The following is a 132,092-nucleotide window of genomic DNA, read 5'->3' as shown; positions in this document are numbered from 1 at the left end:
GTTTAGAGTATGATGAATATATGTAAATAGTACTGAGTATATTACAAATCAAAAACAACCCGGATCACAAGTGTATGTTAGGTGTGTGTTTTATGTACAGAATTGTAAACTTTATTTCTATACTGCATACCATTCCATAGTTACCATATAGTTACCATAGTTACCATGTTACAGCTGTTGTTACTCCAGTGACCTCTCACCCCTCTCCATGGCAACCAACCTTTCAACTTAAGACTGGAACTGGTATGATTTTGTATTATTGTTAAAGAGTGTGTGTCGTTACCATAACGACATGGAATGCAATGTTGTTATTTGCTAATTAGTATTACAAATTCTTCCAGGAATGAGAGTTGAGTATAACGTTATGCCACCAAATTGGTTGTATATGTCTGTGGTTTGTGCCCTTGTGTACATGGTTTGTTGAGACTGTTCTACTGTACAAGGTATAGTTACACTATTGTTTATATATTTCTCATACACTGTATTTTGATATGCATTATGAATGTAATGTTAAATTTTTTTTGTTTTTTGTTTTTTTTTTTTTTCAAAACGGGATTTGAAATTATTTATGTTATTAAGTACAGGGATAACTGCTATCAACTCAGTTATAATGAGTGTTTAAATTTCTGTTTGAATTCAGAATAATTTCAAACTTTGATAACATCTTCAGAATTTTTTTGTAAAACTTGTACATTATATTGTTTTCAGGGGGTCAACAAAAGGAGAAGAAAAATTCTCAAATTTATGGTTGTGACTTTTGTCATAAATGCACTTTGTTGGTACAATGTGAGAATTGTTTGTCCACTTTAATCTAATCAGGTTAGTTCTATTTCAAATCCAAAATTGTTTTATAGGTGCAATCAAAAAAAAAATTGTCATAACAATACTGTTAACCTGGAAATGCACAAGTGAGTGAAATTTACACGAAATATACAAAACTCAGCGTAAATTTCACCCATGTTATGACTCGATGAAATTCACATTAAGTATGCTTTGAGGTACACAGATGACAAGAATAACCCTCTTCTATACAGTTTGCTCATTAAATTGCAAAACTAAGCCCTCCTGGAAATAACCACGTTTACAGTTTCTGTTACACATGTTACGAGAACGAAATGTGATGACATCAGTTCATCCATTTCATAAGTAACATGTTTCTTTCATGTATTGTCAGGTGACAATGAAAAGTTAGTCACATGACAGATAAATTGGTGTTTGTTTAGATAATGCAAGATCCTCTTAGTATTTTTCTATTTTTATTATTATTATCGTATTTTTTTCCTTTTTTTTTCATTTTTTAACATCAGAGTGTATTAATGAACTGTCTAGCCTTTTTATTGGTATATAATGGAGATTCTTACTCATAAAAGAATGTTTTTTGAATAGATTTTCCAGTGCATTAACAGAAATGTTTTTTTTTTTCTAAAAACTTGCAGTAAGAGATTGACATAGCTAGAGTTCATATGAACCCTTTCTGTGTTAAGAAAACTTTGTGTCTTCAAATTTGTAATAGGAAACAAAGGAATATAAAGGGCTTTGATGGAAGACATTTCTGCAGTGGAACCTTGTTGACATGTAAAACATATAAAGATATGACACCTTACTCTGTAGACATGTAAGGTCATGTGACACCTTACTCTGTAGACATGTAAGGTCATGTGACACCTTACTCTGTAGACATGTAAGGTCATGTGACACCTTACTCTGAAGACATGTAAGGTCATGTGACACTTTACTCTGTAGACATGTAAGGTCATGTGACACCTTACTCTGTAGACTTGTAAGGTCATGTGACACCTTACTCTGAAGACATGTAAGGTCATGTGACACCTTACACTGACGACATGTAAGGTCATGTGACACCTTACTATGTAGACATGTAAGGTCATGTGACACCTTACACTGAAGACATGTAAGGACATGTGACACCTTACTATGTAGACATGTAAGGTCATGTGACACCTTACTCTGAAGACATGTAAGGTCATGTGACACCATACTCTGTAGACATGTAAGGTCATGTGACACCTTACTATGTAGACATGTAAGGTCATGTGACACCTTACTCTGAAGACATGTAAGGTCATGTGACACCTTACTCTGTAGACATGTAAGGTCATGTGACACCTTACTCTGTAGACATGTAAGGTCATGTGACACCTTACTCTGAAGACATGTAAGGTCATGTGACACCTTACTATGTAGACATGTAAGGTCATGTGACACCTTACTCTGTAGACATAGTGGATGTAGTGTATGTTTAGATCAAAGGACAATATTTATATGGAAGATGATTATCAGAAACCTAACTTTTTGAGACATACTGTAATTATTTGATAAGAAATCACTCGTATGATGTGTAAGGTGGCATTATTTTTACATTACTAAGAGATATCGGAGATACTTGTTGTCAAGGATTCAGGAGCCATGACCTGAATTAACAAGGTTTCACTTTATACAGAGGTAGAATGATATACCTGTTTGTGATGATGTCATGGGCACAACCATTTTTTGTTTTGTTTGATGTGGATTAAATTTTGTGATGACTGTTGAGGACATGTGACCTTCCAAATATGCAATTTGATGTAGCCACTCACTCCTGTACATGATGCACGTATTACCATGGAGTGTCATGCACCAACGGTTATGTATAAATTTGTCATAACAGTTGTAGGTATGGTAGATAATAGCTATATTTACGTTTTTTATTTATATACTTATTAAGAATTCACATATTTATTGCATTCATGGAACAGTGAAACCTGTCTATTGAGAGTATTCTAGATTATATACATCTGTCTATAACATGCACCTGTCTAAAAAGGACACCTGTCTATAATTTGAACATTTGCCAATAATGGACTTCTGTACATAATGGAAATATGCTAAAAACACATATCTGTCCATGAAGGAAACTTGTCTATAATGAAATTATATTAATGGAGACACCTGTCTATAGTCAACATCTATCTATTAGGGATATCTGTCTATAATGAACATATATTAATGGAGACACCTGTCTATAGTAAACATCTGTCTATTAGGGATATCTGTCTATAATGGACATCTATCTATTAGGGATACCTGTCTATTAGGGATACCTATCTATAATGGACATTTATGTATTAGGGATATCTGTCTATAATGGACACCTGTCTATTAGGGATACCTGTCTATAATGGACACCTGTCTATTAGGGATACCTGTCTATAATGGACATTATCTATTATGGATACCTGTCTATAATGGACACCTGTATATTAGGGATACCTGTTTATAATGGACATCTGTCTATTAGGGATACCTGTCTTTAATGGAAATCCTGCGATAAGCCCAATGGGCCAGCAGAACCATGGACTTGGAGTGAAGAGATGGACTTATTTCAAGACAACAATATTCTGTTGTTTTGGTTGACTTGAATAAGCTGTGAGTGTACTTATTACCAGGCATGGTCTTAATGTCATGTGGATGTTTGATTAATCTTATAAATGAAAATTCCGATTAGATTTTAAAAGGCGAGTTCCATGGCAGTTGTCCATTATGGCATATGTTTATGATATCCAACAGAGGAAGTTCAATGCAAGGAAATGTTGTATCATGTTTCTAGCAGGTTTCACATGTTATAGAACGTTCTGTAGAAACCTTCTGTTGCTTTGTAGCTTTCTGTTATCATCATAAAGAAATCGGATAAAAAAAGAATATTTTTGAAAATATCCATATGAAAAGAAAATAGTATTGATTTTCATAAATTATTTAACTTATTCTGGTTAAAAACAAATTTTAATTAAAAAAGAGATTGAAGTCCAGCCAGAAGATCTCTGACATTTCGAATACCGTCTCAGTGAGAGGAGGTGCCCTCAATTTTACAGTTTTATAGATATGTAGTTTTCTACGTATTAAAGCCCGTCAGGGTGTGTCCCAATATATGTACCCGTCCCATTGTAGTTCCAAAGTGTCCCTCCCTACATCACTCACCATCAACTTATTTGTATGACAAACTTATTATTATTTTTTCAATCCTTTTTTTTTTTAAATGCTTGTTCATTCCATCTACCTGTCCATTAGATGATGATGCACCTTTCTTACTTAGAGTTATCTTCTCTTTGTGATCGTCGCAGTCCTGACCTTTGTTTATGTTCACACTTCGTCATGACTTAGTTTATTATAATATTATTTCCTCCACTGCTAGTCAGATCATATTACACAAAATCCTGTGCTTAATCATGCCCTTGGTCGACCTTTTTTTTTGCAGTATTCACAGAGTTGTTTCAATTTTTTAATATAATGACATTTATTAATTAAAAATACAAAAATCTAACAAAATTGTTTAAAAAAAACCCTCAACCTGATTATTGTATCCTGAAATTATTATATCAGAGGACAGAGTCATACTAAAAAATATCTACACAGAGTTACACCAAGAAATATCTACTCAAAGTTACACCAAGAAATAGCTACTCAAAGTTACACAATAAATATCTACACAGAGTTACACCAATAAATACCTACACAGAGTTACACAATAAATATCTACACAGAGTTACACCAATATATATCTACACAGAGTTACACCAATAAATATCTACACAGAGTTACACCAATATATATCTACACAGAGTTACACCAATATATATCTACACAGAGTTACACAATAAATATCTACACAGAGTTACACAATAAATATCTACACAGAGTTACACAATAAATATCTACACAGAGTTACACCAATAAATATCTACACAGAGTTACACAATAAATATCTACACAGAGTTACACAATAAATATCTACACAGAGTTACACAATAAATATCTACACAGAGTTACACAGAGTAACACCAATAAATATCTACACAGAGTTACACAATAAATATCTACACAGAGTTACACCAATAAATATCTACACAGAGTTACACAATAAATATCTACACAGAGTTACACAGAGTAACACCAATAAATATCTAACAGAGTTACACCAATATATATCTACACAGAGTTACACAATAAATATCTACACAGAGTTACACAATAAATATCTACACAGAGTTACACCAATAAATACCTACACAGAGTTACACAATAAATATCTACACAGAGTTACACCAATATATATCTACACAGAGTTACACCAATAAATATCTACACAGAGTTACACCAATATATATCTACACAGAGTTACACCAATATATATCTACACAGAGTTACACAATAAATATCTACACAGAGTTACACAATAAATATCTACACAGAGTTACACAATAAATATCTACACAGAGTTACACCAATAAATATCTACACAGAGTTACACAATAAATATCTACACAGAGTTACACAGAGTAACACCAATAAATATCTACACAGATTTACACAATAAATATCTACACAGAGTTACACCAATAAATATCTACACAGAGTTACACAATAAATATCTACACAGAGTTACACAATAAATATCTACACAGAGTTACACAATAAATATCTACACAGAGTTACACCAATAAATATCTACACAGAGTTACACAATAAATATCTACACATATTTACACAATAAATATCTACACAGAGTTACACAATAAATATCTACACAGAGTTACACAGAGTAACACCAATAAATATCTACACAGAGTTACACAATAAATATCTACACAGAGTTACACCAATAAATATCTACACAGAGTTACACAATAAATATCTACACAGAGTTACACAGAGTAACACCAATAAATATCTACACAGAGTTACACCAATATATATCTACACAGAGTTACACAATAAATATCTACACAGAGTTACACAATAAATATCTACACAGAGTTACACCAATAAATACCTACACAGAGTTACACAATAAATATCTACACAGAGTTACACCAATATATATCTACACAGAGTTACACCAATAAATATCTACACAGAGTTACACCAATATATATCTACACAGAGTTACACCAATATATATCTACACAGAGTTACACAATAAATATCTACACAGAGTTACACAATAAATATCTACACAGAGTTACACCAATAAATATCTACACAGAGTTACACAATAAATATCTACACAGAGTTACACAGAGTAACACCAATAAATATCTACACAGATTTACACAATAAATATCTACACAGAGTTACACCAATAAATATCTACACAGAGTTACACAATAAATATCTACACAGAGTTACACAATAAATATCTACACAGAGTTACACAATAAATATCTACACAGAGTTACACAATAAATATCTACACAGAGTTACACAGAGTTACACAATAAATATCTACACAGAGGTACACAATAAATATCTACAGAGTTACACAGAGTAACACCAATAAATATCTACACAGAGTTACACCAATATATATCTACACAGAGTTACACAATAAATATCTACACAGAGTTACACAATAAATATCTACACAGAGTTACACAATAAATATCTACACAGAGTTACACAATAAATATCTACACAGAGTTACTTCAATAAATATCTACACAAAGTTACACAATAAATATCTACACAGAGTTACACAGAGTTACACCAATAAATATCTACACAGAGTTACTTCAATAAATATCTACACAAAGTTACACAATAAATATCTACACAGAGTTACTTCAATAAATATCTACACAAAGTTACACAATAAATATCTACACAGAGTTACACAATAAATATCTACACAGAGTTACACAATAAATATCTACACAGAGTTACACCAATGAATATCTACACAGAGTTACACCAATAAATATCTACACAGAGTTACACAATAAATATCTACACAGAGTTACACCAATAAATATCTACAGAGTTACACAATAAATATCTACACGGAGTTACACAATAAATATCTACACAGAGTTACACAATAAATATCTACACAGAGTTACACCAATGAATATCTACACAGAGTTACACCAATGAATATCTACACAGAGTTACACAATAAATATCTACACAGAGTAACACCAATAAATATCTACACAGAGTTACACCAATAAATATCTACACAGAGTTACACAATAAATATCTACACAGAGTTACACCAATAAATATCTACACAGAGTTACACAATAAATATCTACACAGAGTTACACAATAAATAGCTACACAGAGTTACAGAGAGTTACACAATAAATATCTACACAGAGTTACACAATAAATATCTACACAGAGTTACACCAATAAATATCTACACAGAGTTACACAGAGTTACACCAATAAATATCTACACAGAGTTACACAGAGTTACACCAATAAATATCTACACAGAGTTACACAGAGTTACACCAGTGTAATATTGATATAGAGTAATTCTTATTCTTGTTTCTGTTTGTGATACCTACATTCTATTTGCAGCAGATTTTTATTTTTTTTGAAGTCTTGACGTAGATGATACAATCTCTAACACTAGAGATAGAAATTTAAAAGGAAGTAGTTTGATTGTTGAGGGTGCCGAGATATAAACTCTATAGTGTTAATTCCCCTACCTGTCTGTAAACAGAGACGTTAGCCTTGAGTTGCGTTTCTGTGTTTGTTACTGCCTTGTTACTATATATAGGTACATGGTTTCCTTTTTGACTTCTGTGCACATTTATGCATGCTGTTTTTCATCATCGTGATCTATATAAACATGTGATTTACCGTTGAGAGCGTGGGCTTGTTTTTTTTTTTTTTGTTTACTTGCCTTTTTATAATGTTTTTACAGTGAGTTTCTTGCGTATTAAGCTATATTGTGATAAAAGTATACTACTAGCACCCATCATGTAACACAGTTTGTGTGACGATTGTCTCCCTGTATTTACAAACCTGTTAGAAGTTGTATCAAGGTGTTACATCTGACTGAATCAGACAGGAGCCAACAGCTTACCTAGGTGTTGCCAGGGATTGAACTTTAACCTCAAATCATCTCTAAAACATTGTCTAAAAATACATGGTCATTGTTTACATGTTGCACCACACATTTGGATTTTCAGAATATTAGATCTGTGATTTTACAGGTGACCACGTTTAGTGTGATCACTAAAGCTCAAGGGAAGTAACTTCTAACACAAAGTGTCACTTTTTAAAACAAAATTTTATTTGCCCTTATTTAAAATTAAAAAGTTATAGAAAAATAACCCTGTGTTTGTCTTTGCATTTTCAATTTAAGAACGCAAGATTTTGACTTTTTTATATTGCCTTTTGATGGGATATTTTTTAAATTCCAACAAAAAAGGGCTGTGGATGTTTTTTTTTTTTTAAACTCTTTGCATAATAAGTTGCATGTGGTGCATGCTGATACAGGAAGTGTTTATATATACTCCATCCCAACACCTGATCGTTCCCTGTACACACCAACTGTTCACTAGTTGTGTGCTGACAACCATATTATAATAGATATATATAAATACATATATAAGTATATTTATGTATATTACAGTGTAATCATAACCGTCAATAACGTTTCCCTCTGGATTTTTTTTTTAAAATGTGGATAGGTTAAAAGACGAGTGACAGATCTGTTTGGGGGGGGGTTTCCTCATCAGAATAGCCATAGATTTGACAGAAAACTAACTCTCCAGAGATATATGGCAGAAACTGACTCTCCAGAGATATATGACTGACAGATCAGTGACTCTATAGACATATGACTGGCAGTCAACTCGCAATAGACATATGACTAACAACTAACTCTATAGATAAATGACTGACAACTCGCTCTATAAAGTAGACATAAAGGACAATTTTATGTACAGCTTTATCAGGAAATGAACATTTTAGATTGGGCCAAAAACTTCCCTCACAGAAAACATGATGAATCAACACCGAGGATCCTTTTTACTTGTTTTTAAATTAGATTCTCGCAGGTCCTTACTGATACTCCAGGGTGACTATCCTCTATACATAACGACTTCCTTGATGTACATATGAATTACCTCCCCCTGAATGTGTGACTGACTCGGCACGACTGACCTTTGACTCCCCTTGGATATTTTTCCAGATCAGTGACTCTTGTCAAGGATTTATGGGAATGAAGATTTTCCATGGGTGTTTGACTATCAGGTGACTTACTACTGATGCATGTCTTACAAGTGGCAACGGAAATACTCAACTTAGCTTTGACTCGCAATGAAATATTGACCTGAGCAGTGAGTCATCATCAAAGTATGACTTAGCAGTAACTCACTTGGAAGTGTGACTTGGAACAGTGACTCATGAAAATTTGACTGTCCAGTTACTCACCATGGAAGTAACCTAACAGGCAATCACTTTGTAAGTATGACTTGACAGTGGCTATCCATGGATAATAGTTTTGACTGAGCAGTGACTCAAGTTTGACTCAGCATTGACTCATCATAGAAGTTTTACATGGCAGCGACTTCCAGTGACATTGTGACTGTGCAATGTTTCCCTCATCTATGAGAAGTTGACTCAGCAGTGACTCTCCATGTTAAGTTGACAGAGCAATGACTTCCCATGGCATTTTATCTGAGTAGTAACTCCATGGAAAGGTGACTCGGCAATGATTTGCCATGAATAGTTGATTCAGTACAGAATCTCAATGGTTAGCTGGCTGAATTGTAAATTCTCTTTGGAGAGGTGACTCAGAAATGACTTTCTGTGGTTAGTTGACTGAGCAGTAACTCTTTGTGGTTAGTTGACTCTGCGATGACTATCTGTGGTTGATTGACTGAGCAGTAACTGCTCTTTGGAGAGGTAACTCAGCAGTGACTCTGTGGTTTGTTGACTGAGCGGTGACTCTGTGGTTAGTTGACTGAGCAGTGACTCTTTGTGGTTAGTTGACTGAGTAGTGACTCTGTGGTTAGTTGACTGGCAGTGACTCTTTGGGGTTAATTGACTTAGCAGTAACTTCACTTTTGAAAGGTGACTCAGCAGTCACTATCTATGATTAGTTGACAGAACAGTAACTTCCCTTTTGGAAAGGGACTCAGTAGCGACTCTCTATGGTTAGTTTACCGAGCATAACTCCCCAATGGTATTCTGACTGTGATTCTCCAGATGAAAGTGACTCCACAGTAAGGGTGACTTGGGAGTGATTCTCCACAGTAAGGTGACTCAGGAGTGACTCGCCACAGTAAGGTGACACAGAAGTGACTCTCCACAGTAAGGTGACTCAGGAGTGACTCACCACAGCAAGGTGACTCAGGAATGACTCGCCACAGTACGGTGACTCAGGAGTGACTCTCCACAGTAAGGTGACTCAGGAGTGACTCTCCACAGTAAGGTGACTCAGGAGTGACTCTCCATGGGAAGGTGACATTGAAATGACTCTCCATAGGTAAATATAAAAGTTTCTAGATCTTATTTGTCCACTTGTGACATTCTTTCTCCAATTTTCTCAATGTTTTGTTATCTATTTTCCACCTAGATGGATGCTACATAATCCCCCAAAGGCGCAGGCAGATCCTGAAGTTTAAACAGTTGTTGTTATCAACAAGTTTCAATTGACTGTTTTCATACTTGTGATTATTATGTAGATGATTTTGATCAGAATTAATAAAATACTATTTCACAGCTTTATGTGTTCTACTTCATCTGTTATGAATTTGAACAAGACAGGTTATGGAAGAGGTTTTCTATACATTATACCAGATCAGATAACCAATATATGTTGGCTTATAGTGGTCAAATATCACATCACAGAAAACTGTCCAGCTGTAGTGGTCAAATATCACATCACAGAAACCCGTCCAGCTGTAGTGGCTTATAGTGGTCAAATATCACATTACAGAAAACTGTCCAGCTGTAGTGGCTTATAGTGGTCAAATATCACATCACAGAAAACTGTCCAGCTGTAGTGGTTTATAGTGGTCAAATATCACATCACAGAAAACTGTCCAGCTGTAGTGGCTTATAGTGGTCAAATATCACATCACAGAAAACTGTCCAGCTGTAGTGGCTTATAGTGGTCAAATATCACATCACAGAAAACTGTCCAGCTGTAGTGGCTTATAGTGGTCAAATATCACATCACAGAAACCCGTCCAGCTACAGTGGCTTATAGTGGTCAAATATCACATCACAGAAACCCATCCAGCTGTAGTGGCTTATAGTGGTCAAATATCACATCACAGAAACCCGTCCAGCTACAGTGGCTTATAGTGGTCAAATATCACATCACAGAAAACTGTCCAGCTACAGTGGCTTATAGTGGTCAAATATCACATCACAGAAACCCCTATTGGGTCTGATCTTTTCTTTCTTTAACCGATTCTCTGATCTCTTGCATGCTTTGTATGTAATATAGGAATCAGCCATATAGAAAACATGTAAATAAAAAGAGACTTTTTTTACAATATTTGACAGCAGCAATACTGTACTTTTGTCCTGGTTTTCCATAAGTTTGTACAACTCTTAATTAATTCAAAATAAATCACTTTGAATTTTTGAGCTGATGAATTTGCGAAGGTAAAAAATCCATCACTTCACATTTCCCTCTCAAACATTGAACAAATTAAACCAAATTTCTATTTTTGTCCTGATTTGGGGTTTAATTAATCAAAATAAAAGCCTAACATATATCTACCGGGGCTCTTGTATTTACACATTCTTAAAAAGAGAAAAAAGCAAATGATGTTAGCACACAACACTGGGTATGGACACTAACAGAATAGTTTGGTTGGAGTTTTAAGTCTTAAGACTTAACATAAACTGGGGTCTTGTACTTTCTTATAAGAGTCGGATCCAAATCATTAACACAACCTAACACTGCTTAGGGTGCACATTGACGGATTAAAAAAAACATGGCAGAGTGTGGACGCTGACAGAACACAACATGGCAGAGTGTGGACATTGGCAGAACACGACATGGCAGAATGTGGACATTGGCAGAACACAACATGGCAGAGTTTGGACACCAACAGAACACAACATGGCAGAGTGTGGACACCAACAGAACACAACATGGCAGAGTGTGGACATTGACAGAACACAACATGGCAGAGAGTGGACACCGACAGAACACAACAGGGCAGAGTGTGGACGCCGACAGAACACAACAGGGCAGAGTGTGGACATTGACAGAACACAACATGGCAGAGTGTGGACATTGACAGAACACAACATGGCAGAGTGTGGACATTGACAGAACACAACATGGCAGAGTGTGGACACTAACAGAACACAACATGGCAGAGAGTGGACGCCGACAGAACACAACAGGGCAGAGTGTGGACATTGACAGAACACAACATGGCAGAGTGTGGACATTGACAGAACACAACATGGCAGAGTGTGAACATTGACAGAACACAACATGGCAGAGTGTGGACACTAACAGAACACAACATGGCAGAGAGTGGATGCCGACAGAACACAACATGGCAGAGTGTGGACATTGACAGAACACAACATGGCAGAGAGTTGACATTGACAGAACACAACATGGCAGAGAGTGAACAGAAACACAACAGACAGACACAACACAACATGGCAGAGTGTGGACATTGACAGAACACAACATGGCAGAGAGTGGACACCGACAGAACACAACAGGGCAGAGTGTGGACGCCGACAGAACACAACATGGCAGAGTGTGGACATTGACAGAACACAACATGGCAGAGTGTGGACGCCAACAGAACACAACATGGCAGAGTGTGGATGCCGACAGAACACAACAGGGCAGAGTGTGGACGCCGACAGAACACAACATGGCAGAGTGTGGACATTGACAGAACACAACATGGCAGAGTGTGGACGCCGACAGAACACAACTTGGCAGAGTGTGGACGACGACAGAACACAACATGGCAGTGTTGACACCTGAAGAAAAAACATGGCAAAGTGTGGACACCAACAGAAAAAACAGAAAAAAAAATTACCTTTAGCCATATTTCTGTTCCTTCATAACAGGGAGACAAAATGATAGATATGTTTAATGTTGAGAGAAAATGAGTTAACAGATATGTTAATTATTGACAGATAATGTGTAAACATGTTTATTCCTCAACATATCAACACTACTGAATTTTAGTGAGTTTGGAATGAATATCTCATTTTATAAAGAATTACTTCAGTGTGATATAAGATAACTCATTACTCACTCAGAATATAACAGTTTGTAACAGTAAATAAATAAATAAACAGACACAACAAAATAAACAAGTTCACACAGATTTATTGTCATTTTGGCCATTTTCACGTTCAACTAATTACCGGTAGATATACATAATCATATAAAATATAACATTTATTAAATTACACAATATGTTATACAAAACAATGAACATACGAATAATAACTTTATATAAAAAATATTACATAAAAAATACAAATTGACTAGCCTACAACTGAACTAATATCGCAGAGCATTTAAAACAAAAGCAGCATAACATTTAACTAAAACTACATGGCATATATACATGTACATACACTGACTCAGAAATGCTCGCTATACAACTGGTCCATTGACAATGACTAAAGTATGAGTAATTGATCCCAAATGACCATGACTGGCATTATCGGCAAGTCATTGACAATGACCATAGTAAAGGTAAATAATAAATGGCAATTTGTAGGTAACAAAGTGTTCTTTTGATAAAAAACCCTGAGATGTCTTATCTAATATTTAGATATAGTGAAATAGCTTTATAGCTCATATACAACAGATTGTACTAAATATAGTGAAATAGCTTTATAGCTCAAATACAACAGATTGTACTAAATATAGTGAAATAGCTTTCTAGCACAAACAGTGTACTAAATATAGTGAAATAGCTTTCTAGCACAAACAGTGTACTATATATAGTGAAATAGCTTTATAGCTCAAATACAACAGAATGTACTAAATATAGTGAAATAGCTTTCTAGCACAAACAGATTGTACTAAATATAGTGAAATAGCTTTCTAGTACAAACAGATTGTACTAAATATAGTGAAATAGCTTTCTAGCACAAATACAACAGAATGTGCTTAATATAGTGAAATAGCTTAATAGCACAAATACAACAGAATGTACTAAATATAGTGAAATAGCTTTCTAGCACAAACAGTGTACTAAATATAGTGAAATAGCTTTCTAGCACAAACAGTGTACTAAATATAGTGAAATAGCTTTATAGCTCAAATACAACAGAATGTACTAAATATAGTGAAATAGCTTTCTAGCACAAACAGTGTACTAAATATAGTGAAATAGCTTTCTAGCACAAATACAACAGAATGTGCTTAATATAGTGAAATAGCTTAATAGCACAAATACAACAGAATGTACTAAATATAGTGAAATAGCTTTCTAGTACAAACAGATTGTACTAAATATAGTGAAATAGCTTTCTAGTACAAACAGATTGTACTAAATATAGTGAAATAGCTTAATAGCACAAATACAACAGAATGTACTAAATATAGTGAAATAGCTTTCTAGTACAAACAGATTGTACTAAATATAGTGAAATAGCTTTCTAGCACAAATACAACAGAATGTACTAAATATAGTGAAATAGCTTTCTAGCACAAACAGTGTACTAAATATAGTGAAATAGCTTTCTAGCACAAATACAACTGTATTAACTACAGTGAAATATAAACATTGTTTATTAAAACGTAACAGGAAAATGTAATGTAGACACTTTGCCATTGCTGGGGTTTGAACTAGCAACCCTTTGGTCTCTAGCCAGACACTCTCAACCAAAGGGAAATTCCCACTAGCTGAGGCTTGAGAGGCAACTCTTACACTACTTCCTCCTTCACAATAATCCAGGTTTGGTATCTCTAAGGAAGCATCTCAATCTCCTATAACTTCAACCCTTGAAGTGGTCAACATCACCAAATCTGTTATAGGAAGGATTAATGGAAAGCACACTGCCATTACTGGAGTTCGAACTAACAACCCTTGGGTCTCTAATCAGACAATCTACCACTCTACTAAAAGTAAATACCCACTAGTTGAGGCTTGAGAGGTGATCTGTACTCTTAACTTCTCCAAATACAGTGAAGAAAAGTTTCAGTGCAGATGCAATATTGTACCAACACAGTGAAAAGATCCCTAACTGGCCAACACACTGAAACATGGTTAGTATTAAATACCTTATCACAGGCTTATATATAATAACTTAGTATGTATCAATTTATTTCAATAGACTGCTAATAAATACCATCAATCTGTTAATATTTTACCCAACTTTACTAACCTAGATAATCTGACAACCTTCAAATAGTTAAATGAATTTAACATAATATAATGATAAAATGCAATATTTTTTTTTCTATTCCTGACATTGTCTCAATTTCCTCATAAGTGACATCAAAATAGAACAGTTATAAATCCTACATGTGATGCAGTCCATTGAAAGTAGAATTGTAGGTGTTTTTTGTCAAACAAACTGCGAATAAATCACAACTGTGGGTAAATCAAACAAGGAAACAAATTTGTGAAGGAATGTATGTATAATGTTCATGTTTTTAAACCATTATCTTACACCAGAGACAAGTACTGCACAGTTAGTACAAAAATCACACCTTTACTAAACACAATCAATTTAAAAAAAAAACAACACTTTTATAAAATACAAAGAATTAGTTCAACTATCAGCGTCAAGATATCTTTCCTAAGGTCAGTGTGGACTTAGAAATTGGGTGGGAATAACCCCTACATGTATAAAATTAGACTTTCTAAATATAGCACATCAGGGAATGTGGAGCTCAGTCACCGATTGGATAATAGATTTTATGTGAAGTTTGTGCTAAATCTGCAAGTCTGTACATTGTTCACTTATCAATTTCTGCTGGAATCCGAATTCTATTGCTTTGTTTGGCTTTGTAACGATTTTTAAACATATATATTTCACTGATTGGTAATAAAAAGCAAACTTGTTGTAGTTCAGTCATGGTCAAGCTAATGTTTGTAAACCAGTCTAATTGGATCTGTATAGAATTTCCACATTTTATATATAGCATGTTGAGATGTACGATTCCTATCAGAAAATCTTTTTTTTCATTTTTTTTCGTAAAAACCTTGAGATGAAATCTTGACTTGTGCTGAATATTCCAGGAATAAATCTAATCTAAAAGCGTTAAAGATTTAAAATTGAAACTACTACTTAAACAAGTTCACAAAATCTGTATTTCACCGACAGTTGACAATTCGTAAACATCAAGATGCGTACAAAGGATGATATAATTCCTCTCCTGTCTTGTTTGCTTTATATGGCACAAATTTTAATGCATTAGCTGCAGATAAAATAGGAAACATTGTCTCATAAATATACACTGTAGATATTATGTTATCAATATATCAGAAATGTCTTAAAACATGACTTGTTCTCTTCCATAGTCATCAAACTGACGGCAGAAATCCAACAGAAAGAGAAAAATGTGAAGCAGAAGGCCTCTTGTGAAGTTATATGTGTGTGTGTATATATATATATATATATACTGTATGTACACTATACTTCTGAAGTTTTAAGGCAAAGCCAATTAATTATAGGTTTTTCAACCACAATTTAACCTAACAACACATAAGATGATAATCTGCTTCAGAAACCTAGATTTATCTCCCTTCCATATCGTAAACTCTGTCTTAGTCTTCAAAATACAGTGTTTAAAAAAAAAATTCTCAGTTTTAAGTTTTTAGGTTAATCTGCAGGGAATATAGTGTTGTTTGAAAAGGTAAACTCCATCCTTTACAAAAATGTGATTAAAAAAAAATGGACAAGAATGGATTTAAATATCTAGTCGAAGACAGAAAGGAAAATATCAAGAACAAACATTTTTTTCAATAATCTAAATTTTTGCAAGATGGCAAACAACTTAACATACACTGGTATAAAAGATTTATAATTATTGCAATCCAAGTGCTGTGAGTAACACAGTGGATACATATCATTTATAATTGCTGTACAAGTTTTTCTAACAATGGTTACCCTGAACTATGGAATGATTACATATATAGATATACCTTCAGTCATTAGAAAACACGGGGCTACATACTGTGAATGCAAACACTGACCGAGAAAAGATGAGCTAAGAGATATGGACTCTGTTAGACTCAGATATTCAAATCAACATGGAAACCACTCAGAGTTCTCTTTGTACAAATAAACATATGGGATTGGAATTTGCAACTGACTGTCCCTGCATATCAATGTAAAAATAAATCCCACGCGAAATTTAAGTGATTTACACAATAGTACAAAATTTTAAAACCAGTCATCATAAAATTTGTAACTGTTAAACTTCTACAAAACTTATTAAAATTGGTAATAATTGCTAAAATATAACAGAAAATTTATTAAAAACTGGGTAAAAATTGCAAAAACCGTCACTCAAAAACAAAAACGACAATAAAAAAATCTCTTCCATTATCAAATGCTAACAAAGCAACAAATTAAGTAGTGTGTATGTTATTATCCTACATACCACAGAATACAACACTCGTACACAACAATCCAGTGTACACATAATACACTACACCCTCGCCATTTTAAAGTGGACTACATACAGTTACATGTACTATCGACAGGGTGAGAAGCAAAAACAAGATGACATTCGTTTCTGTAAGGTTCACAGACACTATGGAAATTACAAGTCTGTATATATAAATGTTTCACATATCTATATCATTAAAAACGTGAGCCTGGTATCTCGGAAAAAATCAGAAATGAAAATAAAACCTCATTGAATGCCAAATTCATATCGAAAATCATGCAGCTTAACTATGTGTCGGAAAGTTACCTTTGTAAAGCATTTCTTAAAGTTGGGTTAGCTATCTGTACACCAATCCATGTGTTGCCAATAAGGTTGTTAGTTTTCTGTAGCATCACAGAGTTAGCACACTTAGTCTGCCATGTTACCAAGACAATCCTATATATATCACAAAGTTAGTACACCTAGTCTGTCATGTTACCATGACAATCCTATATGTATCACAATGTTAGCACACTTAGTCTGTCATGTTACCATGACAATCCTATATATATATCAAGTGAATTATGTGTCAGATAGTTTGTGTTCTTCTCCAGAGAAAAACAAACAATCCACAGAACCAAAGGATGCTCGCCGAATAAACGCCAGTTCCAAAAGGACTAATTTTGACAAAATTTAAATATGAAAAATAACAAAGGGCAATTACTCCTTAATTATGCAAAAGAGAGTTATGGTTTTTGTACACTGCACTTCTCCTTATCGAGATCTATCTACCTATGTACCTATGTTTCATGTTAATAACTCTTATAGTTTTTGTGATATGCTCCAGACAAAATCATGATGGACAGAAAGACAGACAGATGGACAAATCGTTGACCATATGCTCTCCCTTTGGGGAGTACATCAAAAACAATGACATCCCACATATTTACAAATACCATGGATATATTTAGTGGCAATGTTGATATATCTAATATTCATAGTTACAGACTTGATATTCCATAGTGTCTGTTAACATGTTTGAATTGATTGTGCGAGGCTTGGGCTACTGTGCGATCTAAGGCTCTATCCATTCCACTGTACAGTACTGATGTTGTATTATTATTAGTAACAAACTTTCCATCTCCGTGCTCTACCTACTGCTAGGCATGTCAAACAGAAGTTCTGTAGTTACCAAAAAGCCTCATGTGTTGCCTTCATAAACAAACATGTTTTCCATCAAAATAACTTCCATATATTACCATTTTTCTTTAATTTTGGCTAGATTAAAAAATTTACCAATGTGTAACCTAACCAATTAACTAACAGAGATATATATTAAGATTAATATTGTAAATACAAATATGGATAATGTGTACATACAACTGTGTGTTTACTAAAGATAAGCAGGAGGTACTCGGTCAGCCTCGTCAAGGTTGTGACACACAGACCGATAAAATAGGAAATCCTTACAAGGATTCAGACAAATCTTGATTTTCTTTGGGTGACAGCATAAGTAAAAAAATATCTGGAACACGATCTGACACACACAGCCAGACGTTACCACGGAAATAGCCAGGAAGTAGAACCAGTCACTCTTGTTAGGAGTAAAGTATGTCCAGGACAAGAGCATTGCAAAGTTCTCAAAATAAAACACGAAATAGTAAATCATGACTCTAAATCTTGTATGGCCATCGCGGGTATTCACAAAACAAAATATCAAAACATATCCTATCACAATGTTAAATATAATCTCATCACGACGATTCTGATAAAATTCAGTTTTCTGGAAAAACAGCCACATGGACATACATAGCCAGTGTACTCCTGCTGCAATTAGAACTAGGTACCCAAGTTGTGAGGCAAAGAGTGCTATAATGACGACACGAGGTCCAACCTCACAGGCTCGCCACAGAAAGTATCCAATGGCTCCACCAATGTTTTTATACAGGTCACTGAAGCTACTACCGGTGTTCGACTCATGAGAATGCATGGCACGAAGAGCTCGGTGATAGGACACCAGAGACCAGGACAGACCAATCCACGACCCAATCATAGCCACCGGGCGGATGTACACTGTAACAGATCAACACAGATATTAGTACCCTTGGCCTCACTTACAATGTACTGTGTTACAGAAATCATTTCTTCTTTAAAGTAGATTTGAATTTACCATAAAATATAAAATGCAGTGTACCTTTACAGGTTTTTGTCATCACAGAAAACCCCTAATCTACTTTATCTTTCATTGGATAACAATTAGAATTACAAGTAAAAAAGATGATGGCTCCGTTGTAGTATAACCTGGTCTCTGTACTGTAAGTTAGATCTTTTGCCCTCTTTTCTTATTCCTTTTATTTGCTGATAATCTGATATTGTATTGACAATTGATATAATAACACCAATAAACAGTCAATGAGTTTAATCTAAGATCTATCGTCCTTATCTAGAGAAATGTCTAACTAACTGTACAAGTCTAAATCCAACATGACTACTTTTCAGCCATCTTGTTTTTCAATCCATTCAGTACTCCCCAAGGAACAGAGGAACAATCTTCAATTGTCAAATTCTAAAACGTCAGCCTGTCTGCAAATTTTATTTTTCTAATCAGTGTAAAAAATTTTAGATGCACAAGTCGGGACCAATGGTGAGGTCTTCTCAAGTGATAGCAATAACAAAATAGAACTGCAAAAATCCAAGATGGCCACCATTCTTCTGTATTTATTCACTGACCATTCTCAAAATTGAACAAAAATAACAGGGGACCAAAGGGAACATACAATGTCTGGACTACGATATCAGGACAGAATGACGGACTGATGACATACGGCTAAACATACACCAAGGCTAATTTGAATAGTCTTTTATCTGATGGTGGATTAAAAACCAGAAAAACGATGTCCAATAATGACTTCATAATATGGTCTGTATTACCGGTAAATGCTTACACTTGAATACCCGCTACTCCTTCATAAAGGAATCTCTTCCAACCATGTGACTATTTCTGACCAATGAATGAATAGAATTATGTCCAATTGTCATTAAACATTATTTGGTAGAGGATTAGTAAATTTATCATTCCAATTATTTGGAAAATCAATAAATAAAAGTCAATCTTGAATAATCGCAATATTAAAATAAAATCTATAGAAAATTAATACAAATATATATATTGTGCATGGTCTTACTCGTGAAAAATAAAGGACTTTCATGTTTTTCCTCTGTCAGTATAATATACAGCTGGATGATGAGTTGAGGTGCAGACTCCAGAAAACTTTCCAGCATCCGTATCAAACTGGCATCATTGTCCTCATACAACATCTGTTTGTAATGATGGTCTTTTGTTTTCTTATTGTCGCCATCATCAACTTCACTGGTCCATGATTTACATCCATGGTAGATGTACTCCACATGTCTAAAACATCAAGAAGTTCTTCTTCAGAATATTTTACTTCATTGGTCTTACATGTAGAAGTAATTGAGCAACATAACTAGACTTAATATACAAACCATAACAGGCCCTTGGGTCTATAATGCTCACCAGGATTTTTCAGCTTTTAGTAAAAAAAATTCTTTTTTTTTTAATTATTGTTACACGTTTCCCATCAAGAGGAGGAATCTCAATGTTTCAAACTAAATTTTGACAAAATATCTTCAAAAAAATTTTTTGAAGTCTTTACTTTTTTTCCATAATGGGTCCTGCCCCTCTGCAGACCCTAGAGTTACAAACATGCTCTATTGGGCCCCATCCCTTAGACCTCACAAGCCTGAGAACAATCTTTTACACAAAATTAATTCCAGCTCTCCTCTAGGATGCTCCTGACTAAATTTGTTCAGAATACTTTCATCCCAACAGATGACCAGGAGTTTTGAAGGGATTCCATTATTTCCCATCATATTGGACCCTTTAGCCCTTTGGGGGTCAGTCCCATCATCTGTACATTTTTTATTTCTCATTACCATGAAATACTATCTGTCAAATATGAGTGATAACTGATGTTTAGTTCCAGAGAGGAAGATTTTTAAACCAATCATAACGAAATAACCATATCTGGGCTTGGCCAGTTCCAGAGGTCCCCTTCCAGATAAATCAAGTTAAATGATGATCAAAGATTAAGAAGATGTCGTTGGATGATAAAAGTTGATTTACAAACGTCAGACATCAGACAATGGAATGACGAACAGACAACAGACACACAATATCTGGCATAAGTTCACCTTGGCCCTTCAGACCAGGTGAGCTAATATTAGACAATCAAAAGAATAAATGATTTAAATTCAAACAATAATAAAGTACCTTTACAGAACTGGAAACTGTTTAAGATTCAAGACAAGTAAATTGGGTCATCTATCTGTCTCACTCCTCACTCACTACTCAGTGACAATCCTTACAATGGACAGAAGACTGAGAATTAACTTGGATTTGTTGTTTTTGAGTTTATCATCTAGTCAACTGTCAGACTGGATCATTTTCAGGTGGATTTACATTAGCTGTTGGCAACCTCACTGAACATGATAACAGAGACACATCACATTTCATCCAGAACAATGGGCTTAAAGTGTTAAGCCCAAGGACAGTATAGATTGGTCTGTTTCTCAGCTTTATGATCCAAACACCTTGGATTTTCATCCAAGGTCACCCAACCCTAGTATTAACTAAATTACGACAAATTTACATGACAACAGCGCAATATTTTAATAAAAGTACAAAGTCTGTAACAAATCTCTGTATCAATTCTAATACCATTGTTATTTATATCAAGACGACGCCCATGAGGGACATTGTCAAAAGGAGTAGCTCATTTAAAAAATAAACATGTACTTAAACACAATATTGATGACAAGCTTTCAAAAATAGATCTGAATTTTTTTAACATTGTTTTAACAGGTAATTCCAATCATATTTAAACAATACCCTGCTTACAAATGGTCCCTATTACAGATGTTCTCTGGCTCTTTTTAAACCATCTGATTCTCTAGATCTTACTGGGATGATTTACTGGATATGGACAGTCCCTATATCCCCCTAGGAAACCCCATCAACATGGTTGTTTTTATAGTCAGTAGATAAAACGTATAACAGAACAGGGTAATGAGATATAGTTCAGATGTCTAGAACATGCAATATCGCTATGTAAGTAGCTATGGTGGAGTCTTCACACGGAGCTGAGTATTGTCCTAGAGTGGAGTATTGTCCTAGCTCAATAACAATCACAAAGTCAACTTTACAGGTGTATGGAGTTCTTCGGTTACGGCATTCATCTCCTCCATCCAACCATGATACAGGTACATGACAGCCTTCTTCGATTGTAATACCACACAATCGTAATACCACACACCCATTGATGTAACATCTCTACCTACTTAAAGGGTTCTGGTACACAGCACAAAGTACATTTAATAAACTACATACAGAGTTACTGTAATCACAGTTAGTTTGTCTAATTTGCCATAGTTTAATTTCCTGCAGTATGATATATATTGATTTTGAAAAGTGTTTTATAATTTACACACTGTTTAGCGTTGGTATGTTACAAGTCCCCACTACCCTAATGATAGAAATAACAGCAAGGTTTATCTAATATGACGTTTGTAAAGTGGACAGTTTAGGTCACTGTGACCTATTTTTTAATAATAGATTTATTCATTTCCTCTGCTTGTGGATTTACATCACATTTGACGACAGGCCTAGGACATACACACAGACAGGAATCCTTAAGACACAAAGTTGAACTTAGCTAAATATTCAGACGTACAGAGAGACAGACAAACAAAGAGACAGGGATCTAGACAGCTTAACTCAAAGCTGAACCAACTGAAAGTGTACAGAGAGACAAACAGACAGACATACCGGTATACAGATAGGGATCAAAGGCGCTTTATACAAATTTTAATCTACAGGTTCAGATGGATGTACAGACAGACAGACAGAGAAACAAACAGACAGACATATACAGATAGGGATCAAAGGAGCTTTATACAAATTTTAATCTACAGGTTCAGATGGATGTACAGACAGACAGAGCGACAAACAGACAGACATATACAGACAGGGATCAAAGGAGCTTTATACAAATTTTAATCTACAGGTTCAGATGGATGTACAGACAGACAGAGAAACAAACAGACAGACATATACAGACAGGGATCAAAGGAGCTTTATACAAATTTTAATCTACAGGTTCAGATGGATGTACAGACAGACAGAGAGACAAATGGACAGACATAAACAGATAGGGATCAAAGGAGCTGGCCAAGCAATTCAAATACCTATAGTAGCAGCACCATGGAGGAAAAAAAGATTAGTATTCCAAGAAAATCAGAAAGTTCCCTTAAGTTCCACTAGAAGTGCAATATTTGAAGCACTGAAGATAATCTGCAGCATTAGTTACTGTAATAATTAGCAACATTGTTAAGCCATACACGTATAAGTACATACTGTATATGCTTTTCCTAAAAGCAGAGAGTGATAACAGTGTATAAGGTCTTACTTCTTAAGTATCACATATGAAATTAAACCACTAAATTTTAATGTTATTTCAACATACATGTTCGTTTTACGTGAGTTAAACATTAAAAATTTAACATTGAAATAACATTTTTTTGTAAGAATAAAATGAGGACAAAAAGTTTTTTTCATGTTAATTTCAAACTTATCCGGTCAACAATCTCACAAAATTCATTCTATATGAAACACAAACCCCCTCCACGAAATAAAATTGAAAATACAATGTAGTAGAAATCTAATGCTTCATTCCAACCTACATCTATTGAGGATATAAACTGATGTATCCTAGAGAAGTTGGCTCCCTAATACAGAAATTTATCAATGGATTAATTATAATACAAGCATCTTTGATGATAAAATGTGTTTGTTCTGGTGTGTTTGGAATATCCAAGTGATTCTAAATTCAGCACGACTACACACAGTGATGAGTTAGATCTGTAAACAGGAGTATGTGTTATACCACTGTAGCAGCAGGAATGACTTATATATATATATACTTCTGTATATATATATATATATATCTGTGTGTGTATACCAATCTGCAACATAACAACGTGTTATGCAAAATCTCTCTCCAATGTGCCAACCTGAATTAAAGGAAAGTCCTCTGTAAGCTTCAGTAATCCACAGGGCTGTGGGCCAATCAATATCTCATACAAACAAGAAAGAGAAGTCTAGAGCACCATCAGCTTTCTAGTCAGGAAAACAACAAGTTATGTCACCAAAAATCTGTTGTGATGTACAGAAGGACAGCAAGTCATGTCACCAAAAATCTGTTGTGATGTACAAAAGGACAGCAAATTATGGCACCAAAAATCTGTTGTGATGTACAAAAGGACAGCAAATTATGGCACCAAAAATCTGTTGTGATGTACAAAAGGACAGCAAGTTATGGCACCAAAAATCTGTTGTGATGTACAGAAGGACAGCAAGTTATGGCACCAAAAATCTGTTGTGATGTACAGAAAGTTATGTCACCAAAAATCTGTTGTGATGTACAGGAAAACAGCAAGTTATGTCACCAAAAATCTGTTGTGATGTACAGGAAAACAGCAAGTTATGTCACCAAAAATCTGTTGTGATGTACAGGAAAACAGCAAGTTATGTCACCAAAAATCTGTTGTGATGTACAGAAGAACAGCAAGTTATGTCACCAAAAATCTGTTGTGATGTACAAAAGGACAGCAAATTATGGCACCAAAAATCTGTTGTGATGTACAGGAAAACAGCCATTTATGTCACCAAAAATCTGTTGTGATGTACAAAAGGACAGCAAATTATGGCACCAAAAATCTGTTGTGATGTACAGGAAAACAGCCAGTTATGTCACCAAAAATCTGTTGTGATGTACAGAGGAACAAGTTATGCCACCCAAAATCTGTTGTTATTTACATGTAAACTGCAAGTCACGCTACCAAAAATCTATGTTTCCTTAATTTGTATTCACTACCTCATATCATTGACTTCTAATATCTTACATCTAAGTCTTTAGTCATAATTACGTGTGGCCATTGTGTTCAAGACATGAACATGTATTCATCTAGGGTAGAAAATCTTCACCTAAAAATTTTCTCAATTACATAACAATATGTTTTTATATAGAATTTTAATTAAAAACTTGAGTTTAAAGGATGTGTAGAGCTCAACCAATATAGACAGGTATTTAAATATTGAATTTTTACATTGAAATAAACAATGGATACCTGTCTAACATTCTCTGGTGACTGACAAATGCACAACTACCAGTCCAGACCAGGCATTCCATACAGGGAGGGAGTGATTGATCTTTTTATAATCTTAAAGGAATAATTTGTAAAAATGAGGTATTCATTTATTCATAGCTATACTGAGCTAGTGATTACACAAGAGGGTAAATAGTGGAACAAATCGTAGAGGTACACACTGATAATACATCTATTAAATCTCCTATATATTAGAGGTAATACCTTTTTTGATATAATTGATCAAATTTATACGTCCTTCAACACAGAGAGCTGTAACGATGAGATTCCAGTGCTAGGGGTGAAACAGAACCAGGAAATGTTGATAAGACATAAAAGTCTCCCACGTATAGTATAGAGTAAACTTTGATCAGACACAAATCTTAGTGTCATGAGAAATAATAGTACATGCATTGTGTAAATATGAACGTAATCACTTGAGAGGAACTGAACAAGTCTCGAGGTAATGAGACAGACATGGGTAAACACTATATACATGTAACACCCTACCATAGTGGCAGGGGGAACAAAACCAGCCCATAGTAGGTATGGTATTTACTTACTAGTTTCAACATTTCACAGAATTTCTGGATATAAAGTAGGTTGTTTTGTTGGTTACTAAGGAGCTGATTTGGTTATTAGGCCTTGAGCATCTGTGTCTAGTGTGGAGGTCCTGAGTTCAAATCTTTGCAGTCTTCCTCTTGGATCTCCTTTTAAATATTGACCACACTGGCTTCACAAACTTATAAGAAATATTTCAAAAAGATGAAATCATTCCCCTCGGTCTCCCTTTAGCTTCTGCTCTGTCTGCAGACATATCTTGGTACAATGTATACCCTTGTTCAAATCAAAATGTATGTGCTGCATTTTGAAAGTTGAAAAGGGAATTTTAACATATAAATGAGCAGGACTTTGTACATGTATTAATCATAATGACAGATTACCCCTAAGATCTACGTATTATGTTGTACAGCACTCTGCTCTGTGTATCGTACAAAAAATACAAAACGCTTTCATGGTGAATGAAGTTCTAAATCGCTATGTCATAGCAATGACAATTAACTGATGTATTCAACCCACTCTCAATCTAGCGCCACATTTGCCAACCTAAATCTTACTGTTCACTGTTCATACTTCACAATGTAACTTGTGTTACTTGACACCAGCTTGAATAACAGATTTTAAAGGAACAAATAACAAGGCATTAATAAAAATGTTTGTAACATTCTATATAGAAGAGTATACTAGTTACCATAATATACAAAGTCAGCGCAGTCATGGTATACACTGGTCAAAAGTATAGATATAAAATGTATGACGCACACCTTGGGTTATCTGTGGTATGTTTAGTCACAACATTGACCAATTGATGCCCTATATAATTCTCTGCATAAATAATTTGCCCCAAATATCTACACTGATAGTCATCTTATAAAGTTAGTGAAACGTGGCAATGGCCTTGAGACACGTATCATGCATAATTATTCAATTTTATGTATCTCTGGAATATACGTACAAATAGTGGTGTAAACAGTGTCAGTTTCATACATCTCGGGGATATCTACCATATAGAACATGGTGTCAGCTTCATACATCTTAGAGATATCTACCATATAGAACATGGTGTCAGTTTCATACATCTCAGGGTTATCTACCATATAGAACATGGTGTCAGTTTCATACTTCTCAGGGATATCTACCATATAGAACATGGTGTCAGTTTCATACATCATAGAGATATCTACCATATAGAACATGGTGTCAGTTTCATACATCTTAGAGATATCTACCATATAGAACATGGTGTCAGCTTCATACGTCTTAGAGATATCTACCATATAGAACATGGTGTCAGTTTCATACTTCTCAGGGATATCTACCATATAGAACATGGTGTCAGTTTCATAGATCTCAGGGTTATCTACCATATAGAACATGGTGTCAGTTTCATACATCATAGAGATATCTACCATATAGAACATGGTGTCAGTTTCATAGATCTCAGGGTTATCTACCATATAGAACATGGTGTCAGCACCATACATCTTAGAGATATCTACCATATAGAACATGGTGTCAGTTTCATAGATCTCAGGGTTATCTACCATATAGGACATGGTGTCAGTTTCATACATCATAGAGATATCTACCATATAGAACATGGTGTCAGTTTCATACATCTCAGAGATATCTACCATATAGAACATGGTGTCAGTTTCATACATCTCTGGGATATCTACCATATAGAACATGGTGTCAGTTTCATACATCTCAGAGATATCTACCATATAGAACATGGTGTCAGTTTCATACATCTCAGAGATATCTACCATATAGAACATGGTGTCAGTTTCATACATCTTAGAGATATCTACCATATAGAACATGGTGTCAGTTTCATACATCTCTGGGTTATCTACCATATAGAACATGGTGTCAGTTTCACACACCTCTAGGATATAATATCTACTCTACAGAAGATGGTGTTTGACATTTTTAATAAAAACGAAGTGATGTTGTACATATCCACGATCTTAGTATTATGCTGAATGCAATCGCTGTTGTTAAGTTATTATTACTTTTATTTGTAAAAATGAAAAAACGAGACCTAACAATAATTAAATGAAAAATATTCAGATAAATTTCTATAGAGTTTGGGATTTGTCCACAAGCACTCCACCCTTCATTCAAATCCAATGTTTAGATAGACGACTCAGTTTCTTTACCAGGGCATAAATATAATCAGTAGTATGTGTTTTGTGTAAAACATGCATTTTGTACATTAGAGTTATACGTGTAATAAATCAAAGGCATGTTCACTATGTTTAAAGCCCATGAAAAGAGAAACAAGAGATACACAACTTAAATCACTTTCAGAGAGAGAGAAAAATATGCTCCACATTATATCATGCATGTGACTGAACATTTATCATTAATATCATTATATTATGGCGATATACCGATATCAAAGCACAGGTACCAGGCTCATCTGTTGATAAACATTTATCAATCCGAGCGTACATTTATTGACAGACAAGACTGGTATCCGTGATCAAATCCTGTCCGATTCTTACCGCACTGCTGGTCCCATCATGAGAGGGAACGTGAAGAATACACGACAGAACCATGTACACAATGACGTCCTAACGATCTCCGGTTGTTCCTTTTCACGGGTGTAGTCGAGGTAGTACCATTGTACACTTAAACCATTAGATATGACCGCGGGCACCAAAGTAAAACTAGCCGTGAGCCAAAATGCGAGGTAACGTCCGTGTCTGAAGTACTCTTCAGTAAGTACAATGTCCGACACAAAGTCATACAGGAAAAATAGAGTAGAACACACCGTGATAAAAAGGTCTATTTTGGTAAAAGGGTAACGATATGAACCGTCTGTATGGTCGATCAGATCGTATTCTAGAAAACTGTTTCTCCGGAAAACCGTGGCGGAGGGCTGGGTCGGGCGGTCTGCATGGGTCGTGTCCTCCAGGACCTGTAACTGGATGGAGTCTTCTGAATACCCATTGACCGTCCGTTCCTGATCTGGGGTTAGTTTGCATTTTGTCCGCCGTGTCTGGATCCTCTTACCTCGGCCGTTACAGCGTGAACTTGACACGCCACCCGAGAACGAAGCCATTTCGATGTTTACTTCACACCCTGTCAGGGTCACCTGTGCGTTTTGTTGTTGATAGTCGATCCACAGTTGACGCTTGGATTATGTTTTTGAGGGGCCAAAAACGGGGTATTGCAACGTGCTCTATTCATCCATGTCCGCACAGGATCACTTCGAACAAAATACCGACAAAGACAAACGGTAAGTACACATGTACTCTCCATCGTCACGCCGATATATAGAAATATGAAAATGGTTGGTAGACATGCAACTTGAAAGTACTAATATCAAAACTTAAAACCAGCAGTTTACTTTCGTTTTACAACAAGAACCAGATACACAAGGAAATACTGGCTATATAATAAGAACTTAAACGTTACTCCCGGGAGGAGAGGGAGGTGGGTGTGTCGAAAAATGTCTGCACGATCGAATTATCAGGCTCTGTCTGACCAAACAAACGAACACTACTCACGAAGAAAACGTTCATACCAGTGGCCACAATGCATTGCATTACTTAAACATCTACACTTTCAACATTACATTGGTAAGACCTCTCGACCTGCTTACGTTATGAATAGAGCAGGTATCCAGACTGGCTTCACAGGTAAGGTGGCTAAAAATAGATCACCCTACCTGGACAACAGTACAAGTTAACCTTACCCATATAAATATAGTCATTCACTCACAAAATTCTACTACAATTAAAGTGTAACTTTGTGACAGTATTATAGCCAGATGTAAGTTTCTTATGTCAGGCACATTTTACTTCTTGTTCATGTTTGGCTGAAGTTGGCATTGAACTAATCTTGATGTGCTAAGTAAAAACATACAAGTGTAACAGAACAAGGGAAAATTCACATTCGATACTGTTGAGTGTCCCAACCAGGAATCAAACTCAGGTCCTCTGGCTCTACCAACTGAGCAAAAGAAACTTGTTTCAGAGCCTAATTTTCTAAAATGACTTCCTTTTTCCAGCTGCAGGGGTGGAACAAAAATTCAAAACAAGGGCGTGTAATATAAGTTAGCGGTTGTGAAGGATTTTGACAACAAAATATCAATGGGTGATAAAGCTATTCTGTCGGCATAAATTCAGGGTTTAGGTGAACAGCTAAAATGTTAAGGTGTTTCCTCCTTTTTTCATGAAAAGAAGTAAAATATTTACTGTCTTCAGGATACTCATTTTGTTGAGAACCAAGAACATGTTATCAGAAACAAACTGGGTTATGATTGTTTTTTCAGTTTCTTCAAGTCAAACTCAAGAGGGGTGGCTATCTTATTTAATAATAATTTTGAATTCAGAGTCAAGAAAGAAAAAAAAAACTTAAAATATATAGAATTATTACAAAATGTTATTTTAGATACAAAAAAGCAATATCCCTTACCTGTTTATGATCATGGACACATCAAAAGTTAATTTGGTGAGATCAAGAACACAATGGAATGAGGAAGGAGAAAAAACTAACAAGTTATCTTTTTGGTTTGGAAAATATAAAAATTCTCTGTCTGTCTCTCTCTTATGATACATTTTCCTTCATCTTTCTTTGTGTAAAAAAATTAGTGGATCAGTAGGTGAGAGATGAAAATGTGTATAGGTGAGTGGGGGTGTGGGGGGAGGGGTGGGGGGATGAAGGGTGAAGAGTGAGGAGGATATGTGTGTGAGTGTGGAAGATGTACATGTAAGAAATGACAAATTCTTCTTTGCTGACTAGCAGATAAGGATGGTGACTGATTGTTGATGATGATGATGATGATGATGATGATGATGATGATGACGATGATGATGATGATGATGATGATGATGATGATGATGATGATGATGATGATGACGATGATGATGATAATGGCAAAGATGGATAAGAGGTGGAATAACATCTTGTACAAGTGTGTGTGTAATGATGTGTGTTTGAAGGTGATGGTGGGTGCATGTGCATGCATGCATGCGTGAATACAAATATATTTGTCACTGCCATGTTTAAAAATGATGTAAAAAACCTTAAAAAAAATAAAAGAATTAAAAAAAAAGAAGCATGCTCCGTCAGCTAAGTGACAGAGAATACATTTAACACTATATACAAGCCACACCGATCCACTCCTATAACACCAGGTTTTATATTTGTTCTCAATCTCAAATCTCCTTGAATACATGTACATAATGTACATACATACATACATACATACATATACATTTGCATGAAAAAGTACATGTTCCATTTAGCATCCATGCAAAGAACAGCTGGACAATCTATCCACCATCGTATGACTTTGTAAAGCCCTTCACTATGTGAACCTAGTAATATTTTAAACTTAATTGCTCTGTAAGTTCATGACAATGAGTAACATCAATTATTATGCAAATTGTAGCCTCAATCAGTACAGGATAGAAAAAAAATCCTCGAAGCTCTTGTAATGTCCTGGAAAAATTGGGAAGAATTTGTTGTGGCTAGAAGTATTGACTGCCAACTCTCAAGTCAGATACAAATTAATAGTAATATCGGTACCAATGACCCCTGACCTTAATGATGGTCAGTAACTTGTAGTCGGCACCATTTACACCTGACCTTATCAATGGTCAGTAACCAATAACCCTTGACCTTGACCCCACCAGTCTAAAGGGGACTTCCTACCATTTTACACACTAGTACCCAGGGTAAGGTGACTTGTTTCTTCTACTTCCTTCTCCACAAAGACTTTTGTCCCCTGAAGACTTATCTCAATAACTTTGACAGAGAAGAAATCCTTTGCTTTTGCAGTGCTATATATGTTAGTATGGTATAGGGAAAAATACAAAATTTTATAGTGTAAAAGAGCAAAGAAAATATGTATTCCTGTCAAGTACCTCACCCAGGAACCAAACCTGTATCTTCAGCACGATGATTTATTGGCTCTATTAAATGCGCAAAAGAAGCGTACTGAATGACAGTTATTTTTAACACTATGACTCTGACCCATTCTTGTTATACTGGACACCACAGTGAGAATGTCAACTGATGACAATGTATGGAACTACATTGTAATGTTAATCAAACTTGCCTTTGCAGATAAAGCAACGCAGAATGTCGGTTGAAGTGGTCCTTAAGAACAGTGCCCGCACAACTGGGGAGGGGCCACACTGGGACGAAGAGACTGGCACTCTCCTGTATGTAGATATTTGGGAAGGTGACATACACAGATGGAGATCTTCAACAGGTGTTGATGAGAAAATCCATCTAGGTAAGATCGAATGATGTGGGTTACACAGTTAATAGAGAGTTCTTTTGTCGGATTCTTTTTCATTTTAAGAAGATATTTATCTTTTCATTATTTGAAATAAATTATCAGATGATGTCTGTGTGTTTGTCACTAGATAATCAGTTGTTGTCTTTGTTACTAGATACCTGTGTGACACCTGTTGTGTTTGTACCTGTGTGATATTTGTACAGTGCTGAATAGAATGGCTGTAAACATGTATTAGAGTAAGAAAGACAAACTGATTATATAGACTGATCAATATGTTATTACCCGAGATTTTCTACAAGATTTAACTTACGGAATATATCTTGCTACCTGAAATAAGCCCGTCTTTTCAAAAATTTGTCTGTCATTATATTCTTTTGTTTAATGTGATTTGTTAGAGGGACCAGTGAGCTTCATAGTGCCGAGCAAGACAGGGGGTTACATCATCGGTAAGAACAGGAGTATCTGTCATCTCGAATGGGACACAGAAAAAGTCACACCATTACATACTGTAGAAGAGGAGACAACAGATAGGTTCAATGACGGAAAATGTGACAAGAATGGACGACTCTGGGCAGGTAAATATTATGTTTGGCAGAGGGAGAGTAACTCAAAGGTACAAAGATGGAAAGTGTGACAGGAACGAATAGCTCTGGACAGGTAAACATTACATATGTTGTAGGGGGGATAACTCACAGGTACAACGATGGAAAGTGTGACAGGATCGGGAGGCTTGACCGGTAAACATTACATATGTTGTAGGGGGGATAACTCACAGGTACAACAATGGAAATTGTGACAGGATCGGGAGGCTTGACAGGTAAACATTACATGTGGTGTAGGGGGGATGACTCACAGGTACAACGATGGAAAGTGTGACAGGAACGGACAACTCTGGACAGGTAAACATTACATTTGTTGTAGGGGTAGGGGGGTGGGATAACTCACAGGTACAATGATAGAAAGTGTGACAGGATCGGGAGTCTTGACAGGTAAACATTACATATGTTGTAGGGGGAATAACTCACAGGTACAACGATGGAAAGTGTGACAGGAACGGACAAATCTGGACAGGTAAACATTATATATGTTGTAGAGGGGGGGATAACTCACAGGTTCACAGGTACAACGATGGAAAGTGTGACAGGATCGGGAGGCTTGACAGGTAAACATTACATATGTTGTAGGGGGGATAACTCACAAACTTTAATGTGTGGTAAAATAAGGAACAGAAGGTGGGATACTTTTACATGATAGTTACTATACAATGTATTTCAAATGTTTGTTATTTCAGGAACAATGGGCAAGGAGTTTAAAGACAGCATTGAGTTAGAGCGTGGGTGTTTGTACAGTTTTGACAGTTCAGGACTGAGGAGTCACATGGACAAGGTCAGCATATCCAATGGCATCGCCTGGACATTGGACAACAAAACCATGTATTTTATTGACTCTCCCTTGAAGAAAATCTACGCATTCGATTATGATGCAGAGACAGGAAATATCAGTAAGATTGTTTTTTTCAAAATTGCCTTTGAGTTGCCCTCATGTTCCTGTGTCCTGTGTTTTTAACTTTAAATAACTTTATCATTAGTGTAGCATAGCTTCGTCATGTTTAATGAGTCAGTGTGCGTTCGTTGAAAAAGATATGGAGTTACTTGTCTGACTATGTGGGTTTTCACTGGTAATTAAGTTTTCTCCCACAGTAAGATCCCATGCCCGCTTCCATCAAGGCCAACAAGAGTGATTCATATAAGCTGAAAGCTTTATTCGTAGTTGTTGTAAAATAAATAAGGTTTATATTTAAAGAAATTCTAAAGCATCCTATTCTTTATAGTGTTTCACCAAGCCAAATGTGTATAAAAATCAAATGGTTGATCACCATTGTAATGTTGCTGCACAGTTTAAAGTAAGGATACATTTTGTAGTCTCCACATTAAACTGGACTTGTGTTTTAAATTGCGTAAACTCATTGATTTCAAAGGACAGAAATATCACTTGTATTAGGTTATTTTGCTTATAATGTCATTGATGTCTCCTTACACTCTTCTGTATAAAATGGGGGGGTTGGCATCCATGTCCAATGCACTTGAAAAAAAATATTGTTGTGGAGAGATATTATCATGTGAAGGTGTTTATATAGTTTCTTACAGAGCAGCAAATTTCCTCATAATCAAGCCCTTTAAATATTTGTTCTCTATTTATGTTGTGTACTCCGATAAAATTTAACATACATTACAACATGGACAAGTCAAAATCGATGGGACCAAATGAAATATTCGACTTATCTGATGGTTCAACTTAGCCGTGGTTCTATGAACGGTGATATTGTGCATCGACGATTGACTGTATTTTCATCGGTTGTTTACCAGTACGTGTCTTACAACATGGCGTGACAGTAATGAATAACTAACACATAAATGAAAACTTGTTATACTTTTATACAAGAAACGATATATTTCATTTAAATAAACAGTTATAAGTATGAATATAAAACAAAAATTGTAATGTGAAACACTTGTCATTGAATTGCAGCACACACATGTAAGTTAGTTCATTATTTCAGTCCTTGAAAATCAGGTGCATTCACTTCTAAAGGGTTTTCTACAATTAATTGTACTTTTTAATGTCACTAATATAAATCTCTGTCAAATTTTAATTTACACTAATTTCAAGATTATTCACTTCAGGTTGAATTTAATTTGACAGAGTTATGCCCCTTGCACTTCAAAATTTTCAGACAATCTATAGCTCATTATCTCAGTCAGACATTTTGAATTGAAATTTGGTATATACATGTATTATAGAAAAACGCTGGTCAAATTAGTTGGGTTAGATAATATTTATACGCGTAGATCTATACTCCTTGGCCTTAGAAAATTTCAAACACTGTACATTTTCAATTTTGTCCCCGAGGGCATTCTTGTTGTACTGACATATCTAGTTTCTGAATATTTTCAGCATATTTGAAAAATATTTGTATTTTCAAGAATAAAATGTTTGGGTTTAATTTCAATTAAAAATCACTATCATACACAGTATAAAAGGAGTTGCTTCCCTTGTATAACATAATCTCTGTTTAGGCTAATGGCAAATTTTTCTCATTTTTCTCATTTGTTTTTACATATGTATGTCAAGAAAATTGTACAAAATGATTGCTATCCTTTTCATTTTCATTTCACACTCTGTATATCTCTGTACATACACTTCACTGGCCATTAAAATGCCTGGCAAGGGTGACTGTTCTCTTTAGAATATTATACACAAATTTTCCTTTAGATTTTCTAACTGGCCATTTTATAGGAATCTGAAGAGTGTTTCATATTACATATACATGGTTTTAAATGTTGTATAAATAAAACATATATATAACTCCTCGGAAATCATCATTCTCTTATCTCTTCAGACTATTTCTGATTTGTTCAACATCTTCCCTTCTACAGTGGAGCCATTGGTGAATAAGTGGGTCAGATCACAATAAAACACAGCTAACCTGTCTTATGATTGTGTCTGAGGTCCATTATTCATTCCTTTTACCAATGTCATGCCAATATTCCAAAGAGAATTTGTGTTGGTTGATTGTCATTTCCGAAACATTGCATTGACTTTTGCAGCCTTATATAAGATACAGTACCTTGACTTTGGCTGTCTTATATCTGAGACAGTATAATGACTTTGACTGCCTTATATCTGAGACAGTATAATGACTTTGGCTGCCTTATATCTGAGACAGTATATTGACTTTGACTGCCTTATATCTGAGACAGTATAATGACTTTGGCTGTCTTATATCTGAGACAGTATATTGACTTTGGCTGCCTTATATCTGAGACAGTATATTGACTTTGGCTGCCTTATATCTGAGACAGTATATTGACTTTGACTGCCTTATATCTGAGACAGTACAATGACTTTGACTGCCTTATATCTGAGACAGTACATTGACTTTGGCTGTCTTATATCTGAGACAGTACATTGACTTTGGCTGTCTTATATCTGATACAATTCATTGATTTTGTTACACCTGTCTACAGGTAATAGGAGAGATGCTGTCGATGTAGCTAATGGCTATCCTGACGGGATGACAATTGACATGGAAGATAAGTTATGGGTGGCCTGTTTTTCAGCTGGGAGAGTTGTTAGATATGACCCAAACACTGGTAAGTACATATTGTAAGATAATTGATTTTCATAGGGGATGGATTTTTGTTGAAACCAAGGGTTCTCTTAATTCATGATTTCATATGATAATATATTACAGATGTATTCCTGATGTTTGACCAGAATTAAGACATAGTACAATATAAAATTAATTCCAACAGAATATGTTGTATGAAGTTTTGAGGAAATTACACATGGTTTTAGTTATAGTTAATGGCATGCTTCTTTTAAAACCATGAACAATTTCAATATTTCGAGGAACTTCTGAGTATAACTCAGAATAATCCTGAGACAGGTAAGAGGTTAGATATGATCCACAGGTAAGAGGTTAGATATGATCCTGAGACAGGTAAGGGGTTAGATGTGATCCCGAGACAGGTAAGGGGTTAGTTGTGATCCCGAGACAGGTAAGGGGTTAGATGTGATCCCAAGACAGGTAAGGGGTTAGATAAGATCCTGAGACAGGTAGGGGGCTAGATGTGATCCTGAGACAGGTAAGGGGTTAGATGTGATTCTGAGACAGGTGAGGAGTTGGATGTGATCGCGAGACAGGTAAGGGGTTAGATGTGATTCTGAGACAGGTGAGGAGTTGGATGTGATCCCGAGACAGGTAAGGGGTTAGATGTGATCCCGAGACAGGTAAGGGGTTAGATAAGATCCTGAGACAGGTAGGGGATTAGATGTGATCGCGAGACAGGTAAGGTGTTAGATGTGATTCTGAGACAGGTGAGGAGTTAGATGTGATCCCGAGACAGGTAAGGGGTTAGATGTGATCCTGAGACAGGTAAGGGGTTAGATGTGATCCTGAGACAGGTAAGGGGTTAGGTGTGATCATAAGACAGGTAAGGAGCTAGATGTGATCCCGAGACAGGTAAGGGGTTAGATGTGATCCTGAGACAGGTAAGGGGTTAGATGTGATCCTGAGACGGGTAAGGGGTTATGTATGATCTTGATTAAGGTAGGTACATGTGATATTCTACAATTGACTTAATTTATGTTTTACTGTTGTATTCTAGTTTACTCCAAAATACCAAAAGGTTTTCTGGGAACTGTGTTTGTATTCAAATGCAGAGAGGTACAATTACTTGAAATAATATCACACAATATTTTCCTCTCCTACAGGTGAGGAGCTACAAGTGATAGAGATTCCAAGCAAGCGAACAACATCTTGTTGTTTTGGGGGAGATAACTTTGAAGATCTCTATGTTACTTCATGTGCCAAGCACGTAAGTGTGGAGAACCTAACATTGAATGAGGTGCTAAAAGAGGAGCCTTTGGCAGGATCTGTGTTCAGAGTTACAGGACTTGGGGTCAGAGGTCAAGCAGCTAACAAATATAACAGATGAGAGTGGCAGTCACCCATTATATATCTGATAAGATAAATAAAAGGGACTTCACTTTATGTTGTGTTACCTCTAGATAAAATTCTCTGGAAGCAAAAGTTATGTATTAGTCAGATACTCCAACACTATAGTCATACATATATTCATGCATTTCATGGGAGATCTGCTCGGATTAAAAATAACATGACATTATAGAGGCTATGTCCAGCTGTTGTGTGGACCTCTAGTTGGTGCCTTTGTCCTTCAAATGGTTAAGGCGTTACCATGATCTGAAGTATACTTAAGTCTTCACCAACTGTTTGGTATTTAAAGTATATTTGCTTAATAGCATGTTATAAAGGTTGTACAGAAAGCACATTAGATAGTAAGTATATATACCAACCAAGAAATAAAACTATCATACAGCACTTATTTACTTTTCATTAAACTCCTTCAGGTCTGATTTCCATCAAATCTATGACCTTATCTATCTTATCTTAATCCTCCCACATCAAATTAAATCATACTATATAGTATCCACTAAACATATTCAAATTATTGTTCACCCGTAGTCTGTTGTCCTTTTTTTGGCCACCATCATCATCAGGTTGGCTGTTCAAATCACCGTGTGTGGCCGTGGTACATCTATCCAACTTCGTTGTTCTGTGTTTAAATACTCCTCGTTATGAAGATTTCCCTTCATCTGCATTTGTGCATTGTCCCAGTTTGGGACAGATCCGAATAAAAAAAAATCATCATGACGGACAGGCAGTCATCAAGAATTTTTACAATAATACTTTATTATCGCTGTTTCTAGAGAGGTATCTTATGAATCTTTTTTCAAATTTCATATTGAATTCTCCTTGGTCTCTAGGTGTTCATTATCTCCCTTGAAGATTGAATAGGAAGAAAAATTCACCGACAGGCGGCCATCATGGATTTTAAAGTTGAAAGTCTTTTGTCGCCATCTCTCGAAATGTACCTGGTGGATTTTTCTCAGATTTCATTTATAGGTTTTCCTTGGGCCATAGTTGTGCCCGTTTGATTTTGAAAATTATTGCAAAAACAAAATAGCCAAAAGGTGGCCATCTTGTATTTGACAAGGAAAATTCACAATGGCTATTTCTTGAGAATTATGGAATGGATCTTTCTCAAATTCCGTATGAAGATTCTTCTTGGTCCCGAGGTATGCATCATCTCGTGTTGGAATTGATTAAGAAAACAAAACTGTAGTTAGGTGGCCATCTTGGATTTTGACCATGAAATTTTTGTTATCGCTATTTCTCGAGAAATAATGCATGAATATTTCTCTAATTTCATTTGTAGGTTCTTCCGGGCCCCGTTTGATTTTGGGACTGGTCTGAAAATAAAAATGGCTGACAGCCGACGATTTTGGATTCCGTAGCTAAATATTATTATCGCTATTTCTTTAGAGGAAGTTTCAAATAACATAAATACGGGCAAAATCAGGCAAAGGAAATTGAATTAAGTCCAGACAACTTGCGTACCGTGTGCGTAACAGACAGAAATTGATGTGAATTTAAATTTCATATAATATGACACCCAGTTACCCGTTTTATTACCTTAATAGGGATGAAATAACACACGCTGTCTTCTTACAATAAACAGCGAAATGTGCTCTTCACTGATGACTTAAAGGAGTTTAACCGTTCACTCGATAACCGAAGGCGGAAAAGTACATATCTGTAAACACGGCTAGTTTAATCATGGTCTGCAGCGCGTCAAATGACCTCTTAGACTTGTGCAGTACCACAATAAAAGATTTCAGTTTAATTGTGAAAAAATCACTTGTATTAAACACAATGGTATGTTGTGTTGGTGATGTTATACATTCTTTTATCTGTAAATCAGAACTCACATCTATTTATGCCTTACTTAATGATTTCACTTTGAACATATGAAACGATACCACTTGGAAACTGACTGCTTCAACCGCTTCGGTCTTTAACTTGAAATATAAAACTTTGTCCATAACGCAGAGAAATGACCACGATGTTCTTAGAAAAAAATCACGAAAACTACAGCGAATATTTATTTTGTCTATTAAAAACTGTCAAACCACTATGTATAACACCAGAGACGTATATAACAGTGTTATATACGTCTCTGATAACACGCAGTTTGAGTTTAAGTTGCTGAAGCAAAATATTCTATAGCATTGAGCAAAACATCAAAACGTTGATTAGGAAAAGAATTGTGCCTTCGTTGAATCTAAGGCAAGATGGACCCTGAAATTGAATACATGAGCGCTTCAAAACGAAGGTGAAATAGAGCCAAGTAAAAAGTCGAACTGCATTTTGTTGGGTTTTCGTCCTTGAGGATTTGAGAGCAATACTGAAGGTCAGAATTGTTGGAAGCCTAAAAGGTGGCTGAGAAAATCCAGATTGGTGGGGAAAGATGTAAATCAATAAATAAACTTCATAATTTTAAATATTGAGTTATTTTAAAAGAACGTTCATTATTTGTGTATATTCTGAACAGTGTCACTCTTCAAATATACGCATTACAACATGGCGTGCAGGTTACAAACGCCTGACTTGTACCCCACCACCTTTGTCTACAACCTGCAACCCAGACACACAACATAGTAACACACTTCAATACATATTTAGAATAAGGTATAGTAGAGCCAAACAAGGAATATTACGGAATCATATGGTTGTTTTGCTTTTACCAGGAGAGGAAACTTCATGAAAACACGCATCAGTTGCAGCAAGAACATTCTGGGCTGGCTTCGTGTCTTCAATTTTATACGACTTACATCGGATTTACACGGCGATAAGATGATAATGAGGAAACATGATTTTAGTCAGTTGGAAAGTTCATTACAATCGTCTCTACTTCTCAAGTTTCCAATAAAAAAGTTTCTTTAAACACGTGCAGCCCACTTTGATTCCTGTTATGTGTAATCCCTCATGTTACACGCTATTTATATGAAGGTTACTGTACACATGGCATGTAATGAAATTGTGAGACACGTACTTGTAGTTCTATATGTAGGCTTGAGCGACGAGTCCCGGTATTATAATCTTTTAGGGTGTTGATTCGGAGAAAAATAACTAATGTCTGGATGAAAGTTCCAGCGTGTCTCTAATTTTACTATTTAGGGTAAAAGTTTCTACGTGTTCGTAACACTGTAATATTGTATACAGTAAATTTGTGGTTAAATTCTGTCATGAATTCCCGCCTAAGGTTTGTGGCTAAAATTCCTTCATGAATTCCCACCTAAGGTTTGTAATTAAAATCCATTCATGAATTCCCACCTAAGGTTTGTGGTTAAAATTTCTTTATAAATTCCCACCTGGAGGTTTATATTAGAGCTCCGTCGTCTTTCAAAGTCTTTACGACCCCTTCTTGTTCCCCATCCTGTGGATCCATGGAGGTGAAGGGGGAGACTTGACCTAAATACCACTGTTAGGTTTTTCGGTCGTCACACAGACTAATCCTTCAACATATTCTTGTACGTTGTCAGATTAACAGATACACAAGATAAAATGCTCAAGCATGATGCATATTTTTATTTCCTCACCTTGTATGCAACATAAAATTTAGATAAAGAATAATAATTATTATTATCAATTAATCATAGTTTTAAGTTTCCTTGGAAAACGTGAGCAGGATGACCTTTGACTCCTAATCCAGTAACTCGAAATACAGAACCAGAGGCGGGAAATGCCTCGCGCTCATCGTCAGTAGACCCTGCTGTTGCGGAAGTTACAAAGAGCTCGTCAAAATTCTTCCCGCCAAAACAACACGATGTAGTTCTTTTACAGGGCAATTGGATTTTTCGGAGAATTTTACCTAAAACATGTACGCACATAAACATTAATACACATAATACTAATAATTAAACTTGTAAACCATACTAAAGGACATTCCCTGTCTTTTTGTGATAAAGTCCAAAACGTTTAAGTATTTATTCAACCTATGGTGAGTCATGTTGACCAATCAAACCATGTTAAAATATTGCTAGATATATTAGTATGAACTATTTTGAAATATATGATATGTAAATCTACTACGATACCGTAAATCTGCGGAAATGATGAGAAATATAAAAAAAAAGGGGGGGGCCATCAGAGACGGGTTATGCTCCCCGAACGCCTCAAAATTTAAGGATACAAAATAGCAAAGGATAATAACTCCTAAATTATACAAACGAGAGTGCGCTGCACTTCTTATTGCTGTGATCTATCTACCTATGAAGTTTTTGTGTTATGTTCTGGACAAAATTATGACGGACGGACAAAGCGACGACTACAAGGTTCGGGAAGTATAAAAACAAAACAAACAAAAAATGTTTGTTATATATAATTAAATTTGCTGTTAATTACATACTTAATTGTTTGTTGCGAGAATTCAGTTGAAGAGGTTAGAGTTCACTACATTAACTATATTAAAAGCTGCAGTATATGGCAAATATTTTAAGTGTTTCAAAAATGAACTGAATAAACACTGGTAACACATTGATTTATCAAAAACACCAGCATGTCACCATAATCATAATCCAAAATCAAATTTAATAAAACTAGGGCAAAATAAGAACAACACTAGTTTTCACGGAGACTTTTGAAAAAGCACAAGGAGAATAAGACCAGGTGTTCCGGAAGTGTAAGTTTTTTCTGCTTCATCTACGACGCATCGCCATGTAAACCTTGGTCAATCCAAGCAAGCATATTCATGAGCTTTAGTGTCGTTACAATTAACTTTCGTATATATAACAAATTTCTTTGTTTTGGGCAAGTAATGATTCCTTGACTAAAGTATGGACGTCTCACCTGTCTGCGGGTTGAAGCAGATCACCTGTCCCGTGCCGTAGAAAGCCACCCAAAGGTTATCATCTGTGTCGATAGTCATACCATCTGGTAAACCAAGATCGTCGGGGTCAGAGGGGTCAAAGGTCCCGAACTCTACCACTGCTCTTCTATTACCTATGGTAGACATTGAACACAACAGAACTCGAATTTGAATGGAATGATAAACACCTATTAGAGCGTTGTAACACAGACAAAAATGACTTATGATCGTCTGTCTCGAAGTAGGTATACAAACCTGCTTCAAAAGGTATCGTTCACTTATGTGTGTGACACAGGTCTTTCATAACCTAATACCATAGCTAGGATTCGAACCCGGCACCTCTGGCTTACCAGTCTGACGCTCAACCGATCCAGTTAAACAGTAGTTCTCTCTAGTCGTGCGGTATATTGCGGCTAGTATTTACAAGGGTTACATGTGTCTGTTGTACAATCTTGGATAAGCTATGGAATGAAGGAGCCTTTGGGCCAAATGTGGATTCGAGACCAACGGACAGCATGTCTAAAATTTTGTCCTATCACTATGACAACGACAGGGACACAAATATGACATCGAAAAATAAGACTGACCAAGTGTATTGGCGTCCACTATTTTTTTTCAACAGCTTCGGATTTTTCTGTTCTTAAACATAGGGTAAAGGGTTTTAAAATGGCCACTTTGTTGACTATTGTTATGAGACTCCATTTGGCTGATTACGCTGTCTATCACCACCTCATTATAATATTATAAATTCCACAAGCTTACGTCAAAATATGCATTTCAAAAGACATTTCACGGAGAAAGTTTATATTATGATCAATATTTTGCGTCTGTTTTCATCCATTACATATACAACTCACGTCTACCTAAAATATTATATAGTTTATAACATACGTATGTTTCCGGAAGTGACGTCATAGTCGAAGGCCATGATCTGACCTGGGGAGCTCTCAATGTAGTACATGGTCCTTTGGTCAGACGACCACGCTAAGCCGTTGGAAACGGTCATCTTGTCCACACGTTCTTGAAGGCTGCCCTCAGTATCAAGACAGTACAACTCTCCCTTCTCCATTTCGAACACTAGTGGGTCATAGGTCAGTATATCTCCCATACTCCCTGTAAAAATGGGATTGTGAAAACAACCGAAAGGCTCGCTGTATAATCAAGACATTTGGATAAAAAGGTATCACGTGACCGTATTATAAAAAATTGAAACGAGAAAGGATGTAATCGTGAAATCGTGTAAACGAAACAGAATAGTAATACTTTGTTAATTGTTACACATTAGAAATCCACCAAATGATTCTATATTATTTTACACTGACTTTAATTCAGTCTTCTAAGTGAAAAGTTTCATGAGTATTCCAACATATTAATTCCCGTACATACCTAACCAGAAGCGGCCAGCTGGGTCACACTTTCCGTCATTAAATTTATTCTCTATGCCGTTAAGAGGTATCTCGTGCAGTGTGGTCAGTTTCCGAGACGTCCAGTCCAGGTGTGCAACATCCCGCCCCAAACCTACTAGGTATCCCCCGTCCTTACAGGGCACAGCGCATCCCACCCTTTTATCTGAAACAGTATTTCTATGTTAATGAAATTTACTTTGTAACAAAGGTTTTCGTCAGAAACAACCTATGTTAACTTCTATGATGGTGAATAAAGTCGTTCTGAATCAATTGATATAATAACCTGGCCCCACTTGTATAAAACATCTCAACTTGAGATTTCCTCAAGTCGAGATTTTCCTAAGCTGATCTCTCCATGAAAATATCTTGTATGAAAATTCCTCAAGGAATTTCAGGACATCCTAGCCGATGACTTCCTCCTGTTCCTTGAGAAAATTTTATACAAGCCGTTTTTGAGGAGATATCAGCAGAGGAAAATCTCGACTTGAGGAAATCTCAACCAAGTGATTCCCTCAAAAATATACATCCATTAGAACAGTGTATACTCTTTCGATTCGCAGAGCGACATTATTTTGTTTCGTTGGTTTCAGAACATCAGTATTACTGACAACATTGTGATGAAACAGTTCTAAGCCTCCGTCGGTTATAAGATTGTACTTACACAAGTGAATAACACCCTACCATAATTTAGAATTAGATACAGTATAGCCAATGAATTAGAATGAAAGAAATATACTGAGGACGAAATCATTCATAAACAAGAACGACACGTGTGGTGAAATAATATGTACCTAAGGACAAATTAAGGCCAATGTAGAGCTAAATGTATATATCTATATAAAGAATCCTTCTAACGGTAAATCTTTGCAGTTGAAATCCCAAATCTGAAATGTGTATTGGAATTGTCATACATAGATATAAGTATATTCCAGGTTTGGTTTCTACAGTTCAGATACTTTATGAGAAAAATAACAATTCCAAACTCTCACATGTCATGATTAATAAACTAAGTCCAACTAATTGTCAACTAAATGTTAAAATCTTAATTTAAAGCATCCAGAGAGATGCCTTTGCTTGTACATAACCACGAAGCAGCTTTTATGATGATGACACTTGTAATTCTATTGATTAAATTTGGAAATCAGCACAAATAGTGGCGTTGCCACCACCCCTAGAAAACATTGCGGCTCTGTCGATCATGAAATAACAATGAATAGCATAATAGTTCTGTTTGAAGGTAAGATCACCCAACAGGCTATTGGTATAGCTGTAGGGAAAACCTATCTACTCTTGTGTTTCGTACGAGGCTGAATAACGAGGTAACAAATACCTTGTAAAGTCCTCCAATTTCACTTTCTGATATATTGATGACATCCTGTCTTACAGAAAAAAAACCAGAAATGGAATTCAAGGATACGGCAGACTCTTCTACATCTTCCGCTTACCTCTTTTATTTCGTACAATGAAACAAACGTTTACAGCTTTCGACCAAGCTGTATGAAAAGATGATGATTTCAGTTTTCCATGTTGCAAAATTTCCATCTCAGGATAGCAACCTACCTGCATCCCCAGCCTATGGTGTTTACATGTCGCACTTGATGCGATATTGTCGTGCAAGGTAGCACATAGTCCGTTAGAGCTTCATGGTCGTCATGATGATCATTTGTTCGAAAAATATTATATTTCTTTGTACGATCGATGCTCGTTTGTTTATCTGCTGGTTCCGTTGTTGTAAATCTAATTCTCATTTGAAAATGTGACATTACTGACTTGGGGTGACCAAGATTTACACGGTAGGTGTCGTCGTTGAAGAAGAAGACGCATAATTCTCCGTAACACCTGGTCTTGTTTTTCCTTTCTACGTGCCTATTTTGCCATAATTCCATTGAATTCGTGTTTATATTTCGTGAATATGTCGGAGTTGATGTGTTGCTAGATGTGATATACTTACCAAGGTGTACTTTGTCCACGTTTCCAGTAAGGGAATCCCATCTGTAAACGTTCTGTTCTGTTATGTCCACGAACAGGAGGCTTTGGGTACCATCTTCCCAATGCGGTCCCTCTCCAGTCCCCGTAACATTAGGAATAAGTACTTCTACAGACATCGCGCGTCAGTGTTTATATCTGAAACAATAGGGACATATGTAATCAATATACAAGAACGGCTTCAATAAAACATCATTACTATATGAACCACCGAATATCTATATACAGTACTTGTGATAATCTTTTACTTTACCCGTCTCTAAAGTGTATGTGCTGAAATGTTGACCGAAGATGTGCTAAATTCAGATACATTTGTAACAAGAGATGATCATGTCAGTCATTTACATTCACATGAATTTTAAGAATCTAGGATTATCTTGATAAGCCGTCATCAAGTGAACTGCATGTCACGGGTCACTAACATTGAAAACTAAGCGTGAACATTATAGTTCATGTAATCATCTTTCACCATATCCGTCTTTCAAGTATATGTGTCGAAAAGTTTACTTAAAATGTGCTTTATTCAAATGCATTTGTAAGAAGAGATGACTATGCGGGTCGTTTACATTATTTTGAATTTTAACTCAAGGATCGCTGAGATTAGTCGTTACCAAGCAAACAGCATACCACGAGCATCGTAAACTAAGCGGGTGGTTTCAGTATTTCGATTTCAAATGAAACATTCCAGCTTCTTTTCCGGTCGGTAGGATTAATATTTAGCAAATAATTCGATATTTGCACCTAAAATATCGAGTTTCTTGTCAGGTATCGAAAGCTTACAACCAAGGTGGGTTGAGATGTAAGGTGATGAATACTAGACAATTTAATTCTCGTGTGATCATGTTCTCTTCCAGAATTTTCTTTTAGTATGTATTGATGTAGATTTACGCGGTGTTGGTGAAACAGGAATACCTTACCAGATTTAACACCCTTCTCAAAACACCCTTCTCGAAAAACCCTTCTCGAAACACCCTTCTAAAAACGCCGTCATCAAAAAACCCTCCTCAAAACACCTTCCTGAAAACACCCTCCTTAAACCACCCTTCTCAAAATACCTTCTCAAGGATTTCCACGTAGTTTGTCTTGTTCTAGTTTATATTTTTATAGTTCTTGTTTTATTTATTTATTTTGATCCACAAATTTCATCAATTGCACGATACAATTTGTAATTATAACATCTCTTGACGAGGCTTTCACTTTCACTAGTTAGAAAAACCCTTTAGCGAGAAATTGTCTGATAGATATAAAAAGTCGGACAACGTTGGAAAATAAATACAAAAATAGATAAGTGAAATGAAAATGTGAAATCATTTTCAGGATTTCTGTTAGAAAGATGGAAGCTTTTAGTACGAGATTTTCTCCTGCTATGGAAATACTGAAGAGAGTAGTTATCATTCAGCGATAACGAAATAATACAGCTCAGTATCATTGTTATTATATGCGATATCAATGCCAGTTAATCGTTAGGTTATTAAAATGTAATGTCAATGGAATTCTAACTAATATTTTAAATACTTTTAAACTCTACATAATTTTGTACGAAATGTTGCGTACTCACCAGACACGGCTTCGTCCTTCTTGTCTGTGTTAATTCGTATCAATGAATGTACACCACGTGTATGGTGGCATGTTCAGGCCACGCAGGGTATCCCGATGAATAACTCTATCTACCATATATACTTCCCTGGACGCCGATTCAATATCAATATGAATTTTAAAAAATTATCATGGTAGATTAAGGTATGATACGTTAACTGAAACACTCATCTAGACGGGGTTTATCTCTATAATTTACGGTACGAGTATCTGACAAACCACAGATAAGATAGCTGATAAATGGAGGTATATTTAATAAAGGGACTAGAACAGCTGGTGTCAAGACCGGCATTCTACAACAGTTTCGTCCTTCTGGGACATTTTAACGAGGCCCTAAGGTGTTAAAAGCTAAGAGATGGCTGAAAAAATGAAGTAGAAACAAATTACATGGGAATGTGGACTTAACCAACGATTTAATACATTGTTTTATAATTTCAATATTGAATGATTTTCAAAACGGTCGATTTTACTTAATGTTTGGTAGGAAACCAAGATTGCCTATCGATTAAGCTTTTTGTATGAAGAGGCAGCAAAAGTGTTCATGCCCTTGCAGATGTAGATGAACAGACGAACATCAAGAAAATACCAACATGTCAAAATAATCATAATCCAAACTCAAATTCCATGAATAAGACCAGATGTTCCGGAAGTGTAAGAGTCTTCTCCTTCATCGACGACACCCGCCATGCAAACCTTGGTTAATCCATGAAAGTAATGACACGTTTTCAAATAAGAGCAAGGTATACCTCAACAGAACCAACAGGCAAAATAACGAGCATCAAACACGTCCAGCTTCATATCGCACAAAAATAGAAAGTTCTCAATGAGATCACTGTGGCGACCATAAGAGTTAGTATATGATGTTACCACCGTACAGAAGGAACATTATAGTACGAGGTGCCATCAAAGAGCGTGGAGATCAAGGTTTAGTCAAAACGTTGGTACACGAGGGAAAGTTGGAGAAGTAGGAGGAAGATGTTTATATTGTCACAAAACAAGAGAACTAAAATGGGTTTTTTTTTTTTACAATAAAATAGTTTTATAATTGCTTGAAGAAACATCCAAAGTGCTAAATAGGCATCCTCAGTAGCAAAACGCACTTGTACATGTTCCATTGTTTTGGCAATATTGTTTCAAACAATCCAAAGTAATTAAATACATTTTGTATGTTGGTGTGTATTTGATTAGTTTCAAAATATGTTATAAAAAAGAAATATTTATACTGTGATGCGGCCGTGATTCCGGACCGCCGGACCGGTTTCCGTTTTATGTGATATACATTGTTGATGTTTTCCGGTTGTTCGTTGAGTTTTACCGCCATTAAAGGTTTACAAAATTCTGACGAGTTAGCTTGTCATTGAGCAGACATCCTACAAATATTCAAGCTCAACAATACTAAAAAGTACCTCATCATCAGTCCCACTCCAGATATCAATAATAACCGGGCTGTATGAAAAATTAGTATCATTAGTATAAAGTAAAACATGGTATTATACTGGTAAGTACCTTATCACCATTCCCACTCCATATGTCAATAACAACCGGGCTGCTCAAGAAAATTCCATATCACCACCACTGTACGTGTGCTTAACCCCCCCCCCATCACTTCAGTGACCTGAAAAAAATATATTAGTTCATAAGTGTCTACACTAAATAAATAAATAATAATAATAAATGAAAATAAATAATAATAATAATATACACTACACAAGTCTGATCTTTCTTCTTTTATTGAGGAAACAGACTATTTATTCGCTAGTGTTTTTCTTTAGAGGTACGTTAAATGTTATAAGACAGATAACCTGTATTACAGTTTAAGATGACACCTTCAGTGCGTCAAATTCTTCATGAACTATGTATAATCGTTACAAAAGCTCATCTTGGAATCACGCAATGATTTCTGGACAGTTACATATAATTGAATGAAAAATAAATAAATTCCGTGTAACATTTAACTACGTTGCGATGATCAAGCCTTTAATAAAAAGTGAAAAGGTCATACGTAAATCTGAATTTCTCGATGTTCCAATCACCAGATCATTTAAAAACTTATCATATCTAGTCCATTTTAATTCCTTAAATAATCGGAGTAATTCTTGATCAAGCGTAAATTGGAAATATCGAGAAAATCCAATTTGCATATTTAAATAACTCCTTTAAATATGTTGTCAAGTTTGGACATAGTTACGTTTAAAAGCAACCTTTCAAAGCAAACACTCCCCCACCATCCTCCCTTTAGTGTTTTTCTTATATTGGTGTCATGACGTCGTCTATGTGGCGATTGAGTCATTTATATACATGGTGCTGTTTCACTTAAAATTCAACGCAACGAATAAAACCAACCTGTCAAGAGGTATTTATGTTTAAAATTACTAGATACGAAGCAATATTTTCGCTAAAAAGTTGCAATATGGTGTGATTTTGAAGCTATTGGGGTTCTAGTGTAGCGGATCTGTTTCACATACGTTCAATATACGTTACCTATCCTGTATACATAATGATACCATGTAACATTTTTTGACAAAAAATGTTAAACGGATGTGAAGAGCGAGATTTAATACTTCAATTTATGAAATGCAATGCCCGACATTACTTCACTATATGATTACATTGGTAATTTTAGATTAGTGTATTTTGCAATGAATGGAATTGAAACACCGCGATTAAAATTTGTCCTGTTGTATATAAAAAAAATCAAAAGCATGTTTAAAACAAGTCTTCAAAAAGACTACTGGCTACTCTTGGTTGTCGCATGAATAATGTTCCCCAAAAAGGTGCTCTTCCTATATATACTCCTAAACGCTTCACTGAATCTATGTTCGTTACGGTATACTGAGGTTTTATACACTGTTGGGGGTCCTTGTTAAATGCTTGTTACTGTGTCTTCTTTTCATGGCATTTATGAATGAATTTCCGTTATTGTCTGTACAAAACGTTAAACCATAAGAGATGTATGATTCAAACAGGTTCCGTCTTTAAATTCCTTTATTTAACTTTTAATCAATTGCTGAAAAATTGCATCCAGCCGTTATTATGTATGATCAAGGGCCCCTTCGTATGACTGTCATGTCCAAGTTATGTGTGTGTGTGTGTGTTGTGTGTGTGTGTGTATGAGAGAGAGAGAGACAGAGAGAGAAAACTGGAATCACTTTTGATCATTGTACAGGACCTTGCAAATTATATATATTACTTGTCCGTATTGTCTATTTCTTTTGTTTACTTCATTGATCATATGTTCTGTTGTTTGTACATATATACACTATGAAACAAATAAAAGAAGTTTGTGTACACAAATATACAACACATTACTAAATCACTTGGTTTAACTATTTATAAATAGTAGACTCAAAGACTTCACAACATAAAAAATAATATTGTTATATCAAATGTTGTTAGATATTGTCATACAAACTAGAAAGCAAATAACAAGAAATCAATACACATCACTGTGTTCTGGTCAAGTCACTGGGAATTCAGCGCACGAGCCAGGTACACAGATACATATGAATATATACATGTGCTTTTATACACACTTGGGGAAACTAAATACCTGTTTCAAAATCTCTTAGCAGATTCAATATAACGCTGTGAACACAGGCACAAATAGAAGAATTGTTATTCTAACCAACTAAGATAAATACCCAATCACACTATAACGTAGGTTTAATTGAGTATCAAGATGTAAATGAAATAAATAGGGCTAAATAAATGGGGCAGTAGAGAAAGAAGTGATCCACATCTTCTACACGACTGTCACGACATATACATGATATATGGATTGTTATTTCACAGTTCACTGCCCTAGTGCTGTATTTAAGATAAACTTTCTATTGTTTCAGCCGGAATGGGATTTTTCTAACTTGTGAAAGCCCTGGAACCCCTGTATCATTTGTAGTGTGAGTGTATATATTGATGTATGTTATTATATGAATATTCATCAAGCTCGTTAAGTAGATATTATACTTCTGATAAGGTGTTGATGAGTGTGATTAACTAGTCCCATTAAATCTAGTATTCTATCGTACATATTATAGTAGCTATAATATCAGATCATTCCAAGTCTACCAGATCATTTGTTTCTGTTTTGTTCTAGCGCCAACTTTATCGAATAATACTTAGCAATACTTTCACAAATATCGCGGTAACCCTAGGAAAACTCGAGGACGAACGGTTTCCTGAAGGGGTAGTATGTAACCTTGGTAAATACTAGTCGCAATATACTGCTCGGCAAGAGAGAACTTCTCTTTAGCTCTATCGGTTTGAATACTAGCGGAGGCAAGGAAATGGATATCGTTCAATTTGGACATAAAATAAAATAAAACTAAACCCCATTCTCTAAATGTGGGAGTTGATATGTCTATATACAAATTAATCATTGACCATTTATGAAATTGAAATAAAAGTTGAGATTTTATGAAGGTAAATATAAACTCATATTGTTTCAGAGATAATTTAAAGACATTTTCTACTTTTGAAAAGACAATAATAGGCAACATACCCAAGTTAAAGTGATTTTATGCTATAATAATGTTATGGATGGAGCATTTTGGTAAATGAGTGAGGCAAAGAAATATACATTTAACAATTGAAAACATTTAAGAAAATAAATCAATATTGGAATAAATAACAAAGTTGAATGGAGTTACCTCCCCTACACCGACTGTGTTAGATATGAAAATAACAATTAAAGGTAAATTTCATACAAATTTATGTTGGATGTATTTTGAGCTCAGACGTATGTAATCCGCACCAAATCGCATATCCAAGAAAATTCAAACTGCTTAACACCTCCACGACATTAAAATTGATGGAAGTTGTACTGATAGACAGATGAAATTCTCGACATGATATGATATGAACACCTCAGTTTAGCTAATGCGTCCATAAACATTCAAATATACCAAAACAGACTTATTTGATAATGTAGCAGATAGATACGTAAACGTTCCCCACAAACCAATGAAGGTGTAGCTGATAGATACGTAAACATTCCCCACAAACCAATGAAGGATGTCTTTATGTAGCTGATAGATACGTAAACATCCCCCACAAACCAATGAAGGTGTAGCTGATAGATACGTAAACATCCCCCACAAACCAATGAAGGATGTCTTTATGTAGCTGATAGATACGTAAACATTCCCCACAAACCAATGAAGGATGTATTTATGTAGCTGATAGATACGTAAACATTCCCCACAAACCAATGAAGGATGTCTTTATGTAGCTGATAGATACGTAAACATTCCCCACAAATCAATGAAGGATGTCTTTATGTAGCTGATAGATACGTAAACATTCCCCACAAACCAATGAAGGATGTCTTTATGTAGCTGATAGATACGTAAACATTCCCCACAAACCAATGAAGGTGTAGCTGATAGATACGTAAACATTCCCCACAAATGAAGGATGTCTTTATGTAGCTGATAGATACGTAAACATCCCCCACAAACCAATGAAGGATGTCTTTATGTAGCTGATAGATACGTAAACATCCCCCGCAAACCAATGAAGGATGTCTTTATGTAGCTGATAGATACGTAAACATTCCCCACAAACCAATGAAGGTGTAGCTGATAGATACGTAAACATTCCCCACAAATCAATGAAGGATGTATTTATGTAGCTGATAGATACGTAAACATTCCCCACAAACCAATGAAGGATGTCTTTATGTAGCTGATAGATACGTAAACATTCCCCACAAACCAATGAAGGTGTAGCTGATAGATACGTAAACATTCCCAACAAACCAATGAAGGTGTAGCTGATAGATACGTAAACATTCCCCACAAACCAATGAAGGATGTCTTTATGTAGCTGATAGATACGTAAACATTCCCCACAAACCAATGAAGGTGTAGCTGATAGATACGTAAACATCCCCCACAAATCAATGAAGGATGTATTTATGTAGCTGATAGATACGTAGACATTCCCCACAAATCAATGAAGGATGTATTTATATAGCTGATAGATACGTAGACATTCCCAACAAACCAATGAAGGTGTAGCTGATAGATACGTAGACATTCCCCACAAACCAATGAAGGATGGCTTTATGTAGCTGATAGGAACGTAAACATTCACTACAAACCAATGAAGGTGTAGCTGATAGATACGTAAACATCCCCCACAAACCAATGAAGGATGTCTTTATGTAGCTGATAGATACGTAAACATCCCCCACAAACCAATGAAGGATGTCTTTATGTAGCTGATAGATACGTAAACATTCCCCACAAACCAATGAAGGTGTAGCTGATAGATACGTAAACATTCCCCACAAACCAATGAAGGATGTCTTTATGTAGCTGATAGATACGTAAACATTCCCCACAAAACAATGAAGGATGTATTTATGTAGCTGATAGATACGTACACATTCCCCACAAACCAATGAAGTTTTACTTGGAATGGTACACAAGCCCATAATCCCGTATAACTGTAAGATATACTGTATTCAGTTCTTGTTTGGCGTGTCGATGACATTCCCTAGAAACTATGGAAGGATAGCTGGTGTCTACGCTAACAAGTGCCGAGGATTACATTAACACACAGTATATATTCATATCTCGTTAATGTCCAGGACTCTAAATACATACATCTCCATATGTACGAACACATACATGCCTATTTATACGGACACATACATGCCTATTTATACGGACACATACATGCCCATATGTACGAACACATACATGCCCATATGTACGGACACATACATGCACGTATGTACGAACACATTCAAGCACTTATGTACGCATCCCCCGAGTTTCAGTAATGCAGAGACAAACAACTTATACCAAGTGTGTTTGTTTTATGATAACATTATCAGTACGTTCTCGATTACAAACAGGAGACTGGTTTGGCCGGAACGTGTGCCTCTATCCCACCGATGTAAGTGGTTTTTTTTTACCTGACATCATATAATTCACATGTCTCGTCATCAGATTCGTTATCAATCACATCCTTCAATATAAACATTTTTTCGTCACCTAAACAATCCATTTGCTTGAGTCAGTAACGACTTACCATTTATTGTAGAAATAAGCCAGTGAAGTGTCCCCAGGAACCCACGACAGTTAGGACACAATGACTGTGGAGGTAGCTATCGCAAACGTCAATTGTATCCTTGGGGAAGGACCACACTGGGACCATCAGGAACTGAGACTCCTCTTCGTGGATATACTGGCCAACAAAGTGTACAAGTGGGATCCCGTTACAGAAAATTTGGATAGTGTTACTTTAGGTAAAAATTGAATACCTGGTCAGTGTTGCTCTTAGTGAAACAGTGATACTCTAAGTAAAACAAGTCCACAGTGATAATCTAGGTTAAACATCCACAGTGATAATCTAGGTAAAGTAAGCCACCACAGTATTTCTCAGATAGTGACACTTCGAAAAAACAAACAAACTGAAAAGTGTTACTTAAGGTAGAACACAAAACAAGTTAATACAAAACTGGATGCTCTGGGGCGGTACATATAATCTGGGGCGGTACATATAATCTTGGGCGGTACATATAATCTAGGGCGGTACATATAATCTAGGGCGGTACATATAATCTGGTGGGGCAGTACATATAATCTAGGGTAGTACATATAGTCACATATAATCTAGGGTAATCTAGGATGGTACATATAATCTAGGGTGGTACATATAATCTAGGGTGGTACATATAATCTAGGTCGGTACATATAATCTAGGGCGGTACATATAATCTAGGGCGGTACATATAATCTAGGGTGGTACATATAATCTAGGGCGGTACATATAATCTAGGGCGGAATATATAATCTAGGTCGGTACATATAATCTAGGTCGGTACATATAATCTAGGGCGGTACATATAATCTAGGGCGGTATATAATCTAGGGCGGTACATATAATCTAGGGCGGTACATATAATCTAGGGCGGTATGTAATCTAGGGCGGTGCATATAATCTAGGGCGGTACATATAATCTAGGGCGGTATGTAATCTAGGTCGGTACATATAATCTAGGGCGGTACATATAATCTAGGGTGGTACATATAATCTAGGGCGGTATGTAATATAATCTTGTGCGGTACATATAATCTAGGGCGGTACATATAATCTAGGGCGGTATGTAATCTAGGGCGGTGCATATAATCTAGGGCGGTACATATAATCTAGGGCGGTATGTAATCTAGGTCGGTACATATAATCTAGGGCGGTACATATAATCTAGGGCGGTACATATAATCTAGGGCGGTACATATAATCTAGGGTGGTACATATAATCTAGGGCGGTGCATATAATCTAATCATATAATCTAGGGCGGTATATAATCTAGGGCGGTGCATATAATCTAGGGCGGTACATATAATCTAGGGCGGTATGTAATCTAGGGCGGTGCATATAATCTAGGGCGGTACATATAATCTAGGGCGGTACATATAATCTAGGGCGGTACATATAATCTAGGGCGGTACATATAATCTAGGGCGGTACATATAATCTAGGGCGGTACATATAATCTAGGGCGGAATATAATATAGGGTGGTACATATAAACTAGGTCGGTACATATAATCTAGGGCGGTACATATAATCTGGGGCGGTACATATAATCTAGGGCGGTACATATCATCTGGGGCGGTACATATAATCTGGGGCGGTACATATAATCTAGGGCGGTACATATCATCTGGGGCGGTACATATAATCTAGGGTGGTACATATAATCTAGGTCGGTACATATAAATATAGGGTGGTACATATAATCTAGGGTGGAATATAATATAGGGTGGTACATATAATCTAGGGCGGTACATATCATCTGGGGCGGTACATATAATCTGGGGCGGTGCATATAATCTAGGTCGGTAAATCTAGGTACATATAATCTAGGGCTAGGGCGGTACATATAATCTAGGGCGGTACATATAATCTAGGGCGGTACATATAATCTGGGGCGGTACATATAATCTGGGGCGGTACATATAATCTAGGGCGGTACATATAATCTGGGGCGGTACATATAATCTAGGGCGGTACATATAATCTAGGGCGGTACATATAATCTAGGGCGGTACATATAATCTGGGGCGGTACATATAATCTTGTGCGGTACATATAATCTTGTGCGGTACATATAATCTGGGGCGGTGCATATAATCTAGGGCGGTACATATCATCTAGGGCGGTGCATATAATTTAGGGTGGTACATATAATCTAGGGCGGTATGTAATATAATCTTGTGCGGTACATATAATCTAGGGCGGTACATATAATCTAGGGCGGTACATATAATCTAGGGCGGTATGTAATCTAGGTCGGTACATATAATCTAGGGCGGTACATATAATCTAGGGTGGTACATATAATCTAGGGCGGTACATATAATCTAGGGCGGTACATATAATCTAGGGCGGTACATATAATCTGGGGCGGTACATATAATCTAGGGCGGTACATATCATCTGGGGCGGTACATATAATCTGGGGCGGTGCATATAATCTAGGTCGGTACATATAATCTAGGTCGGTGCATATAATCTAGGGCGGTACATATAATCTAGGGCGGTACATATAATCTAGGGCGGTATGTAATCTAGGGCGGTGCATATAATCTAGGGCGGTACATATAATCTAGGGCGGTACATATAATCTAGGGCGGTACATATAATCTAGGGCGGTACATATCATCTGGGGCGGTACATATAATCTGGGGCGGTGCATATAATCTAGGTCGGTACATATAATCTAGGGCGGTACATATAATCTAGGGCGGTACATATAATCTTGTGCGGTACATATAATCTGGGGCGGTGCATATAATCTAGGGCGGTACATATAATCTAGGGCGGTACATATAATCTGGGGCGGTACATATAATCTAGGGCGGTACATATAATCTAGGGCGGTACATATAATCTAGGGCGGTACATATAATCTTGTGCGGTACATATAATCTAGGGCGGTACATATAATCAAGGGCGGTACATATAATCTGGGGCGGTACATATAATCTAGGGTGGTACATATAAAATAAGTCAAACACCGGGCAATGTCACAAACAAAGCTAACCCGATATTTTTATAAACCCAAACTCCCCTTCTCATATACATGAATTTAACGATATTAGTATAAACCAAAATTTACGGCGATTGGAATGGTGTCTTTGTTCGTCTTGTTGTAGAGGACACAGTTGGGGCCGTTGTTCCGTGTAAGAAAGGAGGCTACCTGGTAGGTCTTGGACGTACAGTAGCTCATTTGGACTGGTCATCTCAAAAAGTGACAAAGTTGCAAGAAATACCACTAAATGGCACCAAAAACAGGTTTAATGACGCTAAGTGTGATCCTGCAGGTAGATTCTGGACAGGTAAGAACAATCAGTATACCATTATGTTAAAATTTAAATTCAATATCATGCGTTCTCTAAGTGTCTTTGATTTTTGCAGTCAGGTATCATACAGTGTCAGGATTTTATTCTTTGAGAATCCCTTACTAAACAATTGATTTGAGGGGGAAAAGAAAGGCTCTTTAAGGTAGATCTAACCTGAACCATCAACAGACTTTTGACCAAGTTATATCTTACAGGGAGTATGGGCCACCAAATATCACAAAATCCTAACATTTTTGAACCCGAGAAGGGCGAGTTATACTGCTTCGATGCTGATGGCACCATCCACAAGCGCGTGGAGAAAGTGGGGATCTCTAACGGCCTAGTGTGGACTCAGGACCGACGTACCATGTACTATATAGATACCGTGCCAGCACAAGTTTACGGCTTCGACTACGACATCAACACTGGAGCTATCAGTACGTATGTAATATCCAGAAATGACATAAACGGGAAGTCAGCTTGCTATACGGTCGTCATGGTGATCTTATTGAGAAATGGTCTATTTCATTGTGTGATATAAAGTTGGAAACCTCTGATCCTAATTAGTTAACCTGTTGGTTCCGTTGTTGTTAACCTTGTTCTCATTTGAGAAGGGTGACATTACTTGCTAGGGTTGAATGGCGGGGTTCGTAAATAAAGCAGAAAAAGCGTACTCTTCCGGAACACCTACATGTGCATTTTCAGGAGTCTCTGTGTAATTTTGTTTGTTCATAATTTGCCCTAGTTTTATTGACATTGTCAATAAATGTGTCTGTGGTACTTGTAAACATGTGCGATGTCGTTCTTCTTTTTGTCCAACGTAGAACTATCTGACTCATAACGCACCTGATATATATATAGGATTGTCTTGGTAACATGACAGACTAGGTGTGCTAGTTTTGTGGTGCTACAGAAAACTGAGAATCTGTATTCAAAACACACGGATTGGTGTGTGGTCTAAAGTTAAACTACAAGTAGTAGATGTGATTTCTACACAATTTCCGATGCAGTTATACCAATAACTTTCAAATACATGGTTGACATATCTGATTTGCAATATAAATTTGACCTTCAGTGTGATTTTACTTTCGTTTCCTATTTCTATTCAGAGGTAACAGTCACAAGTTTTATAATATAGAAATGTGAAATGTTTATATCTACAGACTTGATATTTCCATGGTGTCTGTGAACTTTTCAGAAACGATAGTGCAAGGTTTAATCAGATGACAGCTTGGCAAGTAATCATAGGGAGAATCTTACATTGTGTTGTCGTTATGTTTTTGTCCTCGCCGCTTTGGTGGCAGCCAGATAAACGTTGAAATGAAACATCACACAACAGGTTTTCTAATTTAGCAAAGCGATCAATCAGTATAGGCCTAGTGTTGACGAGTCAGATTGTTTAGGAATATATTTACGTCACACTCGAGTCCATATCTCTGCAGCTTTTAACAGGCACAATGCTTTTGTTTTATATGAGCCCTGTTGCTGCAGACTCCTATAGTGTCACTTCGAGGCTGATTTTAACTAATTTAATGTCTAATGGTGAAGACATTACTTTGTATATGCAGTAAGGGCTTGTCTACATCATACAATTTAAACATGTACTTATGATGACTTAATATCTTTGTAAACACATTTAATATTAAGCTATTTTCGCATTTGTTTCTACTACAGCAAATAGGAGAGTTGTCATTGACTACAAGAGTTTTGACGACGCTGATTCTATGGGAGTCCCGGATGGAATGACAAGTGACATCGATGGCAATCTTTGGATCGCCAACTGGGGTTTCGGGAAAATCATTTGTTTTGATCCTAATTCAGGTGATAAGTCACTATCACTATCGACTTTAAAAGTTTCTTCAGCACTAAAACAGAATTACGAAGACTTTTCAATTCTTACTTTGAAATATATTAAATTTTCTTTATATTACGTTTCTTTCCTAGACGTTTCGCTTATCATAGTAAAGTTTAGAAGAATATCTTTTTTACCGTTTCATATAACGCATGTCATCTGTGGGTTGGTGATTCCCAGACTCGTCACTTTTGTGAAAGTATTCCCTTACGCGAGACCGATATTCGATTTTCTTTGTCCCTTTCCAATACACATCTGTTTTTATTGGTTTGTAATATTGAACTTTGCCTTGTTCCCGTCCTTTATCACTGTACTTCCTTCCTGAAACTTTGTGATATTATATGGTATTGTATTTTACTTACAGTGTAAGTGATGAGTGTCACTAGATCTTTACCGGTGATCTTATTTAATTGTAATTTGTTCCAGGAAAGAAACTGAGGACGGTTCAAATTCCCGCCATGAGAACAACTTCCTGTTGTTTCGGCGGGAAAAATTTGGATGAACTGTACGTCACATGTGCAAGTCAAGGAGCAACAGATGAGGAACTGGCAGCTTATCCATCGACAGGGTCCATATTCAAGGTCACGGGTTTAGGAGTGAAAGGGCTACAAGCCAACGTATATGAGGGATAGCACTCTCGTGGAATGATATTGGAAAATATTTTGTAACATCTTTGTAATACCACCTATCTCCACTTAGACTCTATTCTATGTACATAAACGTTACACTTTTTCTGATAAAAATGATTCCAGTGCTGTCGGTGGTTGTCGTTATGTTGTGTTTCAAAGGAACTACAACAGGTTAAATCTTATGCTAAATGCTAAATGTTCGTTGAGCATTTTAGCACCTATTGTGATAACACGAATCTTTGTCTCATTTTATAGAAGAAACGAAATAAATAAATATCAAATGGTAGAGATATGAATTTGAAAAATGTTTCCCCTTTTCTCCCACCTGTTGTTTAGTTTGATAATACAACATGACAAGTGCTTCATAAACAGAATGATAAATATTGTGTCGCAGCAAAAGCTTTGACTTTGTATCAAGCGATAAATTTCTCCTAATACACGAGGCAAGAAACCAAATGATGATTTTGCAAACGAAACAATAGTTAATAAAATTAATTTGGAATAGCTAAACAACACATAACGTGGGGAACACGGCATGCTTCGTGAAGGAGAACGTCGCTAAATATATATAGTATAAAAAATAACAGTGAACAACATCGGTAGCGTGTCAAAAGGCGGATTATGATACTACGTTATTACAGAGGCGTTAATAATGTGGAAGCAGGATGATTTCAATTTACCTATAGTGAATTTTCCATTTCCCGATAATAACATTATTGCATCCCCAACCTATGGTCTTAATTTGTCGCAGTTGATTCAATATTCAAGGACCTGTTTCTAATATAACAATTTTCGTACAAGATATTGACAACTGACAAACTCGCAACACTAGAAGCAGGCTGATAAAAATCGGACCAAAGTGTGTGTTTGCTCCATAATCATCAGTATTGGTAAAGTAAAACAAGGTTTTCTTGTATGAACATTTTTAATCGACTTGAAAGGATGAATGGCCAGTCCTGGTAGTTCAGAGACTGTTTTCTAATCCATATTTCAAATTTAAAAAATCTGTGATGACAACCATGTAGATATAAACTGTTTTATCAGTATCTGCATTACAATAATATTATCAGTATTGTCAAAAAGCACCAACATAATCATAATCCGAGCTCAGATTCCATAAAACTAGGGCAAAATATGAACAAAACAAAGATTTACATGGAGACTACTGAAAAAGTACAACAAAAAGAAGACCACGTGTTCCGAAAGAATAAGTGTCTTTTGTGTCATCGACAATACCCGTCATGTAAACCTTGGTAAAAATAATGTCATGTTCTCAAATGAGAACAAGGTATACAACAGCAGAACCAACAGGCAAATTGACGAGCATCAAACCTGACTAGTAAAAAAGAAATATATATATTCAATCGATCCCTATGGCGATCATAAAACTCCGCCATAATTTTCACCAACCTGCATCAATTGAAACCCCATGTTATGAATTTGTCCGCCAGTTTACGACATCTCCAATCAATATGGCAATATTCAGGCATGGAAACATTATAGAATATTACCAGGAACACACTATGAATTGCTATTTGCATCGAGTTTGACTTTTTTTCTTGAACATCCTAAAAGCATTTCTTCCTTGAGAACATTTAATTTTTCTACCCACATTACCAAACTTTAGTTATTCCATATTGAAAAAACTTGTTCATTTTCAGGTTAAGAGAATACTCTTTTCGGAGAGGATTAATGCGGTAGATGGATAATGGTTGTGAATTGTGGTGGAGTGTACTTACTGTTGAGTATGTCTATATCCAAGGTGAAATACACTGATGAGGATATATGTTGGACTTGTTGAGATCCTGTTGACAGTTTGGTATGATTTTGTTGATTAAATTTAAGGGATTAGGAGCTTCCGATTTATAAGAACTAAATATATGCATTTTTCTCTCTGTTTTTTACCTGCTTGTGAATATTAACTACTTCTTTATGTAAATCATGGTTTGCTATCTGATCGAAAACTCAGATAGTAGATTGTAACAGGCGGATGTCTACTCAATATGTGAATTATTTACATCTATCTCTCAGCTGACTAAATAACTATCTCGTCGCATAACGAACCACAGCACTGGCAACAGCACACTGGATAAAAAAGGTATCGACTTCACGGAAACCTAAACCGGAATATTCCGACAACACTACAACTTCTCACACGAGAATAGGCATTCAGGTATGACGAAAACATATATCAAGAAAATAGAGTTTTGCAAATAACGAAAAGTGTCTTCAGCTCCTGCGAAGAGAAAGTATGTAGGAAAATTACGAAAAAAAGTCTACAACACAGAAGAGAGAATTTGTTAGCAAATAAGTTTTGATGTCATCAGCTCCTATGAAGAGAGAAGGTGTTAACAAATAACTTTTGATGTCATCAGCTCCTATGAAGAGTGATACAAGCAAATAACTTTTACTGTCTTAATCTCCTATGAAGAGAGAAGGTTTTCGGGAAATTACTGATAATGTCTCAAGCTCCTTTTAAGGGAATATGATTTTTGCAAATCAAGTACACTGTTTACAGCTTTAGTCTTACCCATGTAAAGAGAATGACGTCATTGTATTTATGTCAACCAGTTTCTAGCTGACCTATGACGTCATTGTATTTATTTCAACCAGTTTCTAGCTGACCTATGACGTCATTTTATTTATGTTAACCAGATGACCTATGAACCAGTTTCATTTTATTTGTGTCAACCAGTTTCTAAAGTCATTTTATTTATGTCAGAAAGTTTCTAGACCCTCTGACGTCATCATATTATGTCAACCAGTTTCTAGCTGGCCTATGACGTCATTGTATTTATGTCAGAGAGTTTCTAGCTGACCTATGACAGATACGGTTTCTAGTAACCAACTTTTTAAATGTGTTGCCACCTGTCTCTAGTACATTCATATCACAGTAATCTACAGTTTAGTTACCAATATAACTGTACAAATAGAGCACACAGGAAGACACTGTACATTTTAAACACATGACGTGGAGTGTGTACTAAAGCCAGTTGTTATCTATGACCGCTGTCCTTTCGGAGATAATAAGGGACGAGGGTGGTTGAGGTAGACCGATAATTCCTTCCCGTTGCACTCCGACAAGGGTAAGTTATTGTCCTATGTTGTATTCAGATTCTGTTGATAACAGGATAATATGTTGTTTGATCTGAATATTTGCTAAAGCAAGCTGCGAGTAACTAATGTTTTAAAAATGCAAACAAGGCTTACAGTTTATTGCGATGAGTGCAACTATGGTCGAATTTGCTGGTATATGTAACGACTGCACAGTGTAAATCTCCAGTGCTAGATCGTCTTGGGTAGGGCGTAAGAATTGTGCCTGCTGTCCCCAATACATAATCGTTAGAGGCGACTACATTTGAGATCGAAGCTTTCTCTTCTTTCTATATAACTCTCTTACGTCTCCCTAAAAACTGCTTCAATCTCACACTTTAGTTGAACATTCGTCCTTGCAAGGAAGGTTCCAAATTTTGTCGCCTGACGTAAATTTTTAACAGTCTCTAAAAATTGGTAGCAGAACGACTGGTCTGCCTGTTTTCAGCATAGTGTGACCGGGTAGGGTAGGCTAAGATGGACATATTGAAGTATCCCGTAAACACATTCAACACATGCTCTCGCTTCACAAACATAGGGAGATTTGTAATGAAAATGTCTATTGTTTTTGGTGTATTTTTTTTTTACAAAATATTATTTATTTATCTAAATCTTCCTGGAATTCTTTGATGCGCTAAATCATAGCATACCTTGTGTGCTGTGTTATTTGTACTGTAGGAAGTTCTGAACTTTGTAAATGATAATGTAAACGATTTTTATGTCCGTTATTACGGTCTTTCAGCAGACGAGAAAAGAAGAGAAAGAGTAGACAGGAAAAATAGGGAGCTAGTGGGACCATATCCAACATGGTTCCTTTGATAGAGAGACCTGCTCCCTATACTGTTCGGAACTACGAAAGACTAACACCTATGTCAGATTGACTCTCTAATATTTCACGCTTGTATTGATAATACATGTGCAATCTATAGTTGACAGACAAAACTCGAGATGTCAGTGGAAGTTGTCATCAAGGACGGCGCCCAGACGACAGGAGAGGGTCCCCACTGGGAAGACAGCACGCGCACCCTCCTCTACGTCGACATATTAAATGGCGGCGTCATACGCTGGAACGCTGTCACTGGACAAAAGGAGGACAAACATTTTGGTACGTTAAAATTCAGATGCAGTTTAGAAGAGTTTTTTTTTATTTTTTAACTAATTATTGAATTGAAGCTTTTGTTTAAGAATTAATGTGGTTTCGAGAAAAATGTCCATGTTTCGATAGTATTTTCTATTCTTATATTTTATTGATTTCCCGAAGTTTTTTTACAGTTTTTCTTCAACGCTACTATTGGGTAAATACAGTGTATACCAGCTGTATACCAGTCATTCATGCGTCAGAGCTGTTTCTGGTCCGATGAAGAACTTGTTGAAGGCATTTTTTTCAAAACATGAACCTAGTTGAATCTTCTATGCCCGATCCCCCCTCCCCCCCCCTCCCCCACCCCGTTGTAGCAGCATCTTTCAAGCTACAGATGGATCATGGTTTCTGTGTTACAGATGAGCCTGTCAGTTTGGTAGTACCGTGCCGAAAGGGTGGTTACATAATAGGACTGGGCCGCAAACTGGCCCATTTTGACTGGGACAGTGGAAAGGTGACCACTTTACACGAGGTGCCGCCGAAGGGCTCAAATGATAGGTTCAATGACGGCAAATGTGATCCACGCGGCAGACTCTGGGCAGGTAACAAGGAACGCATTCTATGAAAAACTGGTTATCAGAACACGTTTACTGAAAGGAACTTTCAATAAAAACGAATTTCCGAAAATTCTGCATAATTTTGTAACACTATGTTTTGAAATGTAAGATAACTGAAGGTTTTACTCTTTTCTTAGAAAATTACTAAAGTAGTGAGATATATTTTTCGAATAAGCTCTGTCACTTCCTCGTATTTCACACGGTAGGAACGATGGGGCATGAGACTGTGCCTGCCAATCCCGAGAGGGAGAAGGGTGTGCTGTTCTGCCTTGGTTTGGATGGACAACTAGTGAGTTGTGTTGATAAGATCGACATCTCTAACGGTCTGGCGTGGACAGAAGATAACCGTACCATGTATTATATTGACTCGCTGCCCAGGAAGGTGTATGGATTTGACTATGATATCGAGACGGGCAACATCAGTAGGTACAACTTCAAAGAGTTGAAATACCACTCATATTGTCTATCATATATAAAATGTGTATAACTGACCCTGAGTAGTCATACAAACGTATACAGGTGTGTCCAAATGTTTAACCCATTGACCCTGAGTAGTCATACAAACCTATACAGATGTGTCACAATGTTTAAACCATTGACCCCGAATATTCATACATAAATATCCCAAGGTTCGATTTTATAACAGTTGTTGTCAGGAAACATACAAATGATCCCGAAAATTCATATAAATGTGTCCAAAAATATGTTCTAAAAAAATCTCCCAAATGTTCATTGCTGATGGTAGCTGTTGTAGAATGTACCAATAACGTTGACTAGGATTTCACCGTTTGTTAAGGCCCGTGGATTGCGATTAACGACTACATGTCTCCGACCGTTTGTTGTTATCCGCGAAATTCAAATGACTTCCCCTATTTATAAGTGGACTCTTCCGCTTAATCGTACGCGTGGACAATGACGATGGCAAAAAAAAGGTGGATAAGTATGTTCATTTGTGTCAAACCAAGTTTTTTCCAACTTCATTTTTCAAGTGATTGACTCCATAGTTTACATGTATTTTTATATAAACCACATTCTTAGTCTTTACAAATAAATAAGGATACTAGCATATTAGACAGAGCACATCTGAGCAGTTTCCTTGATGATTGGAACTTAACTGATCACCAAAGTGTAGTGTATCATATCCTTTGTTACTAGGTAACCAGAGGACCGTAGTGGACTTTGGTGAGGGAACACTGGGCAGACTGGGGTATCCGGACGGAATGGCCATAGACACAGAGGGCAAAATCTGGGTGGCCTGTTATAGTGTTGGAAAAGTGGTTCGCTTCGACCCCCAGACTGGTAGGCAATTGATCATAACTTCAATTTGTTAATAGGCAAAAAAGACCTCTTCATTAAATTCTCTTCTTTATCTTTACCTGTAGCCTAGCCACGTAATAGATGGTTGGTTTTTCAAATCACTTCCCGTCCCTGATCCATCTATCTCGTAAAGCATTGTTACCAGTATTTCTGAAAAGCTACGGAAGTTGTCCATTATGAGTTCTAGTATAGTTTCCTACTTGTTTTTTTAAAGATGGCAGCCATGCCATATTGAATTTTGGCACTTTTTGTTTGTGTCTATTTCTAAACCTAACCATACTCTTAAGGATCTTCTTAAGACTCAATCAACGTAATCAGGGTCTTTAGATATGTATGTTGCATTTTTATCCATAAAAGTTTTTTAAAAGACAGAAGTGCAAGATTTTGATTAAGATGAAAACACCATTATAACATCTACAAATTCTGTACAATGCATTTGTGCTTGAAAATATATAGAGTCAGAAATAGGTCTATTCACAAAGTAGCTGAAGGAAATGGACAGTCATTGGACTTTATTCTCATCTCTAATCTATTTTTACACAGGGAAAGAATTAAGAACAATCGAATTCCCTGCACTTCGGACAACGTCATGTTGTTTTGGTGGGAAAAATCTGGATGAATTGTACGTGACATGTGGACGCGAGGGCGCCTCAGAGGAGGAACTGGAGAAATACCCTTTGTCTGGTTCAGTTTTCAAGGTCACAGGGTTAGGGGTCAAAGGTTATCCTGCAACCATATACGAAGGTTAAATATGTCATGAATAACCGCACAGATTTTCACTTACATTGTATTTATCGTAACGAATCATTATAATGAAATCTGGATGACTAAGACCGCTTTTGTGTACCCAGTTGAAACGGCTCAGGTGGTCTGGAATTATTCCACAATAAATGTATACACTTGTAGCAGATGTTAGACCTGATATACAAAAAACTCAAAATGCAGTTTCAGATTTTCCAGTCAATCATTAAACAATTAACTGAAATTAAGATAATATCCATTCATACTTCATAGCACAATGCTTCCAGAAATATCAGAGTCGACCGACTCTACCTTACTCTGAAATTCTGAAAACTAATGACATTCAGCTATTTAGTTTCGGACAAGTACGGCTGGACCCCTCAATCTGCATTTGGGAAGTATTCTACAGTCAAGCCTCGTTCTGATCTGAACCGGGTGCTTTTCTTGCAGGTTAAACCGTTTCAACTGCTTACGCAAATGTGGTCTTAAACAACCTATCCAACCATGTTATTGAGCAAGAGAGACTATCAAAATGATTTAATATGACAGGTAATCCTGTTTAATTGTCCGAGAGTTTGTACAAATAGACAAATCAACACTTACTAATTGAGTCACAATGTTTAATTAAAACAATGGATATTATAAAGTATCCTGTGTTATATTTACATTGCTGAAATGTGTACAAGTTGCTTTGAAAAAAACAAAAACATTTGTGATTCAGTGTTAACTCCATGATTGAAATCAACAAAAAAAAAAAAAATTTAAACAGAAAAAATTATAAAATACACCCCCAATTTTTAACCAGTAATTCTCTGTGGTATCATGGTTTGCTTTAGAATGAGAAAAACCTGTGCTGGTAATTTACAAGGATGGGGGTTGTTTATGGCAAATTAATGCTTGTTAAGGCATTATTAATGATGAAATAAAGTTTTTGAACAAAAAAACTGATTCATTGAAGTCACTTCAACCAATAGATCTTCACAAGTTGATAAATTGAATAGGATGGTTTAAATTTTTGTGACAATAAGACTGCTTTGTAACGAAGATGTGGAGGGTAACGGTTGTGATGTCAGTGAAGAAGTATTTACAGAGATTTACAATACAGTTTAACATCACATAACAAGTGAATCTCTGAATCTAATAATGGTTGTAAACGGTATCATACATTGAAGTATCAAAAAATCAGATATCAAGCAGCTATTGTACAAACAAAATGTCTTCCAAGATAGGTAATGTATTTTCACAGTTACTGTGTATAAGGTTGAGAACTTTCTACACAAATAATGCAGAACAGGTGCTCACTGTATCATGATTAACAAGCAAATCTGTATTTCATATACACAAATCCTAGTTCATTCAAATGTCAACCCAACATTTTGTAAAGTTGGAAGATGAAATCCTTATCAAAATGTCAATTTTTGCATCAAAGACTGCTTATGTCTTCTTCATGCTTGGCTTGAGGTCATCAAATCCAGGTCGCAGAAAGATGTGAGGTTTCTTCTGAGGGTCAAATCCCTCATGGCCCTGATGGTAAACACACAACACATAAATCAACAAATCAATAAACAATATTAGTCAACAATAATAAACAAACAGATTGTTTTCAATATCATTGTATAAATGATATCAATGAAGGATTTGACATACTTGAAGATAAATATATACATTTTGGCAACTAAAAGGTAAGTTACCAGTATTTTGCAATAAATTAGTGCAAATATAGTTATGTCCTTGGATTAAAGAAACTTGGGAGTATGCAGAGCAGTACCTTGGACCAGTCATAACTTGTTGCGTAGGCAAACACGTTCCCCTGTGCATTGAAGTTACAGGCTGTTAATGGTTGATCAAACTGCTCTGACGTCTTGAGTTTTGTGCGAGCATCTTTGTCCCAGAAACTGAATCGACAATCTGAGCCAACGGTTGCTAGGGTTCCATGGGTAGGATGAAAAGAAATGTCATTTACCTGAAAAGACAAGTTTTATTCAATAGAAAAGCCAACAACATCAGAACGGTACTCCTGTAAAATATCCAAACATTCAAGAAAGAGGCTTCTGCAGAAAACTTGAAAGTAAGATGTTAAACTAGAAATCTGTATGAAAGCTCTTTATTTGAGTTCATAGTACAAACAGCCCTGTCAATATATATTTCAGCTAATTCCTTTGAACATGAAGTACAATTATTGTTAAGATCAATTTTTTTCAATACGTTTGAATTCAAAATGAAGTATGGTTTCGCTGAATTCATAAAACAATGAATTTTCATAGCAATTTTATTTTCCAGTAGCTATTTTTCTAAATTATTCCATCCTTGAAAACTACTCCAAACAAAATCCCTCATGGGAAAACAAACTTTGCTGTAAATGACCTGCATACTGTGTAAAGGTCCTGTATACTGTGTAAAAGTCCTGTATACTGTGTAAGTCCTGTATACTGTGTATATGACCTGCATACTGTGTAAAAGTCCTGCATACTGTGTAAAGGTCCTGTATACTGTGTAAAAGTCCTGTATACTGTGTAAAGGACCTGCATACTGTGTATATGTCCTGTATACTGTGTAAAGGACCTGCATACTGTGTATATGTCCTGTATACTGTGTAAAGGACCTGCATACTGTGTATATGTCCTGTATACTGTGTAAATGTCCTGTATACTGTGTAAATGACCTGTATACTGTGTAAATGTCCTGTATACTGTGTAAATGTCCTGCATACTGTGTAAATGACCTGTATACTGTGTAAATGACCTGCATACTGTGTAAAGGACCTGTATACTGTGTAAATGACCTGTATACTGTGTAAATGACCTGCATACTGTGTAAAGATCCTGTATACTGTGTAAAGGTCATGTATACTGTGTAAATCACCTGCATACTGTGTAAATGTCATGCTGTTGGTGGTGCTGTATATGATGAAAGCTTACCGTGTAAATGTCCTGCATGCCGTTGGTGGTACCATTGGAACGGTGACATTTAAACGTGAAGTTATCCTTCGGACTGGTCGGGTTGATGTAATGAATTGCTACTCTTCCTTCAATACTCCCCAAGGCAAAGCCTGTTGGAGCATTTGTTTTCTTATCCGCAAAAATACTTAAGCAACGATGCTGGAAAAATAATTTTGATATCATACATAACAGATATGCCCCATGATTAAGTTGAACTTTTCTCCAGACCTGACAGCACCTGTAAATTCTGATGATAATAGATTTTACATATCAGTAGAATAGAGCTATATGGAAAGCCTATCTCGGACTTATTAAGGACAAGGAGGGACAGATTTACCACTTGTTGGCTGTGTTTACTGCCCCATCAACAGCTAAGGTCATTTTCAGGTGATCTCCCTTTGTATTTGCCGGTGGTTATTTCAATGAACAACATACTGGAGACCCATTACATGCCATGCAAAGCAATTGAGGAACAGTGTCTGGCCCCAGAACACACCCACAATAGAGTCTGTGCACTCAGCTTCCTGATAAACACAAATCACAAAAAGTAGAGATCAAACCTTCAACACACCCCGTGTCTTCAACTGAGGTTGAGTACTCCAAAGTTCTACTAAGAAATTACAGCTCCTTAACATAAACCATGAGATAACAGAAACACTTCAGTTTTCACTATCTGGGGAGGAATTACCTGGAATTTGAGGGGTGACTCAATGCGACTGAATTCCTGTGGTCTGTTCTCTAGCTGGTAAACAATAAGCCTTCTCTCAGCAGTTCCCACTACAGCCATTGGGTATTTCTGTTAAACAATTACAAGTTTAAACATTTTATGTATAAATCTTTATCTGTTCCAGTCAATTCTTCCTTCCTACTATTGATGAAATGGTAAACACTTCACAGTAAAGGACCATTTTTATCATCATGATAAGCCTGTAACTGTTCAGTAATATTTTACTGTAATCAACTGATCAAAAAAACCAAACACAGTAAAGTATGTAAAAGCCAACAGTGTAAATCTAATGTTTTCTTTCTCTATTCAATGAAGTTCTAGAAAGTGATTACAAAAACTTACAACATCAGCACAGTAGCACCTCTCTGGCAGCTGTATGGAATCGATGGGAGTAGGCTGTCGAGTGTCCCAAAACTGTAGGAGCAATAATAATAGTTTTATAGAATGAATAGGAGCTGGTTGTCCTGTGTCCCAAAACTGTAGGAGCAACAATGATACAGCTATATAGAGTCAATAGGAGTAGGTTGTCATGTGTCCCAAAACAGTAGGAGCAACAATGATACGGCTGTATCGAGTCAATAGGAGTAAACTGTCATGTGTCTTTCACCTTAAGTGTCTTGCCCCAGCTTCCTGTCATTACACAGCTGCAATTAGGTGTTTAACCTTAAGTGTCATGTCCCAGCTTCCAGTCATTACACAGCTGCAATTAGGTGTTTAACCTTAAGTGTCTTGTCCCAGCTTCCTGTCATTACACAGCTGCAATTAGGTGTTTAACCTTAAGTGTCTTGTCCTAGCTTCCTGTCATTACACAGATGCAATTAGGTGTTTAACCTGAAGTGTCTTGTCCCAGCTTCCTGTCATTACACAGCTGCAATTAGGTGTTTAACCTTAAGTGTCTTGTCCCAGCTTCCTGTCATTACACAGCTGTAATTAGGTGTTTAACCTTAAGTGTCTTGTCCCAGCTTCCTGTCATTACACAGCTGCAATTAGGTGTTTAACCTTAAGTGTCTTGTCCTAGCTTCCTGTCATTACACAGATGCAATTAGGTGTTTAACCTGAAGTGTCTTGTCCCAGCTTCCTGTCATTACACAGCTGCAATTAGGTGTTTAACCTTAAGTGTCTTGTACCAGCTTCCTGTCATTACACAGCTGCAATTAGGTGTTTAACCTTAAGTGTCTTGTCCCAGCTTCCTGTCATTACACAGCTGCAATTAGGTGTTTAACCTTAATTGTCTTGTCCCAGCTTCCTGTCATTACACAGCTGTAATTTGGTGTTTTACCTTTAGTGTCTTGTCCTAGCTTCCTGTCATTACACAGATGCAATTAGGTGTTTAACCTGAAGTGTCTTGTCCCAGCTTCCTGTCATAACACAGCTGCAATTAGGTGTTTAACCTTAAGTGTCTTGTCCCAGCTTCCTGTCATTACACAGCTGTAATTAGGTGTTTAACCTTAAGTGTCTTGTCCCAGCTTCCTTTCATTACACAGCTGTAGTTGGGTGTTTTACTTTAAGTGTCTTGTCTCAGTTTCCTGTCACTACACAGCTGCAATTAAGTGTTTAACCTTAAGTGTCTTGTCTCAGCTTCCTGTCATTACACAGCTGTAGTTGGGTGTTTTACCTTAAGTGTCTTGTCTCAGTTTCCTGTCATTACACAGCTGTAGTTGGGTGTTTTACCTTAAGTGTCTTGTCTCAGTTTCCTGTCATTACACAGCTGTAGTTGGGTGTTTTACCTTAAGTGTCTTGTCCCAGCTTCCTGTCATTACACAGCTGTAGTTGGGTGCCTTGATGTGATGAATAGTCTTGATTGGGGCATCATGCTGCAACAAAACATCACCTTAGTTTAAATAAGATGTCTTTTTCTGTTTTGATCTTTCCAATCTGTGAGTGTTGCTTTGGTTCATGTATAGAACACAAATTGATTAATCTGTAATCATCCACTTTATGAATACCAAACTTTTCCCTTCAGTTAGAATTATTCAACAACAACAATCTCTCTTCCATCTTCAAGTCAAAATACTTGTAATTGACCAACCTTTATGGGAAGTTTGTGTTCGATATTGTTCTTTATTGTGACATTGTAAAATCTAATGACAATAAGGAACTCCAAGTTATCAGGGTCACTTTCAAGACTGTTTGTTCACAACATGGGATCTATGATTAATACTATCTTAACAGCCCATCAACACATAAAAGGTCACCATATTGGATCTAGGGGAACTTCACATGAAACTTAAAAAAAAATGTTTCCAACTTTTTAAATGAATTAGAAATAAAGATATGCTTAAAGAAAAATGACAACAACTGTCAAAAGAAGATTAGAAGGTGTCTGGTAACAGTTAAAACACTATCAGAGGCAAAAGCTATGGAATATGTTCCATTTAATAAATCGTAGAGAAAAAAGTATTTTGTATAGACAATCATCTTACTCGTGCAATCTACATTGCCCTGATTACTATAAAGGTTAGAGAAAAAATTTTTCCTGGAGATAACCATCTTACTTGTGCAATCTGTATGGCCTGGTTACTATTTAAATCCCACATTTTAGCTGTCTTGTCACACGAGGCTGTGAAAACTTTGGTCCCATCCTGTAAACCATTTAAATTGAATCAATATCAAACAAACCAGAAGTGAAAACTAATATCAATCTAACTTTATAATTGTAAATTTGACAAAGAATATGAACAAGTTATGCCGACAAATAATTTCAGTGATGTTCAGTGATGCATCCAAAACATTCTATAATGTGAGCTAGACATTTTGAGGATTAAACTATTACAAGTCCCTCTTCTAGTTTTCTTGTTCAACTTTAAGAATACAATTATGATATTACAGTGAAGCTGAACATTTGGAAAGTGCTGTCGATAAAACCGACCTAATACAGAGACATATCTATGGATTTCACTTCTTATCTAAAAACAGATATGACTTAGCCCCGTGCATTGTGCATGAAAATAAGCTAAATGTTTCACCGAGATATGTTATCTGATTAAAAACTACAGCCTGGAAATTATATCATTGGAAGAATCAGAACTTAGCATAGCAATGGATAGTATTATATGATAGAGTCACAATTTTCATGTTTGGTAAGAGGTTGTTTCCTCAGCATAATATGTATATAAAATTTATCATTACAAGAGCGTTTGATTAATGAAAACGGCAGACTTCAGTCTTCTAATCTGAAATTTTGTGCTGATCTGAAAATCTCAGTATTTTGTGTTTGAAAGGTGTGCTTACATCACTCCAGTCACAGTCAAGGATTGGTCCCTGGTGTGTTTGCTGAGCTTTAGGGACTGTCTGACCTGTCTGTTGTACCTCCCAACACCGAATCTATAAAAACAACAAAATGATCTCACAACATGAGGAACATTAAAAAAAAAGAGATAACAACTCTGACCTTCAGACACCACTTCAAATGAAAAACCAGGTCACAGAAATTTCAACTGAAGACTCCAAACATTCATTCTAACTGTAAACAAAAATCACAGAAACATCAGAATGAAGCTACAGAAGTAACTTTGGGGCATGAAAAAACACACAAAAAACATGTCGACAAATCTAATGACAGACCAACACTACAGATATATTGACTACGACCTCTGAACACCAAATCTAATGACAGACCAACACTACAGATATATTGACTACGACCTCTGAACACCAAATCTAATGACAGACCAACACTACAGATATACTGACTACGACCTCTGAACACCAAATCTAATGACAGACCAACACTACAGATATACTGACTACGACCTCTGAACACCAAATCTAATGACAGACCAACACTACAGATATACTGACTACGACCTCTGAACACCAAATCTAATGACAGACCAACACTACAGATATACTGACTACGACCTCTGAACACCAAATCTAATGACAGACCAACACTACAGATATACTGACTACGACCTCTGAACACCAAATCTAATGACAGACCAACACTACAGATATACTGACTACGACCTCTGAACACCAAATCTAATGACAGACCAACACTACAGATATACTGACTATGACCTCTGAACACCAAATCTAATGACAGACCAACACTACAGATATACTGACTACGACCTCTGAACACCAAATCTAATGACAGACCAACACAACAGATATACTGACTACGACCTCTGAACACCAAATCTAATGACAGACCAACACAACAGATATATTGACTACGACCTCTGAACACCAAATCTAATGACAAATCAAAACTACAGATATGAAAAGTCAGAAACTACAGAACCTGAATAATCTGTTCAGCACTATACCCAATAACTACCATATAATGACACTCGTGTACTGAACATTAGTATTACTATCAAGTGAACTAAACAAATCACACCAAGCAATGTTTACTGCATTATCATTAATCCAAAGTTTGGTCTTTTCATAATGAATTAAGATACAACCAGGAAGATGAAGTGCTAGACCTCCACATGTATACCGCTAATCCCAGTAAACCTCCGAGATGAAATGCTAGACCTCCACATGTATACCGCTAATCCCAGTAAACCTCCGAGATGAAATGCTAGACCTCCACATGTATACTGCTAATCCCAGTAAACCTCCGAGATGAAATGCTAGACCTCCAAATGTATACTGCTAATCCCAGTAAACCTCCGAGATGAAGTGCTAGACCTCCACATGTATACCGCTAATCCCAGTAAACCTCCGAGATGAAGTGCTAGACCTCCACATGTATACCGCTAATCCCAGTAAACCTCCGAGATGAAGTGCTAGACCTCCACATGTATACCGCTAATCCCAGTAAACCTCCGAGATGAAGTGCTAGACCTCCACATGTATACCGCTAATCCCAGTAAACCTCCGAGATGAAGTGCTAGACCTCCACATGTATACCGCTAATCCCAGTAAACCTCCGAGATGAAATGCTAGACCTCCACATGTATACTGCTAATCCCAGTAAACCTCCGAGATGAAATGCTAGACCTCCAAATGTATACTGCTAATCCCAGTAAACCTCCGAGATGAAGTGCTAGACCTCCACATGTATACCGCTAATCCCAGTAAACCTCCGAGATGAAGTGCTAGACCTCCACATGTATACCGCTAATCCCAGTAAACCTCCGAGATGAAGTGCTAGACCTCCACATGTATACCGCTAATCCCAGTAAACCTCCGAGATGAAGTGCTAGACCTCCACATGTATACCGCTAATCCCAGTAAACCTCCGAGATGAAGTGCTAGACCTCAACATGTATACTGCTAATCCCAGTAAACCTCCGAGATGAAGTGCTAGACCTCCACATGTATACCGCTAATCCCAGTAAACCTCCGAGATGAAGTGCTAGACCTCCAAATGTATACTGCTAATCCCAGTAAACCTCCGAGATGAAATGCTAGACATCCACATGTATACCGCTAATCCCAGTAAACCTCCGAGATGAAGTGCTAGACCTCCACATGTATACCGCTAATCCCAGTAAACCTCTGAGATGAAGTGCTAGACCTCCACATGTATACTGCTAATCCCAGTAAACCTCCGAGATGAAGTGCTAGACCTCCAAATGTATACTGCTAATCCCAGTAAACCTCCGAGATGAAGTGCTAGACCTCCAAATGTATAGTGCTAATCCCAGTAAACCTCTGCGATGAAGTGCTAGACCTCCAAATATATACTGCTAATCCCAGTAAACCTCCGAGATGAAATGCTAGACCTCCAAATGTATAGTGCTAATCCCAGTAACATCAAGTCAGAAAAAATCTGTTATTTCTTCATTTATACAAAAGGGAGCGTACATTTCAATAGTACATGTATTCCTTACCTCATAACTAACAAACTACAGTAATAATGCACAGTTACAAAACAAGAAACCTTAACTGACATCTAATATGATAATCTAGAATCCTTTCTTTCACGATTTACAAAAAAACAAAAAACAAAAAAAAAAGATCATGCCATTTAGTTCTGAAAAACTGAACAATAAAAATTACTGCAAGTTGTGAGAGGAATTTTGAATTGTAACTTATTCTGAAACAACAAACTATTAATCTTCACTTCCTTACGTTGTTATCCCAGCTTCCCGCTACCAGGAAAGTCTGGGTCATGGTTCCAGGGCTGAACTTAAGACAGCTAACACTGTCATCAGGAGGAGACGCCACCTGTAAAATCAATGGCAGAGTTTTTCTTCTTCATAATGGAGAAAAAGAGACAAATATACTGTGTTTGGCTTTAAACAAGGCAGCCAGGATCTGGTTTTAAATATGACATGAAAAGTTACACTACACATAAAGATGGGTATGAATGCTTCAGTGTTTTTTTATGGTATGCATAATTGTAATCAGATTTCCTCCCAAAATGAGACATAACTTAAGATCTTAAAAGTGTGATGAACATAAGTGTATAGATCTTTGCTTTTTTAATTCATGGACAAGATAAAACCATATAAAAATAAATTTACCACTGTAGGAAGGTCAAAAGCATAAAATGTCACGTTAAGTCTGTGATCCCTATAAGTTCTGTGATCCCTATAAGGTCTGTGATCCCTACAAGGTCTGTGATCCCTATAAGTTCTGTGATCCCTACAAGGTCTGTGATCCCTACAAGTTCTGTGATCCCTATAAGGTCTGTGATCCCTACAAGGTCTGTGATCCCTATAAGTTCTGTGATCCCTATAAGGTCTGTGATCCCTACAAGGTCTGTGATCCCTACAAGGTCAGATCCCTATAAGGTCTGTGATCCCTACAATGTCTGTGATCCCTACAAGGTCAGATCCCTATAAGTTCTGTGATCCCTATAAGGTCTGTGATCCCTACAAGCTCAGATCCCTATAAGGTCTGTGATCCCTACAAGGTCTGTGATCCCTATAAGTTCTGTGATCCCTATAAGGTCTGTGATCCCCACCAGGTCTGTGATCCCTATAAGTTCTGTGATCCCTATAAGGTCTGTGATCCCTACAATGTCTGTGATCCCTATAAGTTCTGTGATCCCTATAAGGTCTGTGATCCCTACAAGGTCTGTGATCCCTAAAAGTTCTGTGATCCCTATAAGGTCTGTGATCCCCACCAGGTCTGTGATCCCTATAAGGTCTAGTACAACCTGCTGAATTGCATAATATATATATCTTAAAAGACCTTTACTAGCTGTAGTGACCTTAAAACATAATAAAATTTGTGACTTTATTCTGTTTCCATAAATCTAAAAATTAAAAAAATATGGACTCAATTAAGCTATTTGAGCTAGGTCGATACAGCTAACACACGTCTATCAACAGATTGGTTGTACTGGACCTGCATATGCCGTTGTTTTATTGTAATTTTTTTCTGCCTTTAATCCTGATACCTTCATATATACTTACCTCAATATCTTTCATCGCATTAGCATTCGGGGAGGCTGTATTGCCAAACGAATTATTTGATCCAAATATGCTCATTTTTCAGGTTTACACACTCAGAGCCAATATCTGCAAACAAAACCTTCTGAATATACAAATGACATAAGAGATGGGATATCAATAATAAAACCACTGAATCCAGATACTGGTTTACATGTTTCGGCTGGATAGGCTAGCCTTCACCAGAACTCTTCTGAATATACGTTATCGTCCACATTTAAGGATGTTGTACATTAAACTATCAATTTAGATACATCTAATATATGCTACAGAATGTGACAAAGAATGTCGTAATGGAATATGAGTCACAGAGACACTGATTCGGCTAAAACCAGTCTTATCCAGTGATCATACTGGTTTTGGCACACGTTCGCATCACTGTTGCACCATTGCGACAAAAGATCGATTTTATTCTATTCTCACGATAAAGTGACGCCATAGTCATGTTACTCTATTTGATATACAATGATTTAACATTTAAAAGACAAGAATGGTCAAAAATAAATTATCATATTTATAAACCAATTAAATCTTTAAAGCACGAGAATGGGCCCCCGAGACTGAAATAGAAAAGGGAAATTCCATTCTCAGTAATTTAACTGTCGAGAACAACAGCAAAGCTGTCACAGGTAAAAAGTAATGCAATGTTGTTCAGCATATCTAAATGAATGACCCACATGTACTGGTCACTTAACAGATGATCGATAACTTCAAAAACGTCTTACTTTTTTTATCCTTCCCTCGACAAGTTGTAAACGCGAAAGACTTACCCTTGCACGAACTATGAAGAGAAATGATTGCGACTTCATTCATCAGGATATTTAAATCTGGATCACGGAAACGCTTCTTAAATGCATAGTCACTGAGACGTTTTTTGGTTGAAATTAAGGAGAACTGACAACCCAATTCTGTTGAATATATTTTCTCCTAAAAAAAACACACTAATTAGTCACACACATAATGTGTGTTTTAGATAGATGAGATCATCAGTACTTGTTGAATGATAAATATCGTATGCCAGGGTTATGCTATTTACTCACGACTGCACTGATTGACTACCAGAATTTAAAGTGGATTTTGTTTACTTTCTGTACCTGTAATTACACTCTAGTGTAAAATACTGCGTTGCAGACTCAGAACATATGTAAAAATTCATCACATTTAATTTAAAACATGTAAACAAATGACTTTCATCAATTAGATAGTTAATATAAATTTTGGACTGTAAGCGAACAATGCGTACGGTGTTTAGAAATAAAAAGAGAAAGTCTTGTGCCTCCCTAATCGTCATGTAAAAATGTCGATACATACAAACTATTATGTTGGTTAAATTCATCTGGTGACTTTGCAAAGCGAAAAGCAAATATCTGTAAATTTTGAAATATTGACCGTACCTTCCAAGCGTGATATAGCCACATGTATACGACTTTAAACAATTATACCTCAATGTTATTTCGAATTGCATTTAACATGTATACGACACGTGGTTGGGTTAGTCTCTACCAACAGTGCATAGCTATATCTGCTTTTACTATTAATATGTACCTTAAAATGTATTACAACTTGCATTGTAGTAGTAGACTAGAATCTACAGACCTGATAGTGCTACTAAAACCAAGTATACATACAACAGTGATCATCATTTTTTTTTATATATATAGCTAAATACTTTATATCGTGGGTTTCCAGGTGATTGAACTATCCCTACTTACAACTGTTACCTGAACACACCCGAACTACATTTCATCACGTGACAGTCTACATATCTGTACTTTTATTTTTTTAATTGGCGCGACTAAATTGTTACTGGAACTGTTTCGTGTCAGAAAACCAAGGTATGAACCTTGTGTGTACATTTTGTAAATGATGATCTCCAGCTATTAACCTGTGTACGTCGCCCCGCCTTACCATCTCCCGAATAGCCAACGAATCACTGTTATTAATCGTTAGGCGTTTAAAACTTTCGAATACGAATTTTCTACACTAATCAATTTAAATACACATGTGACCCTCGTATGTACCGCTCGCTTAGGAAGAACTTCTCTTTAGCTCAATCAAACTTAGTAATCTAGAGGTTCCGGGCTGAAGTCCTTGCGGAGGCATCAAAAGAAAAAATGACCTCTGTTACATATGAAAAAAATACTGCCCCCCCCCCCCCTCCTACTCACTCTGTCTATAGTACTGGAACGTGGACACCATAATTATGGCAACCACGGCGTTTTGGACACCATAGCAACTAAGATGATGGATGTTATAGTAACCGACTTTTCCACGCGCGGAAATCAATCGTTTCTGATAAAATGTTTCTAAATAACTATTACCCCATAATGTCAGGTGCTAATTTAGAATATTCAAAAACATGATAATTACGAAAGGTCGATAATTGATTCACAAGTTTTGTGTTGTTGGCCAAAGTTGTTGATGAAATAACGTCATGAGCTTTCATAAGTCTGTAAAACTGATCAAGCAGTATTAATTCTAGTTACAAAGCAGTAGAATGTTTTCCTTGTCCTCGATATATTTTTAACTAAGCCGACTCTCCAAAACTTCTCTACGTTGTATGTTCGTTATTTACTTCCTGTAAAAATCTTCCGCTGTTTCGAATCTTTTGTAGAACTCCGATTTTCAAAACAGGATATTGTATGATAAAAGGTCAGAGATAAAATGATAACCCCAGTTGTTTTTATTTTTGTCCAAACGATTTGTCATCACTTACATTAAAAACCATTGGGGACATGCGGATCTCGGATTTTAATGATATATTGATGTGCGCTACCAAGTCTTAAATCCCAGATAACTTTAACATATCGATGTGCGCTACCAAGTCTTAAATCCCAGATAACTTTAATATATCGATGTGCGCTACACCAAGTCTTAAATTTCGGATAACTTTAATATATCGATGTGCGCTACACCAAGTCTAAAATCTCTGATAACTTTGATATATCGATGTGCGCTACACCAAGTCTTTAATCTCAGATAACTTTAATATATCGATGTGCGCTACCAAGTCTTAAATCCCAGATAGCTTTAACATATCGATGAGCGCTACTAAGTCTTAAATCCCAGATAACTTTAATATATCGATGTGCGCTACACCAAGTTTTAAATCTCGGATAACTTTGATATATCGATGTGCGCTACCAAGTCTTAAATCCCTGATAAATATGATATATCGATGTGCACTACCAAGTTTTAAATCTCGGATAACTTTAATATATCGATGTGCGCTACACCAAGTCTTTAATCTCAGATAACTTTAATATATCGATGTGCGCTATACCAAGTCTTCAATCTCAGATAACGTTGATATATCGATGTGCGCTACCAAGTCTTAAATCCCTGATAATTATGATATATCGATGTGCGCTACCAAGTTTTAAATCTCGGATAACTTTAATATATCGATGTGCGCTACACCAAGTCTTTAATCTCAGATAACTTTAATATATCGATGTGCGCTATACCAAGTCTTCAATCTCAGATAACGTTGATATATCGATGTGCGCTACCAAGTCTTAAATCTCGGATAACTTTGATACATTTTGTACATCGATGTGCGCTACACCAAGCTTTACATCTCGCATAACTTTGATATATCGAGTGCGCTACCAAGCCTTAAATCTCAGATAAGTTTAATATATCGAGTGCGCTACCAATTCTTAGATCTTGGATAACTATAATATTTCGATGTTTACACCAAGTCTTAAAACTCAAGACCCCAAGGTCTCTCATGGTCTTTTCATTTCCGTTTTCAGACTAGCTGAAGAATACATTACCATACTTTAAGGTATACTCAATATTACTACGAAATGAAAGTAACTTTGACGAAAATAATACTCTGTGGATGCTATCAGTTCGTATGATTAAAAATTTATCCCCCGTACTGTCCTCACCAGGGGGGCGTTGCTGTCGAACAAATCCGCTACTACATGACAGCGTATCTGGTATATGAACGATCGATTGCATAATTTCCAATCAGCAGGTAGATAGATCGATACCTAAAGCTATTGACCAGGACGAGGTACTGTAAGTATTGATTTAATTCACTACCGACAACAATGGATCAGGATCAGATGGCTTTCAGGTACACTTTTGTGGACAGTCATTGTGGCGCCATCAAAGCCGTGTCGGCAAAATAGCCTTGACTAATTACAATATGACAGCTCATACAAGTCGCGTTGTTATGGCAACTTAATAACGCATACATACACAAGTGACACAGGAAATAATTTCTATACGGTTAATTAATTGTGTATTGTGTGAATGGAGTTCTTCTCGGTAGCTTAATATAAATTGATTCAACAGATTGAATTTGTTTTGCATACGGACTGTCCTAAGCGGACAACACAAATACACATCAAAGAGATCTATTGTGAAATACAAATCAGGGAGACCAAATATAGACATTTTTCCTCCATCCACATATCTTCAAATTAATACCTGCTGTGCTTCGGTGGGACATTTATACATTATATATCATTAACATTTTATTTTGCAAGTGAATAATACAGAAATATGTCATTGATCAAATTGTTATTTTTCACTATTGAAAACTAACATTTTTTGTTATTTTTCACAAATAAGACTTTTGCAGACTTACGCCAATGAAAAGAGAGAACACAAATCATCTGATAAAACTGACTAATCATCCAGCTCGGTACAAAAATCACAAAACCAGACATCTGAAGGCGTTGTTTACTTGTGATACGACCTTCAATTCCATGGTAAACGGTCATTTCCTTGAAAGTCAGCAAACAATGCAACGCAAATTACCTTATCAGACATCAAATCCAACCCCAACCGACCGTCCTGAATGTGGAGCAAACACTTTAGACATTTCAAGAGGATTCGTGCCATCAACAGCTGGCAACTGTAGGTTGCCGCCATATTTTCAGCCGCGTAGTAACTTGTCACAGGTAAATTCTCTTTGAACGCTTTGTAGCAAATTTTGTCTGTTAGTAACATGAATAAGTAATATTCTTGATGCGAATATGAAAATAAATTTGCATCGAATTTTATTTTTTGTTTTTACGTATTTTTAATGAATTTTCAAAGCGACTTAACTTTGGAGTCTTTATATTTTCTTCCTTCCTCTTGCGTATGCCATTCTTGATACCGTTTCGGTTTTAGTCTTTATTTGAACATTCGCGTCTGTGTTGATGTCTTTGGGTTCTGTACCCTGACCGAGACATAGATTACCGAGTCTTTAAAAATGGTAGCTACCTCTTCCTGCTTAATGATCAGCACTGTGGACGTGTAACTTACGGAAGCCCTGGAGTGCCACTACTGAAAAATATTTTATATGGCGGCTGCCACTTAAATATCTGGTGGCCGCCACTTAATTATATGGCGACTGCCACTTAAATATCTGGTGGCCGCCACTTAATTATATGGCGACTGCCACTTAAATATCTGGTGGCCGCCACTTAATTATATGGCGACTGCCACTTAAATATCTGGCTGCCGCCACTTAATTATATGGCGACTGCCACTTAAATATCTGGCGGCCGCCACTTAATTATATGGCGACTGCCACTTAAATATCTGGCGGCCGCCACTTAATTATATGGCGACTGCCACTTAAATATCTGGTGGCCGCCACTTAATTATATGGCGACTGCCACTTAAATATCTGGCGGCCGCCACTTAATTACATGGCGACTGCCACTTAAATATCTGGCGGCCGCCACTTAATTATATGGCGACTGCCACTTAAATATCTGGCGGCCGCCACTTAATTACATGGCGACTGCCACTTAAATATCTGGCGGCCGCCACTTAATTACATGGCGACTGCCACTTAAATATCTGGCGGCCGACACTTAATTATATGGCGACTGCCACTTAAATATCTGGTGGCCGCCACTTAATTATATGGCGACTGCCACTTAAATATCTGGTGGCCGCCACTTAATTATATGGCGACTGCCACTTAAATATCTGGTGGCCGCCACTTAATTATATGGCGACTGCCACTTAAATATCTGGTGGCCGCCACTTAATTATATCTTAATGTAAGCGCTCCGGTCCAAAATGCCTGACGGTAATTAATTTGCGGCTCTCATATAATTAACTGGCGGCAGCCAAATAAAATATTTTTCAGTAGTGGCACTCCAGGGCTTCTGTATGTAACAAATGGTTTGCCTGTTGTCAGTATAATGTGACCGGATTTGCTGTCCTGCAGTGGGTTTCGGCAGTATATACCAGTGAGGTAGCACTCTGAAGTCGGCTGCAGTTCCAAGGCTACCACATGGAGACACGCATTCAACACTAACCTATACCATGCATACATATACCGGAGGCCGCATTTCAATCTCCCTGGCTGTAAAGAGGACGTTAAACGATTTAAACAAACATTGTCAATCAGGTTCCTTGTGTAACCTTGAAACTAGATATACAACAAGGAATAATTTCTACACCGTAGAAAATCGAGTGAATGCAATAATCAACATTAGGTAATCAAGCTTGAGAATTATTTCATGTGTTTCTATAAAATTAACGTACTCATTATAATATCGAATTTTACCATTGAACTTACACAGTCAGAAATATCAAGAATTTTTGGCCGACATCACCGTATCACAGGCACTCGAGGCCAGGATATTATTTTTTAAACATTGATTTTTGTTTTAGCACTCATGACTGACGTTATTTAAACGAAATATCAGCAGAATTCAAGTTTATGTGCCGGTTGACAAATCCGAGGTCCACGGTCATTAAAAATACACAAGGCAAGCAACTCCAGATTTTAAAAAATCGACCCCTCGCTTGGAAACTGGCTCAAAAAAAGTAGTTATGATAAGTTCCTTGTAAAACAATATGTATCCGTAGGTAGTGTGTATATTTACCTTTTATTTGGTGCATAACATTACAGGCAACGAGAAATTCACAATACGTACACGAGATTAACATCTCAATAACCGGAGATTTTATCGTCCATGTAATTATCTTTGACGGAAGTAACATGCCATTTCAAGGGCGGTCACTCCGACTTTTTGGGAGAGGAGTTCCGGATAGCACTATACCAGTGAACAGGTAAGAAAGGTTCCGATGTCATTACGCGCGTAACTTCAAAATAGATATTTTTATTTCTACAAATACATTTGCGGGGATGGAAAAATAATGGCTGGGCAAAGAAAGTCCACATTTGCCAACTCGGATACAATATCATGGTAAGGGATTATACAGAATGCATCAACTTTCAATCAAGCTGGCGGTAATGAGAATTTTTTTTTCAAAAAAAAAAAAAAAATAAGAAAAAAATCATGCAGATAATGAAAAAAGGGCGCAATTTATGAAAAATATCGTGGGGGAAATATATTAACTTAGAAATTGGAAATTAAATGATTTTTTCCATAGTGATTTTTGTCAACTTATTGAGAATATTTGAAAAGAGGCGCAATTTATGAAAAATATCGTTCCTTAGATAAAGCCCTACACCGTTTGCAGCAAAAAAATTACATTGACCTTTATTCAAGGTCACTTTGGTCCAATGTGTTGATTTTTTAAACGACTTATTCCGATTAACCAAAAGTCCAGGGATCATGATGTTTGTTAAAATGTTTCTTGGGTGAAGGGCAACAAAGTTTGAGAAAAGATATTACTTTGACATTATATTCAAGGTCATGGATAAACCCTTAAATAACATCTTCTAAGTTAATATATTTCCCCCACGATATTTTTCATAAATTGCGCCCTTTTTTCATTATCTGCATGATTTTTTTCTTATTTTTATTTTTTTTGAAAAAAAAATTCTCATTACCGCCAGCTTGATTGAAAGTTGATGCATTCTGTATAATCCCTTACCATGATATTGTATCCGAGTTGGCAAATGTGGACTTTCTTTGCCCAGCCATTATTTTTCCATCCCCGCAAATGTATTTGTAGAAATAAAAATATCTATTTTGAAGTTACGCGCGTAATGACATCGGAACCTTTCTTACCTGTTCACTGGTATAGTGCTATCCGGAACTCCTCTCCCAAAAAGTCGGAGTGACCGCCCTTGAAATGGCATGTTACTTCCGTCAAAGATAATTACATGGACGATAAAATCTCCGGTTATTGAGATGTTAATCTCGTGTACGTATTGTGAATTTCTCGTTGCCTGTAATGTTATGCACCAAATAAAAGGTAAATATACACACTACCTACGGATACATATTGTTTTACAAGGAACTTATCATAACTACTTTTTTTGAGCCAGTTTCCAAGCGAGGGGTCGATTTTTTAAAATCTGGAGTTGCTTGCCTTGTGTATTTTTAATGACCGTGGACCTCGGATTTGTCAACCGGCACATAAACTTGAATTCTGCTGATATTTCGTTTAAATAACGTCAATCATGAGTGCTAAAACAAAAATCAATGTTTAAAAAATAATATCCTGGCCTCGAGTGCCTGTGCACCGTATCAGTTAAGAGCAGGAGACAGTCGCTAAACAGATGTTTAAACGCAACGAGTAAATCATGACATCAAGGGACGCGTTATCGTTTGAAATTTCTGGGAACTTAAGTAAATACTTTAAAACATGCCCAATTAGTACATGTAAACGATAAATTGCTGTCAATGTTATCTATATTTTTGGAAAGTCTAAAGTTAACTTAAACTTTAAAAGACATGTCAGCATATTCGGTTGTACTGTTTACCTTTTCCTGAGAGGTACAAAAAAGTGTGTCTGTTGTGTTGTCTAGTTATTATCGTACTGACGTTAGATACAAACACATGCTGGTATATGGTTGTGTACTAAATATAACTTGCACGAGAGGTACAAACACTTGTTGGTATACTATCTATAACTTCCATATAAACACAGGATTTAATGCGGGGTTCTAAAACTGAAAAGAAGTCAAGACAAATATGATCAATGTTTGGTACGAGATGATTACAATTCGTGTATATCACGCTTAGCAAAAATTACTGCCAACCTGGATCACGTACGCTTACTGGCACGTTTTTTTTCATTTTTGTCATCGCTGTCACGTGAAAACCAGACCAATGATTTAAGCACAACATCGTGTAATCACTGATAACATTTATCCTGTGGTCTTTCTGACGAACACCTGAATGTATTTGTACGACATCCTTCTAACCGAGTTTCATGTTTTAGATATCGTATAATACATTGGCGCTGGGAAATGATTAGGAGGAATGACGTATGTAGATAATAGTGAGGGTATACGGACCTCAGCTCTATCCTGACATAACCCCTTGAGTGCAAATTGATAAGTATGTAATATACACGTGTGTTACATAGTCTTAACAGAAAGATTACAAAAACCAATGTTTGTATTTATCTATAAACACGTATGGCGATAACGCCAGCGGAAGAATGTATGACCTCCTCATTACTTTATACTGGTTGTAAATACATGACTTTATACTGGTTGTAAATACATGTTGTTTGTGTACATCTCTTGATTTCATTTAGGTAAGAAATCTAGATATACTTTTACCTGTTACATTTGTAAAATGTTAATGAAAACATCAACTTAGTTATTTGCTCTCTTTGTTGCTGTTCACGTTGTCAAAGTTCAATGACACCCTAGTGGCGTCACCTACATCTCGATGCATTTTCTTTGGGTTGGTAATGTATATCTATATCATAACCAGTTAGGAAGTTACGTGACGTTTCTATGACTACACTGTCACCTTCATCAGATAAAAGACCAATGTGAAGCGTATTTGCAATGAGGTATACAATGTACGAGATAGTAAATAAAATCACAGGACTTTTCGGCAGTAGTATAATCACATGGACGAGATGGCGATGAGATCATATTGAAAGAAGACCGAATCGGTGGTAACAATATACTTTCTGGTGTTCACAGAGTAGGACTCCAAATCTCCTTCAAGCTTCTCCATCAGATCTTGTGTTCTGTAGGCGTTGGATTATCATAGAGTATGGTCACCTTATAACAGCAAGTCTGGGGACAGGACAGAACCATGAACATAGTGTATGGTCACCTTATAACAGCAAGTCTGGGGACAGTACAGAACCATTAACATACTGGTGGTGTATGGTCACCTTATAACAGTAAGTCTGGGGACAGGACAGAACCATGAACATAGTGTATGGTCACCTTATAACAGTAAGTCTGGGGACAGTACAGAACCATTAACATACTGGTGGTGTATGGTCACCTTATAACAGTAAGTCTGGGGACAGTACACAACCATTAACATACTGGTGGTGTATGATCACCTTATAACAGTAAGTCTGGGGACAGGACAGAACCATGAACATAGTGTATGGTCACCTTATAACAGTAAGTCTGGGGACAGTACAGAACCATTAACATACTGGTGGTGTATGGTCACCTTATAACAGCAAGTCTGGGGACAGTACAGAACCATTAACATACTGGTGGTGTATGGTCACCTTATAACAGCAAGTCTGGGGACAGTACAGAACCATTAACATACTGGTGGTGTATGGTCACCTTATAACAGCAAGTCTGGGGACAGTACAGAACCATTAACATACTGGTGGTGTATGGTCACCTTATAACAGCAAGTCTGGGGACAGTACAGAACCATTAACATACTGGTGGTGTATGGTCACCTTATAACAGCAAGTCTGGGGACAGTACAGAACCATTAACATACTGGTGGTGTATGGTCACCTTATAACAGCAAGTCTGGGGACAGTACACAACCATTAACATACTGGTGGTGTATGGTCACCTTATAACAGCAAGTCTGGGGACAGTACACCATTAACATACTGGTGGTGTATGGTCACCTTATAACAGCAAGTCTGGGGACAGTACAGAACCATTAACATACTGGTGGTGTATGGTCACCTTATAACAGCAAGTCTGGGGACAGTACAGAACCATTAACATACTGGTGGTGTATGGTCACCTTATAACAGCAAGTCTGGGGACAGTACAGAACCATTAACATACTGGTGGTGTATGGTCACCTTATAACAGCAAGTCTGGGGACAGTACAGAACCATTAACATACTGGTGGTGTATGGTCACCTTATAACAGCAAGTCTGGGGACAGTACAGAACCATTAACATACTGGTGGTGTATGGTCACCTTATAACAGCAAGTCTGGGGACAGTACACAACCATTAACATACTGGTGGTGTATGGTCACCTTATAACAGCAAGTCTGGGGACAGTACAGAACCATTAACATACTGGTGGTGTATGGTCACCTTATAACAGCAAGTCTGGGGACAGTACAGAACCATTAACATACTGGTGGTGTATGATCACCTTATAACAGCAAGTCTGGGGACAGTACACAACCATTAACATACTGGTGGTGTATGGTCACCTTATAACAGCAAGTCTGGGGACAGTACAGAACCATTAACATACTGGTGGTGTATGGTCACCTTATAACAGTAAGTCTGGGGACAGTACAGAACCATGAACATACTTGTGGTGTATGGTCACCTTATAACAGTAAGTCTGGGGACAGTACAAAACCATTAACATACTGGTGGTGTATGGTCACCTTATAACAGTAAGTCTTGGGACAGCACAGAACCATTAGCATACTGGTGGTGTATGATCACCTTATAACAGTAAGTCTGGGGACAGTACAGAACCATTAACATACTGGTGGTGTATGGTCACCTTATAACAGTAAGTCTTGGGACAGTACAGAACCATTAACATAATGTATGATCACCTGATGTAATATCATGACAATGCTTGATGTATCATGTCAATGTTTGATGTAATATACCAACGTTTGAAGTAATATCATGCCAATGTTTGATGTAATATACCAATGTTTGATGTTATATCATACCAATGTTTGAAGTTATATCATACCAATGTTTGATGTAAGATCATAGCAATGTTTGATGTAATATACCAATGTTTGATGTAATATAACAATGTTTGATATATCAATGTTTGATGTAATATACCAATGTTTGATGTTATATATCAATGTTTGATGTAATATACCAATGTTTGATGTTATATACCAATGTTTGATGTAATATACCAATGTTTGATATATCAATGTTTGATGTAATATACCAATGTTTGATGTAATATACCAATGTTTGATATATCAATGTTTGATGTAATATACCAATGTTTGATGTTATATATCAATGTTTGATGTAATATACCAATGTTTGATATATGCCAATGTTTGATGTAATATACCATATGTAATATACCAATGTTTGATATATCAATGTTTGATGTAATATACCAATGTTTGATATATCAATGTTTGATGTAATATACCAACATTTGATGTAATATACCAATGTTTGATGTAATATCATACCAATGCTTGATGTAATATACCAATGTTTGATATATCAATGTTTGATGTAATATACCAATGTTTGATGTTATATCATACCAATGTTTGAAGTTATATCATACCAATGTTTGATGTAAGATCATAGCAATGTTTGATGTATATACCAATGTTTGATGTTATATATATATCAATGTTTGATGTAATATACCAATGTTTGATGTAATATACCAACGTTTGATGTTATATACCAATGTTTGATGTTATATATCAATGTTTGATGTAATATACCAATGTTTGATGTAATATACCAATGTTTGATATATCAATGTTTGATGTAATATACCAATGTTTGATGTTATATATCAATGTTTGATGTAATATACCAATGTTTGATGTGTTTGATATATACAATGTTTGATGTAATATACCAATGTTTGATATATCAATGTTTGATGTAATATACCAATGTTTGATATATCAATGTTTGATAATATACCAATGTTTGATATATCAATGTTTGATGTATATACCAATGTTTGATGTTATATATCAATGTTTGATGTAATATACCAATGTTTGATTTAATATACAAATGTTTGATATATCAATGTTTGATGTAATATACCAATGTTTGATGTAATATACCAATGTTTGATATATCAATGTTTGATGTAATATACCAATGTTTGATGTTATATATCAATGTTTGATGTAATATACCAATGTTTGATGTTATATACCAATGTTTGATGTAATATACCAACGTTTGATGTAATATACCAATGTTTGATATATCAATGTTTGATGTAATATACCAATGTTTGATGTTATATACCAATGTTTGATGTAATATCATACCAATGCTTGATGTAATATACCAATGTTTGATAATATACCAATGTTTGATGTAATATACCAATGTTTGATGTTATATATCAATGTTTGATGTAATATACCAATGTTTGATGTAATATACCAATGTTTGATGTAATATACCAATGTTTGATATATACAATGTTTGATGTAATATACCAATGTTTGATGTAATATATATATAATGTTTGATGTAATATACCAATGTTTGATGTTATATACCAACGTTTGATGTAATATACCAATGTTTGATATATCAATGTTTGATGTAATATACCAATGTTTGATGTTATATACCAATGTTTGATGTAATATACCAACGTTTGATGTAATATACCAACGTTTGATGTAATATCGTTCCAATGTTTGATGTAATATACCAACATTTGATGTAATATACCAACGTTTGATGTAATATCATACCAATGCTTGATGTAATATACCAATGTTTGATGTAATATAACAATGTTTGATGTAATATAACAATGTTTGATGTAATATCATACCAATGTTTGATGTAATATACCGATGTTTGATGTAATATACCAATGTTCGATGTAATATACCAACGTTTGATGTAATATACCAACGTTTGATGTAATATCGTTCCAACGTTTGATGTAATATACCAATGTTTGATGTAATATACCAATGTTTGATGTAATATCATACCAATGTTTGATGTAATATACCAATGTTTGATGTAATATCATACCAATGCTTGATGTAATATACCAATGTTTGATATATCAATGTTTGATGTAATATACCAATGTTTGATGTTATATGCCAACGTTTGATGTTATATACCAATGTTTGATGTAATATACCAATGTTCGATGTAATATACCAACGTTTGATGTAATATCGTTCCAACGTTTGATGTAATATACCAATGTTTGATGTAATATACCAATGTTTGATGTAATATACCAATACTTGATATTTCATCGTGCGAATGTTTGATTTTTTGTCGCAATCATTACGAGCGTAGTCTCATTCACTAATTAAAATAAAACACGTACACGTTGCTTGCTGTCTCTTACGATAATTTATTGGACCAATCCTAGAAGAGCACTTGTGTCGGTATGTGATGGCAGAGGGCTCCCAGTCATTGTGTACCAGGACATTACTACAGTATACACATAACCCAAGTAGGTCGCCTCACACCAGCTGCTCCTAACAAACACCCTGTAGAACAACTGACGTTCTTTTCATAATTTAAACATAAATCATATAACGTCCTATATAGATTCTACAACATGTCTATTGTTTGAGCTTTTTATGGAGCTCAGTCTCTGCTGTAAGAACTTTTTGTAAGAACTTTAATCAGTTTCGGATATCAAAAGTCTGGCCATGTCTTTCTTTTTGCACTAATTTAGATAGTTTTTTTAAACATGCTTTAACAAATACCTGTGCCTGTATGATAGTACATAAAACAATCGTTTTCTATACTCAAGCAAGGACTGGCACCTGGTACAGTATCACCACAATTATGATGTTTTTGGAAGGATTATATTGTAAGTATACCTTGCATGTTTGGTGTCGGCGAATTTACTGACAGGTTCACTGAGAAAAAAAATATTCGACGGTGATGGTGGCGTCTCAAACTTCATTTATGCCTGAAAGTTTTCCGAGAGTTGTGCAAAACCTCATTCCTATATTACAGAAAACTAACCTAATTGGTTTGGTGTCTCAGTGTGAAAGAGTGACTGAAAGTGTTGGAGAAAACGACTCGACCAGAACAGAAACTTGTGAGCATATCCGTTTCTTCATTTCTAGGAGGAGTACAGGTCACTAAAAGTAGGATGAGTCCTCAACATTATGTGGACGTCAATGGGTGAGTTATACGGGACCTCCGTCTACTTACCCCATACCTTCTGCACATGCGTAAAGCCAACAGCTACAGGAAGGTGGGGCGACGCCAAGCGGACAATAACAAGACTATAGAGGCAAGGGTCCACTAAGTGAGGGTTAACATTGGACAGAAAATTGTGACATAATATGTCCAACGATAGATAGATATATCTAGGAATACAATTTGACAACCCATTCATACGCTATAGTTCTAGCATATCACAAATTTAGACAGCTTAAAAATAACTCCATATCTTCATTATAGTGTCATAGACAAAAATGTTTACAACTGTCACAACACACGAATGATTTACAGGAAAATATTCCCCATATGATACTGGTCACATTCATAACACATACATCCACATTTAGTGTACATAATCGATCAAATGCTCAAAACAATTAGTAGTTTTAAATCGCCATTTTCTCGACCAGATATTTCAAATATCGTGTCTTTTTAAAATGGATATTCCATTTCCATCCGACTTAAACGTTTTCATCAAAATTCGATTTTCCAATTTTAGATAACTATTAATAGTTTTGAACGTTCATCAACACAAATATTGTTACACAAATGAGAATGCAACATTCGCGGACAACCTGTACAACGTAACGACCATCAACCTCGTAATCACGACCATTAATCTCGTAACGAAATCTCGCACGAGATTACGTATAAAGAAACATGGTATAAACGTCATCTCAATACATACCCACCACCAGTATAATTAAATCTACATAACAACAGGCGAACTGGCCCACCTTACATGTATAGGACTTCTTATCGATTACAAAATTACAGGTATGCGATTGACTCATTTATCGATTACAAAATTACAGGTTTGTGATTAATTATCTGGGAGTTATTATAGATACAATAAAATTTGAGAAAATAGTGTTTTATTTCCATTACTAAATTTACTTTATAATAAAATGTATTTTCTATTGTATGTATAGACTATGCGAAAAAAGTAATGAGTTTCCGAGCAGTATCATTATATCAGTAACCAGTATCAGTTAAATTACACGTATAATCATAGCAGTATATTGAAAGCAGTATACCAGACTGATGTCTTACAGGGTCTAAATCTATAAAGGAGATTTTACGGTGTCGATACCACAGTGTCTCCGCATGAGGGCTTTATGGTGCCGATACCACGGTGTCTCCGCATGAGGGTTTTATGGTGCCGATACCACGGTGTCTCCGCATGAGGGCTTTATGGTGCCGATACCACGGTGTCTCCGCATGAGGGCTTTATGGTGTCGATACCACGGTGTCTCCGCATATGGTGTCGATACCACGGTGTCTCCGCATGAGGGCTTTATGGTGTCGATACCACAGTGTCTCCGCATGAGGGCTTTATGGTGTCGATACCACGGTGTCTCCGCATGAGGGCTTTATGGTGTCGATAACACAGTGTCTCCGCATGAGGGCTTTTACGGTGCGGGTACTAGTGTCTTCGCAGGAGGGCATTTATGGTGCCGATACCACGGTGCATCCGCACGAGGGCTTTTATGGTGCCGATACCACAGTGTATCCGCATGAGAGGTTTTATGGCGCGAATACTACGCTATCCCCGCACGAGGGCTTTTACGGAGCAGATACTATAGCGTCTCCGAAGAAGGGCCTTTATGGCGCGAATACTACGCTGTCCCCGCATGAGGGCTTTTACGGTGCAGATACTATAGTGTCTCCGAAGAAGGGCTTTATGGCGCGAATACTACGCTGTAACCGCATGAGGGTTTTTACGGTGCAGATACTATAGTGTCTCCGAAGAAGGGCTTTTAAGGCGCGAATTCTACGCTGTCCCCGCGGGAGAGATTTTCTGGTGCGGATACTATAGTGTCTCAGCAGGAGAGGGATTTCGTGCTGCCGATACTTCTACAGGAGAGGGATTTCGTGTTGCCGATACTTCTACAAGAGAGGGATTTCGTGTTGCCGATACTAAGATGAACGGTGTGTCCGCAGGAGAGGGATTTCGTGTTGCCGATACTACGATGAACGGTGTGTCCGCAGGAGACCGACACGCGTAAGCACGAATAGAAATGGAACAGACTGAAAATTAGCGGCTAAATCACGTCGCGTACTAATGATATGGCGAGCGTTGTGATTACAGAATTACCTAACTTGACTGTGATCGATAATGGCACCAGGACGTTGTTTCCTTAGCTGGTTTGTTCGCGTTTGAATTATGTAATTATGAATATATGTGTATGATCAACAGCTTATTAATTATTCAGTTATCAGCTACAATACCAAAGTCTTTTCACAGAATTATGACACAGATATACGTAAATCAATTATTTTACATGCAGAATTAATATCGCGCTGATCTTGATTAAGAATGTCCATAAGCATTTACAGTATTACGACCCCGCCGATCAGTAAAGAAAGTTCAGCTCGCTTACGTGAAGGAGATATATCTGTATGATGTTCTTATCATAATCAATTATTTGATACAAAACATCTAAGCAGATTCTACAACTTTTAGAAAAGTAAAGTTAGTTACGTTTAAAACAATTATAATACTTATTTTTCACAAAATCAGTACAAATTAAATTATGAAACTGTCAATTGTTTCTTAAAGAAGAAAAAATATTACATCTGTTTCAAATTCATTATAGTTTCAATTTCATACATTCTAAAAACCACACGATTAAATGAAGGAATCGTAGACCAAAAAACACCAAGAAGGCCCCATGTTCTAACACGGCCACCTCAACACTGATATGAGAATGATAAAACACTGACAAGCGAGCTTTCCATGCCATCTCGTTACTTTAGAAGATTTAAGTGTTTCCTGAATAGACACGAATTACTGACGTCCGGGAAAAGATAACTTTGTCGCCAATGTTTGCCCATTAAAAGTTACTACAGCCTAGAAACGTCAGTCGTATCCATTCATTATTTTCTGTATGACAAGAAATATATTTAAACAAAATTTGACCAGCAGCTCACGACAAAAATATACGATACGAAAATACACATTGGATTTGAGAGAAAAAACATTTCAAATAGCAAGAGTCGTTTTTGAGCCAAACATTCAAGGGAAAAGATAAATATTGGAAGTTACATGTATTTGAATTCGACGTCTTCATATTAATAGTCACGTCTTTGGCAATAAGTATTCTTCCAAGATAATATCCTTATACAATACAGGTTTGAACCAAGCACACTGCTGAAATGTGTCCCATGACACCAATACAGGTCCTACAATATTGCACATCCGCCCTTCTCCTTGAAGGGGTTGTCGCTGGGCCGCTGGAAGCCCTTCAGTAAAGCGTCCTCCTCGGAGTGTTGCTCGCAGTACTTCTCTATGTCGTAAATACATTCGGATACTCGTACACGCTGGATTGCAGCCTCCAGGCGCAGTTGTTCTACCAACTTCCGTTGCTGTTGAAGACCCTCTTGAAATTTATTCATTTTCAAACTGAAAGGGAAAAAAAGGTAAGTAAAACTCACAAAGCAGCTATTTGTTGCTGCTGTAAACTATAAAATGTAGACAAATGTACAGTTGAAAGTTTTAGTTATAACACCAACAATTGTATAACTGATTCGAGTACATCTAGATTAAATTAGATTATCTTACCACACGCGGACATTGTACAAGGTTTACTTGCCGAAATGTACACAATTGAATTCCATTTCAAAGACGTCTGCTCCTCACGGCCCGCCATGTTGTTAATAAAAAGTTTGAAAGACTCTGAAGCATTCAATTGTAGTTCACTACTTTAATTACGCCAGAAACTTTTCGGCTTCTTTTTCCTTCAGTGGCAAGCCACTGTCGGATTATTTATAGGTTACCTGCTTACTGCACTGTAGAGCAAATAGTCGATAAATTGACGGTGCCTTAGATGTCTTGTTTTTAACAAGGAACCGCAGCACCCTTTCGATTATGGCTTAAGGGTTCGAATTTATGTTTAAGATCTACATTTAGTTGAATACCAAATCATTTACCAAAATCGTTTCCTTGTGCAGACGTTTAATTTTGTTTGTTTCACCACAACAACTGTATCTATTATTTGTCAAAGGAATTCCAGTATGGAGACACCGCGGCACTTTAGATAAATAATATATAGTTACGTATCATCGGTTCGCTTGCTATTATAATCAATAATCATTTAAAAAAGCATTTACATGGTAATACGAATTTTTATTTAAATGATCGTAGCAATTAAACAACTGACCAGAGAACGTCTTAACTTTGACCATACAACGACACCGTACAAACTTTATTTATCGAAGCATACGTTATTAAATGAACAGTTCACGTGCCGTCTTTCCATCGCCAAATCAGTGACGTTTTAACGTTTGAAAGTGCCGTTATTTAAGAGCTTCTAAACGACCATGTTCCAAAGAAACTCTCCAATCTAATATGTCGATTATTTACTTCTAGTTTCTTACTCTATCATTTCATTACATATATTCACAAAAATAATTTTTTGATCTTTTTATCTTCAAATAAATATCTTTGTAATTCAAAACCCCAATTTTGGGGAAATCACGTTAAAATGCACTCTCCTTCCTTACTTATAAATGGGTTAAATAACCCTTACGAATGATTTCCAAGGGACGTACATCTATGACACGGTTAGGTAATAGCAAAATGTAGGCATAACTAAGAGAGAAATGGCGAGCTGTGAAATGTCCTGTACGAGGTGACCGGCTATGACCTGATGAATACATATATCTGGAAACGAAAATCGATTCCTAGCAGTTTTTTTTTTAAATGTTTATTTTTTCATAAAATGTTTCATTTCGAGCGTTGTATCATCCGTTTAACTTATTGATTGATTGAGTGATTGATTTAACGAGTGACAGGTTTTTCGTCTCTGCGACTCCTCCCGTTGTCGGGTGTAGTCACTACTTAACTTACCGGTTAATTTGTAATAATAACACGTAACACATGGGCTTTTATGGTCGCCTGACTATCAAGACAGACTCAATGGGTTTGAATTACTCACCTGTTCAATAGCTCAAGCATGCTACTACACAAATATCATGACACACAGGACCTATTGCTTGTTCCAAGAATGTTTTAGTTAATGGATCAAGGTCAATCATTTAGCCCTTCATCAAATTATGTTATGGATCTAATATCAATACTGGGAACATTTGGTTATTAAGAACACATTCGATTTCCGTGACCTTGAAAAAAATAAGTCAAGGTCAATTATTTGAACATAATTGGTATCTATACATTCCAGAAAGCTACGGACCAAATATCAGCACGCTGGACATTTTGGGTATTGATAAGTTGTTTAAAGAATTTAACCTATTTGATCATTGTGATCTTGAAAGAGGTCATTGTCATTTATTGGAAAAAAACATGGCAGTCTTTCATTTCAGAATGCAACATCCGAATAACAGCACCCTGTGGTATTTGCTTCTTGAGAAGTCGTCTGAAGATTTTAACACATTTAGCCCTTGTGACCTTGACAGTCAGTAAAGGTCATTCATTTTAATTAACTTGACAGCACTTCATCCGTACATGCTATAGGAAAAAAAAAAAAAAAAAAAGACCACTGGGACTTTCGGGTCAAATGACCTGATAATCATAAGAAACAGGATAAAAACAACAAGTCAGCCTCTTCGTTTGGAGAAAAGCAGACAAGCACTACAAACGATTGCTTTCTACAAGTCTAAACACTGCGTATAAACAGATTTAAGGTATTGTGTAACTACACTGCTCACAAATTTTCTATTTACGATGAATTATTTAACACTTTAAAAGTCTTTTTTTTTTGCTAAGACATACAACATTCTATTTGATACCGAGAGGTGATTCATTCCTACAAGGCTACAGCTATAATGCCTTCCTGTTATCATTGCAATACCTGACTGGCCAGTCAGTCCTGCTGAATAATTACGGATCATTTAATCAATTTCTTGACATCTGCACGCGATCTATTAAGTAAATGATATTCATATCGCTCACAAATCGAATGCTGCATTCGTATTTAAACAGACAAGATCATCCATTATGTATCGTGACGGTACAAAAACTAAGGGAGAGGGGAGAGGGGAGATGGCACGGGATGATATGTAAATCACGGACTATAGTATACGTATATTTACACAGGGCAAAACAAACGATCCTGATCGCACGAATGAAGTTGGCAATCTCTAGTAACAACACATAAAACTAAACCAACGAAACGTTGGTAACGTGCATGCTGCCTTTGTCTGCTACACATTAGTTTTTCATGTAGACGGCTTTTATTAGTCTTTGAAAGGTTTTAACAAAGAGCTTCGGTGAAAATGTCACAATAACAAAATGTTTACAAGTTAACACATTCTTATTTTGTTTATAAAAGAAATAATAACAGCAACAACTGCGTTACATCCAAAAAACAAGAGGCCAATAGGGTCTGTATATCTCACCTGGTTTTGATGGATGAAATTGCTCCAGATTTAGAAAATGTAAAGTATTTATAATATTTAAATCTATTTCCCCTTTTGGGCCTCTCCACCAGGGGCCCTTAACCCATCGTTTCTAAATGTAAAGAAAATATTCTCTTCCACAAAAGCACGTTTCAGACCATATTAAGACAGAATCCAGGCAAGGCAATCCTTCTGAAGAACAACACTTTTAACGAATTTGCTCTTCTTCCCCATTAGCCATTTGTCCGATTTCCCCTATTGGATTCCGTCCCTCCTGAACAGGAGGCCTGGACTCGCCACTTTTACCAAATTCATTCCCTTTCATCAAAGGATGTTCCAGACAAAATCTGACAGAATCCAGGCAATTTTCCAGAAGCACGACTGACCAGCTAAGATGAAAACGACATTTGTTTTTGTCTGATAATCTGATCATACAACTCACAAATTTTCGCGACATCCATCATTCGCAAGTTTCTAACTGATAACAGGAAAACATACTTGATTAGTTCAATCTTGCTGAGAGTCGTTGAAGTACATGAACATCCTCAGTCCTAATACAAGTAACGATCAATCTATATAAATAACCTCAGTCCTAATACAAGTAACGATAACTCCGTATAAATAACCTTAGTCCTAATAACAAGTAACGGTAACTCTGTATAAATAACCTTAGTCCTAATACAAGTAACGGGAACTCTGTATAAATAACCTTAGTCCTAATACAAGTAACGGTAACTCTGTATAAATAACCTTAGTCCTAATACAAGTAACGGTAACTCTGTATAAATAACCTTAGTCCTAATACAAGTAACGGTAACGCTGTATAAATAACCTTAGTCCTAATACAAGTAACGGTAACTCTGTATAAATAACCTTAGTCCTAATACAAGTAACGGTAACTCTGTATAAATAACCTTAGTCCTAATACAAGTAACGATAACTCTGTATAAATAACCTTAGTCCTAATAACAAGTAACGGTAACTCTGTATAAATAACCTTAGTCCTAATACAAGTAACGATAACTCTGTATAAATAACCTCAGTCCTAATACAAGTAACGGTAACTCTGTATAAATAACCTTAGTCCTAATACAAGTAACGGTAACTCTGTATAAATAACCTTAGTCCTAATACAGGTAACGATAACTCTGTATAAATAACCTTAGTCCTAATACAGGTAACGGTAACTCTGTATAAATAACCTTAGTCCTAATACAAGTAACGGTAACTCTGTATAAATAACCTTAGTCCTAATACAAGTAACGGTAACTCTGTATAAATAACCTTAGTCCTAATACAAGTAACGGTAACTCTGTATAAATAACCTTAGTCCTAATACAGGTAACGGTAACTCTGTATAAATAACCTTAGTCCTAATACAAGTAACAGTTACTTTGTATAAATAACCTTAGTCCTAATACAAGTAACGGTAACTCTGTATAAATAACCTTAGTCCTAATACAATTAACAGTAACTCTGTATAAATAACCTTAGTCCTAATACTTTGCGCTACGAGTTGTATTTAAACTGCCGATATCTTGCACGAAAAGCCACAATTAATGCAAAATTATTCCCTCTTTTACCCAAGGATGCTTCAGACCAAATTTGGATAGAATATCTTCATTCAAAAATAAATAACAAACACTAGAATATCACCTGTAGAGACTGACGTACACACTAGAATATCACTTGTAGAGACTGACGTACACACTAGAACATCACCTGTAGAGACTGACGTACACACTAGAATATCACTTGTAGAGACTGACGTACACACTAGAACATCACTTGAAGAGACAGACGTACACACTAGAACATCACTTGTATAGACTAACGTACACACTAGAATATCACCTGTAGAGACGGACGTACACACTAGAATATCACTTGTATAGACAGACGTACACACTAGAATATCACTTTTAGAGACAGACGTACACACTAGAATATCACTTGTAGAGACTGACGTACACACTAGAATATCACCTGTAGAGACTGACGTACACACTAGAACATCACTTGTAGAGACAGACGTACACACTAGAACATCACCTGTAGAGACAGACGTACACACTAGAATATCACCTGTAGAGACAGACGTACACACTAGAATATCACCTGTAGAGACAGACGTACACACTAGAATATCACCTGTAGAGACAGACGTACACACTAGAATATCACCTGTAGAGACTGACGTACACACTAGAATATCACTTGTATAGACAGACGTACACACTAGAATATCACCTGTAGAGACTTACGTACACACTAGAATGTCACCTGTAGAGACAGACGTACACACTAGAATATCACTTGTAGAGACGGACGTACACACTAGAATATCACCTGTAGAGACAGAGGTACACACTAGAATATCACTTGTAGAGACGGACGTACACACTAGAATATCACCTGTAGAGACAGACGTACAGGCTTGAAAAATATATCATTACGTCTTAATGATTAGCCGAAAAAGAAATAACATCCGTGATAAGATGGTATGGTTTTATTAAGATGTAAACATGTTTTCTTTGTTACTGACAGTTTTATAGTATGATAATGATGTGTATAGATTGGATGAATATACTGACTTACAATAACAATTAATCATGTATCTTACAATTTGACAATAACTACATGCAAACTGACATTGACAATAAACGTATATACGTTACAACATGCAAACTTCGTCAAGTTACAAGCAGGAATATCCAATATGATACAGACATATTGCACGCAGATGTATCTTGTATGAAACAAAACTAAACCGTAAAAGTTTATTATAAATGAAAAATCTTTCTTTTCTCTACTTCAGTTGATTTTTAGGATATTCCTCCTTGCGCAAATAATATATGATGCATGCTTTATCCTATACTCTTTAGATTAACATTATGCTGTTGTTTCAAGATTCAATTCCTGCTCCGCCCCATAGTCTACCTCCGTCAAATCAGTCCGTCCCAATATCAATTTGTTGATCATAAAGAATTTATGGAAAGAACGTGAGATATTGCTGATTTTTCCGTACTATTTAATTTCAAAATAAATATAAAATTAAATGAATGAGCTTTATACGCCGTCGTTTTGTCCGTAATTTTCTGTTATACAAAGCAATGTACATGAATCATAAAATCACAATGTAACCGATCTGACAAAGTAGTGGTAGTGATATAACATATTTCAGTATCTACATACACTACGGTGTGAGAACGGATATAATAACATTGTTGCTTGGGGTTTTTTTCAACTTGAAACCGATTTTATTTGCTTTTTGAATCATGAAGAAAGAGGAAAGTATTTTCTGTGACTGGATATTGACGGATAAACAACCCGATCCCATGACTTAAATTAATCGACCCTCCCAAGACTAGCCGACACAAAAACAGAAAAAAATAGGTACATGCGTCCTAAAGTAAACATCAGACTGTGTGATTATGCATCTAAACTACTACTAACACATAACGTGGAATGTAGCTAATCCGGACAATTTAGTGCAGATTCCTCTGACTCCGGAATATCGAATTACCACTTTTAATGGAACAATTAAATATATAAATGAATATATAAAAAATACCGGTTGGATTAGCGAGATTCCATTTTAAACCCAAAGATATTCCTAAAAATGACATTTAAGTCTCAATATCGTTCATGCCAAGTGAATAAAACTGTATTAACCACATATACTGAATCAATCCCCGATTTCACTACTTAAAACAAAATCTTAACCTTGTGCACGAATACTACAGCCAGAGTATCCCTACTTAAAACCGCAGTCTCTAGGAGATATAGATTCAAGCACCTGTGGTGAAAACAGTTATCAAAAACCCGTCAAACAAGTAAACTCGTGCAATTTGCATGACAATTAGCACTTAACAACAATTTAAGTGACCTTTTGGAATGTGACATTTTGCTCATATTATTGTGCACATTTTACATGAGTCGTCCTTGAAAAGATTATCCTTCACAGGATAAACAAGCGGATCATTTGCGATGTTTTGTTCACAAAAAGTAATCATTTCTTGAATGGAGACACTCATTGGCGTGCGCTGACATTGCAGGTGGCGCTTCATCTGATTCACGTGACTTGTTACTTTCTCTATTTGGTCACTTCGGCTAAGAACTGGCATGATGACAGTGATGACGTAGTACACAGACGGTGATAATGTGATGCACAGATGGTGTGACGTGTCACATAAATGGTGATGGCACGAAAAGGTTTCACTAAGACACCTACATCCAATAAGCAATGAACTTTGCTACAATAGACGAGCAAAAAGAAACAAAAACATAAACAAAAAGCAAGCAACAAAGTACAAAAAATACCAAACAACGGTAACATAAACACGACACAAATTGATTGTTTCTCAAATGTTAATTGGTTATGGAGTAGTTTGTGCCAATTTTGAAACGAGAAGAAGTCAGTTATTCTATTTTTTTTCACGAATGCCTGTTCACTGATGTTCGTATTTAATTCGTCTTCCTTGTAATTAATTAATCTTGTCCGTGTATTTTTAACTAAGACGTGTTAAAGAGTTAATTTCAAAAATGGAAAGAAAATGAAGTTAAATGTAAAAAAAGTGCCAGTCAGAAATTGATACATGTTGCCATGCTGTATCAAATCGACACAAAATACGCAATTTTAGAATGCAAATAACACGATGCTGCAGGATACATTAGCACTGTCAAACGTTAGCAAATAACCTAGTCCCCAAGCTTTATATATTATCCCGATGAATTGGAGAGTAGAAACATGCGAAGGTTTACACGTCGGCCTCGGGGTTTTGATTTTGAAAAATTAGGCAATAGTTTGTAAGCAAATTACACCTTCCAAGGCTTACATCATCTCAATCTTGACAATTTGTCACATGCACACAAACGTAATAATCTCTGGAACGTCCCGGATCTTTCTTCAAAACAGATTTCGAGATTAACCTCGTGATTTTACCTGTGTGATATTCACAATTAATATGAAGTTCTCTCAAACAGCACTGAGAAATTGAATTAAAGCAAAATAACTACTGCAACAAAAGCACGGGTCATAACCTTTTAATTTTACATTGGGATGCAAGGGTTTCTGGTACCATACGCAACGTTTGCCATAACTATAGAGGGTAAACATACAGGATAAAGGCACTGTAGAATCAGGTGCCTCGTAAATTCACATCTGAAATCATCCTGTGGTTCAGTAAGTACGGCGAGTGTGGGTAAATCCCGAGTTTTAATGGTGGTCAAAAAAGCATCTCCTGCGATACGTTAAATCTCTTGTTACCTGCTCTTCTATCTTGATTTAAACAAGAAGTACAAGGACTACCAACATTGTAACACCCAATACTTTTCCCGTTGACATCTATCCTAATGTCATATACTCTACAGACTCGAAGAAGGTGAAACTTAGCACACAATTCTAGACAAAGAGCATGAATTGGCTGTGACAAACATATATATAAAGGCATGCCTAGTTCTAGAAAATATGATTTAAAAGACGGCAACAATGACAATAGCTAAAGAGGATATGAAGAACGAATAATATATATAATTCTACTTACCTGTGGTTTAAATGATGTTGCTGATCTTACCCCGACAAAATGAATCTGAAAATGGAACGTTTTAGGTTTTTTTCAAAACAGGCATGGTGATCAAGACTTAGGCCTACTTGGTGGAAGTCATGTGCCAAACTTCGGATATATATATATTTCTGTACACAACAAATTCGTTCTCACATATACTTAGTCGATGTCAATCACACTTCCTTGAATCTTTCTTCGAACAAATTAGGTGTGTATGCCATTCGTTACATCTTAGCCGATTTCGAGGCGACAACAAATGTGCTCACATTGAAATGTATATCGGAATTAGCCGATTGGCACAATGCCACGGTGGTCGCTAATATCTTCCGTTTTTTCTACCTCTAAATTATTCGACCAAATTTAAAATTCATCACCGTCTGACTGAACTTCTACTCGATATAATAATTACACTTGGAGATAGAATACAACACGTAAAACAGCAGACGACACAGCACAAGGAAGTCGACACCCAATCCGATTTATAGTCTGTTTCATATATGTACCTATATGCATGAAGACTTCCCATAAAACTTTATCGGGGATTTTATGAATGCGAGAAAATCTTTAATGAAACAAGATCAAATAAAGGAGAGTAGTATTTCAAATCAATAAAAGATGAGCTTGAGAGCGAGCCCTTCTTAGTATCGTTCAGCCGATTGGGTCTTGCTCTAATCTCTCTCCCCGGCTACTTGATATCTTGAACACACAGAAAATGTTGATCCTGGTGGCGCTTTTAAGTCCCTGTCAGTTTATTACCAATGACAATGAGACAAATACTGGTAGAGCTGCTGGACTAGTTTTAGATCAGCCTGCTTGACTAAGGAGTGGTCGAACAGATGGGACACCGATTAGTGAGTCGATTTTCTGACGAGACGTTTACCAATAAACCTTGTGAATGTACTCAAGGCTATCGGTTGCTTAATTGGTTGTACATATGCAGATATTGAAGCATGTTAAGAGCTCTGATTGTCTTAAAATGCAGTAAACTGCAGTAGTTTGAGAAGTGTAACAAATAGAATTTCTGTAGGAGGAGGGATAAAAAATACATACACAATGTATATACTACAAATGTAAAAGAGGCTACTATTACTAGGAAGCTAATTATCTGTAGATCACACTATCACAACCTCCTCTATATGTCACACTTGTGTAAAATTTATCATGACGGTCACACTTGATAACCAAAACTAATTGCAGGTCACACCTGTCAACCATAGCTAACGATTGGTCACACTTGTCCAACTAAACTAATTACAGGTCCTGCTTGTCCACAATAACTAATTAAAAGTGACATCTGTCACCCTCATCTATTAACAGCTCGCAACATGTCAATCACAACTAATTGTAGGTCAAACCTGTTAACTACAACTAATCACATGTCACATTTGTCATGACAACTAATTATATAGGTCACAATTGCCAACCACAAATAAACACTGGTCATATTTCACCCCTAATATACCATAATTTATTCTAAAATACTGACTTGAATGTCTTAACCTCTTTTTTGTCAGACTTAAAATCGCAATTCATCATTGCATTTGCCAAAGGTACTCTATTTAAAACAAAAGGCCAAAGGGGCTGGTATCTCTCACCTGGTCCAAACCATTTCTGAAATAATTTTAATCGGGTCCAAGCCTTGTGGTCAAACACAAGTCAGTTTCACTAAACATAAAAATTGCATAAGACCAATCAGGGACCATGGGCCTTGTACAGAAGGACAACTTTTTAGAACTTACTTTTCCAAAATTGGGTCCCATCCCTTCCACCCCAGGAAGACAGTACCCCTGACAGGCTATTTATACAGAACTGTCATTTAAACGCTTTAATATGTGTATTCAGCCAACCTGAAAAAGCGCTTTAATGATTCAGAATGACACAAGCATGGCGAAGAAGTCTACGATAGGATGACTGTTTCTGGTGTCACAACAGATAAAAACGATCGGCTTTTGACTTTTGTTGATAATGACGGTTTTAGAAATCACAGCCTTACTAATTATCCCAAAGCACGCGTGTTGTTTCGTTACGTAGTCAGTAGGCCTATCTACTACCTGCAGACTACGCAATGTAAACTTGACGGGCTACCACGCGTGTCTGTAACAACATCGTTTTGACAGATCAAGGCAAGTTCATAAAATTGTTGTTGCTGAAATAATAACTTTATGTTATGTTAATGGCTTCATTTGTTAAAATAAAACTTCAAACAGCGGCAAGGATAAGCCAGCTAGTGTATTTCAAACAAGTATCAATAGAGAAAAATGTAACTCTAGTGATTTCTGTACAAGAACAATGCAATATAGAAATGACATCAAGGACACCTAGTGTATTTCCAACAAGTGTCAATACAGAAAAGTGTAACTTATTTAATGAGTAAAATTGTTTTGTTATTGATATTGGTTATGTACTGTAAAGTATCATTCATTGGTTTAAAATTAAAATTTTTGTGTGTTTAGTTTTCCATAATGTAAGATTAATTAGATTTAGTTGATTCAATTTCTCAAATTGGCTTCAATCAAACGTTACGTGCCAATATGCCAAGGTTACTCTCTGAAGAAATTGGCTACTAAAAATCACATTAGGCTATTTTTTTGGCTACTGATAATTTTGGTTCCGGGTGAGCCCTGCCTGTTTATACAGAACCGACTCCTTTTCATCCAGGAACACTTCAAACCAAATTTGGACAAAATGCAATCATTTTCTACTGGAGTAAAATTTTAAAGAATTTGTTCAATTTCCTCTATTTGGCCCTGCCCCTCCCACCCAAGAGGGCCAAGGCCCACCATACATACCAACTTCTTTCCGCTAAACCAAATTTGGGCAATATCCAACCATGCCTTCAGGAGGATCAGAACTTAAGAAAATTTCCTAACTCGGACCTGCCCCAGAGTTCAAGACTTTATGTTTATACAAGATTGATTCTGTTACTCAAGTATGCTTCAGACCAAATATGGGCAATATCCATTTGTTCCTACAGCAGAAGTAGAATTTTTGAAGAACTTGTACAATTTTCCCTTTGGATGCTTGGTTCACTTTCCCCACAAGGATTCTTCAACAAATGATTCTGTCACACTTCTTAACCACAAATTATCATACAGTATTTATCACACCTCACCACAGATTATTCTATATGTTGCACCACCTCACCGGCCATTATCATGTCATGCCTCTTAATCACAAATTATTATTTACATATATGTCACGCCCATTAACTACAAATTATACTTTATGTACCCTTAACATTTGTCATGCACAACTTATCCTATTGGCCACAGTTGTTAATCAATTCCTATTCTTTAAGTCACACTTTAAATTTGTTCACCAATATTTATTCTACTATACAAGCTAGTTTATGTTACCTAAACCACAGGTGATTTAATTCTGCAAGTCAAAGTTTTCTCTCATAATGGAACCAATTAGTCATGTTTAATTTGTTAGCCATGAAATTGTATGGCACATGCTAACTGCCACTCTAAAGGTCAACAATTAATGCTGCTATGATGTCACAAGGCAGTAGTTGTTTCCTCCCTCCCTCCCCCATCAGTTGTCGCGCTGTCACCAGTTATAGAACTGTGTTAATACAATATCCCTTCAGGTGCTTGTAGTTCTACGCCTTACTGTGAGTGTATTAACTGTTGCCAGCTGAAGGGTTAAAGTCTAAATGTCAGTGTGATTTATTTAAGAAATAAACAATAACAAAAATCAATTTCACTTCTTCCATAATTTAATACAAAAAGTATCCAAAACCCGGATGTAATAATGTGACAAGAATACTTTTATTTAGCTTTATACATTATTTACAATAATACAAAAATGTCCGTAGCCTTGTTTTTAATACAATAATACAGACATCTGTTTTACAGTGTTTATCACATGTACATTACCCATGCCATTTCATTGCACAATAAGCTGTATACAACAACACTGTCACTAAAAACTCAGCACTTGTACAAACATATATACTGTATCAGTGGTACAAACATATATACTGTATCAGTGTCTGTAGTAAATCTGGTGATCACTGGTACAAACATATATACTGTATCAGTGGTACAAACATATATACTGTATCAGTGTCTGTAGTAAATCTGGTGATCACTGGTACAAACATATATACTGTATCAGTGTCTGTAGTAAATCTGGTGATCACTGGTACAAACATATATACTGTATCAGTGTCTGTAGTAAGTCTGGTGATCACTGGTACAAACATATATACTGTATCAGTGTCTGTAGTAAATCTGGTGATCACTGGTACAAACATACCGTAAAAACCCACGTAATGTCCGCATCTGTGTAATGTCCGCACCCCTTTTTTGACACAAAAATCTGGGGAAAAAACCCACCTTCCATGTAATGTCCGCGGGTAAAAAATGCAAATTGAAGCTACCGATTTAATTTCACGTACGCTAATGTCGTAATGGCCGAGAGCATGTCGCATTGTGTATAACATACAGGTACCATTCAAGAATTCACTTAATTGTTTATAACAACAGTTATTCTCCATAATGGTATATTACCAGTATGACAAGTCCTCATGTCGATAAGTGGTGTTTTGATAAGGGTTAGCCCAGCAGTGTTATAAACAGCTTGGGTCGTCTCCTCACCTCGAGTGTGAGTGAGTGACAGCGTGTGATTAGCCAATTAACGATAACTATACAGTAACATGACCCGCCAATGACCCACGGCGCCACTGACCCTACTGACACACCATCAGACGACGAGAACGCCATTTATTACAACGACCAGACAGAGGAAGACAACTTCATCGCCGAGGAGTTCTTCCACAGTGACGACGACGACGACTTCTGGAGTTTCGAGAAACGCGATTAAAACGGCCTGCTATGTATTAAGACTTTCTGATAAACGATCCATAATCAATAAAACGTCTGATTATTTATTTTATTCTTGTACATGTTATTTATTGTTATTTTGTAAATAAAATGTAGAATGAAAATGTTGTGTTATTTTGTATATGCTCATGGGTATGCTTTTTCAATGGGGGAAGGGGAATAACTCTAACTTTATTCATGTGACAAAGTCAAACAAAATGGCTTCCTATTACAAGGACGACACAATATGAACCTGTAACGAGAAAATGGAAGGAATTAACCATGGAAACTATAATAAATAATCATAAATAATCATGTTTGGTTGAGGAAACATCATAGGAAAAACCATAGAACGATAATATCAGGTATGCTTGGCCTTTAAGAACACAATTCAAGGAGATATGTTATGAATTGTCGGAAGGAAAAAAGTCTCATTTCCTCTATATCTCTGTAATGTCCGCACCCCCTTTTTTGGATTGATTTTCGGTGAAAAAAAGTGCGGACATTACATGGGTTTTTACGGTATATACTGTATCAGTGGTACAAACATATATACTGTATCAGTGTCTGTAGTTAATCTGGTGATCACTGGTACAAACATGTATACTGTATCAGTGTCTGTAGTAAATCTGGTGATCACTGGTACAAACATATATACTGTATCAGTGTCTGTAGTAAATCTGGTGATCACTGGTACAAACATATATACTGTATCAGTGTCTGTAGTAAATCTGGTGATCACTGGTACAAACATATATAATGTATCAGTGTCTGTAGTAAATCTGGTGATCACTGGTACAAACATATATACTGTATCAGTGTCTGTAGTAAGTCTGGTGATCACTGGTACAAACATATATACTGTATCAGTGTCTGTAGTAAATCTGGTGATCACTGGTACAAACATGTATACTGTATCAGTGGTACAAACATATACCGGGTATACTGTATCAGTGTCTGTAGTAAATCTGGTGATCACTGGTACAAACATATATACTGTATCAGTGTCTGTAGTAAATCTGGTGATCACTGGTACAAACATATATACTGTATCAGTGGTACAAACATATATACTGTATCAGTGTCTGTAGTAAATCTATATTTTTTTAAAATTTTTATATTGTATGTATTAATTTTTTTCCCCTTCTCAGCCCCCCCTTTCCCACCCCCAACCTCCCACTGCAAAAAAGAAAGGGAGGGGGTTTTGAACCACAGGGATGTTTTCCCATTAAGACCCACATCATTTTGACCGTATAATAGATTTCTAACAGGTATGTGTGAAAACTAACACTGATTATCATGAGCTACAAACATTACAGCAGTTTGTGTACAGCACATGTACAAATACAGAACATAGATTGCTCATGTTTAAAGAACTAGCAATTATTCTGGGGTTTTTTTTCTCAGTCATATTCAAAAATATCTTTGATCATTTAAGTACAATCACAAGGAAATATAAATTCAAAAGAATAAAAAAATATACAAGTCCTGTGTATAATGATCTTCAAAGTAAATATAGGTTATCAATGAATCCTTGTGCAATTAACAGCATGGGTTTCTATTGAATTGCAGGCATAATAAATTAATATTTAATGCAAAATGTATGTTTCTAGTTTACAAAATTATCGCACATAAATTACAAGTTATAGTTAAGTGGTAATGTTGTATAAAAGTCAATTCTTGTAGACATGTATGTATTTCCAATTTCAAAAATGTCGGTTAAGAGTGAGAAAATCTGACTAAACACTAAGTAACATATATACATGCACCATACCATATAGCAAGCATTACAATATTGGCAATCCAAGTATGCACAGGAAGAGAGAACAACCAATTCTGCAATACAGGTTCAGATAACTGACATGTATACTGTCAAAGATAACTATAACGAAAACCAATTCAAGCAAATGGATACAGAAAATGACAGATCTGTCCTGGCTTACTTACAAGAACTTTTTTTATTGTCTATATTACAATGAAATGTCAGAGTTTTGTATAATAGGATGTAATCTGGTTTTGTATACATCACAACAATGACAGAACGCTGTTTCTACATCAAATCAAGCAGGCAAATGTCAGACGACAACATCTGGTAGATAGATATGTTCCATTCCCAGTCAATTTCGACCAAGTGGTAAATGCCACATGCAACCATGCAACTAGTATGGTTGGACCAGATTCAAAGATAGATTTAACAAAATCCTTATGTTTTCCCAAAGGATCTATGCATACTATTATCTGAATGTATATTATGTGAGCTATAATTTTGAAAAAAAAAATTGTCTTGTTTTCATTATTACTAGATACACAAAGTATTCATATAGATTTATGCTGAAACATATTTCCCCCTGCTCTAGTAGCAATATGTAGTGAACTGCAGTAACAGATGTATCTCAATGTGGAAAGGAAGCACTTTCTTTATACAGAAAATAACAATCACTGTACAAGTGTCTTAATTAAAAAAGGAAGCCTTGGCCCATCAGCCCCTGAACCAGGCACAAAACAGCAGCACCAATAAACATAACTTGTTACCAGTACTACATATTGTCATTGTGAGCGAATAATTATACTTTATATTTAGTGAAATTTGGAAAATAGTAAAAGTGGTTTGGCATAGTGCTTATTTTGACTTAAAAGATTTTTAGGTCCTATCTTTCAGTTAAATTCCACATATAATCTGAAACATGAAGCTACCTGGCATAGATTACATGTCAATACTGGTCTGGAATTGAATCTTTTATCACCCTGCCTTAACAAAATAGCTACACCTCAGCAGTTATCATTAGTTACTTATCAAATTCTTAATTGATTTAACAGGTGTATGTATGCCATTTCATATGATGTTTGGGGCTGATGTGATCAAATATTATGATTTTCACTGTTGTTACATATTGATATTCAAATTAAAATGACAAAGATCCATGCAAATTCAGTATCACATATATTATGATGAACGTTACAATATACTACATGGTTTCTTCTCCTTGAAGGGATTTTCCTTTACAGGGAACACTAGGGGATCCCCTGTGATATTTTGCTGACAGAAAGAGATGAGGTCATTCAGTGTCCGGCTGGCACGTACTCGGTCTACTTTCAGGTGGTGTTTCAGCTGTTCCACCTGACTTGTGAGCTTGAGGATTTGGTCATTCTTAACCTTGTTTTGGACAACCATGGTGACAAGATGCTACGTGAAGATTCTCTGTGTGTACACTACGACACCCCAGTCAATTAACACCATGCACTCCGCTAAAGAAGGTAAACAAAACAGGGGAAAAAAAGAAAATAAAAAAGCTATACACAGGATAGATATACCAAGGAACAGACATGCAGGAATGAACTTATACTACAACATAAACACAACAGAGAAAGGAAGAATGCATATATACCACTAATACTATAGCAAAACAATACAAAATAACAACAGAATAAAGGAGCATACAGTTATGGAATCACACACCCAAAATACATGCATACATCGCCTGCATCTAGTCCTCAGGACGTATGTCACTCATTGACACAATACAGCATTTCATATTTTGATGATCTAGGTGATCTAATTAATATGCACACAATTCACTGAAAAATAAATAGCCTATATACCAGAAAACAAACTACAACCTGAACAGTTTTCTTATATAATGCAGGTGATTTAGGAAGTTCCTCAGTAATGGATGGTTTCATTCAAAACACATCTCATGATTAGCGCCCTGTATCAAATATCTCTAACTGATGGTGAAAACGTTATGACTACTAGAACATTACAAAGTTGACAGGTGTGATGGGCCTATGACACCTATCTGAAGAGAGTAAAGAACACCAAAATATTGACTGAACATATGTCCATTGCTACCTATTTAGAACAGAAAAAAGAAAACGAATATTGAATATTTAAGATTACCGTCCCGAGTTAAGTTATTTCAGACTCACGAGAATATCAAATATTTACAACCCTACACTGCCATAGATGAGAATGAAAAGTCAGTGATGGTTCTTCACTATCGGAATCTATTACCTCTATAGACACATATACATTTGAAACATACTTTTTAGAAGTGAATATAATTTGTTTATAATAAGAGCATGCAATGAAAGTCATATCCTGCTTGTTACTCACACCATTTATTCACTATGTGCACAAATAAATGAAGGCTCATATCGTCCAGCTACTTAGAATTGTCCCTATCTAGTACTGTATGCATCGTATAAAGTTGTGCAATCCCACAACTGTACCGGTAGTGAAATGACCATGCGTCATGCAAACACATTGAAGTACAAAACCAAAACAATATCACTCAAAATGCTTGAATATTAAATTACACTTGGGTATTGGTTATTTATCTTTTTGAAGTGAAAGGCAACTGTATTGCTCCTTAATCTGTTGTTAAAGTTCTATCAATTTATTAAATGAAAGTGAAAGATCATGGCTTCACCCTATTGTCTGTCATATGTGAAAGATTATTATGTCAACCCATTAACTGTTGCAAGTAAAAGGCTATGATGCTGCCCTATAATCCACCCTGAGTGAAGGGCTATGATGTTGCCCCATAATCCATCCTGAGTGAAGAGCTATGATGTTGCCCTATAATCCACCTTGAGTGAAGAGCTATGATGTTGCCCCATAATCCATCCTGAGAGATGGGCTATGATGTTGCCCTATAATCCACCTTGAGTGAAGAGCTATGATGTTGCCCTATAATCCACCCTGAGTGAAGGGCTATGATGTTGCCCCATAATCCATCCTGAGAGATGGGCTATGATGGTGCCCTATAATCCATCCTGAGAGATGGGCTATGATGGTGCCCTATAATCCACCCAGAGTGAAGGGCTATGATGTTGCCCTATAATCCACCCTGAGTGAAGGGCTATGACATTGCCCTATAATCCACTCTGAGTGAAGGGCTATGACATTGACCTATAATCCACCCTGAGTGAAGGGCTATGACGTTGCCCTATAATCCACCCTGAGTGAAGGGCTATGACATTGACCTATAATCCACCCTGAGTGAAGGGCTATGACGTAATCCACCCTGACCTATAATCCACCCTGAGTGATGGGCTATGACCATTGAGAGATGGGCCCTATAATCCACCCTGAGTGAAGGGCTATGACTGTGCCCTATAATCCACCCTGAGTGAAGGGCTATGACGTTGCCCTATAATCCACTCTGAGTGAAGGGCTATGACATTGCCCTATAATCCACCCTGAGTGAAGGGCTATGATGTTGCCCTATAATCCACCCAGAGTGAAGGGCTATGATGTTGCCCTATAATCCACCCTGAGTGAAGGGCTATGACATTGCCCTATAATCCACCCTGAGTGAAGGGCTATGACATTGCCCTATAATCCACCCTGAGTGAAGGGCTATGACGTTGCCCTATAATCCACCCTGAGTGAAGGGCTATGATGTTGCCCTATAATCCACCCTGAGTGAAGGGCTATGATGTTGCCCTATAATCCACCCTGAGTGAAGGGCTATGACATTGACCTATAATCCACCCTGAGTGAAGGGCTATGATGTTGCCCTATAATCCACCCTGAGTGAAGGGCTATGACACTGCCCTATAATCCACCCTGAGTGAAGGGCTATGACACTGCCCTATAATCCACCCTGAGTGAAGGGCTATGACATTGCCCTATAATCCACCCTGAGTGAAGGGCTATGACGTTGCCCTATAATCCACCCTGAGTGAAGGGCTATGACACTGCCCTATAATCCACCCTGAGTGAAGGGCTATGACACTGCCCTATAATCCACCCTGAGTGAAGGGCTATGACATTGCCCTATAATCCACCCTGAGTGAAGGGCTATGATGTTGCCCTATAATCCACCCTGAGTGAAGGGCTATGACATTGACCTATAATCCACCCTGAGTGAAGGGCTATGACACTGCCCTATAATCCACCCTGAGTGAAGGGCTATGGATATGACCAACAAACCACGCAGAGACAATCGCTGTGAGTTGCCCTATAATCCACCCTGAGTGAAGAGCTATGACTATACTCCACCCTGAGTGAAGGGCTATGACTCTGCCCTATAATCCACCCTGAGTGAAGGGCTATGACGTTGCCCTATAATCCACCCTGAGTGAAGGGCTATGACATTGACCTATAATCCACCCTGAGTGAAGGCTATGACGTTGACCTATAATCCACCCTGAGTGAAGGGCTATGACATTGACCTATAATCCACCCTGAGTGAAGGGCTATGACGTTGCCCTATAATCCACCCTGAGTGAAGGGCTATGACGTTGCCCTATAATCCACCCTGAGTGAAGGGCTATGATGGTGCCCTATAATCCACCCTGAGTGAAGGGCTATGACGTTGCCCTATAATCCACCCTGAGTGAAGGGCTATGACGTTGCCCTATAATCCACCCTGAGTGAAGGGCTATGATGTTGCCCTATAATCCACCCTGAGTGAAGAGCTATGACGTTGCCCTATAATCCACCCTGAGTGAAGGGCTATGACACTGCCCTATAATCCACCCTGAGTGAAGGGCTATGACATTGACCTATAATCCACCCTGAGTGAAGGGCTATGACACTGCCCTATAATCCACCCTGAGTGAAGAGCTATAATCCACCCTGAGTGAAGGGCTATGACACTGCCCTATAATCCACCCTGAGTGAAGGGCTATGACATTGACCTATAATCCACCCTGAGTGAAGGGCTATGACATTGACCTATAATCCACCCTGAGTGAAGGGCTATGACACTGCCCTATAATCCACCCTGAGTGAAGGGCTATGATGTTGCCCTATAATCCACCCTGAGTGAAGGGCTATGACGTTGCCCTATAATCAACTCTGAGTGAAGAGCTATGACACTGCCCTATAATCCACCCTGAGTGAAGGGCTATGACGTTGCCCTATAATCCACCCTGAGTGAAGGGCTATGACGTTGCCCTATAATCCACCCTGAGTGAAGGGCTATGACGTTGCCCTATAATCCACCCTGAGTGAAGGGCTATGACACTGCCCTATAATCCACCCTGAGTGAAGGGCTATGACATTGCCCTATAATCCACCCTGAGTGAAGAGCTATGACACTGCCCTATAATCCACCCTGAGTGAAGGGCTATGACGTTGCCCTATAATCCACCCTGAGTGAAGGGCTATGACGTTGCCCTATAATCCACCCTGAGTGAAGGGCTATGACGTTGCCCTATAATCCACCCTGAGTGAAGGGCTATGACACTGCCCTATAATCCACCCTGAGTGAAGGGCTATGACGTTGCCCTATAATCCACCCTGAGTGAAGGGCTATGACATTGACCTATAATCCACCCTGAGTGAAGGGCTATGACGTTGCCCTATAAACCACCCTGAGTGAAGGGCTATGACGTTGCCCTATAATCCACCCAAAGTGAAGGGCTATGATGGTGCCCTATAATCCACCCTGAGTGAAGGGCTATGACGTTGCCCTATAATCCACCCTGAGTGAAGGGCTATGACATGTACCTTTTACCATCCTACGTTAAACTGAAAGATTACAACACTGCCTCATTATCTTTGTGATGAGAAATCATGGCGTTTACCTATTACCTACTGAAGGTAGTGAAGGCCATGTTAACACTGTCCTTTGTTTGATATTGGAGCAAGAGATCACAATAATGCTCCAATAATACATCTCAGTTACAAGTTTCCTTGCATGTTTGTCACTTACCTGGAATCAAGAGTCTGGTCCTCCTTTTACTGTGTGCTGACTGCACTAACTTCAGCAAGGCTTAATTCTGTCAAAGGAACAAAATGGAATATAAATCATTGAAAAATAGAAAGAAAACCTTTCTTCAAAAACCTTATAGTTGTCACAGTTGATATACATTTACCAGGGTAGTGTATCTTGGAACAATTATTATTTACACAATTATTGGTTTCTTCAGATTGTTACTTGGAACTTATTTTCTGTACATAAATAGACAACTGTACACAGCATAACTTCTGACAGTGCAACAGGATTGGTTTTTTTTATTGACTATCTCTCCTGATCAAATTTTGTCAATATTCTTGTTGAAGGATTTAAAATTCAGAGTTGTCACACTGGCTAACCTTTAAGTGTATATATACAAGATCATCCTGTCTACAAACGAGCTGTAATGGTGTAGTTTACAGTGCTTATGAGTGGATGTTAAGTGTTTATCATTTCCATGAAAACATCTCTTGAAAGTGAACAAACTTTTAAAACCAAGTTACATTACACATTTAATTCATTCATAATCTACAATTTACTTTCGTGAGTTCTTTTCAACTTTGTTGCCAAAAAACAATGGGTTATGCGATGTAAAATTGATGTATTTCAAGTCCGATAAAATTTCTACAAGTACAGGACTCAGGATTCATATGTAGATTGGTCACTTTTTAATTACTAATATCATTTCAATCAATGATATATACAATGATGCAAATTAAGATAATTTGTAGGTATATAATTTTAAATTCTGATAAGTATTGTTATATAGCTAAGTGATAAAAAGTAGATTTTAAAAAGTTGACAATTACCATGACTGAAATGAAAGTCTAAAACTTAAATATGTTTGTGTCCTGTCTCCATGAACCACTAGCTTTAACACCTATACTCTGATATATACACATGCTTGTAACAACGGCCTGGCCACTTATACTAACATTAAAAAGTTATCACAGCTAATTTACAGGCAATATATATACAATTTGGCTTTGGAATCTACAACTTGACACAAATGAACTGACAAGTTCAAAATCCATCTCCTTAACCTGCTACTGTATACTGAAAGTTAATTGAATTAACACTGCTTCATCAGTAGAGAAACTACTAACATTACAAATTATTGTTTTCTCTGTAACAGTGCTTCATCAGTGTAGAATGACTAATAGTAAAATTTGTTTTCCCAGTAACACTGCTATTCTGAAAAGTGGTTTGACATCACAATCACACCAAAGGCAGACATACAACAAATAGCAGTCATAAATTCATTGCATCATAAAAGCTTATATACCAGTCATTTTTGTACTTGAATATTTGAGTCCTGGGCGCATGCTTTTCCTGTGTGACAAACAAAAATTCTGAAAACCCAAGGAAAGTACTACTCAAAATTTCTGACAATGAGTTCTGGACTACCCTGAAGAGAACCCTACAAAAGTGACAGATATGCTTGTAATTAAGATAGTGAATTTCATTAAAACCCTGAAAGCTGTATTCTTCCAACCAATCTTCAATATTACTGTTGCCTGTTGTCACTAACTAATCCCTACAAATTCATACAACTTTTCTCATGACGAATTGGGTATCTAGAGGAGGGGGGCTAGCAACCAAGTATCCAACACTGAGGACAGGATCAAGTTGGCTCATGATAACCTTGCTGTGCTATTTCTTGAGACTGAATATTACATGAGATTTCCTTTTTCTTCACAACATTTCATATAATATAATTGATCCTTCTGACTACTGGTATTGGTAAACAATGTGGCTGACTCACACAATACCAAGTTGCCATATTTGGAATTCATTTCAACCAGCTGAACATTTAGATGGAAGTAAAAATTGCAAAAAGCTATCAAGATCTGCTAAGTTGAGATTCCGCATGGGGAAATTTTAACCAATCAACATAAGAGCATATTTTGTTCTTGATTTCTGGTTTAAGGTTAGGGAGTTTTTGTCACTTTACATATAAATAGGAAATTAATACAAGGTCTCTAACATGGAAGGTAAGGAAGTGTTCTGATTTGGCATGAATTAAACAAAGTCAAAATAATGATCATGAAGATAAAATATGATTATTTGAATGTTAATGAAATTTAAACATCCTTATACTGATGAACTGACTGAAAAAAAAGAAACAGGCAGTTCCAAGTTATATACGTTTACCAAAGCCGCAACATACGCAACTTTCATTAAAACAATGAAGAGAAAAACAATCCAATTATATTAATATAGTGAAAATTAACTTGCTTAAGATATACTCAAGACAATATTGTGTGTTATGCATTAGTAAGAAAGCTGTTGAAATTCACTCTTTGAAAAGATTCTCCATTTATGATTGTTGTTGAAACTGTCTGAAAATCCTTCCGACATTTCTGTGCGAGGCGAGTCCTCACTACTCACTATAAGCACACATCCTATTTTAGAATACAAAACTGACCAACAAATTATTATGCACTTGCATTCTACCTGTGATATGACATTACTGAAAGCATAGCTCTTGCGACAATGCTCTTACCTGTAAATGCACCTGCTACACTGGTATACTTGAAAATGCAGATTGGTCACACGGGTTTTGCAAGCATTTGAAGCCTTTCAAACTTTGTGTAACATCAGTTTACATTTTCAGTAAGACCCACATTTTATCAATTTTTATTTGTTTCGATATCCCCACAAAGAACAGATACCACTCTGCTTGTGTATATCTTTGTGTTATTATCGAGTGAAAGTTTTCTCTGAATCTTGTAAATATGACAAATGATAAGTATATAAGGGCTTTTTATATCATATTCACCGTTAGACAGTGTCTATTTCATACTACAAACTTTTTGCACAAAACTTTGAAAAAGTTAATGAAAAGCGAAAGTTACGTTTTCTGCTTTTGAAATGTTAAACTGATGACAAAAGAGACATAATTTCACAGTGGTGTGTCATACAGATACCGAGATCTCAGGAATCACACTGCAATCTCGCATGGTCATCGTTCATTTAATGCAAGGAAGGAAATTTATACATGTACACGTTGCTGTAAATTCCAGGTAGAAAAAAAGTGTTGTTTAGTCTACCTATTTTCTGCTAGTTTAGCCCGTGTCTACCGTGATGACATATGCGGTCTCTGATCAGGTATAGTAACAACGTTTGTATTATTTAAGAAATTTCCCCTAACCAGTGAACAGTCTGCTATAACAAGGACTAAATGTGACCCACACACAGTTGACTATTGATCATGAGTTTAGCGCTGAAATCTAATGTCGGTGTGTGGTGGAGAAAATGTCAACATTTCATCAAAGATAATGATTTGGCCGCACCCTTCCAATAATTCTTAAACCGCGAACATCTGAAAATCACACACTCGACTTTATTCAAAATTAAAATCAACCTGAATAGGCCAAGCAGTGATTTCATTACGATGTTATAACTACGTATGGCACAGATTTTCTCGGCAATTTACTCAATCTTTGGTTTCCGAGAATATGGGCACCTGTAGAAATGACATCACTGTTCTTTTCCTTTAAATTCAAAGTATAATGTATGTGCCTTGTGAAAATAATATATCACCTATTCGGAAAACAATCATCATATCATTTCTTACCTACAAAATGCCAGGATATCCTAAGGTGTGGTTGACAGTAGTGACGAGAGAGGACTACGCCGATTGTGTTCCTCGGTTGGAAATAACAATATGGCGAAAGCCTCGTTCTGAATGCGTAATACTTAGCACATACCAACTATAGTCTATTTCCCAAAAGTTATTAAGATTTATAATTTAATACTTATTTGGTTTTGTTTGAAAAAAAGAAAGGGGACGAATGAAATGTTTTATACAATAATATATAGGCTACATGCTTTATAAAATTACCATAAGAACAATATTTGCCAAATTATTAACGTAAACTTGTACGGGAGTTATTTCCCTTTATTCATATTCTTGTGACAGCATAAAACAAGATTTGAAAAAAAAAATACATAAATAAATAAAAGTATCGGTACATTTTCGTTGATTTTACATGGACGTATTAATAGAATGACCTTACTTTTAGTCAATGACAATAAGTATTTGAGGTTTTTCTTAATTTTGGAACACATCGATTTTGGGGCGAAAGTACAACAAACAGTTGAAAAAAGAAATAAACAGAGACAAACATAAATGTTTCTGAAATCAAGTACAACAATCCCTCTGTTTATCATAAAAAATCTGAACAAAGGATAAAGACTTAAAAATTTGTTTAAATATCAGAACATTATTAAATATAGGACTTTTAAACAGCATTTCTCAGTTTCCTCTTTTTTTTTCATTTGTTTTGATGTAGATTTCAGCTCGGTAATTTAAACGGACATTTTTCACTAATGTTATTTTTATTTGCCTTATGTTATTCTACTACATTGAATGAAAGAGGAAATATGTAGAAGATCGATAGATTCTTATCTAAGATAACAACAAACACACATTATTCTTCGGAAACAATTATTCTAAAAAGTAATATTAGGTATAAAAGATATTCTGCATGCTGTTATACGAAGTCAAAACAAACTTTATCAATTATCTATTTTAATTTCAGATTAACAGTTATTGACGTTAGGTAAAACACTTTGATTCAATATCTCAGAATGTTTTCTATTACTCAATGCTATAGACACCTTCTCAAACCTTCTAACCAGAGAGGTCCAGGTATTCTATATTCGTCCGCCAATCTTCATGCTATTTCTAAAGTTAATGTCTAATTAGTAAAATTAATATTATACATTTATCTATTTATTTATTCATTTATTTTATTTTTTTTTATAAGAAATTTAAACATTTAAACAAAATCTCTCCCTATTTAAGTAGTATATTTGTGTATGCGACTCGGAACTGTTTGCGATATAAGATTTTGTTTACTGCCTGGTAAATGTTGATTATGTTACACTAGTAATTAAAACCGTCATTGATTACCTTGTACTGCTTTTAATAGCAACTCCTCAGGGCCAATGTTTTCTTAATACGACGTAAAATTTAATTTAAGCAGCTGTGTTTAAAATTGTAGTGTTAGATTCTTGCACAACAGACGTCACAAATGAGTAGCCACCTTTCAGTATTGATTTAGAAGTAGATACAGTAGAGTCAAATAAACTGCATCATACAGCTGTTTCGTTGTTCTAAAACTCGTCATTGATTCCTAGTTTGTACGATGTCTGAAGATAAATTCATTTGTATTTTGAAATATCCACGATTATTTTTACTTAAGAAATAATTACCAATATCAAAATATACAAAGGCAGAGTGTGCAGAAAGAAACAAACTAATCCTATTTGTTGCATTATCAAAAAATATTTTCATGCCTCCGGAACGAAAGATCGGGGCCATATTGTTTTTGTGCTGTTTGTTAGTTTGTCTGTAGTCAACTTTAACCTTGCCCATAACTATAGCAACTTGATCGTGACCTTTGACCTACATTTGAGAAAAAAACATTGACCATAACTATTGAACTAAAGTTATCAAACCATTACCATAACGAGGACACAAGCGTTTCACAAACTGTGCATGCAATCAGCACATGCCTTGTACAATACAGTTTTAATGTCCCACTTCAGAATTTTCAGGGCATAGTATCTCGAAAAATATCTTCTTTGATTTGTAATAGTACAATATAGCTTACGCAATCCAAACGTTTCCATTATTATGTAATATGATATTGGTTACGCCTTCCAAATGTATCTGATAATTTGTAATATAATGTATCTACATCTGCAAGATACTGTATAGACTGAAGGTTAACCGTCTGATGGAAGATACTGTATAGACTGAAGGTTAACAGTGTGGTGATAGATACTGTACAGATTGAAGGTTAACAGTGTGATGGTAGATACTGTACAGACTGAAGGTTAACAGTGTGATGGTAGATACTGTACAGACTGAAGGTTAACATCCTGATGGTAGATACTATACATACTGAATGTTAACAGTGTGATGGTAGATACTGTACAGACTGAAGGTTAACATCCTGATGGTAGATACTGTACAGACTGAAGGTTAACATCCTGATGGTAGATACTGTATAGACTGAAGGTTAACCGTCTGATGGAAAATACTGTACAGACTGAAGGTTAACAGTGTGATGGTAGATACTGTACAGACTGAAGGTTAACAGTGTGATGGTAGATACTGTACAGACTGAAGGTTAACATCCTGATGGTAGATACTGTACAGACTGAAGGTTAACGGTGTGATGGTAGATACTGTACAGACTGAAGGTTAACTTCCTGATGGTAGATACTGTACAGACTGAAGGTGAACATCCTGATGGTAGATACTGTACAGACTGAAGGTTAGCATCCTGATGGTAGATACTGTATAGACTGAAGGTTAAGAGTGTGATGGTAGATACTGTACAGACTGAAGGTTAACATCCTGATGGTAGATACTGTACAGACTGAAGGTTAACAGTCTGATGGTAGATACTGTAAAGACTGAAGGTTAACAGTGTGATGGTAGATACTGTACAGACTGAAGGTTAACAGTGTGATGGTAGATACTGTACAGACTGAAGGTTAACATCCTGATGGTAGATACTGTACAGACTGAAGGTTAACATCCTGATGGTAGATACTGTACAGACTGAAGGTTAACAGTGTGATGGTAGATACTGTAAAGACTGAAGGTTAACAGTGTGATGGTAGATACTGTACAGACTGAAGGTTAACTTCCTGATGGTAGATACTGTACAGACTGAAGGTGAACATCCTGATGGTAGATACTGTACAGACTGAAGGTTAACATCCTGATGGTAGATACTGTATAGACTGAAGGTTAAGAGTGTGGTGGTAGATACTGTAAAGACTGAAGGTTAACAGTGTGATGGTAGATACTGTACAGACTGAAGGTTAACATCCTGATGGTAGATACTGTACAGACTGAATGTTAACAGTGTGATGGTAGATACTGCACAGACTGAAGGTGAACATCCTGATGGTAGATACTGTACAGACTGAAGGTTAACATCCTGATGGTAGATACTGTACAGACTGAAGGTTAACAGTGTGATGGTAGATACTGTACAGACTGAAGGTTAACAGTGTGATGGTAGATACTGTACAGACTGAAGGTTAACAGTGTGATGGTAGATACTGTACAGACTGAAGGTTAACAGTGTGATGGTAGATACTGTACAGACTGAAGGTTAACAGTGTGATGGTAGATACTGTACAGACTGAAGGTTAACAGTGTGATGGTAGATACTGTACAGACTGAAGGTTAACAGTGTGATGGTAGATACTGTACAGACTGAAGGTTAACAGTGTGATGGTAGATACTGTACAGACTGAAGGTTAACAGTGTGATGGTAGATACTGTACAGACTGAAGGTTAACATCCTGATGGTAGATACTGTACAGACTGAAGGTTAACATCCTGATGGTAGATACTGTATAGACTGAAGGTTAAGAGTGTGATGGTAGATACTGTACAGACTGAAGGTTAACATCCTGATGGTAGATACTGTACAGACTGAAGGTTAACAGTCTGATGGTAGATACTGTACAGACTGAAGGTTAACAGTGTGATGGTAGATACTGTAAAGACTGAAGGTTAACAGTGTGATGGTAGATACTGTACAGACTGAAGGTTAACAGTGTGATGGTAGATACTGTACAGACTGAAGGTGAACATCCTGATGGTAGATACTGTACAGACTGAAGGTTAACAGTGTGATGGTAGATACTGTACAGACTGAAGGTTAACAGTGTGATGGTAGATACTGTACAGACTGAAGGTTAACGGTGTGATGGTAGATACTGTACAGACTGAAGGTTAACGATGTGATGGTAGATACTGTACAGACTGAAGGTGAACATCCTGATGGTAGATACTGTACAGACTGAAGGTTAACATCCTGATGGTAGATACTGTATAGACTGAAGGTTAAGAGTGTGGTGGTAGATACTGTAAAGACTGAAGGTTAACAGTGTGATGGTAGATACTGTACAGACTGAAGGTTAACATCCTGATGGTAGATACTGTACAGACTGAATGTTAACAGTGTGATGGTAGATACTGTACAGACTGAAGGTTAACATCCTGATGGTAGATACTGTACAGACTGAAGGTTAACATCCTGATGGTAGATACTGTACAGACTGAAGGTTAACAGTGTGATGGTAGATACTGTACAGACTGAAGGTTAACAGTGTGATGGTAGATACTGTACAGACTGAAGGTTAACAGTGTGATGGTAGATACTGTACAGACTGAAGGTTAACAGTGTGATGGTAGATACTGTACAGACTGAAGGTTAACAGTGTGATGGTAGATACTGTACAGACTGAAGGTTAACAGTGTGATGGTAGATACTGTACAGACTGAAGATTAACGGTGTGATGGTAGATACTGTACAGACTGAAGGTTAACAGTGTGATGGTAAATACTGTACAGACTGAAGGTTAACAGTGTGATGGTAGATACTGTACAGACTGAAGGTTAACATCCTGATGGTAGATACTGTACAGACTGAATGTTAACAGTGTGATGGTAGATACTGTACAGACTGAAGGTTAACATCCTGATGGTAGATACTGTACAGACTGAAGGTTAACATCCTGATGGTAGATACTGTACAGACTGAAGGTTAACAGTGTGATGGTATATACTGTATAGATTGAAGGTTAACAGTGTGATGGTAGATACTGTACAGACTGAAGGTTAACAGTGTGATGGTAGATACTGTACAGACTGAAGGTTAACATCCTGATGGTAGATACTGTACAGACTGAATGTTAACAGTGTGATGGTAGATACTGTACAGACTGAAGGTTAACATCCTGATGGTAGATACTGTACAGACTGAAAGTTAACATCCTGATGGTAGATACTGTAAAGACTGAAGGTTAACAGTGTGATGGTAGATACTGTACAGACTGAAGGTTAACATCCTGATGGTAGATACTGTAAAGACTGAAGGTTAACAGTGTGATGGTAGATACTGTACAGACTGAAGGTTAACAGTGTGATGGTAGATACTGTAAAGACTGAAGGTTAACAGTGTGATGGTAGATACTGTACAGACTGAAGGTTAACGGTGTGATGGTAGATACTGTACAGACTGAAGGTTAACAGTGTGATGGTAGATACTGTACAGACTGAAGGTTAACAGTCTGATGGTAGATACTGTACAGACTGAAGGTTAACAGTGTGATGGTAGATACTGTACAGACTGAAGGTTAACAGTGTGATGGTAGATACTGTACAGACTGAAGGTTAACAGTGTGATGGTAGATACTGTACAGACTGAAGGTTAACAGTGTGATGGTAGATACTGTACAGACTGAAGGTTAACAGTGTGATGGTAGATACTGTACAGACTGAAGGTTAACAGTGTGATGGTAGATACTGTACAGACTGAAGGTTAACAGTCTGTAGATACTGTACAGACTAAAGGTTAACAGTCTGATTGTAGATACCGTATAGACTGGAGGTTAACATCCTGATGGTAGATACTGTACAAACTGAAGGTTAACAGTCTGATGGTAGATACTGTACAGACTGAAGGTTAACAGTGTGATGGTAGATACTGTACAGACTGAAGGTTAACAGTCTGATGGTAGATACTGTACAGACTGAAGGTTAACAGTGTGATGGTAGATACTGTACAGACTGAAGGTTAACAGTGTGAAGGTGTGATGGTAACAGTGTGATGGTAGATACTGTACAGACTGAAGGTTAACAGTGTGATGGTAGATACTGTACAGACTGAAGGTTAACAGTGTGATGGTAGATACTGTACAGACTGAAGGTTAACAGTGTGATGGTAGATACTGTACAGACTGAAGGTTAACATCCTGATGGTAGATACTGTACAGACTGAAGGTTAACAGTGTGATGGTAGATACTGTACAGACTGAAGGTTAACAGTCTGATGGTAGATACTGTACAGACTGAAGGTTAACAGTGTGATGGTAGATACTGTACAGACTGAAGGTTAACATCCTGATGGTAGATACTGTACAGACTGAAGGTTAACAGTCTGATGGTAGATACTGTACAGACTGAAGGTTAACAGTGTGATGGTAGATACTGTACAGACTGAAGGTTAACAGTGTGATGGTAGATACTGTACAGACTGAAGGTTAACAGTGTGATGGTAGATACTGTACAGACTGAAGGTTAACAGTGTGATGGTAAATACTGTACAGACTGAAGGTTAACAGTGTGATGGTAGATACTGTACAGACTGAAGGTGAACATCATGATGGTAGATACTGTACAGACTGAAGGTTAACATCCTGATGGTAGATACTGTATAGACTGAAGGTTAAGAGTGTGATGGTAGATACTGTACAGACTGAAGGTTAACATCCTGATGGTAGATACTGTACAGACTGAAGGTTAACAGTCTGATGGTAGATACTGTAAAGACTGAAGGTTAACAGTGTGATGGTAGATACTGTAAAGACTGAAGGTTAACAGGATGATGGTAGATACTGTACAGACTGAAGGTTAACAGTGTGATGGTAGATACTGTACAGACTGAAGGTTAACAGTGTGATGGTAGATACTGTACAGACTGAAGGTTAACAGTGTGATGGTAGATACTGTAAGGTTAACAGTGTGATGGTAGATACTGTACAGACTGAAGGTTAACAGTGTGATGGTAGATACTGTACAGACTGAAGGTGAACATCCTGATGGTAGATACTGTACAGACTGAAGGTTAACATCCTGATGGTAGATACTGTATAGACTGAAGGTTAAGAGTGTGGTGGTAGATACTGTAAAGACTGAAGGTTAACAGTGTGATGGTAGATACTGTACAGACTGAAGGTTAACATCCTGATGGTAGATACTGTACAGACTGAATGTTAACAGTGTGATGGTAGATACTGTACAGACTGAAGGTGAACATCCTGATGGTAGATACTGTACAGACTGAAGGTTAACATCCTGATGGTAGATACTGTACAGACTGAAGGTTAACAGTGTGATGGTAAGATGTGACTGTACAGACTGAAGGTTAACAGTGTGATGGTAGATACTGGTGAAGGTTAACAGTGTGATGGTAGATACTGTACAGACTGAAGGTTAACAGTCTGATGGTAGATACTGTACAGACTGGTTAACAGGATTAACAGGTTAACATGATGGTAGATACTGTACAGACTGAATGTTAACAGTGTGATGGTAGATACTGTACAGACTGAAGGTTAACAGTGTGATGGTAGATACTGTACAGACTGAAGGTTAACATCCTGATGGTAGATACTGTACAGACTGAAGGTTAACAGTGTGATGGTAGATACTGTACAGACTGAAGGTTAACATCCTGATGGTAGATACTGTACAGACTGAAGGTTAACATCCTGATGGTAGATACTGTACAGACTGAAGGTTAACAGTGTGATGGTAGATACTGTACAGACTGAAGGTTAACAGTGTGATGGTAGATACTGTACAGACTGAAGGTTAACAGTGTGATGGTAGATACTGTACAGACTGAAGGTTAACAGTGTGATGGTAGATACTGTATGTGATGGTAGATACTGTACAGACTGAAGGTTAACAGTCTGATGGTAGATACTGTACAGACTGAAGGTTAACAGTGTGAGATACTGTACAAACTGAAGGTTAACAGTGTGATGGTAGATACTGTACAGACTGAAGGTTAACAGTGTGATGGTAGATACTGTACAGACTGAAGGTTAACAGTCTCATGGTAGATACTGTACAGACTAAAGGTTAACAGTCTGATTGTAGATACCGTATAGACTGAAGGTTAACGGTGTGATGGTAGATACTGTACAGACTGAAGGTTAACAGTGTGATGGTAGATACTGTACAGACTGAAGGTTAACAGTGTGATGGTAGATACTGTACAGACTGGTTAACAGTCTGATGGTAGATACTGTATAGACTGAAGGTTAAGTGTGGTATGGTAGATACTGTACAGACTGAAGGTTAACAGTGTGATGGTAGATACTGTACAGACTGAAGGTTAACATCCTGATGGTAGATACTGTACAGACTGAAGGTTAACATCCTGATGGTAGATACTGTACAGACTGAAGGTTAACATCCTGATGGTAGATACTGTACAGACTGAAGGTTAACAGTGTGATGGTAGATACTGTACAGACTGAAGGTGAACATCCTGATGGTAGATACTGTACAGACTGAAGGTTAACAGTGTGATGGTAGATACTGTACAGGTTAACAGTGTGATGGTAGATACTGTATAGACTGAAGGTTAACATGTGATGGTAGATACTGTACAGACTGAAGGTTAACATCCTGATGGTAGATACTGTACAGACTGAAGGTTAACAGTCTCATGGTAGATACTGTACAGACTGAAGGTTAACAGTCTGAGGGTAGATACTGTACAGACTGAAGGTTAACAGTCCTGATGGTAGATACTGTACAGACTGAAGGTTAACAGTGTGATGGTAGATACTGTACAGACTGAAGGTTAACAGTGTGATGGTAGATACTGTACAGACTGAAGGTTAACAGTGTGATGGTAGATACTGTACAGACTGAAGGTTAACAGTCTGATGGTAGATACTGTACAGACTGAAGGTTAACAGTGTGATGGTAGATACTGTATAGACTGAAGGTTAACAGTCTGATGGTAGATACTGTACAGACTGAAGGTTAACAGTGTGATGGTAGATACTGTACAGACTGAAGGTTAACAGTGTGATGGTAGATACTGTACAGACTGAAGGTTAACATCCTGATGGTAGATACTGTACAGACTGAAGGTTAACAGTGTGATGGTAGATACTGTACAGACTGAAGGTGAACATCCTGATGGTAGATACTGTACAGACTGAAGGTGAACATCCTGATGGTAGATACTGTACAGACTGAAGGTTAACATCCTGATGGTAGATACTGTACAGACTGAAGGTTAACAGTGTGATGGTAGATACTGTACAGACTGAAGGTTAACAGTGTGATGGTAGATACTGTACAGACTGAAGGTTAACAGTGTGATGGTAGATACTGTACAGACTGAAGGTTAACAGTCTCATGGTAGATACTGTACAGACTAAAGGTTAACAGTCTGATTGTAGATACCGTATAGACTGGAGGTTAACATCCTGATGGTAGATACTGTACAAACTGAAGGTTAACAGTGTGATGGTAGATACTGTACAGACTGAAGGTTAACAGTGTGATGGTAGATACTGTACAGACTGAAGGTTAACAATCTCATGGTAGATACTGTACAGACTAAAGGTTAACAGTCTGATTGTAGATACCGTATAGACTGGAGGTTAACATCCTGATGGTAGATACTGTACAAACTGAAGGTTAACAGTGTGATGGTAGATACTGTACAGACTGAAGGTTAACAGTGTGATGGTAGATACTGTACAGACTGAAGGTTAACAGTCTCATGGTAGATACTGTACAGACTGAAGGTTAACAGTGTGATGGTAGATACTGTACAGACTGAAGGTTAACATCCTGATGGTAGATACTGTACAAACTGAAGGTTAACAGTCTGATGGTAGATACCGCATAGACTGGAGGTTAACATCCTGATGGTAAATACTGTACAGACTGAAGGTTAACATCCTGATGGTAGATACTGTACAGACTGAAGGTTAACATCCTGATGGTTGATACTGTACAGACTGAAGGTTAACAGCGTGATGGTAGATACTGTACAGACTGAAGGTTAACATCCTGATGGTAGATACTGTACAAACTGAAGGTTAACAGTCTGATGGTAGATACCGCATAGACTGGAGGTTAACATCCTGATGGTAAATACTGTACAGACTGAAGGTTAACATCCTGATGGTAGATACTGTACAGACTGAAGGTTAACATCCTGATGGTAGATACTGTACAGACTGAAGGTTAACAGTGTGATGGTAGATACTGTACAGACTGAAGGTTAACATCCTGATGGTAGATACTGTACAGACTGAAGGTTAACAGTGTGATGGTAGATACTGTACAGACTGAAGGTTAACAGTGTGATGGTAGATACTGTACAGACTGAAGGTTAACAGTGTGATGGTAGATACTGTACAGACTGAAGGTTAACAGTGTGATGGTAGATACTGTACAGACTGAAGGTTAACAGTGTGATGGTAGATACTGTACAGACTGAAGGTTAACAGTCTGATGGTAGATACTGTAAAGAATGAAGGTGAACATCCTGATGGTAGTTACTGTAAAGAATGAAGGTGAACATCCTGATGGTAGATACTGTATAGACTGAAGGTTAACATCCTGATGGTAGATACTGTATAGACTGAAGGTTA

General features: G+C 36.6%; 6 protein-coding genes and 1 long non-coding RNA gene across 9 annotated transcripts; 3 read left to right on the top strand and 4 right to left on the bottom strand.

The window, feature by feature from the left end:
• Positions 1-18,749: 18,749 nt before the first annotated feature.
• LOC132557349 (XK-related protein 6-like) lies at positions 18,750-29,216 on the bottom strand. The gene is made up of 3 exons (XM_060221843.1): positions 28,657-29,216; positions 20,542-20,768; positions 18,750-19,429 (listed from the first exon to the last, which is right to left on the bottom strand). The coding sequence occupies exons 1-3, from the start codon at positions 29,214-29,216 to the stop codon at positions 18,750-18,752; spliced, it is 1,467 nt and encodes a 488-aa protein (XP_060077826.1).
• Positions 29,217-29,328: 112 nt separating this feature from the next.
• LOC132556973 (regucalcin-like) lies at positions 29,329-40,695 on the top strand. Of its 3 annotated transcripts, none has more exons than XM_060221447.1 (7): positions 29,329-29,393; positions 32,231-32,402; positions 32,804-32,983; positions 33,700-33,909; positions 36,437-36,562; positions 37,686-37,789; positions 40,584-40,695. In XM_060221447.1, the coding sequence occupies exons 2-7, from the start codon at positions 32,246-32,248 to the stop codon at positions 40,686-40,688; spliced, it is 882 nt and encodes a 293-aa protein (XP_060077430.1). In that variant the 5' UTR covers positions 29,329-29,393; positions 32,231-32,245; the 3' UTR covers positions 40,689-40,695. The 3 variants fall into 3 exon arrangements, with proteins under 3 accessions (XP_060077430.1, XP_060077437.1, XP_060077423.1); XM_060221454.1 differs by lacking the exon at positions 40,584-40,695 and adding an exon at positions 39,212-39,638; XM_060221440.1 differs by lacking the exon at positions 40,584-40,695 and having other exon boundaries at positions 37,686-38,313.
• Positions 40,696-41,489: 794 nt separating this feature from the next.
• Positions 41,490-46,214, bottom strand: LOC132557042 (regucalcin-like). The gene is made up of 5 exons (XM_060221510.1): positions 46,061-46,214; positions 44,090-44,272; positions 43,595-43,816; positions 42,685-42,837; positions 41,490-41,707 (listed from the first exon to the last, which is right to left on the bottom strand). Exons 1-5 carry the CDS (start codon positions 46,212-46,214, stop codon positions 41,490-41,492), a joined length of 930 nt encoding a protein of 309 aa, XP_060077493.1.
• Positions 46,215-54,789: 8,575 nt separating this feature from the next.
• LOC132557396 (regucalcin-like) lies at positions 54,790-60,533 on the top strand. The gene is made up of 5 exons (XM_060221897.1): positions 54,790-54,946; positions 57,864-58,046; positions 58,265-58,486; positions 59,724-59,870; positions 60,328-60,533. Exons 1-5 carry the CDS (start codon positions 54,790-54,792, stop codon positions 60,531-60,533), a joined length of 915 nt encoding a protein of 304 aa, XP_060077880.1.
• A 4,038-nt stretch (positions 60,534-64,571) lies between these two features.
• On the top strand, positions 64,572-67,387 carry LOC132557306 (regucalcin-like). The gene is made up of 5 exons (XM_060221796.1): positions 64,572-64,728; positions 65,124-65,306; positions 65,528-65,743; positions 66,477-66,620; positions 67,182-67,387. Exons 1-5 carry the CDS (start codon positions 64,572-64,574, stop codon positions 67,385-67,387), a joined length of 906 nt encoding a protein of 301 aa, XP_060077779.1.
• Positions 67,388-67,982: 595 nt separating this feature from the next.
• LOC132556937 (mRNA export factor-like) lies at positions 67,983-78,475 on the bottom strand. The gene is made up of 10 exons (XM_060221394.1): positions 78,371-78,475; positions 77,079-77,174; positions 74,277-74,369; positions 73,541-73,627; positions 72,773-72,859; positions 71,388-71,459; positions 71,007-71,114; positions 70,298-70,477; positions 69,148-69,342; positions 67,983-68,903 (listed from the first exon to the last, which is right to left on the bottom strand). The coding sequence occupies exons 1-10, from the start codon at positions 78,443-78,445 to the stop codon at positions 68,814-68,816; spliced, it is 1,083 nt and encodes a 360-aa protein (XP_060077377.1). The 5' UTR covers positions 78,446-78,475; the 3' UTR covers positions 67,983-68,813.
• Positions 78,476-102,261: 23,786 nt separating this feature from the next.
• LOC132557198 (uncharacterized) lies at positions 102,262-121,532 on the bottom strand. Its single transcript, XR_009554493.1, has 4 exons — positions 121,435-121,532; positions 117,831-117,897; positions 105,314-105,358; positions 102,262-104,023 (listed from the first exon to the last, which is right to left on the bottom strand). It is a non-coding gene; the product is annotated as an uncharacterized LOC132557198 (long non-coding RNA).
• Between the last annotated feature and the right edge of the window lie 10,560 nt (positions 121,533-132,092).

Source organism: Ylistrum balloti, unplaced genomic scaffold (genome assembly GCF_031769215.1).
Source record: "Ylistrum balloti isolate Yb309-2 unplaced genomic scaffold, AGI_CSIRO_Ybal_v1 Utg369652, whole genome shotgun sequence".
Lineage (NCBI taxonomy): Eukaryota > Metazoa > Mollusca > Bivalvia > Pectinida > Pectinidae > Ylistrum > Ylistrum balloti.
This window is presented reverse-complemented; position numbering and strand designations above follow the sequence as displayed.

What these genes read in the sequence shown, in the direction of transcription:
- LOC132557349 (XM_060221843.1), bottom strand. Translation starts at nt 29,216, where the DNA reads ATGGCTTCGTTCTCGGGTGGCGTGTCAAGTTCACGCTGTAACGGCCGA. An exon ending in ATGATGGGACCAGCAGTGCG is followed by an intron (nt 20,769 to 28,656) that starts GTAAGAATCGGA and finishes TTGATGTTTTAG; the next exon opens with ACATGTGGAGTACATCTACC. An exon ending in AAGTCCTTTATTTTTCACGA is followed by an intron (nt 19,430 to 20,541) that starts GTAAGACCATGC and finishes GATCTGTTACAG; the next exon opens with TGTACATCCGCCCGGTGGCT.
- LOC132556973 (XM_060221440.1), top strand. Translation starts at nt 32,246, where the DNA reads ATGTCGGTTGAAGTGGTCCTTAAGAACAGTGCCCGCACAACTGGGGAG. An exon ending in TGCAGAGACAGGAAATATCA is followed by an intron (nt 33,910 to 36,436) that starts GTAAGATTGTTT and finishes ACCTGTCTACAG; the next exon opens with GTAATAGGAGAGATGCTGTC. An exon ending in TAGATATGACCCAAACACTG is followed by an intron (nt 36,563 to 37,685) that starts GTAAGTACATAT and finishes CCTCTCCTACAG; the next exon opens with GTGAGGAGCTACAAGTGATA.
- LOC132557042 (XM_060221510.1), bottom strand. Translation starts at nt 46,214, where the DNA reads ATGTCTGTAGAAGTACTTATTCCTAATGTTACGGGGACTGGAGAGGGA. An exon ending in AGCTGGCCGCTTCTGGTTAG is followed by an intron (nt 43,817 to 44,089) that starts GTATGTACGGGA and finishes CCATTTTTACAG; the next exon opens with GGAGTATGGGAGATATACTG. An exon ending in CTGCTTCAACCCGCAGACAG is followed by an intron (nt 41,708 to 42,684) that starts GTGAGACGTCCA and finishes TACATGTTTTAG; the next exon opens with GTAAAATTCTCCGAAAAATC.
- LOC132557396 (XM_060221897.1), top strand. Translation starts at nt 54,790, where the DNA reads ATGACTGTGGAGGTAGCTATCGCAAACGTCAATTGTATCCTTGGGGAA. An exon ending in TTTGGATAGTGTTACTTTAG is followed by an intron (nt 54,947 to 57,863) that starts GTAAAAATTGAA and finishes GTCTTGTTGTAG; the next exon opens with AGGACACAGTTGGGGCCGTT. An exon ending in TTGTTTTGATCCTAATTCAG is followed by an intron (nt 59,871 to 60,327) that starts GTGATAAGTCAC and finishes AATTTGTTCCAG; the next exon opens with GAAAGAAACTGAGGACGGTT.
- LOC132557306 (XM_060221796.1), top strand. Translation starts at nt 64,572, where the DNA reads ATGTCAGTGGAAGTTGTCATCAAGGACGGCGCCCAGACGACAGGAGAG. An exon ending in AAAGGAGGACAAACATTTTG is followed by an intron (nt 64,729 to 65,123) that starts GTACGTTAAAAT and finishes TCTGTGTTACAG; the next exon opens with ATGAGCCTGTCAGTTTGGTA. An exon ending in TATCGAGACGGGCAACATCA is followed by an intron (nt 65,744 to 66,476) that starts GTAGGTACAACT and finishes CTTTGTTACTAG; the next exon opens with GTAACCAGAGGACCGTAGTG.
- LOC132556937 (XM_060221394.1), bottom strand. Translation starts at nt 78,445, where the DNA reads ATGAGCATATTTGGATCAAATAATTCGTTTGGCAATACAGCCTCCCCG. An exon ending in ATGCGATGAAAGATATTGAG is followed by an intron (nt 77,175 to 78,370) that starts GTAAGTATATAT and finishes TTGATTTTACAG; the next exon opens with GTGGCGTCTCCTCCTGATGA. An exon ending in AGGCCATACAGATTGCACAA is followed by an intron (nt 72,860 to 73,540) that starts GTAAGATGGTTA and finishes GTTTTGTTGCAG; the next exon opens with CATGATGCCCCAATCAAGAC.